The sequence below is a fragment of the Peromyscus eremicus genome, chromosome 1 (genome assembly GCF_949786415.1).
Source record: "Peromyscus eremicus chromosome 1, PerEre_H2_v1, whole genome shotgun sequence".
NCBI lineage: Eukaryota > Metazoa > Chordata > Mammalia > Rodentia > Cricetidae > Peromyscus > Peromyscus eremicus.
The window spans coordinates 61,815,654-61,937,549 of NC_081416.1; the positions used below are offsets into that span (position 1 = coordinate 61,815,654).

The 121,896-nt window shown below is 48.3% G+C and overlaps 10 protein-coding genes and 2 pseudogenes across 22 annotated transcripts; 5 read left to right on the forward strand and 7 right to left on the reverse strand.

Annotated features, from left to right (window-relative positions):
• Positions 1 to 4,022: 4,022 nt before the first annotated feature.
• On the forward strand, positions 4,023 to 5,016 carry Ifitm5 (interferon induced transmembrane protein 5). Its single transcript, XM_059249917.1, has 2 exons — positions 4,023 to 4,214; positions 4,804 to 5,016. Exons 1-2 carry the CDS (start codon positions 4,023 to 4,025, stop codon positions 5,014 to 5,016), a joined length of 405 nt encoding a protein of 134 aa, XP_059105900.1.
• Positions 5,017 to 6,768: 1,752 nt separating this feature from the next.
• Pgghg (protein-glucosylgalactosylhydroxylysine glucosidase) lies at positions 6,769 to 12,131 on the reverse strand. Its single transcript, XM_059249924.1, has 13 exons — positions 11,843 to 12,131; positions 11,178 to 11,388; positions 10,667 to 11,102; positions 9,687 to 9,806; positions 9,375 to 9,506; positions 9,070 to 9,181; positions 8,893 to 8,965; positions 8,662 to 8,798; positions 8,402 to 8,535; positions 8,210 to 8,305; positions 8,002 to 8,099; positions 7,723 to 7,934; positions 6,769 to 7,647 (listed from the first exon to the last, which is right to left on the reverse strand). Exons 1-13 carry the CDS (start codon positions 12,096 to 12,098, stop codon positions 7,592 to 7,594), a joined length of 2,073 nt encoding a protein of 690 aa, XP_059105907.1. The 5' UTR covers positions 12,099 to 12,131; the 3' UTR covers positions 6,769 to 7,591.
• Positions 12,132 to 27,493: 15,362 nt separating this feature from the next.
• Nlrp6 (NLR family pyrin domain containing 6) lies at positions 27,494 to 33,574 on the reverse strand. Its single transcript, XM_059249937.1, has 8 exons — positions 33,546 to 33,574; positions 32,737 to 33,008; positions 32,552 to 32,587; positions 30,631 to 32,356; positions 29,780 to 29,872; positions 28,708 to 28,878; positions 28,465 to 28,632; positions 27,494 to 28,068 (listed from the first exon to the last, which is right to left on the reverse strand). The coding sequence occupies exons 1-8, from the start codon at positions 33,572 to 33,574 to the stop codon at positions 27,951 to 27,953; spliced, it is 2,613 nt and encodes an 870-aa protein (XP_059105920.1). The 3' UTR covers positions 27,494 to 27,950.
• Positions 33,575 to 40,914: 7,340 nt separating this feature from the next.
• On the reverse strand, positions 40,915 to 42,186 carry LOC131904410 (large ribosomal subunit protein P1-like; annotated as a pseudogene).
• A 15,993-nt stretch (positions 42,187 to 58,179) lies between these two features.
• LOC131912481 (cytochrome c oxidase subunit 8B, mitochondrial) lies at positions 58,180 to 59,634 on the forward strand. Its single transcript, XM_059264770.1, has 2 exons — positions 58,180 to 58,387; positions 59,492 to 59,634. Exons 1-2 carry the CDS (start codon positions 58,277 to 58,279, stop codon positions 59,591 to 59,593), a joined length of 213 nt encoding a protein of 70 aa, XP_059120753.1. The 5' UTR covers positions 58,180 to 58,276; the 3' UTR covers positions 59,594 to 59,634.
• A 267-nt stretch (positions 59,635 to 59,901) lies between these two features.
• Positions 59,902 to 73,928, reverse strand: Psmd13 (proteasome 26S subunit, non-ATPase 13). Its single transcript, XM_059264752.1, has 13 exons — positions 73,270 to 73,928; positions 72,056 to 72,134; positions 69,335 to 69,369; positions 69,194 to 69,249; positions 68,912 to 68,955; positions 68,643 to 68,729; positions 66,285 to 66,456; positions 65,300 to 65,379; positions 65,090 to 65,215; positions 62,278 to 62,340; positions 61,084 to 61,164; positions 60,858 to 60,974; positions 59,902 to 60,337 (listed from the first exon to the last, which is right to left on the reverse strand). Exons 1-13 carry the CDS (start codon positions 73,362 to 73,364, stop codon positions 60,242 to 60,244), a joined length of 1,131 nt encoding a protein of 376 aa, XP_059120735.1. The 5' UTR covers positions 73,365 to 73,928; the 3' UTR covers positions 59,902 to 60,241.
• Sirt3 (sirtuin 3) lies at positions 73,469 to 101,230 on the forward strand. Of its 13 annotated transcripts, none has more exons than XM_059264677.1 (8): positions 73,491 to 73,756; positions 84,674 to 84,823; positions 84,913 to 85,007; positions 85,087 to 85,319; positions 86,488 to 86,588; positions 96,272 to 96,433; positions 99,094 to 99,303; positions 100,232 to 101,230. In XM_059264677.1, the coding sequence occupies exons 1-8, from the start codon at positions 73,682 to 73,684 to the stop codon at positions 100,250 to 100,252; spliced, it is 1,047 nt and encodes a 348-aa protein (XP_059120660.1). In that variant the 5' UTR covers positions 73,491 to 73,681; the 3' UTR covers positions 100,253 to 101,230. The 13 variants fall into 13 exon arrangements, with proteins under 13 accessions (XP_059120719.1, XP_059120713.1, XP_059120704.1 ...); XM_059264688.1 differs by having other exon boundaries at positions 73,567 to 73,676; XM_059264736.1 differs by having other exon boundaries at positions 73,469 to 73,508; positions 84,816 to 85,007.
• Positions 101,177 to 108,171, reverse strand: Ric8a (RIC8 guanine nucleotide exchange factor A). Its single transcript, XM_059264672.1, has 10 exons — positions 106,885 to 108,171; positions 106,563 to 106,610; positions 105,884 to 106,474; positions 105,484 to 105,575; positions 104,854 to 105,004; positions 103,391 to 103,486; positions 103,146 to 103,290; positions 102,923 to 103,067; positions 102,398 to 102,517; positions 101,177 to 102,034 (listed from the first exon to the last, which is right to left on the reverse strand). The coding sequence occupies exons 1-10, from the start codon at positions 106,966 to 106,968 to the stop codon at positions 101,914 to 101,916; spliced, it is 1,593 nt and encodes a 530-aa protein (XP_059120655.1). The 5' UTR covers positions 106,969 to 108,171; the 3' UTR covers positions 101,177 to 101,913.
• Positions 107,730 to 111,325, forward strand: Bet1l (Bet1 golgi vesicular membrane trafficking protein like). Its single transcript, XM_059264764.1, has 5 exons — positions 107,730 to 108,030; positions 108,162 to 108,294; positions 109,532 to 109,623; positions 109,877 to 109,933; positions 110,077 to 111,325. The coding sequence occupies exons 2-5, from the start codon at positions 108,276 to 108,278 to the stop codon at positions 110,242 to 110,244; spliced, it is 336 nt and encodes a 111-aa protein (XP_059120747.1). The 5' UTR covers positions 107,730 to 108,030; positions 108,162 to 108,275; the 3' UTR covers positions 110,245 to 111,325.
• A 2,171-nt stretch (positions 111,326 to 113,496) lies between these two features.
• On the reverse strand, positions 113,497 to 116,784 carry Cimap1a (ciliary microtubule associated protein 1A). The gene is made up of 7 exons (XM_059249946.1): positions 116,620 to 116,784; positions 116,094 to 116,210; positions 115,743 to 115,943; positions 115,280 to 115,381; positions 115,004 to 115,125; positions 114,158 to 114,298; positions 113,497 to 113,822 (listed from the first exon to the last, which is right to left on the reverse strand). The coding sequence occupies exons 2-7, from the start codon at positions 116,200 to 116,202 to the stop codon at positions 113,733 to 113,735; spliced, it is 765 nt and encodes a 254-aa protein (XP_059105929.1). The 5' UTR covers positions 116,203 to 116,210; positions 116,620 to 116,784; the 3' UTR covers positions 113,497 to 113,732.
• Positions 116,785 to 117,817: 1,033 nt separating this feature from the next.
• On the reverse strand, positions 117,818 to 119,029 carry Scgb1c1 (secretoglobin family 1C member 1). Its single transcript, XM_059249957.1, has 3 exons — positions 118,975 to 119,029; positions 118,348 to 118,547; positions 117,818 to 117,973 (listed from the first exon to the last, which is right to left on the reverse strand). The coding sequence occupies exons 1-3, from the start codon at positions 119,027 to 119,029 to the stop codon at positions 117,941 to 117,943; spliced, it is 288 nt and encodes a 95-aa protein (XP_059105940.1). The 3' UTR covers positions 117,818 to 117,940.
• A 587-nt stretch (positions 119,030 to 119,616) lies between these two features.
• Positions 119,617 to 121,351, forward strand: LOC131904511 (alcohol dehydrogenase class-3-like; annotated as a pseudogene).
• The last annotated feature ends 545 nt before the right edge of the window (positions 121,352 to 121,896 follow it).

Consider the following 121,896-nt stretch of genomic DNA (forward strand, 5'->3'; position numbering starts at 1 on the left):
ATCCAGTAGCTCTTTGCTTCCCTAACCACCACAATGATTTGAATGTATCCCAAAACTCCGGGAGTATCGGGAAAAAGGCGTTGTGTGGTTTCAGCAAGGCTTTTTACAGGAAGTATGGTTTTGAATAGGAAGTAAAGAGGAGCAGCTGAGAAGAGACCAGATGTGGCTGGAGATTTCAACATGGCTTTGACACAAAAGAGAATTTCACAAACCAGTAGGAAGAAGTTGGAGTTCAATCAAAATAGGAAGGTACCCAAGAGTAGGTGTGTGGGCTTCTCAGGGTCACTGCTAAGTGTTTGAATGGCGAGTGTATGTGGGGTTTTGGAAGTTTTTGGAGTTTCAATTGCTGAACAGGTTTCTAAGGGACTCTTCCCTCCTCTAGTCCTCATTTCAGTGACTGAGGTACTTTGGATGAGCCACACACTGACAAAGTAAACCAGGAGCCCCTAGTATTGCACATGGGCTTTCTGAAGAGAGTCCCTAGAAAATGACAGCTTCACGGTCGGAAAAGGAGAAGCCAGGCGGTGATGGCACACTCCTTCAATCCCAGTACTCAGGAGGCAGAGGCAGGCGGATCTCTCTGAATTCAAGGCCATCCTCATCTACAGAGCCAGTTCCAGAACAGCCAAGGCTATAGAAAGAAACCCTGTCTTGAAAAACTAGAACTAAAAATACAGTTGGAAAAGGAGAGAAGTCTTCAGAAAATGTTAGATTGGAATTCTTGACTCAAAGTTGGTGAGAGTCTTCCAGGGTGAGGGACGTCTTTCCTTCCCATGGATACGTGGCAGAAAGGGGCCATGGGAGTTGGGTGGTGGTTCAACTGGAAGACTTAGGACAGGCTGTGAGTCCAGACTGAGGGCTACCGTCTATGGAAAAGAGTCAAATAGAACCTGAGAACCATGTGCTCATTGCACAACCATTTGGGAAAACAAGTCATACCCAATACCCTGGGTCCCCAAAGGGCTAGGAACACTCCTGGGCCCAGGGCACTTCCTCCACCATGACAGAGAGCAACTGCTCAGTATCAGGGATTTGGTCCTGAGATCTCAGGTCTGTCCTATCTATCACCAAGGGGTCACAAGTCTAATATTTGATTCCTGCAGTGGACCCAGAGTGGAGGACTCCGCCCTGCCAACCTGTTACTGGATATCTATACAACCAGCCCCGTAGAAGAGTAGGCAGAAACCATTGTGGGAGATGGAATTAGAGGTGGATGGGCAAGGATCAGGACTTCGTCAACTATTTCTAAAGGTGCCAGGAACCATTCATCTTTCAGGGCCAGCACTGTTCTTGTTCCACAAGAGTCAGGGTCATCCAGAGCCAAGTGATTTTAGACATAGTGTCTTAAATTAGCCCAGTGCTCTAGGAACTCTTGCTGTGGTCTGTCTGCGGAGAGCAGGAGGTCAGAAACCTGAATCCTGAGGATGAGCCCTCCCTCCTCCCCTCCTGGTGAGGGTCCCTCCTCCCCTCCTGGTGAGGGTGGGTCCTGCTCCCTTTACAGGGTGAGGGTGGGCTCTGCACAGGACTGGCCTAGGGATAACAGAAGAGGTATCATAGCACACTCACAGCCAGCTGCATTTTATGAAGCTCCGCTGGACAGATGTGTGATGAAGTCCGGGTCTAGGCCTCAGGGTATGCAGCAGCTATGGAGCGGATGTTGCTGGTGAGTGAAGGCTGGGGGGTTCTCAAAGACAGATTGCTGAGAGCTCAGTGGTTCTGGGTTCTTGGCACTGTCAGAACTCATAGAGGAGACCCAGTAGACATACTCCAAGGTCGCGAGAGTGTTTCTGGATGGTTTCACCACTGGGATTTTAGATAGTTTTCTTTTTTTTTCCCCGAGACAGAGTTTCTGCGTGTAGCCTGGCTGTCTTGGAACTTGCTCTGTAGACCAGTCTGGCCTTGAACTCATAGAGATCCGCCTACCTCTGCTTCCCAAGTGCCGAGATTAAAGGAATGAGCCACCACTGCCTGCTTTGGATGAAATTAATTATGGCTCTTTTTAAATTTTTTTTTTCTTTCTTAAGATAGAGACTCTGGCTGGCCTAGAACTATGTAGACCAGACTGGCCAAGAACTCACAGAAATCCACCTGCTCTGCCTCTCAGTGCTGAGATTAACATTCCTGGCTGATGGTTAAACTTTTAGTGGGGAAGTAGATCGATTATTCACAAGTTAAGGTGGGGGTGAACGGAGGGGAACTCCTGGGATGTCAGGAGTTTTTTCTCTACTAGAATCCCCGTGTCTTTTGTCCTTATGCTAATGGGAGCAGTTTTGACAGTTCTGATGACAGGAAGATGTTATTGTGAAGAAAAGGCTAGGTAGTGGTCCTTTGGTCGGTTTGGGATGGTCTTGTTTTTTCTGAGTAGTCACATGTTGTTTTTGTCCGCCAAGCATACGGTCTGCCTCGGTTTCCCTGTCCCTTATCCAGCTAACCTCACGGGAAGGACACAGCAGGACTAGAAGGCAGAATCGATGTTCTGTAAAGATGTCTGTGAGGTCGATTCCTAGCACCCACATGGGGTGGCTCACAACTACCAGCTCTAGAAATTTGACACTACTGGCCTTCATTGGCACTTGCACTCATATCCACATACCCACCCCCCATATACGTAATTAAAAATAATAAAAATAAATATTTCAAAAGAGGTCTCTGAGATTAACAGAACTTGCAGAAACAAGGGTTGAAATAATACCGATAAAGGGCTGGAGAGATGGCTCAGAGGTTAAGAGCGTTGACTGTTCTTCCAGAGGTCCTGAGTTCAATTCCCAGCAACCACATGGTGGCTCACAAGCATCTGTAATGTGATCTGGCGCCCTCTTCTGGCATGCAGACAGAATATACAAAAGAAATAAATCTTTAAAAAAAAAATGCTTTCTTTAAAAAAAAAAAAAATAATAATAATAATACCGATAAAGACAGCGACTACAGGGACGGTAAACACCAGGGCACTGATGTACAGGTATTTGGCTGTGGAGGTTTAGGCCTGGGATCAGTAATATCACCCACCATCTTCCTGTCTCCGGACTGGAGGGGATCAAATGACAAGGGACCTTGGAGAAAGTCATCTGAGTGCCAGATGCTCTGTTAGGTCCCTGCCATCTTTCCTGCCCACTGCAGCCTCCCTACTTCAGGCCGGGGGCCCTCCTTCCCCTGTCACACACTCGGACTATCCTGGAGGCCCCAACACTGCTTGCTTGGTGGGTGTCCAGTGATCCTAATGGCGTGGGCAGGAGTAACCAAGGCTTTTGACCTGAGCAGCTGAGGAAGGCTGGGCAGTGGAGGTGTGAAGGAGGATCTAGCTCTGGCTAAGGATTCGAGCCGAGAAGACACTGAAGTCCCCTTTACTATTCCACTCAAATGTTAGGATTGGGAAGGACAGCACTAACAGGTCAAGGAGACTGAAGAGGAGCTGGAGGGAATGCCTATCAAGGGAGTGGGGAGGGGCTTCCTACAGTTTGTGGTGGGAAGGGCCAGGCTCCTTCGTTATTCCTTTCTGCCTGCCTTTCTCTTCCTAGCACTCGTGTCTAGCACGTACATGTCTGCCCTCCCATTTGTGCATGCCAGCAGAGGGTGACATGGTCAAAGCCTGGATTCGGGGTTCTGAGTTCTGCAGATGGAGGGCTATGGGGTATATGCAGCTCTGATCCTGAGGAGGGAGCTCTGGCTGCTCCCCGAAACTGAGGCAGCCTCATGTCCACCAGGGTCCACCATGGAATGGTTTGCAGCTAGTGACCTGGAGCAGCCTTCTGTGGCTAGTCAAGACTGGGGGAGGGGGAGCTCTGGTGGGTGGTCTGCAGCCATGGCCCATGTGGCGCCGTGGCCTTTGATGGGGTCTTTTGAGAGGGGTGGGGGATGCTGGGGTGCAAGGGCGGGCCACACTGCTTGGCAGGCTGAGGCTGTAATTTGTGTTATATATAGCGGGTGGGGCTGGCCGGCCAGGGAGGGTAGTGTGGGGCTATAAGCAGGCCTGGTGGTGCTCCGAGAGCACTAGTCTCAGCTAGGAAGACACGGCGCTGGAACCCATGGACACTTCATATCCCCGTGAGGACCCCCGGGCTCCATCATCCCGCAAGGTTGGTGATGCTGCCCACACGGCCCTCTCCATGGGATCACCGGGCCCTACACCACGAGACCATCTGCTCTGGTCAGTCTTCAGCACGATCTACCTGAACCTGTGCTGCCTTGGATTCCTGGCGCTGGTCCACTCTGTCAAGGTTGGCTTCAAGGCTTATGGGAATGGCCGGGGAGGGAGAATGAGTGTGGGGTGTGAGGTGATGTGGGGTGGGGGTAGGGATTCAAAAGAAAAGTATATGAAGGGGTCTGTTAGCATAGCCACAGTCCCTCACCAAGTTTGGGGACCATGAGAGCCTATCCATTTAGGGGGTATATGCACTGTTCACAGGCCTGGCTATATAGTCTCCCCAAAAGGATAAAGTCCTTAAGGGTTGCCCGTAGAGGGATTACCACTGTAGCTCCGGAATGGGATTGAATTCTTGGTTTCCCAGAGGACTCCTCTCCCACAGCAGGCTCTCAAGGATGCTGCTGACTCAGAATGGCCACTGAATCTATATCTGCAGCCTTTAGGTTGGGGCCATCATGACTCAGGACCCTGCCAAGAGTCAAACTGAGCCATGTTGGGAGACTATAGACCCAGCCCAGGGGAATGTCTCCTCAGGCCATACCCCTCCATCAAGATTTGGAGTCCAGCCTGTGCCCTACAGGTGCTCTGGGTGGTCTCTGGTCCTCTCTGGGGGTCGGGGGGACCAGAACATGTAACATTTTGGCTCTGGTGCTGCTCTGCAGGCCCGAGACCAGAAGATAGCTGGGGACCTGGAGTCTGCGAGGCAGTACGGCTCCAAAGCTAAGTGCTACAACATCCTGGCTGCCATGTGGACACTGGTGCCCCCACTGCTGCTCCTCGGGCTGGTGGTGACTGGGGCCCTGCACCTCTCTCGGCTGGCCAGAGACTCTGCGGCTTTCTTCACCACCAAGTTTGACGATGAGGACTATAACTGAGAGCTCCGAGCCTGTCCTGAACCAAGGACAAGGATGCCAGGTCACTGACCCCAGGTGCCTACCACAGCACCTTGACCCCTGCCCAACCATGACCCCAGAGGCCACCCTCTTGTCTACCATGTGTAATCGACACCGACCCACTCAGACCCTTAGACTTTACCTAGAGGGTCCTCAGCACCTGGCTTTGCCCCTTTCCCCTGACTTACCAGGCTGAGCCTCCACTCATGATTAAAGGTGGCAGATTCCAGAAACGTCTGGGTTCCTCCTTCCTGGTGGTAGTTATGTAGGAAGCCCCCTGCACGAAGTCCTCTGGCCAATCCCCAGGCATCTGATTCCCTCTGCCTGGCTGCCCCTGACGACTGCTTTTGCTTAGCTCTAGGGCAGCCTGTGGCTTCTGGGGTGGAGGAGCCTAAGTATTTTAGGACGAAGTTCGGGAACTCAGGCCTTTGATTCCTACTGCCCTGTGGTTTGATGGCCTGTGTCCCAGAACATGTGAGGGTGTGCCCTGACTCCCCAGTGGTCTTCTTCCCTCCTGGGTCAGTAAAGGCTGTGGGGAAGGTAGGCAGGGTCCATTTCCTGGACTCCATCCACACACAGACATACACAGCCTTCCTTCCCTCCTTCCCTCACATGGTCAGAGGGAGACAGGCAGTGGGTATGGAGAACTTCGGAGCCACCAGTGGTACTAGGGGCATGTTCTCACATTATTTCTCCTCCCTATGTGTCACGTGCCCCGGCTTCCACACCAGATTCAGCAGACACACAGACACACCCCTCATGAGGCTGCAGTGAGCCCTTCCCCCCACCCCCACCCAGGTTCTTACTGTGGCCAGCTTACAACAGAGCAGGCTAACTGCATAGGTCTTAACCAAGAGTAGGCTCAGGGGTTGAGCACTCCACCCAGGTCCTTTTCCTTCCCAGGAGCCCCCTCTCCCTGCCAGCTCTTTCTAGGCTGGAGGTCTCTGCTTGGCTGCCCTACTCAGAGATCTGAGGCGGCTCCCCGTACTGCCACATGCCTGTAGCCAAATGCTGGCCCTGAGGAGCTCCAGGCTACTACTGACTGGCCAAGCCGATCCCTAGAGATAGGGGCATAGGCTGACCTGTGCTTGGAGATGAAGCTAGTGCTGAGAACTAGTCCTATTGTGGACAAGGGACAAGGCCAGTGTGTGGCTGTGCTCTGACAAAGATAGAAACCGTGTGCTGACATGAGCCCCTGGCCTAGTTCAAGAAAAGGTCAGCTCCAGGGACTTATCTGTTCCTGGGTAGTTGTCCCCAAACATGGGATGTTTTGCCAGCCTCCATATATCACTTGGGACGGGATTGCCTGGTTTGTGCCCTGGTGCTGAGTGTGTGGTCACGCCAGTGAGGCGGAGGCAGCAGCAGTTTTCCCTGCCCCAGGCTGCTTAGACACAATCAGCTGTGCCAGCCTACATGTTCTATGAACCCCATGGCCCCAGAAGCTTACCATGCCACATGCACAGAAGTGACCACACGCACACAGGTAGTATGCACACCCAGGTACTGGGCTACATCTAGTCTTTGGGTACAGTGTCACCAACCAACCGGCTGATGCCCATGCCCAGTCCTGGCTTTGAGGCAACAGGTGAACATCCACTTCTGCCAGATAAGCTCCTGGCCCACCATAGAGAAGGTGGAGGAAGACACAAGGGCCCCACCTTGCTCCTGAGCTTTGAAAGCACATCACCACTCAGCCCCAGGTGCAAAGGGACATGAATCCATCACACACCTGACTTCAGGAGCTCGCACAGACTTTAATTAGCCAACTTGGCTTGGTACAGGGGCACAGGATTTACCAGGATCCTGGCCCTATTCTATGCACCTTGTTCTGGGGAAACACTGATAAAGCATGCCAGGAACTGAGGACCAGGAGTGAAGCCTCGGTAGCTCCTTGGCACAGATGGCCAGGACTACGGCCTGGCACCCTGCCCATTCGACTCCAGTTCCTCTGGTCACCAGCCAGGAACTCCGTGGTCTCTGATGTTCATCTACCTCGTCCTCTGGTGATAGCACGGCCTTCTTCTCACAGGCTGCATGGTTAAGGAGTCTCGCCCTAGCCCACTATGCTAAATGCCATCTGACGTCAACAGGAGTCACAGAATAGGAAGTTCAAAGCCACAAACCAGCCCTATCTGGTCCCAACTGCATGCCACAGGAAGCTCTTGTTTGGGGCAGCTAAGCCCCTGACTCCATGACCCACCTGCTGGCCACCTTCTCAGCAGGGCTGTTGGCCATTCCCCACCCAGCCTTGACCACAGCAATCCAGAGACCAGAGGTGAGCGAGGAAGTTAAGGCCTAGGGAGACAGCAAAATGGGGAGCTGAAGGGTAGGGGGCTGGGTCAGCCCCAAAGCAAAGAATGTATGAAGCTCTAGGTAGATAGCCCAGTACTGGAGAGGGTAAGGAGAGTAAGGAGGAAGGGAAGTGCAGAGGGAACCCCCTAAGCCAGATTGAGAGACTGGGGGTGTGGGGGATGCAGCTGAGGGCCCAAAAGTGTCCCAGAGGTCCTGGAACGGGGTTCTAATATCAAAACACTGAAGAGTTGGAATTTCTGGGCAGCTAGGGGGATGCTTTTTGTATCCGGCCAGCTGAGTGGGGAAAGGAGACTTTACGTCCTGTAAAAGAGAGGGTTAATCCTTTAGGGCATGCACTAAGACTTCTGGGTCACATGTCCAAAGGCTTTTCCTTACCTGGTGGCAAGGGGATCCGGGCCAGGGATGGCCACAGCTCAGCTTCTAGCAGAGGCGCCCAGGGCTCTGCACGGGCTGTGACCTCAAGTGTCACAGAGTTCTTGGCAAAGGTGAAGTTAAACTTGTTCCCCAGGTAGGAGATGCCAGAGACAGACACTCCGGAGACCAGGTCTGGACACAGGGGGTCAAAGGTCACACCTGCCTCAGTGATCCTGTGGGGAAGAGCTGTGTGAAAAGGGTCGGGACAAGTGGGAATTAGCTGCCGGTCACTGCACTCACCTGAATCCTGTGCATCCGAAGAGTGCTGTCTGAAGAAAGCCGCCCATGCCTGTCAAGAAGTTCACGGCACCAGACCCATCCGCGTTCTCTGTCCACACCTGCAGGGTGTGACAGGAGGCTACCAGCTGAAGCAGGCCCCTCACCCTGCTGAGACTACCACAGTGGGAGAAGGGAGAGGCAGTGGGTGGTGGGTGGGAGCCAGGCTGACCTTGAAGGGCTCAGTGACATTGATGAAACTCCTGTTCAGGAGGACCTGGGCCCTGGAGGGGTCCTTCAGTTCCATCCAGCCCACAGCAAACATACTCTGAGGTCAGAATCCAGATATGAAGCAGTGAGACTCACCACCACGTGGGAAAGTAAGTGAGGACAGTAGGGCGAGACTACCCGCCAGGCTCCTCACCCAGGTCATAGCAGGGCCCTGGGCGGATGTCACAGCCTCATAAATCTCCAAATTATTTCTTCGGATGTCCGGTGGCAGGGGAAAGGGGATTGGGTATCCCAGGAGCACAACATCCGCCTGCTTCACTTCTTCTCCTGATTTGGGGGGCGGGGCAGCAGGATAGGGATGGGTTCTTGGTCGAAGAGATGAGGGTATGTCACAGTGAATGGGGGGGCGGGTGACAAAGCAGAAGGGCCCTTGAAGGACTCAGCACCACTCACCACGCTCATAACCGTCAAACTCAGGATGGAAGTTCTGCTCAGAGTCAAATGGCACCTTGATCCTATCAGCCACCTCCAGCCACTGGTTGGGGACAGGCAGACCCAGGTCCTTGGCCAATGCAGCAGCAAAGCGCAGGCTGGGGAGAGTACAAGCCATAGTACAAGCATGGCTTCTGACTGGGCCCCGTCTGCTGTGCTGGGTTAGGGAAGGGGAGATGGTCCATGTCTGACCTGTTCTGGACCAGGACGTTGGTGTACACAGAGTTGTTGACTCCTGAGTGGTACTCATCAGGGGGCATGACTCCTGGTCACATGGGACCACCATGACAGTTAGTGTAGGGGCTCAGGACACGCCTTTCCATGGTAACCATCCATGCTGAGCTGGGCACTGTGCTCCCTAGTCCTCACCTTTCAGGTGGTACATCTTCTCCTGGGGGCTCCATTCTACACGGCTGCACCAAAACTCAGCCACGGCACTGACCACATCCCAGCCACCAGCCTCTTGGAAGAGCTGCAGGTCCTGGAGAGTGAGAGCAGGGCAAAGCACCAGGCATAGAAGGGGGCCACTGCGCATGGCCAGTGTCTACCTTTTGAATACCCAGAGAGCAATGCCCGGCTTCCAAAGACCCTCTTCACACAACTTCCTAGGGTCCCAGGGTACAGTGTGGCCTCGAGAGGTGCATGGGCACACACGGGATATAATGGGGCCTCACCTGAGTGCAGTGGTAGTACAGCTGGAAGGCCAACACCACGGCTCCATTCACATGGACCTCCTGGATCCCATAAATGTCCTCAGGGCAGACCTCCACGCCAGTGCTTGCGCTCTCCCAAGCAAACTTGGCTCCCTGTGAGGAAAGACGACGGAACGGTCAGGTCTTGATTTGGAGGGGTAGCCCAGTCCTACCAGGGGTGCAATCCTTTGTGGAGGAAAGGAAAGAGGAGATATGGGGGTCTGGCGGTCACAGAATGGCTCAGGGAAGACCCTGGACCAGGGGCCCTATAGGATGGTGCCCAGGCCCCATTACCTGGTAGCCTAGGTTCTGGGCATTCTTCAGGGCCCCTCCCAGTGTACGGACTCGGTACTCCAGGATGGCCCTGGCAGCCTCTGGGTGGAACATCAGGATATTTGGGAACATCCAGAGGTCCTAAGAGGATGAACCATTCTGGGGTTAAACAGAAGTCCATACTTTCTCCCTCCCTTACTGCCCACGTTCCACCCCGCCAAGGCTTCCAGCAAATAAGACAGCTGGGGGCTTCCTCTCTCCCGACCCTCTGGCAGTCCCTCTGCCTCTCTCTGAGGTCCTCATCTCATGCTCACCAGGCCCACCCGGGCCCTCCCCCACCTGCCCACTCCAGTGCTATCTCTCCAGCCTAGACAGCGCAGAGTTCTGGTCCTCAGCCCAGGCAGCATCCGGAGATGCTAATGGCTCTAGTCTGTCTGCATCAGGGTCCAGGCCTTGTTCTAGGCTCCCTGGCTGCCTGGCCTCCTCTTCCTTTGGCTTTAACTGCTAAATGGGCCACAGCACAGACTTCACAAGGTGTCGGATGTGGGAATGGCCCTGAGCCCTCCCCCTCAATACTTCCCCACCCACGGCCACTGAACTCCATATGCTACATCCTTGGCCTCTCCAGCCTTGCTTCCCATCACCCAGCTACTCCTGGCAGATCTTTCCAGACTGTATCTCCACGTGCATCGTTCCTCTAAAAAGTCTCTGTGGCTTTCTTAGTCCTCTGGCGGGCTCCAGGCTGGTACCCAGTTCACTCTGAGGCTCTGGTGGTCTTGGCCTGCTGTTCTTCCCACCTCAGTGAGGCACCTTCTGTTGCTCTAACCTGGATCACTTTTCTACCAAACTCCTACACATCGCTCTTCTGAGAAACCACCTCTTCTAGGAAGCCCTCCTGTCTATAGCCCCTGTGCTTTCTATAGTATTGATTTCAAGTAGTTCAAAGCAATGCCCAAAATGATGACACGCAGTTCTCCCTGTGTAAGCAGTGCAGGGTGTACCTGATCCCAGAAGATATGGCCCCAGTAGCACTCTTCCTGACTCCCATTAGAGAGGCCTCCGGGGCTGAGCCCATGGCTGACTGATCCTTGGGTGCCAGGCTGGGGAAGCTCACTGAGCAGGTAGTAGAGAGAACCACGGAGGGCCTGGCGCAGGGCCAGGGGCCCAGCCACATCCAGGCCACAGCCTGCCCAGAGCTGGGCCCAAGTGTCTGCATGGGCTGTATACAGAACACCCTGAGTCTGCAGCTGCAGGGCCTCAGCAAAGCAGCCCTGGGCCTCCGCCTGGCTGCCACCAACCACCGTCAGAAAGTCCCAGGTCCTGTCCTGCTCCTCTTCCCCAAGGGTCAAGGCTGGGGGAACTGGCATCCACAGCATGTGTACTTCCAGTCGAGGCTCTCCTGGCTGCTCAGGGGTGAGTGTGTGGCCATGTAGGTACCTGCAAGAGCCTAAGTGAGTCTCAGGAAAGGACTCCCTGTCTGGGCTACCTAGATTTACCCAGTATGCTCCTTACCGGGCTCCCTGGAAGTCAGGCCCCTCATGTAGGTCCAGGTCTGGGCTTTCTGGGGAGAAGGACGACTGTAGCAGCACTGTGATGGGCTTGTTCTCTGCAGCTAAGCGTGCAATGGACACGCTGAAGGCCAGGACGTGGGGCAACACACGGTGAGCATAGATGCACTGGGAAGCCCGGAAGCTGGGGCCTTCCAGGGTGTGCAGGAAGGAGCCTAGGGAGGGTCGGGAGCCTCAGTCATCCTGGGGAAGGTCAGAAGGACTCTAAGCTGTGGACTCCCAACACCATGGAGCACCATGGCCTTTCTGGGCTGGGAGTGGGGTCCTCAGACCTCAGGTTGCCCCTCCCGACTGTGTAGTGGGCCCACCCAGATGAAAGTAAAGCAAGACAAACCACAGAGGCCTCATCTTGGGAGGCAGCTTTTTACGCTTACTTTCTTTCTTAAATGAAAGGCCACTTGTTTATTATTTTTGAGATGGATCTTGTTATGTACCTGAGGCTGTCCTCCAATTCTCCATCCTCCTGCCCCAGCCTCCTCAGTGCTGAGATTACAGGCCTGAGTCACATACTAGCTTTTGTGGTCCCTTTCCCTTGTGAGACTCCATGGACCAGGGAGGAGGTCCCTCTCACCCTGAGCCACAGCTTGACCAGGATTGGCGGCAGCTAACCTGTGTTAGTATCCAGGGCAAAGGTCTCAGTCAGCTGTTCTGTTCCTGCAGGGGCCTCCAGCTGGACATTGAGGGGGCTGGGCAGAACTGCCCGGTGAGTGTGCCCTCCAGCTCCATTGTACACACCGTTTACATGTATGGTGTCATGATACACACGTGTACCCAGGTATGAGTTGGTGACAGTGGCCCAGAACCTGGGGTCACTGGGCAGACAGTGGGTACTGAATATGGTCGGGTCGTCTTCAGAATTGTCCATGGACAGCTGTCTCAGTCTGGGAGGCCTGGAGAAGGCGAGTTGACAGTGACTAGCTGGGCTTCCCTCTGCACACTGACAGTAAACCCTCAAGTCTCCAGGGAACTTGGACGATCCTGAGACCGGTGAGGGGAGTGAGGGGCTAGCTTAGGGTAGCAGTACTTTGAAAGCCTCCACTTAGGGGCTGCGCCGAGAACACACCCTTCACTCAAGAGGACCGCTAGGGATTCAGCTGAATCTGCAAACCGGATCCCTCAGCACCCGCAACAGGTCTCCCTCTCGCGAGGTCCCGACCCATCTTGCCGAGCTACAAATTGCTGAGAGTGGAAACAGGGAGTTCCGCGCTGGCCCTGAACCCTCCCGGAGCCGGGACAGTGGAGGCAGAGGAACTGGTGGGGGGTAGCGAGGGGAGACGTGGGGTGGGAGAGGAGGAACCGGATGTGGTGGAGGACAGTGACGGGAGTGGTGGTGGCCGGGTACCGTAACTGGGGAGGAGCGGGGACTTAGTTGGGGAATGGAAAGAGGAAGCCAGTGTGTGGGCGGGGGGAGGGGCCGGAGAGGAGAGGAGCGGGTTGACAGGCAGGCTAGGAGACAAGGGAGTGAAGGGACGAAAGAGCATTTCGAGTATTTGGTGGAAGAGGGTGAGGGCCGGTTGGGGAAGGGGTGTGTGGGGTAGGGGGTGGGTGACGGGGACGGGCAGTTTCTGCGACTCACCGCAGCCCAGCTCCAGACAGTGCGGCCCCCGGTATAAGTAGACTCGGTCGGCGCGGTGCGAGCTGCCCCTGGCGGGAGGAAGGAGAAGCGGCCCTGCCTCGTGGCAGGTGGGCGGGGCTGGGTCTAGGCGGAACCCCGGGAAATGTCTTGGTCTCTGGGGGCGAATGCCCGTGCTAAGTCGTACTGGAAGTGGGATTAGTTGAGTTTGGGCTCTAAGATGTATGTAAGGGTAGGTTGGGCTGAGATCCCTCTCTACAGTGACGTTTAGTCACTAGGAAGGACACTGGCCAGTCCTCTTGGACAGTCCTTCCCTTTGCTGAGGACCCCACCCCATTGATCTCCATCTGCCCACCTTCCTGGCTGCACCTGGGCCTGTCTTGTCCCTGCCTCTCATCAGTTCCCTGGTCTGCCTCAGACTCCGTATTTGCGCACCAGTCCAGTCAGAGCCGGGGCTTCACCTGCTCCAGAACCTGTTTCTACAGTCCAGCTGCCCAGATCAAAACCCTCTTTACCTTGTCTCGGTGCCACCGATGGCCAGTGTGGAGCCCAGGCTTCCTGGATCCACCTTAGAGACTGCTGCTGCTGTTTCCAGTGCCCACCCAGGGCAGCAGGCAGCAAGCAGGGAGGGTTAGGTCATACCCTCCCTCATTTACACCCAGAGGTTTGCAGCTGGCTACCTCACCTGACCTCACCTCCCTAAATACTCTTCTGCCTGCTTTGGTTTTCCAATCCATTTTCCATCCTCTCCTTTTGAACAGGCACCACCTGTTAGGCCCCAAGAAATTCCTTTTCCCAAAGTCTGGCGTTTAGACAAAAGCCAGAATTCCCTTAGGGGCTTGAGAAGATAGTTCCTACCTTATCTCTGGCAAAAGGGACATATGTCACCTCTATGGCTCCCCTGTTAACCTATGCCTAGTGCCTATTGGCATATCAAGGTCCATGCCAGGCTCTGGGCTCCCCCAGTCCCTATCCACAAGTACCTGTACAGTCATCCTGGCTGGCATGCCCTGCCCTCACCCTAACTCCAGCCCCTGAGCTTCGCTTTCCTATATAACCCAGACATTTTGGCTATGAGCTCTCTTGGTCTCTTGGTTGTCATGTGCTCTCTCCCTCTATCCCCCCCCCCCCTCCTCTCATGGTCTATTCTGCTGGCCCAGTTCAGTCTGGACCCTTCCAGATAAAACTTTCGTCTCAACCATATCAAGTCCTCATTTTTCATTTACCACCCAGGCTTCCTTAGTATTGTTTTTAAAATTTATTTATTTTTATGTGCATTGGTGTTTTGCCTGCATGTATGCATGTCTGTGTGAGGATGCCAGATCACCTGGAACTGGAGCTACAGACAGTTATGAGCTGCCGTGTGGGTGCTGGGAATTGAACCCAAGTCCTTTGGAAGAACAGCCAATGCTCTTAACCACTGAGCCATCTCTCCAGCGTCGACTTCCTTAGTATTTCTGATACTTTCCAAGCTGCTCCCTTCCCTTACTATATTCCCTCTCTTTCTCTCTTCTCAAGCACCTCCTCTTTGAAAATCTCCTCGGAGATTTTCAGCAGTCCTTGGCTTTAGTCTCTCCAGCCCTCACTGCACACTGCTGTCCTCTACAGCCTACAGCAGCAGCAAGGCCTGTCAGTGGTCGTAGGGAGACGAAGCCCCGTGTTGGAGCAGTAGGTCCAGTTCCATCTTAGGGACCACCACCCAGGTAAAGTGAGGTCAAGTCCACTGCAGAAAAGAATTTCAGGACAAGTCAATGTGGAAGCACATCTGTATAAGAGAGTAAGAAGTCAGAAAGAGACATATAAAGTGACTTACTGCGGCAGGAGAGGAGACTGAAAAGGACTTCATCAGAATTAACATACGAAAGAAGCCAGTTGGCTGTGAAAGACTGGATGCCCTTCCCTCTTGGGCTGGTTTCGCTTAGGCTGGATACAACAAATAGAGCTGCTAGGGACAGTTTGCAAAGACGGGAAGCCCTTTCCTCACCTGACTTCATTTAAGGAGCAGAACGTGTGAAAAAAGCCTGCTACATATGAACATGAAAGAAGTAAGTGCTGTATAAAGACCCTATAAAGGGTTACACATCTCACAACCAGATACTTTTTGGATTTTTCCCTTAGCCCACTGGACCTTTCCTATTTAGAGAAATGCTTTTATTTTTATAGATTTATTTATTATGTATACAGTGTTCTGCCTGCATGTGTGCCTGCAGGCCAGAAGAGGGCACCAGATCTCATTATAGATGATTGTGAGCCACCATGTGGTTGCTGGGAATTGAACTCAGGACCTCTGGAAGAGCAACCAGGGCTCTTAACCTCTGAGCCATCTCTCCAGTCCTTATTTTCATTTTTTATTTTATGTTTTTGAGTGGTTGGCCTGGAACTTTGTTTGAAAACCAAGCTAGCCTCAAACTCATAGAGATCCAACCTATTTCTTCTTCCTGAGTGCTGGGGTTAAAGATGTGCACCACTACACCTAGCTGTCATTTATTTTTATCTAGTTAAAATATAATTACATAATTTTCACCTTCTGTCCTCCACCTCCACCTATGTCCCTCCCAAATTTTTAACCATTGTTGTTACATATACATATAAATGAATAATTATAGAAACACAGCCTGTTGAATCTGTTCAGTGTTAATGTAAATCCTACCCATTGAGAATAAATCCACTACCACAATTTAAAGCCAAATTTGAAGCAAGTTTTAATTAAATGCTGCCCAGGTGGATGGGCTCTGGCTAGGTCTACCTCTGGATCTCCAGAAAATGGACCCGAATCAAATTTTGCAAGGGCTTAAGAAGAAAAATCCATAATTCATTACATTTCTCATCAGATCTAATCAGGGGCAAGCATACACCCTGATGTACCTCCAGCCTCCATCCAATCAGGGACAAGTACACATCCTGGTGTATTTCCTGCCTGTGAACCTCCCGCCCACATGTGATCAAGCACATCAGTGCAGATGGGACAAACAAGCTTGTTTAGGGGACTGAAAAACGTGTGGCTTCTTATCTCCCATAAACAACAGCCTCTGGGGCTGGAGAGATGGCTCAGAGGTTAAGAGCACTGCTTGCTCTTCCAAAGGTCCTGAGTTCAATTCCCAGCAACCACATGGTGGCTCCCAACCATCTGTAGTGAAATCTGGTGCCCTCTTCTGGCCTGCAGGGATATGTGCAGACAGAACACTGTATACATAATAAATAAATAAATTAAAAAAAAAAAAACAAAAAACAGCCTCCAGCTTTTCAGGAACTATCTGTCCTTGGGCAAGGGGCTTGCAGATCAGAGACATTTTTTTTTTCATGGATCTCTTAGGCATAGTAATTAAAACTTAAAGTGTGACTTTGACTCTCACATTGCCTTCCAGTATATGTTCCTAGTATATTGGAACACCAATAGGAGTGTGAAACTAAAATAGGAGCCACATTGTTGTTAAGGAGGCACATTGTTATACATTGTTACTAAGTCTCCATACCTTACAAGAAGAAGTTTCTGTTTCCTAAGCCCAATGTAGCCTGCAAACCTGTTTTTCTTTTCCTTTTTGGTTTTTCAAGACAGGGTTTCTCTGTGTTAACAGTCTTGGCTGTCCTGGAACTTGCTTTGTAGACCAGGCTGGCCTTGAACTCACAGATATCCACCTGCCTCTGCCTCCTGAGTGCTGGGATTAAAGGTGTGCGCCACCATGCCTCTTAACCTGGGTCTATGTCACTTATGGTGGCTGTGGGGTCCCTGGAAGGAAGAGGAATTCTATTTTTGTTCTAGATTTTAATTATTCTTATTTTATGTGTCTTGAGTGTTTTGTCTGCACGTATGTCTGCACACCATGTGTGTTCAGTACCTATGGAGGTCAGAAGAGAGCACTGAATCCTCTAGAACTGGAATTACAGATAGTTGTGAGTCATCATGTGGGTTCTGGCAACTGAACCTGGGTCCTCTGCCAGAGTCACATGGGCTCTTAACCGCCCAGCCATCTCTCCAGTCCTAGCTTTAGAGTTTCTTAGTCTCATTAATAAAAGAATCTGGGTACACTTTAATTTCAGCATTGGGAAGGCAGAGGCAGGCAGATCTTTGTGAGTTTGAGGCCAGGCTGGTCTACAGAGTGAGCTACTGGACAGCCAGGGTTGCACAGAGAAACCCTGTCTTAAAAAAACAGAGAGAGGTAGAGAGAGAGAAGACTCAAAGAGACACTCAAGGACAATTTTATTAGATTTTAAAAGAAAACCCTAGGCCAGGCCAGCTGCAAACCTCAGCAGCCCCTATCCAGAGGAGGAAGTGCAGGAGGGAAGGACAAAAGCCATGCCATTTATGCTGGCATGGAGGTTAGACACATGGTTGACAAGCGGCCACATGGCAGGTAGGAGGCTTTAGAGAAAGTCCAAAATGTTGTATGTTTGTGTGGGAAGCCCAAAGTATTAAGGAAAACATGCTTAGAAAAAGAGATGAGGGGCTGGAGAGTTGGCTCAATGGTTAAGAGCACTGACTGCTCTTCCAGAGGTCCTGAGTTCAATTCCCAGCACCCACATGGTGGCTCACAACCATCTGTCATGAGATCTGGTGCCCTCTTCTGGCCTGCAGGCAGAACACTGTATACGTAATAAATAAATCTTTAAAAAAAAAAAAAAAAAAAAAAGAAAAAGAGATGAGGAGCTGGAGAGATGGCTCAGAGGTTAAGAGCACTGGCTGCTCTTCCAGAGGTCCTGAGTTCAATTCCCAGCAACCACACGGTGGCTCACAACTGTCTATAATGAGATCTGGTGCCCTCTTCTGGCCTGAAGGGACACATGCAGGCAGAACACTGTATACATCATAAACAAATCTTTAAAAATAAATAAATAAATAAAAGAAAAGAGGTGAAAGGAAAGGAAAGGAAAAGTCATTATGCTTTTCTGGATAATTCAGAAGATTGGGTGGACTTAGACCCCCAAATGGCTGTGGCCTCTAAGCTACTGCACTGGAGCCAGGATTCTGGGGAGGAAAAGCACAATGTCCCATTAAATGACGTACTATTTGGCCGATCTCATCGCTTAAGGGGGAGCCTGCCGTTCCAGGCCTGGCAGAGAATGACACAGCCCAGCCGGAATGTTAGACCTCTATCCTGGTCACAGATTCTGTTCTATTGACCAGGAGGGTTTTTCTTTTCTTTACTTGTTTATTTATATTTCATGTGCATTCGTGTTTTTGCCTGCATGTATGTCAGTATAAGGGTGTTGGATCCCCTGGAACTGAGTTAGCAGACAGTTGTGAGCCACCATGTGGGTGCTGGGCATTGAACCTGGGTCCACTGGAAGAGCAGCCAGTGCTCTTAACCACTGAGCTATCTCCCCAGCCCTGACCAGGAGATTTTTTTTATTCTAACAAGAGGACAACTTTTGGGAGTCAGTTCTCTCCTATCATGTGGATCCAGGGATCAAATTCAGAGCATCAGCCTTGGAAGCAAGCTCCTTCACCACGGAGTCATTTTTCTGGCCCTATTTTTTTTTTTTAACTAAAAATCTGTACACTGATTTATTTAGTGTATGTGTGTGGGCATGCACTTGTGTGTGCTCCTGTAGCCAGAGGACAACCTGTGGGAGTTGGTTCTCTCCTTCCACCGTGTGGGTTCCAGGGATCTGACACACATGGGAAGACTTGGCAAGTGTTCTTACCCACCGAGCCGTCTCGCTGGCCTTGCCTTCCTTGACTGTCTCCTTCGTTGACCCTCTGGATGTTGTCACTGGTTTGCTGAAGTCACCCGTCTCCCACCCTCTCCCATCCCCACCCTCACCTCTTCATCCCATCCCCACTGTCTTTTGCCCTGCTCTTGCTGACCTCCATTGCTGAACCTGCCTGCTTTCTTGGACCCTAAGACAAAAGAGATTGACTTTCTTTTCCCCATCTCCCTTTTCCTGTAAGATTTACAGCTTGCTTGCTGTGATCACTAATCTTGGTTGTCAACTTGACTACATCTGGAATCAACTGAAACCCAAGCTGGGCACACCTGTGAGGGATTTTCTTTGTGGTGATATATTGTGCACCCTAATAAACTTGCCTGAGGTTCAGAGGATAGAGCCGGCCACTAGATTAGACATAGAGGTCAGGCAGTGGTGGCACACACCTTTAATCCCAGCATTTGAGAATTCATGCCGTTGCTTGGGAAGCACACAGGCCTTTAATCCCAGGAAGTAGTATGGCAGGGCAGAGAAAGGTATATAAGGCATGAGGAAACAGGAACTCTCTTTAGGCTGAAGATTTCTTAGAGGTAAGAACTAGTGACTGGCGGTTCTGCTTCTCTGATCATTCAGCTTTCACCTTGACATCTGGCTCTGGGTTATTATTATTATTATTATTATTATTATTATTATTATTATAGAACCATCTAAGATTCGAACAACATTTCTTGATTAGGTCATTTGAGGTGGGAGCCCCATCCTGAATCAGGGATAGCTGAGGTAAGAATATCTACCTTAAATCTAAGCCACGCCATCCTGTGACAGCCTACATAAAAGGACATGGTAATTAGCTGGTATTAGAGCCTACTTCTTCAGGATTCCAGCATAGACTGAAGACCAGCAGAGACATGCAGCCTCATGGACTGAACAACTACCAGATTCTCGGGCTCTCCATCAGGCGACAACCATTGTTGGACTAGCTGGGCCACAGCCATAATACATAAAACATGGCAAATACCTATATAATATAGGTATACATGAAACATAGGAAATACTTATATGATACAGGTACCTGTATCATGCTTATACATCACACATATTACATATTATGTACCATGTATTTACTGAATGCTATTCATATATTATCTATGTACTTATTGTCTATCTCTTTGCTAGGTCCAGGAAGGCAGGTGTGGTAGTTTTAATGGGAAATGGCCTCCATAGATTTGGGTATTTGAACACTTGGATCCTAGTTGGTGGCACTATTTGGGAAGGTTAATAAATCCCATATAGGCCGGGAGGTGGTGGCGCACGCCTTTAGTCCCAGCACTTGGGAGGCAGAGCCAGGCGGATCTCTGTGAGTTTGAGGCCAGCCTGGTCTCCAAAGCGAGTTCCAGGAAAGTCGCAAAACTACACAGAGAAACCCTGTCTCGAAAAAACCAAAAAAAAAAAAAAATCCATATATGTGTGTGTCTGTGTGTGTGTCTGTGTGTGTGTGTGTCTGTGTGTGTGTGTGTTGTGTTTTCTATCAATTCTGTTCCTTTGAAGCACCCTTACTAATACATTTGCCCAGTTGATTTTCTCTCAAATACTTAGCCAAATAGTTCTCTAGTTCCCTTCAGAGTTTATTTTTAAGGAGACTAAGAACCCAGGAACAGGAATTCCACATTCTCAGTTAACACTAGCAACAGCTATGTATCATTTTTAGCTTTTAAAATTACATTGCTCAAAGGATACAATTTACAGTCAGGTTCAAGGTTTAAGCAAAGCTAAAGATGAAGTAAAGTTTAAAAGTTAATAAAAATGATATGAGCTGGCTTACTCCTCCTCTCAAAGAATTTCCGTTTGTAAATGAGTTTGTAAGGTGGTTTATGAGGTGCGTTGTTTAGATCTATGAGAGAGAGATGGCTGACCTTAAAAAGTTAAATTCAAAAGTCACAAACAGGAGCTGGGCATATTGCAGCACTCGGGAGGCGGAAGCAGGTGGATCTCTGCGAGTTCAGGGCCAGCCTGGTCTACATAGTGAGTTCCAGCATAGCCAGAGCTGCATAGTGAGACCCTGTCTTGAAAACAAAACAAAACACAACACAACACAAAAGCAAAGGGTCACAAACAGACTGGTTACACACCATGTGCAAAGCTTAAACCACACAGTGACACTTTGTAATCACAGTGGTATAGAGGTAGAAGGAAGGTCAGAAGTTCAAGGTCATCTTCTATACAGTGAGCCAGAGGCCAGCCTGGGCTATATGAGACCCTACCGTAAAACAAAACAAAACAACTCACAAACGTCTGGCCCTAAGGAATTACATTGCACTTGTTTATGAAATTCTTATTTGAGAATATAGGAGAGATGGCTCAGTGGGTAAAGTGTTTGCTGTGCAAGCCTGAGGACCTGAGTTCGAATCCCCAGCACCCATACAGCCTATGCTCTTAACCACTGAACCATCTATCCAGACCCAGGAAACACATTTCTAATTTGAGATGTCTCAAGAAGAAAAAAACTGTCTTTGTAGGTGAGGTTCATTTGGGCAGTTGTGTTGAAAATCTTGATTCTTTAGCCAGACATAGTGGTGAAAGGTTGGATCTCTGTGAGTTTGAGGCCAGCCTGGTCTGCATAGTGAGTTCCAGTACGTCCAGGGTCACATAGACCCTGTCTCATAAGCCAAAAAGAAAGAAGAAAGTCTTGACTTTCAACAAGCAGAAAATACAAACTAGACCGCGAGTCCTCTTTCTCTTTCCATGTCTTCTCAATTTTCCCCATCTTTCCATACGTACTTATTATGTTATGTGTTAATCTATCAGGTGTGTGTGTGTGTGTGTGTGTGTGTGTGTGTGTGTGTGTGTATCACACACTGAATCTTTTTTTTGTTTTTGTTTTTTTGAGACAGGGTTTCTCTGTGCAGCTTTGTGCCTTTCCTGGAACTCACTCGTAGCCCAGGCTGGCCTCGAACTCACAGAGATCCACCTGGCTCTGCCTCCCGAGTGCTGGGATTAAAGACGTGCACCCCCCCCCCCGGCCTGGCTCCCCCGCCTGGCTCACACTGTGTCTTGTTTGTGTATTTCACATGCACTTGATGTATCACATACCTACTTATTGCATGTTTCAGACATACATTTAGTGTATTATGTACTATATATTACTGTATTTTGTTTCTGTATTATATAGTTATTTACCATATTTTAAGTATCAATACATAGCTATGATTATACATCATACATATTTACATGTTATGTATTTAGGTATCACATATTTACTGAATGATATTCATAATATCCTCTATGTACTTATGGTCTGTCTCTCTGCTAGGTCCAGAACACTAGCTCCAGGAAGGTAGGTGAGGTGGTTTTAATTAGAAATGTACCCCAGTTAGGCGGTGGTGACTTGTGCCTTTAATCCCAGCACTCGGGAGGCAGAGGCAGGTGGACCTCCGTGAGTTCAAGGCCAGCCTGGTCTATAGAGTGAGATCCAGGACAGCCAGGACTGTTTCACAGAGAAACCCTGTCTCAAAACAAAACAAAACAACAACAAAAACAAAACAAAAAACCCCCCAAACAAACAAAACAAGAAATGTTCCCCACAGACTCGGGCATTTGAACACTCAGATCCCTGTTGGTGGTTCCCAACACTTGAACACTTGGATCCCACTATTTGGGAAGGTTTAGGAGGTGCAGTCTTGCTGGAAGAAGTATGTCGCTGGGAGTGGGCGTTTAGGGACTATATCTTGCCCCGCTTCCTCTCTCTACTTCATGCTTGCCTTTGAAGATGTGAGCTCTTAGCATTCTGTTCCTGCCACTGTGCCTGCCGGGTGCTGCTGTGCTTCCCTGCCGTGAGGGACTCCTGCTCCTCTGGAACTGTAAGCAAAATGCAAACATGAACAATGTCTTCCTTTGGTTGCCTTTGGGCATGTTTTTTTTTTTTAAATTATTTTTTTATTTTAAGATTTATTTATTATGTATACAGTGTTCTGTCTGCATGTATCCCTGCAGGCCAGAAGAGGGCACCAGATCTCATTACAGATGGTTGTGAGCCACCATGTGGTTGCTGGGAATTGAACTCATGACCTCTGGAAGAGCAGCCAGTGCTCTTAACCTCTGAGCCATCTCTCCAGCCCATTGGGCATGTTTTTACTCTTTTTTTTTTTTTTTTTTTGGTTATAGCAACAGAAAAGTAACTAATACAGAAGTCAGAAGTTGGTACCACGAATGGGATTTTTCTTCAAAGAACCTGACCATGTTGGGTTTTAGAATGCGGAAGACTCTGGAACTTTAGACTAGAAAAATGGCTGAATGTTTTAAGTAGCGCTTAAAGGGCCATTCTAGTCAGCCCCTAAAGACAGTAGTCCTGAGAGCAGTTTAGATTGCAGAGGTCCAGCTCAGGCGATTTCAGAGGAGAGCAACATTGCCACCTGAGCTAGAAGCCGTGTGTGTGAAAATTTGACAAAGAAGCTGCTTGCTTTCTGCCCTTGTTCTAAACACTTGTCTGAGGCCAAATTTTAAAGTAATGGGCTGATTTCTCTAGTGGGGGAAATTTCACGATAACGTAATAATGAGTCTGTACATGGTTGTTACTGATAACACTTATGCAGGTCTACAGTGAAAAAGAGCAAGTGGGGCAAAAATAAATACAAAATGTACAGTTTGGAGAGGAAAGAGCACTGGGAAGCCTAATGTTGTAGCCAAGGCGTGTGCTGGAAGAGAGAACTGTAATTGTTAAGGAAGCTAGTGTCATCCAGGGTACCACTCTTTTTTTTTTTTTTTTTTGAATTTTTTTTCTAAGATTTATTTATTTGTTATGTATACAGTGTTCTGCCTGCCTGTATGTCTGCAGGCTAGACGAGGGCACCAGACCTCATTACAGATGGTTGTGAGCCACCAAGTGGTTCCTGGGAATTGAACTCAGGACCTCTGGAAGAGCAGCCAGTGTTCTTAACCTCTGAGCCATCTCTCCAGCCCTGAGGGTACCACTCTTGCTGGGTGGTGATGGCAAGCCTAGCCTACAAGGCCAGCCTGATCTACAGAGCAAGTTCCTGTACAGCCAGGGCTATACAGAGAAACCCTGTGTTGAAAAGCCAAAAACAAAAGCCCAAAACAAACAAAAAACCACCAAAACCAACCAACCAAAAAAAAAAAAAAAAAAAAAAAAAAGCCGGGCGGTGGTGGCGCACGCCTTTAATCCCAGCACTCGGGAGGCAGAGCCAGGCGGATCTCTGTGAGTTCGAGGCCAGCCTGGACTACCAAGTGAGTCCCAGGAAAGGCGCAAAGCTACACAGAGAAACCCTGTCTCGAAAAACCAAAAAAAAAAAAAAAACCAAAAAAAAAAAAAACAAAAACCAAAAAAAAAAAAAAAAAACAAAAAACCAAAACAAAAAACCAGGAGCTAACACTGATATGTTATAAGGTTAAAAAATAAGTTTACATGCAGGCCAAACTTACAGTCTCCCCGAGAACAGGAGGCTAATGCAGTCAAGACTAAAAGCAGGGGAGCCTCTTTACAGCAGGTGAGCAAGTGGAATTACAGAAGTGGAATTGTGCAGTTACTTTTATTATCATGGGAAAAGCACTGTTATGGGTTTATGGCCAGACAGTTTCAGTAATGTACCATGAAACAATTGGAACACTTTATGACATGTTAATCACAAGATCATAGAAGAAGAATGAATTAAAAAACCAAACAAACAAGTTGACTGTTAGCTTAATCTTTAGCTTGGGGCATGATTAAAGCAAGCACTATAGGAAATAACACAGAACTGAATGAAGATTTAACTAAGAGGAAAATGGAGTAATAGTGTGGGATATTAGTTAAAGATGCGTTACATTCTTTTGTGCTGTGGAGTGTTTGTTTAATGATGCAAAGATGTGTTGCATTTTTTTTTATGTTGCATTTGTTTAACTCTGTAAAGCTGTGTTACTCTGCCTGTCTAAAACACCTAATCGGTCTAATAAAGAGCTGAGTGGCCAATAGCTAAGCAGGAGAGAGAAATAGGCAGGGCTGGCAAGCAGAGAGAATAAAAAGAAGAAGAGAGGAGAAGAAGGAGGAGGAGGAGGAGGAGGAGGAGGAGGAGGAGGAGGAGGAGGAGGAGGAGAAGAAGAAGAAGAAGAAGAAGAAGAAGAAGAAGAAGAAGAAGAAGAAGAAGTGAGAAAAGAACACAAAGAAAGGACACCAGGGGCCAGCCACCTATCTATACAGCAAGCCTCGGAGTAAGTGGTAAAGACAGGTATATAGAACAGAGAAGGGGAAAATCCCAGAGGCAAAAGGTAGATAGGATAATTTAAGAAAAAATTGGCTAGAAACAAGCCAGCTAAGGCCAGGCATTCATAAGAAAGAATAAGTCTCTGTGTGATTATTTGGGAGCTAAGTGGTGGGCCCCCAAAGAGCAAAGAGCAAAGAGAAAAACAAAACAAAACAAAACAACAACAACAAAACTACAGAGTAAGCTGTTCCTTAATGGAGAGTACCACTCTGTCCTGGAACAAAGGGAAGGCTGCCCTCAGGGTAAGACCTTACTCAACGAAGTTTTCAACCAGGGAGTTTTCTGTTCCTTGAAAGTGACTTAATTAATAAACAAAGAAACACTGTTGCTAGTATGATCCAAGGGCCCACGGTCCATGCCAGTCCTGGCGTTGTTGTTCACATGGTTCTAGCTTTAGAGACACAAAGGATTTGAGAGTAAAGGGGTCATGAATTTTTTTTTTAATTTTTATTTTGTATGAATAATTGTATGCATGTAATTTTATTTTGTTTTGCCTGCAAGTATGTCTGTGTACCTGTGTGTGTGTGTGTGTGTGTGCCTAGTACTTGCAGAGCACTGGATCCCCTGGAAAAGGAGTTATAGACAGTTGTGAGATGCCATATGGGTGCTGGGAACGGAACCTGGGTCCTCTGGAAGAGTAGCAAGTGTTCCTAACTGCTGAGACATCTCTTCAATCCTAGGGAGCATGAATTCTTACTTGGCAGTTTCAGAGAGCCACTGAGGCCAGACAACGTGTGGCAAGGAATTCCCTGCAAGGAGGCAATGAGAGATTGTGTGTAAAGCTGTGAAAGTGAAGCCTAGGCTGCAGGGGAGACCCCAAGATGTTGGAGATTGCAAAGTTGTGAGACATCTGCCAAGAGAACTGCATACAGGATGGAATCAGCCCAAGAGAGAGACATATGTCGCAGGCAGCAAAACTGGACGCGCAAAGTCAACGAAGCTCTTTAAAACTTTAGTCCTACACAGTGGACACTGAACTGCAGGATTTGATGTTTTCTCTACTGAGTGTGGTCTCGCTTTGGTCCAGTATTTCCCCACTCTACCATGTCTTCCCTTTTGCAATAGGAAGGTATATTCTGTGCCATTAAATGTTGGAAGTTTGCAATTTGATTTTTTTTCAGGGGACTAATTAAGAGACTGCTTTAAGTCTCAGAAGGCACTTTGGACTTTTAAACAATGAGGAGACTGTAAAGGACTATGGGGATTTTGGAAATTGGACCAAAAGTACTTCGAATTATGATGTGGCCAGGAGCCTATGAAGGCCAGGGAGTGGAATGTTATGGTTTGAATGAAAAATGTCCCCCATAGGCTTAGATGTTTGAACACTTGGTTCCAGTTGGTGGCGGTGTTTGTGGAGGTTAGGAGGTACAGCCTTGCTGAAGGAGTGTGGAGGTGGGCTTTGAGAGATTGGATCCCTTCTCCACTTCCAGTTTGTTCTCTCTGATTCAGGCTTGCCTTTCAGCATGTGAGCTCTCACCTTCTAGTCTCCACCACTATGTCTGCCAGCTGCTGCCAGGCTTGCCCACCAAGGACTCTAGTCCTTCTGGGACCAGGTGGCGATTTTAATTATAAATGTCCCCTGAAGGCTTGGGTATTTGTCTTAGTTACTGTTCTATTGCAGTGAAGAGATACTGTGAACAAGGCAGCTTATAGAAGGAAACGTTTAATTGGTCCTTGCTTACAGTTTCTGGGGATTAGTCCATGATCATCATGGCGGGGAGTGTGGCAGCAGGCATGGTGCTGGAGAAGTAACTGAGATCTCACATCTGATCTGCAAGTGGGAGGCAGAGAGGGAGAGAACAAGGCTGGCCTGGCATGGGCTTTTGAAATCTCACCCCCCCCACCCCAATGACACACCTCCTCCCACAAGACCACACTTTCTAATCCTTCCCAAACAGTTCTACCAACTGGGAACTAGACATTCAAATTACGAGCCTATGGGGGCATTCTCATTCAGACCACCACAATATTTGCACACTTAATTTCCAGTTGGTGGCACTATTTGGGGAGGCTTAGGGAGTGTGGCCTCTTAGAGAAAGTGTGTCACTCACTGGAGGCGGGCTTTGAGAGTTTGAAGACAAGTGCCGTTTCCAGTTCATTCTTTGCTTGTGCTTGTGGTTCAAGGTGTGAACCCTCAGTTTCTGCTCCGGTTGACATACATGCTGCATGTGGCCATGCTTCTCAGCCTTGGTGGGCCCTTATCCCTCTGGAACTGTAAGCCCGGGTCAACTCTTCATTCTCTAAGTTCTTCCAGCCATGGTGTTTTATTACAGTAATAGAAAAGTAACGGACACAGCAGCTTCTGTGTTGTTCAGTTAGGGGGATGTGGAGGGATTTCCCCTGGGAAGTAAATGGGCTCACTGCGGAGCGGCCCAAGCCCAGAGTGCTGAGCAGAGAAGACTCAGTTCTGGGGCATCCGTGCCTTGCCCTGGCCCACAAGGCCACACCTCTCTTGCAGGTTCGGCAGTCAGGCCAGCATGCCAAGCCCCGTTTTTTTCAGTGATGGACTATGGATTAAACCTTGCCCTGTACACGTGGTTACAGGAAAGATCGTGTCAACACCACTTTGATACCTTGACAACTGTTACAGAGATCAAGGAAAGGGAATCCAAAAGAAAATTTATTGTGGTGGAGACATCCACTGTGTTGCCCCAGCTCCCATCATCAAAGGCAGCTGCCACTCTTCTGACTCCTTGTCTGTATCTATCAGGCAGCAAGGGGATCCCTCTGGGCTAAAGCCCCAAGGTTTCAGGAATGGCATTCTTCCAAAAGCCAACACCCCAAATTCCAGATTGGAATGGTGATCCACCTACCTTCTGCCTACAGAAGGTGGTACTTGGGGGCCCACATCCACTCATACAACAGATGTGGGCCAGATCAAAGATGAGTAACACCATTAAACAGTATGTTCAGTTATTGAATATTCTTATTACTGCTGGGATTATCTGCAAGGGACAGATTGGAGGGCCCAGAAAGGAAGGCAGCAGTAGCTGTGGGGCTGGGGGAAGAGTAACCTCAGAGTGTTCAAGGCAGGGCATGTGTCAGGCCTATCCAGGAGCTATCAAGGCCCTGTATCTACCTGGGTCCTTTGCTTGCCCTTCTGTGGCTTCTTGGCTTGAGAGACTTGCCTGGACGGAGAAACTGGCATCCCCCTGCTTTTGAATGGGGAGGCCATCTTCCTAAGGGCTTCGGCTGCAGCATCCTTGCCCCTGTTCTGGCCTCCAGGGTCTCAGAAGACCCTGCTTCATCCCTTGAGAGGCTTTGTGTCTAGTTTTGAATGGAGGATGGTCAGATCTGGCTTTGATGTCTTCACAGCTTGAAGCTCCCTCAGTGACAGGTCACTCAGCTCCACAGAGGTCAGACTGAAGCCACATGGGTAAGACAGAAGGGACAAGGGTCAATTAGGGACAAAGGTCGATCAGCTAGGGGAAAGAACCCAGGTGAGAGTGGAGTGGTTGGAGCTGTCTGCTTAACTACAGCAAAGACACAAGTACCAGAAGCACTGGAATCTACTAAAAGTTGAGGGCCCATGAGGGAATGTAGATGAGGGTTAGGCTCATGGGCCCAGACTGTCTCCGTAGGCTAGGGATATTTGTTTGAGACCCAGAGTTTTGGGTAGGACCACAGAGGGCTAATCTTTGTAGGCTGGGTACCCAAGATCTGTGTGGGAGCTTGGTCTCAGAAGGAACTTCTAGGCACCTACTCTAACCTAGGATTGATAGGCTATTCCTCAGCACCATACCTCCCCCGGCCTTCACCTGAGTGTCTTTAGGCAGCATGTAGGGTACTTCAGGGCTGAACACAGGCAGGACACCATGAAACCAAGCAGCTGACAGCCACTGAGGTCCAGGGTGGTCAGGGCCCGGCTCTGCTGGAGCACGATGACCAGGTACTGGATTGCTTCTTGGAGGCTAGGCAGTTGCACCCTGTGGGAAGGGCTGAGCTCAGAGGCTGCAGGAGGTGGTATCCCCTACCTCCATCCTTCCAAAACCAGGCCTCACCTGAGTGTCTGCACCTGGCACTTGGGCCAAGCCAGTCCTTCACACAGTAAACGCAGGCCTGCCTCAGTGAGCTGGTTCTGGAGGAGGCCCAGTTCCTTTAGGGCTGGCGCTACCTTCAGGGCCTCAGAGAGGTCTCGGCAAACTGTATCAGGGAGTTTGCAGTGTGACAAGCTGCGGTTAAAAAAAAAAAAAAAAAAAAAAAAAGCAGGTGGATTGGTCTGTAAGCCCGTGACCACTTTTCACCTCCAGCTGAACCAACTACCCGTTCCCTCATACCCTGATGTTTAGTCAAGAAATGTACAGTTTTCATAATTACCCTTTATTAATTATGGCCACCATCCCCAATGGCTGTGCAGGTCTACTGGTTCTGATTTTTTTTTCTTATTACAAATCATGAAGTGAGCACCTTCATGTATTTAGTTTTCTGGTAGAATTTCTGGGCCAAATGTGACTATCTTTTTGGCTTCTTTTGTTTTATTTTCAGATTGCTGGACCCTGACCTCCACAAAGCCAGTGTTCCACCTCATCCTCTATTGATGTATGATTATCTGCTTCACTGTGGCCTGCCACTATTTGTTCCCATAACTTTCCTGACTCCCCGCTCAACAGTGATAGCTAAGAGTGATAGGATCTACCATACTCTAAGAACTCTACCCAGGGAGCCTCAGTAAATCTTACCAACCCCTGAGGTAGGATCAGCTGGCTATATCTTACAGGGAGGAAACCAAAGCATAGGCAGAGGACTTGCTCAAGGGCACAAAGAGGCAGCTGCACCAGGGGCCACCCCCTCTGAACGCTTTCCTGCAAAGAGACGGTGTAGCAACTCTAGCAGCACTAGGGAGCTTTCTTCAAAAAGAAAACACTGTTGCTTTTTCTGTCTCTTCCCCCAAGCTGTGCTGCACTCTTGTTTCCCACAAAGCCTAGCACCAGCCTTTCCCTGCCAGCACTTAATAGTGATGGATCCGGGTTAGTCTCTCAGCCTATGTCCTCCACCTTCTCCAGAAAGCTAATTTCGTCTCTGTACAGGGCACCCAGCTCTGAATCCCCTCCATGCTGAGGCATGGTGACTCACATCAGAATACTCAGACCACATTGTTGGGCAGTCATGGCCTCACAGAGTGGACGCAGCAGGGAGACTGGGGTTTGTTTCGTGGTGTTTCGAGAACTGCAGGGAGAGAAAGAAAGAGGTTGATGGCCATAGTGCTCCTGCTAGGCCTTTCTAGAAAGTACTCAATTTTTCCTACCTGAGGATCGGGGGTTCCAGAATTGTCTCTGCCACTTATCCCATATCCCTTGCATTGCCTCCCCCAACAAACTTGAACAAAACCCAAGAGTGGGCCTGCAGATCCCTAGGACCAGGTCCTGCCATTATCCTGGTGTATATTCTCAACAGAAGGCAAGTCTTGGCATGAGTATTGAATAGAACCGAGTTCATAGAAAGTAAATGTCCATGTCTGTGCAGAAACTTAGGATCTGGTGGAGGCTGGGAGTGGAGGAGGATATGGAATAGTGTGGTCAGTACCTTGGGGCCAGCAGTTGGACCCAAGTCGGGGAGCCAGGGTAGACTTTGAAGATAGACAGCAAATAGTGTTGGGGTGGAGGTACAAGGCTCAGCACACAGAGGACATGGCATTATTCCAGAATATATGAAAAAGTGCAACAGGGAGGGGCCTAGGCCACTTCATGGAACTCTGTTGGCTGTGCTGGGGGGGTTGCCTTGATCTACATGACTAAAAGTAGGTATGCTGAGGTCACTCTAGGGAAGAAGAGGGACAGCTGCCTTGCAAAGGGGTGGGTAAAGCGGTCCTGAAGTCCTCTCTGCCATGTGGGTTATCGGGTGTGGATATGCTTCCCAGCCCAAGTGGGCATGGGCACATGGGTGCAAGTCGCACTGGTGAGGACAACCTTGCCCTCTAGACTCACCCCGTCAGCCGCTTCACCAGACTCTTCTTTTTCTTTTGCTTTGCCTCCACCAGCCCACAGTTGACCAGTCTCAGAGCCTTCCCAGGCGGGCAGTACTGCACACAGTAGCTCAGGACCTCCAGGTCCATGCGAGTGAACCGAACTCGCTCCAGGACCATCTCTGGAAGGCTGCCGAGAGCCTGTTGAACAAAGGTGTCCTCTTGTGTCTCATACAGGCAGTACAACAGCTCCAGACCAAAATTGAGATCCTCCTCTTCCTCCTCTGGTTCCTCAGTGTCCTCCAGCTCATCCTTCTTGTCTGCCCCTACTGGTGCCACCTTGTGGTGGCTCTGTCCTTGTACCCACCGCAGGGTGTCCTGTTTCACACGCTGTGGCACTACACAGCCAAAATGTCGTTCAATGTCACGAATCCTCTCTGCACTCAGTAGTCCAAAGAGGAAGCGAGTGGTGAGTGCAAGATAACCACGCAACTCTACGTTAGAGCTCAGGAGCTTCTGCACACCTCCGGCTGGTGCCCCCGGAGCCCCCTCAGCCTCCAATAGGTAGGACAATGCAGCCAAGAACTCTTGGAAGCTCTGGTCAACGAACTGGTAGGTGACCTCCTTTTCTAGCACGCCCAGCAATTCCTTCTTGCTGAGAAACAGTGCCTGAACTTGGGAGCCCTGAAGCTTCAACCGCTCTATCTCATTTTCTGAGAACTGTGCTTTATGATTCAAGATGCCCTCCCGGGCCAGGCGGCACAGTGTGCGCAGTTCTCCCTGTACCCGGGGTCCATTGGCGCCTGCAGATTTCAGCATGCTGGCGATGAAGAGCAGGTACACCGATGTCGTGGTCTTGGAAGTACGAGACAGATCCTGGCCCAGCTCCAGCTGCTGCTGCAGCACAGTACACACGATCCAGCACACGAAAGGCACGAAGCACAGTGCGAACAGCGTCTCGTTCTCTTTTACGAAGCGGTAAGCGCGCTCGGCCTTCCTCTCATCCTGGAAGAACTTGAAGAAATACTTCTTCTTGTCTTTGTCTGAGAAGCCGCGCACTTCTGCGCACAGTGGCGAGCACAGTCTGCCCTGCAGCCTCCCGGGGGCGACATTGCGTGTAGTGACCAGCAAGCGAGCCAAGGGCAGCAGCTCCTGGCTTAGCAGTCCGCTCAGTACTCTCAAGCCACTCATAGCCTCAAAAGGGTCTGTGCAGGGCGCGGCCTCCGGGGCTACTACAGCAGGCAGCTCGTCCGCACCGTCCAGGATAAACAGCAGGCGCTGGGGATGCGCCAGGATCTGCCGCACCGGCGCCTTGCGGTCCGGACACTGGTCCAGGATCAGGTCTGCCAAGCTGCGCGTACCCGGCCTCTCCAGCAGCTCGCCGCACGGCATGAAGAAGGCGAAGTCCACCTGGCCGTGGTATAGCTTGCCTGACGCCCAGTCGTAGAGGATTTTCTTGGCGGCCATGGTCTTGCCAATGCCTGCCGGGCCCTGCAGCACCACGGTCAGCGGCCGCAGGCCCTGGTCATCTCCCCGGAAGAGCCGATTGAAGGTGTGTGTGTCAGAGCGCCTCGCACGCTCAGGCTCGGGCTCCCCCGACGGCCCCAGCAGCTCGTCCTCCACGGCGCCGCTCCCCGGCGCGATGAGCAGCTTGGTGAAGCGCTTGTTGATCTTCACCGAGCGGGCGTTCCTCTCCTTCACCTTGGCGTGCTGTAGCAGCACGTGCTCACGGTATTTCTTCTTGTACTCTGTAAGGTGTGAGGCCATGGAAGGTAGGGATGGAGTTGCCGCCACCCTGGAACCAATGCCCTGCCTCACTTTCCTTTATTGTGTCATGGCCTCCTCCAGCTATCTCACATCCAAGGACCCCCAAGCAACACCAGGAAACGGGCTCCCTGAGGAGTCCAATAGGACCTCTCACTTGTGTGGCCCGCCGAACTTACCGGACACGGAGAGAACTGCTGAGCTGGGGCCGAGCCCTGGAAGGAAAACACAACGTGAGGCTCACTGAGCGTGACGGATGGGGCAAGGCATTTCCCTGGGAGCCTCTGGAACTGCCCCCCCTGTACATGGGGGGAGTGCATGCCGAGTCAACCGATTCCACCCCATCCTACCCCATCCAGCTTACGCTGCAGCTGCTGCTCCTTGAGCCGCATGGCCACATCTCGAGCATCTGCCTTCTTCAGGATTTTTCGGGTCACATCCACGGCTGGCTCTGACCCGTAAAACTGGGTCAGCTTGTCGACGAGGTCCACGGGGTCTGAGTTCTCCAGTCGCCCCCACGGGATGCTCCGGCCATCCAGGGGTGCATCCCGCAGCTTGTGGCGAAAGCGCTTCAGCTGCTCCCGGCTCAAGTCCTCTAGTGCGGCCAGAAGCAGCTCCCTTGCCAACGCCTCCGAGCTGGGGATGGGCAGGATTATTACTGATGCCACTTGCATGGGACCTGTTCCCGAACCTCCAAAGCACCTCAGGTCACACCTGGCACATTCTCCACATGGAGCCCCAGGACAATACACCTCTAATTCCTAACTGCTTGTGGTGAGGTGAATCACTCTATAGTTAGCCTTCCCCATCCTTCCGTTCACACACCTGACCACACCACATAAAGCCAGTTAAGGTCCCTACATGGGTCTGTACTCTCCTTTGTCTCTCCCTCTGATAGGGCTGCCCTAACATAGCTCACCCCAGGAACACTGAGCAGACAGGCCAGGCCCTGGCGGAGTTCCTAAATTCGTCACTCCAAGCTCTTTGCACACTTTGGTAAGTCCTTTCTGGACTGCCTGCACCAGGGGCTAAGTCCGAGTCCCTTGTGGGGAGCAGTCTTATAAATGTCTTGGGGAAGGGGGTGGCATAGAAGATGGGCTTTGAATCAGCAGCCCAGGACAGGCTCTAGAGGGCCAGCTTAACTTGAAAGTTCTCCCTGGAAGCCACACTCACCTGGAGCAGGAGGCTCCAGCCACATCCATGGAGTCTTGTCACAGGACCTAATGCTCAGAGGTAGAGGCAGGGAGCAGAGGTGATCCTTCCCCAGCTAAACTGGTCTCATCCTGGGAGTGGGGGGTGTTGCTCAGCCTTGTCCATTCCAGCTTAGCTAGAGTCTTGCCGACAGTCACAAGGCTCCCACACTTAAGCACAGTTTCCATTTAAGTGCTCTACCAGGCGACCTTTGGTTTTTCTTCTATTTTATTCTATCGATACTCCTCTTACTGGGTGTGGCATCCCATGCAGCTGTGAGAAGGTGATTCAGAATGAGTGTGTGACTCACTACTGGGTCTTCAGAAATGGCCTTAGCTGGCTGAAAATTTTCAGACAGGGTGTGAGAACAAAGGGGAGTGTATGGGCAGGGCTTTGTGGAAAGGTTCACATCAGGGGAAGAGGGGGAGCCAGACCCTGAGCTCTGCAGCCTGTTAATCCTCCTACATGTAGCTACGGGGCAGAGATGGGATGTTTCTGACCTTAGAACCTGTAAGTGACTACAGGGATGTCTGTGTGGGATGAACGCGCGTATAGGCATGTGTGTGTACCTCCACATGGCAAAGTTAACATGGTGTTTGAGTGCAGGTATTTGTAGTGGACTAAGTTACATCCCTTGAAGACACAGTTCATTCAGGCAAAGCTGTGCGGCCCTTTAATGCATACCTTTTTCTACTAGTTCTTGTTTTTTTCTTCCGTTTTTCGAGACAGTTTCTATGTGTAGTTTTGGTGCCCGCTGAACACGTTGTTTAACTTCTTTTGTTTTTGTTTTTGTTTTTGTTTCCAGACAGGGTTTTTCTGTGTAGCTTTGGACCCTGTCTTGGAACTTGATTTGTAGACCAGGCTGGCCTCAAACTCACAGAGATCCACCTGCCTCTGCCTCCCGAGTACTGGGATCAAAAAGTTTGCTTTGTCTCCCTGCCATCATATTGAAGGTAGACAACGCAAAGCTGGGACCAGTGAGATGGCCTCTCGGGGCCGATGTTCACCCGACAACCCGAGTTCCAACCCTGGAACCTACATAAAGATGGAAGGAGAGAACCAACGCCACAAAGTTGTCCTCTGACCCCCACACCTAAGCTGTGGATGTATGCCCCCTCCCCCACCGCAATAAATGTTTAAAACGGGAGGCTAGAGAGATAGACAGCACTTAAGAGCTGTTCACGCAGAGACTAGTCTGGTTTCTAGCACTCACATGGAGTAGCTAACAACCACCTATAACTTCCGCTTCAGGTCATCCAACTCCCTCCTCTGGCCTCTGCAGGTACCCACACACAACTCTGTGTGTGTGTGTGTGTGTGTGTGTGTGTGTGTGTGTGTGTCCACCACATGCATGCCTAAACAAAAAGAAAGAAGAGGAGAACCACAAAGCCAAGATGGTCTTCAATAAACTACTCAACAGCAGTGTGACCTTGAACAAGCTGTTTTTTTTTTTTCTTCCGTTTTCTGAGACAGTTTCTCTGTGTAGTTTTGGTGCCTGTCCTGGATCTCACTCTGTAGCCCAGGCTGGCCTCAAACTCGGAGATCCGCCTGGCTCTGCTTCCTGAGTGCTGGGATTAAAGGCGTGCACCACTGCTGCCCGCCAAACAAGTTGTTTAACTTCTTCTTTTTTTTTTTTTTTTCCAGACAGGGTTTTTCTGTGTAGCTTTGGAGCCTGTCTTGGAACTTGATTTGTAGACCAGGCTGGCCTCGAACTCACAGAGATCCACCTACCTCTGCCTCCTGAGTGCTGGGATTAAAGGCGTGCGCCATCACCGCCTGGTACAAGTTGTTTCACTTCTATGCCTCCATTTCCTGTTCTGTGAAATGAGACACTCACAGGAGGTTGGACAGATGGCTCAACAGTTAAAAACACTGACTGTGTGCTGGGCAGTGAAGGTGCACCTTTTTTTTTTTTTTAATTTTTAAAACTCATTTTACATACCAACCACAGATTCCCCCCTCATCCCTCCTCCTCCTCCCCTCTCCTGCTTCTCCCCCCACCCCCCCAACCTGGTGCACACCTTTAATCCAAGCACTCTGGGAGGCAGAGGCAGGTGGATCTCTGAGTTCAAGGCCAGCCTGGTCTACAGAGTGAGTTCCAGGACAGCCAGAGCTGTTACACAGAGAAACCCCGTGTGGAAACAAACAAACAAACAAACACCACAAAAAAACAAAACAAGGACGACAACAACAAGAACTGACTGTTCTTCCAGAGGACTCAGGTTCAATTCCTAGCACCCACATGACAATGCAAAACCATCTGTAAGTCCAGTTCCTGGAGTTCTGACACCCTCTTCTGGGTTCTGCAGACATCAGGAATGCATGGACATACATGCAGGTAAAATATACACACACATACAAAAAAAATGAACTGGGCAGTAATGGCACACACCTTTAATCCTAGTACTCAGAAGGCAGAGGCAGGTGGATCTCTGTGAGTTCAAGGACAGCCTGGTCTATAGAGTGAGATCCAGGACAGCCAGGGTAGTTACACAGAGAAACCCTGTCTCAAAAACAAAACAAAACAAAACAAACAAACAAACACTCATGGTACTCCTGCCACACGGGTGTAGGGTCTGGGGTGATGGCTCAGCCCGTAAAGCACTTTCTGTGTAAGTCTGAGGATTGGTATAAGCTTGAGGAGCAGAGTTTGAATCCCCAGAGCCCATGTTAAAAAAAAAAAAAAAAAAGGCATAGCAGTCCACAAGCTGTGAAGTGTAATGGTGACATTCCCTGGGTGGCTTTCCCCCATTGCTCCTTAGAAGCTGTATTTTCTGGTCTTCCAAGAATGCTGGGTTTCTAAACCTGACTCAGTTCTGATTCTACTTCACCTTCACCAGCCCTCAACACTCCTCCAGATGCTCTTCTCCTGTTGCCAGGGAGACGACCACAGCACCTGAGACTGCAGGTCATCACCGCTTTGGCTGTAGGGTATCTGTCACAGGAGGTGTGGGACCTGGGACCCTAGGGTTGTGACTAGGTTCCCACCTGCTTTAGAGGGCCCCTCTGCACTCAGTGGCCCATGCACAGTCAGGGCTGCTGATAACAGCTGTGGAGAGACTTTGGTCCAGTTCCAGGGGGCCCGACGCCTTCTTCCGACCTCTGTGAGCACCAGGCATGCATATGAAGTGCAGACATACATGTACACACAAAATAATAATTTTTTCAAAAGGAACTAGAAAAATAAAGGCAAATTAAGTTCAAAATCATTATGGAAAAAAGAAAATAATAACATTCAGGACAAAAATCAACGAAACTAACAGTAGAAATTAATAAAAACCAAGCTGGTTCTTTGGGAAGAATAAGTGTTATCAAATCCTACCTGAACAAAAGAAGAAAAAAGGGGGATAAAACACAAGTTATTAATATTAGGACTGGAGAGGATTCATTACAATTGATTCTGTGAATTAAAGAATAATCAGGGAACACTCTGAACAGCCCTGTCTATAAATTTAACAAAATGTACCAGTCTTTTTGTTGTTGTTTTGAGACAGGGTCTCACTACGAGCCTTAGTTGGCTTGAACTTGCTATGTACATCAGGCTAGCACTGAACTCAAGAGATCCACCTGCCTCTGCCTCCCAAGTGCTGGAATTAAAGACATGTACCTCCAAGCCCAGCTATGTACCAGTTTCTTGAAAAATAAAATCTTCCAAAACCCATACAAGACATCAACAAGAGAAATAGCCCTAACTGGTGGATTGAATGAGGTGTCTGACATATTTCCTAGCTTTGAACTTGGTCTCCAGTTGGTGGTCCTGTTTGGGCAGGATTAGGAGCTGTGGCCTTAAAGGAGGAAGTGTGTCAGTGGGGGTGGGTTTTGAGAGCTATTTTGAGCTGGCTCTTGCCTATATCTATTGGTAAATTAATTGAGTCAATACCTTGTAACTTTCCAAACATAAGTATAGGGTCTGATTGTTTCACTGATGAATTCTAAGAAACATTTAAAGAAGTGAATAAGAATTTTCTAAGTATTAGAGAGGAAACGTTTCCTAAGTCACCTGATGAAGCCAGTAATGTCTTAACATGAAAACCTAACAGAGATCCCAAGACAAGAAAACTGTAGACTAGTATCTCTCAGGAACACAGACACAATCATCTTCCATTAAGTACCAACAAGTGGAATACACCTTGCTCTGGAACAATCGTTTTCTACACTATGAATATGTATTATTCTCGTTGGTTAATAAAAAGCTGACAGGTCAGTAGCTGAGCAGGAAGTTAGATGGGAAAACTAAACTGAGAATGATGGGAAGAAGGAGGGTGGAGTCAGAATAGATGCCAGTCAGAGCCCGAACAAGCAGATTGTGTAAAAAATGAGGTAACAAGCTATGAACCACATGGCAAAGCATAAATAGAAATTTAGGTTAATTTAAGTATAAGAGTTAGCTAGTAACAAGCCTGAGCTATCAGCCGAGCATTTGTAAGTAACATTCAGCCTCTGCGTTGGTTATTTGGGAGCAGGCAGTCAGGACAGGAAATATCCGTTTATACTACCTAGTGTAAATAAAGTTATATCACAAGTAAGTGGGATTTGTTTCTAGCAATAAAGCCTGTTTTAACATTCAGATATCTGTTAATGCAGCCCATAACATTCCATGATCATGTTGACAGAGGCAGGAAAGGACTTGAAGTTGGATGTGGAATCCCAGTTCTCAGGAAGCTGAAGCAAAAAAAAAAAAAAAAAAAAGAAAGAAAGAAAGAAAGAAAGTTTGAGGCTAGCCTGGGCTATATAACAAGACTCTGTCCAAAACAAAGGGCATTTGTGAAAACTTCAAAACAGTTCTTGACTTAAAAACAAACAAACAAACAAACAAACAAACAAACAAACAAATGCTTAGTAAAGGGCCAGGCCTGATGATTCATGTCTTTAATTCTAGCACTTGTGAGGCAGGGGCAGGTGGATCTCACTGAGTTTGAGGCCAACTTAGTCTTCATAGTGAGTTCTAGGCCAGTCAGGGCTACATAATGAGACCTTGTCTCAAAAACAAAGAAACAAAGAAAAACTTAGTAGAGTAAGAATGAAATGGAACTTTCTCAACTTGGTGAAGAATATCTGCAAAACTCTCAGAGTTAACATCCTACTTATTGGTGACAAACTGGATATATATTCCCTATAGAACTGAGAAGAAGACAAGGTTTGTCTCTCACACCCCTGTCAATGTTATACTAGAAGTCTTAAGCCTGTGCAGTAGAACAAGAAAAAGAAACACAGGATATGCAGGTTGGGAAGAAAGGCCCACTGTATTTGTTTATATACAGCATATATATGTAGAAAATGCCAGGCAATGAAAACATTTCTAGAACTAGTGAATTATTACAGTGAGGTTGTAGAACACATGGATCATCTGCAAGCTGGTTGATTTCCTGTGTACTAGCAACAAATAATCGGAATTTAAAATATAACATACACAACTAGAGAGATGGCTCAGCAGGTAAGAGCATGTACTGATCTTGCAGAGGACCTGAATTTGGTAGCTAGCACCAATGTTGGGAAGCTCACAATTACCTATAACTCCAGATCCAGGGGATCTAACACCCTCTTCTAGACTCTGTGGGCACCCACACTCACATCACATACCATTCCTCCACATATACACATAATTACAGATAAAATAAATCTTAAAAAAAAAACTCCCCTTAAAATTTTTCCATTTACATTGGCATCAAAAAAGTGAAATACTTAGATATAAATATATCAAAATACATAAAGTTCTATGTGAGATGAACTATAAGTTGTATGAAAGAAATTAAAGATCTAAATAATGTTCATGGAAACAAAATTTTAATATCATTAAGATGTTCTTTCCAACTTGACTTAAGTGTCAATGCAACCAAAATGAAAGTTTCCGCAAGGCGTTTTGTAGTTATCAAAAGTTCAATTCTGCCAGGCGGTGGTGGCACACACCTTTAATCCCAGCACTTGGGAGGCAGAGCCAGGCGGATCTCTTTGTGTTCGAGGCCAGCTTGGTCTGCAGAACGAGACCCAGGACAGGCACCAAAACTACACAGAGAAACCCTGTCAAAAAAAAAAAAAACCCAAAAACCTCAGTTCAAAAGTTTCTATGAAAAGGCAAAGGATTCACAGGATCGTTCGTCTCTGCCTCCCGGTCCCCTGAGATGTGAACGAGCAGCTGTCACACATTCCCACCGCACAGAGCTTCCCACCACGTGGCCTGTCGTGATAGGCTACTTCCCCTCAAAGGATGATCCAAAATAAGTCTCTTCTTCAGTCTGCTTCTTGGCAGGTGGTTGGACACAGCAATGAGAAAAGTAACTGTACAGCTATAGTTTAAAATGTAGCCAACAGCCAGGTGCAGGGCACACAGCTTTAATCCCAGCACTCGGGAGGCAGAGGCAGGTGGATCTCCATGAGTTTGAGGCCAGCCTGGTCTAAATTGCAAGTTCCAGGCCAGCCAGGGCTACATAGTAAGACTCTGCTTAAAAATAAATAAATGAAGGAAGGAAGGAAGGAGGGGGGGGGAGAGAGAGAGAGAGAGAGAGAGAGAGAGAGAGAGAGAGAGAGAGAAAGGCAGAATTGTGGACAGTAACACATGGTGGTGAGCACGTGGGGAAATCAGTGCTCTTGCACATTATTGGTTGTGAAAATGGTGCAGCCATCTTAGAAAAAAATTTTTTTATAAATGTCAAAATGTTGTTGAGCATAGTGGTACATGCCTTCAATCCTAGCACTCAGGAGGTGGAGCAAGAGGATCTCTATGGGTTCAAAGTCAGCTTGGTCTAAAGAGTTCCAAGCCAGCCAGGGCTACAAAAGTGAGACCATGTCTCAAATAAAGAAATAAATAAATGAATAAATGAATAAATGAATAAATAAATAAATAAATAAATAAATAAATAAATAAATTAAGTTAAAATTTTGCTTACGTTACCACATGATCCAGTAATTAGCTCAGAGGCTCCTACCTAAAAGAAAGGGAAGTCCACAGGGTGGGAGAGGACGACTTGTAGGGGGAGCAGCATGAGTCCTGGAGTGGAGTGAGTTCCGAGCCTCCACTGAGTGACTGGGCTCAGCTCTATGAACGCACAAAAACAAACCAACGAACGAACAAACCCACACTGAGCTAGTCACAGAAAGTGGTACGTTTACAGTTTGCAAGTCACAGTTTTTTGAAAGATTGTTTTTGTTTTTGATTTTTCAAGACAGAGTTTCTCTATGGAGCCCTGGCTGTCCTGAAACTCGCTCTGTAGACCAGGCTGACCTCAAAACCACAGAGATCCACCTGTCTCTGCTTCCTGAGTGCTGGGATTAAAGGTGTGTACCACCACTGCTCGGCATTTCCCAAAAGATCTTTAAAAACACAGTCTGCTTTTTAATGTGTTAACAAAGAGATCTAGTCAAAAAGCCTAAGACCCAAGTCGTCCCTCAGACTCCTCAGATTCTTCTCTCTTTGCCTCCATGTTCTTCCCCTCAGCTGAGGCAGCGCTGGTGGAGAGGGCAGGACTGACTGCTGGAGAGGCCCCAGGGACAGCTGCTCTGCCTGCTCTGATGGTGCACATGAGGCTCCCCGGGTTGACACTGGCCAGGGCCTTTGCAAACAAGCCAGACTAAAACGGCTTCACATTGACACCAGCTGCTTTAACGAGGGCCACAATCCCACCCTCTGAGGCTCATCACTGCCGGGCAGGATGAGGGTGGAGTAGACACAGGCGAGCTTGGAGATGGAGGCCGAGGTGAGGCCTGCTGGCTATGGTGCCCATGTCTGGATGGAGCAGAGCCTCATCCCAGTGTGGTCTCAGCTTCCTTGGAAGGACTAAGCACCTTGGCAGCAGCTGAGGAAAACTCCCAGGGTGTTTTTAAAGGATCGTTTCCAGTCTGCAGTTTCTTGGGGGTTTCTGTTCCGCAGCTGAAATCCAGTGACCATGGCAGCCCCAGGAAGCCTCCGTCTCCATGCAGCAGATTCCGACAACTTGGCGGCTGGACTGTCGGCGCAGGTCTGGTGACAGCTCTGTCACCAGACATTAACCTCAACAATCAGTCCTGAGCACTATAAGGTCAGGTACCAGCTGTCTCCATCTGGGGCACCTCCCTCTTCTGGGTGACCAGGTCTCAAGTGGGGGAGTAGGGAGACAAGGGGCATGGCACACCCTTCTCTGTAGGGTGCAACCAGAATTCACTCGGGTTGTTTTTCTTACCTCAGACCGGAATCACTCCTGGCCCTACCAGCTGTAAGGGAGTTACATGTACAGGGCCAGCATAAAGGTCACAGGTCCAGCTCCATCACAAACCTGTCTCTCAAAATGTCACACTTCTGACTCCTCCAGGCTTTTCATTCTTGGATGGATTAATGAACCCGGGGCTCCACTCTGGGGAATCAATAGGATCCTGAGTCTGAGTGGTGCTGGAGACATAATGCCCTGGCTCGGGTGTAGAGAGCTGATGTCAGTTCAAGAGGCAGCCAAGATCAAATTTAGGTCCCAGATCATGGAGGACCCTCCAGTGAGACCCACATAAGCTCAACAGCCTCGAGGCTAAGGGCTACGGCCTCCTTGAGAACCCTTGGTCCAGCCTTCAGCCTCAGTGCACAGTGGCACCTGCATCCAAGTGTCTTTCAAGGCCGGAGAATGTCCCCAAGAGAAACCTTGTCCTCAGAGCTCACTTCCATGTTCCCTCAGACCATTTCTTCTGTCCCCTCTCCTACCCCCACAAGGGCTGAAAAGTAGCCTCAATGGAAGGACCAAATGTCTTCAGACAGCCTTGAGCAATCACAGGCTAGCATGTGTCTGGATTTGATCCCCTGACCCCTGTTTAGCACGGCTAGAAGTAAGTTAGTAAAAATAAAGTAAAGGGCAGCATTGGAAAGGAAGGAATCCGTATTTTAACCCTGATGGCCCTTGAGGATAGTACCTTAAGGGCATGAACCAGAGGTAGGACAAATACTGGAGAATTACTTCTAAGAGTTTCCTGGAGTCCTCAGATCTCCAGAAACAGAAAGTAAGATTGGGTGCCAGGTGCTGGGAGGATGTGTGTGCATGCACGTGTGTGTGTGTGTGGGGGGGGAAGGGGGAGTAGAGTGTCAGTGCTTGATGAGGACAGAGTTCAGCTTTTGAAGACAGCAAGTTCTGGAGCTGGATGGTGGCAATAACTAACTGTACAACACTGTGAGTGTGCTTTCACGACACCGAGCTGTGCACTCAGATGTGGGCAACATGGGAAAAAAATGTGTTTTTATTTTAATGTAAAAATGTGTCCTTACACTTATTTGTGTGAGTGTTTGTGCGTGCATGTGAGTGTTGTGTATGGGCACGTGTGCCACAGTGTGTGTGTGTAGAGGTCAGAGGATAACCTGCAGGAGTCAGTTCTCTCCATCTCCCCTGTAGGTTCTAGGGATTGAATTCGGGTCGTCAGATTGGCCTCAAAGGCCTTTACTCACTGAGCCATTTTGCTGGCTCCAAAACTTTGTTTTTTTTTTCTTTTTATTAGCTATAAAAAAATATGTAAGAAGTAATGGGTTTCACGACAGGATTTTCATATGCTTCATTCTTATTGATCTTCTCCCCTGACCTCCCTCTCCCAACCACAGGCCCTTCTGCTGGTCTCTGTCTGCCCCCTCTGCCTCCTCTGCCCCGTCTGCCCCCTCTGCCCCCCTCTGCCTCCCTCTGCCCCCCTCTGCCCTCTCTGTCCCCTCTGCCCCCTCTGCCCCATCTGCTCCCTCTGCCCTCTCTGCCCCCCTCTGCCCCCTCTGTCCTGTCTGCTCCCCTCTGCCCCCTCTGCCCTGTCTGCCCCCCTCTGCCCCCCTCTGCCCCCCTCTGCCCCCTCTGTCCCCTCTGTCCCATCTGCTCCCTCTGCCCCCTCTGCCCCCTCTCTGCCCCCTCTGCCCCTCTGCCCTGTCTGCCCCCCTCTGCCCCCTCTGCCCCCTCTCTGCCCCCTCTGCCCTGTCTGCCCCCCTCTGTCCCCTCTGCCCTGTCTGCTCCCCTCTGCCCCCCTCTGCCCTGTCTGCTCCCTCTGCCCCCCTCTGCCCCCTCTGCCCCCTCTGCCCCCGTGCCAAGTGTTCTGTACTTTATTTTAACCTTCTTTTCCCTTACTCAGCTCTCCCTTAGGATCTCTTTTCCCCTTTCCTGGTCCCCCTTCCAGTATGATGACTTATACTCTACATTCCCTCCTCCTCATAAGACAGACAGACAGACAGACAGACAGACACACACACACACACACACACACACACACACACACACACACACAATGAACCAGGATCCACACAAGAGAAAACACAGCATTTGTCTTTTTAAGTCTAGGATACCTCAGATAATAATTACCCCTTCTACCTATTTTCCTGTACGTGTCATGATTCGATTTTTCTTTAAGACTGGGTAAAACTCCTGCTATGTGGGTTTACTATAATTAGATGTGGCTCTTTGGTAGATTGCATGCTTAGGATGCTCAAGACCCTGGATCCTATTCCAAGAACCGCCAATGAATAAATAAAAAATACAAAGGGAGTCATTACATCCAAAGTCTGGCTAATTATTAGCTCCAGTGTTCTCCCCAGGGCCCCTGTTGCATGTATGGGAAAGGCTGAAACCAAGACCTTACGTACAGTAATTGTGCTGTCCCACTGGGAGAACAGGGCCATAAAGTCGACCCTTGTCACCCTCAGAAGGCAGGAACAAGTCCATGTCTGCCTCCCTCTTAATCCAGGCTGGCAAGAACCCTGAACCCTCCTCAAGGCTGAAGTAATCACCATTGCTAACAGAGCACTCTCCATCAGACTGGCACTCCTGTGGGTGGGGGTCATGGGGAGCCAGACTTGAAGCTTCTAGACAGACATCCCTTGCTGGCCTTAGCAGACAGACGGAAGAGAGTTTCCTTCCAAGTGCCCTGGCTCAGTTCTTCTATGTCTTAGGACAAAGGGTGGGAGCAAATAGCCTGGTAGCACCAGGGCAGAATGCCCTCAGGGCACACAGACTCTTTCCCTGAGGTGAGGGAATAAATCCCCATGTTGTATAGCAGGACTGAGGATCTCCCAGCTGCTAAGACTCTGGGGACCTAGGGCAAACCTCAGCCTCCCCTCCTCAGGGCCTCTGCCTTGTCCTCCACCCTTGGGGTCTTGTTGGCCTAGCAGCCCCCCCACCATCCCAGGCTGGCACTCTGACTATAGTGAAGGGTGGTGGGCATCCAGCCTTGCACACCTGTCCTGTGGGAGCCTCCACCTTAAAGCTGACTCCTGTGTCTTCCCACGTTCACCACGCTGCTCTGTTCCTTCTCTCTTCAGCTTACCTCATCCCTAGAGGCCTCTGGCCCTACATCCGTGTCCCCACTCCTGTACTGCTGGGTGGGCAGCTGGGTCTGGTATGGGGCTCTCTGCTGCTCACTGGCTGATCTGTGACTCACTGTGACATGTTCCTGACCTGCCTGGGCTGGAGTCATGAAAGTTTCTCTCTTTGGTTGTGAGTTTGAAAGAAGTAATCATGAAGCAGCTAAGACCTGTTCCTGAGTGAGAATGTCACTCACCCCACACCATATAAATCAGCTCAGCATAGACCAATGCCCTATTTCAATAGCTACAACCACAAAACCCTTAATAAAAACACGGGAAAATCTTGTCTGGATTTGACAGTGAATCCTCAGACACAGTGTTAAAAGTGTGAGTGAACAGCCCGTAAGAACCTCAGTATGGGGGTTGGGGATTTATCTCAGTGGTAGAGCGCTTGCCTAGCAAGTGCAAGGCCCTGGGTTCAGTTCTCAGCTCTGAAAAAAAAAAAAAAAAAAAAAAAAAAAAAGAACCTCAGTATGTAGAAGTGTTAGTCACACAACCCTGACAGCCTGAGCTGGCTCCCCCGAAGCCACATAAAGGTGGAAGGAGCAAATCAACTCTGTATGTTTTTCTCTGACTTCTACACGTGTGTGTGGCATGGGCATGCACATTCATGTATAAATAATAATAACAACAACAACAACAACTAAGCTTAAAAGTATAAGCAAAGAAAGAGAATAAAAGATAATTTGAAACTGGGCATGGTGATGAAGCTACAGTTATTGGAACTGAAGTTATTGCTTGATGGGTAAAGGGTCTCTGTTTGTGGTGATAAGAATTTTATAAATAGGGCATGCCTTTGATTCCAGCACTGTGGAGGCAGAAGCAGGAGGATCTCTGTGAGTTTGAGGCCAGCCTGGTCTACAGAGTGAGTTCCAGGACAGCCAGGGCTACACAGAAAAACCTTGTCTCAAAAACAAAACAAAAATAATTTTATGAATAGGGTTTTAAACAATATTTTAGGTGTAATTAATGCCACTGAACTGTGTGTACCTCCTCAATGGGAGGAAGCAATAGGGAGGATTGAGAGTTCAAGACCACCCTCAGCTACATGGCAAGTTCAAGGCTAAACTTGACTACATGAGACCCTGTCTCAAAATACATACATAAAGAGTGATGGTCTGAGTGTGAATGCTTGGCCCCCATTTGGTATAACTGTTTGGAAAGGATTAGGAGGAGGTGTATCACTGAGGGTGGGCTCTGGGTTTCACAAGTCCACACCATTCCCAGTTAGTGTCTTTCCCACCCACCCTCCTCCCAACACCTCCTGCTTGTGGATCAGATGTAAGGTCTTAGCTACTGTTCTGGAGCCATGCTTGACTGCCTGCTGCCATGCTCCCCGCCATGATGCTCATGGACTCTAATTTTTTGAACTGTAAGCAAGCCCCCAGTTAAATACTTTATTTTATAAGTTGTCTTGGTCATGGTGTCTTAACGATAGAAAAGTAACTAAGACATGGTATTTAGTCAGAATTAAAACACTTTGTGCATAGAAGGACACTGGAAAGGTACCAACAGCAGAGGAAGAAAGAAAACTTTGAATTGACCAATCTGTTATGGGATCAATCCCTAGACTACACAAATAACACCCACAAGTCAGTAAGAAAAACCCCCAAACAACCCAATTTAAAAATGTGTGAAAACGAGGTTGGACAGATGGCTTAGGAGTTAAAAGCCCTTGCTCCTTTTGCAGAGAATGCATGTCGGTTTCCCCACACCCACATAGAGGCTTATAACCATCCATGACTTCAGTTCCAGGGGTGACACTGCCTCTTCTGGCCTCAATGGGCACCAGGCACTCAATGGCACACTTGTGCACATACACACAAACCTCTCCTATGTTGTTTTAGTCAGGGGTTCCACTACCGTGATAAAACACCATGCCTGGAAGCAGCTTGGAAAGAAGAATTTATTTCCTCTTAACACTCTCAGGCCGCACTCTCCCTATCACTGGGGGAAGTCAGGGCAGGAGCTCAAAGCAGGACCCTAAAAGCATGACTTAATGTAGAAGCCATGAAGGGATGCTGCTTACTGGCTTGCTCCCTGAGACGTACTCAGCCTGCTTTTACAGCTCAGGACTATCTGCCCAGGGTTGGCACCATCCATAAAAGGCTGGGCCTTCCGTCTATCGACAATCAAAAAATACCCCACAGGCTTGCCCACAGGCCAGTCTGGTGGGAGCATTTTCTCAGTTGAGGCTCCCTCTTCACAAATGACTCTAGCTGTATCAGGTCAACAAAACACTGGCCAGCACATACACATAAAACAAAAATAAAAATTCTGAGCAGTGTGAGCTCCTTAAACTGTTGAAATTATTATTATTATTATTATTTTATGTTTTGATTGTTTTGCCTGCATGTAAATCTGTGTACCATGTATGTTCCTGGTGCCACTGGAAACCAGAAGAGGGCTTCTAGTCGTCTGGAAATGGAGTTACAGACATTTATGAGGTGTGAAGTAGGTATTGGGAATCAAACCCAGGTCCTCTGGAAGAGTAGCCAGTGCTCTTAACTGCTGAACCATCTCTCCAGCCCCTAATAAAGTATTTTTTTTTTAATGGAGAAAAAAGAAAAAGGCAACAGACTTGAATGGACATATCTTCTGGGGAAGGCTAACTTTAAAAAAGTAAAAGAGCTGGGCATGGTGGTGCACTCCATTAATCCTAGCACTTGCCAAGGCAAAGGCAGAGGGGCATTGAGGCAGAGGGAGATCTATTTGAGTTAGAGGCCAGCCTGGTCTACATAGTAAAGTTCCAGGACAGCCAGGACTACATAGAGAGACCTGTTCTCAAAATAAAATAAAATAAAATAAAATAAAGCACAAATAGGGGGAAAAAAGGAAAAGGAAAAAAAGACAAAAACAAAACACACACACACACACACACACACACACACACACACACAGAAAACCATGCTGCTGAACCCACACAAAACAATGCAACCACTGTGGGTAAGTTTTGTGGTTGTTGAAAGAAATGAAAACAGGAACTCAATACTTGTAGTTTCTGAGTGAGGCATCACTACTCATTGGAGTCAAATGTCTTTCGCAAATGAATGCATTGTCAAATATGTTCAGGACCAAAATGGGATGTTGTTCACCCACAAAAATGAAGACATTTCTGACAGGTGCCTGGATGTGGGCAAACCTTGAGCTAGATGATCCAGCACAAAGGAGCAAATGTAGGAATCTTTAATCTGCATAAGTGAAACTCACAGAACAGGCAAATTCAAAGAGACGTAAAGTAGTGAAAGGCTGAGGCAGGAGGATTGATTTGATTTAGAGGCCAGCCTGGGGTACATAGTAAGACCTTGTCTCAAGCAAACAAACACCAAAACAACTAACCTGCAACAACAAAAACCCACAAACAACACAGCAGCAACAAATTCAATCAAAACAAACAAACAAACAAACCTCCAAAATGATGGGAAGTAGGGAGAACCTGGAGTCACTGCTTGATGGGTAAGGGGTCTCTGAGGTGATAAGAATTTTATAAATAGTAGTGATGATTGCACAATATTTTGGGTGCAGTTAATGCCACTGAACTGTCCTTAAGATGGCAAAAACAAGCCTTGCGCCTTCACTCTCACCTTCCCACACATCCTAGCTCCACCCGCCAGAACTACTCCCCCACCCCCACCCCCGCCCCCGCCCTCCTTGCGCCCTGGCGACCTCTACTTTTCGTATTATCTGTGTTTCTGCACCTCTCTCAATTCCTCTAGCTTCCCTGCGGCATCTGCCTACAAAGAGCCCGGTCTCTGTCAACCGTCACCGCAAGGACCTGTCGCTGTCACAGTCCCAGGTTCACAGGATACATATCAGCGTGCCCTTAGTGCTCTCAGGCCTGCATCCTGCACCTTGTAATTTGCCGCGTCCTGCAGCACACCGTGTGCACTGCAGATCCTGGCACTTTGAGTGCACACTTCTGCACTCTGAACTCTGAGATTTCTCTCAACCCTGCCCACACCCTGACGCTGTACTGGGGATCTCCAAGGTGAAGCGCTGACTCAGTTCCCGCCAGGAGGCCATGCTCAGATAACAGTCCGACAGCTCCACCTGCAGGTCACAAAGGAGAATGCCTAGGTCGCAGGCAGGAGTCCTAGATTCTTGGCGGCTGTGGATTTCTTCTCTCTCTCTTAGATAGTATCTTAATCGATTCTGTTCTCAAAACAGATTCTCAGCACCTCCCGACTCTGCCTCGGCTCATGCCTCAGCTAACACTTAGGCAGAATGAGCTTGTAAAAGTGGTTGTCCCGCCACACACCTTTTCTCCTCAAGCCCCCACTCCCCCTCCAAGAGCGACGGCGTGCAAACCCTCAGGTCCTGCGACTCTCCGATCGCCCTTCACTGCCCCTCCTGTTTTGTTTTGCTCACAGGCACAGTCCTTGGTAGGCAGAAGTAGACAGGTTGTGCACAGGTGAGCCCGTGGTTCCAACAGTCAAGGGACAGGTTTGCCCTTGACACATTTCATTTCGGTTGTTGTTTAATAGAAGAGTTTATTTGGGCTTCCAGCTGGGAAGCAGTGGCAAGACTGGCTGGAATGGTGGCAGGACTAAGTCGCTGAGTGCTTACATCTTGAACAACAAGCACGGAGCTGAAAGGGATATTTTAAATTAAAACTATTTTTTAAAAGATTTATTTATGAGTATGATTGTTTGGTCTATATGTACATATGTGTATCACACGTGTGCCAGATGCCCATAAGAGGTCAGCAAAGGACAGATCTCCTGGAACTGGAGTGACAGATGGTTGTGAGCCACCATGAGGGTGCTGGGAACGCAATCCAGGTCCTCTGTAAGAGCAACAAGTAAGTGCTCTTACCCATGTAGCCATCTCCAGCCCAAAATGCAGACATTTAAAATCTTACAAGCAGTGGCTGTATCAGCTTTAAGTAAGACATATGAAATAGGAGTTTTAAGCATTTTAAGAAATTAATATGAAAAATTAACATGAACTCCCCCCCCCCCACACACACACATACTTGTTGGTCTGTTCTGTCCATGTCAAGCCTGCCTCAGTCATCCATATCCTCTGCCTGTTTGTCTTAGAATCCACTTCTAAACTCCCAGTGACTGAAAAATCTCTTGGAATTTTCTTAGAATTGCATTCACTAAAACCATGGTATAATTTGGAGAACTGGCATTGGTAAAAATCACGTTTTTTAAAGTTCATGAATGCAAATATTTATGGTTTCATTAACTTTTCTCCAGAATATATTTACAGTCATCACATCTTACTTCTGATATTTCTGATGTTTGTAAGCTGTCAATGTTTGCTGTTTAGATATTTATCTTATCCAAAAATACTCTCAAGGACAAGGACTTAGAATAACAATGTTTGAATGAATGTCTGACACATAAAATGAATCATCACACCACATAATTTTTTTTTCTTGCTTGCTTTTTGCATTGCTGGGCATTCAGGATGGGACTCTGCACACAATGGGGTCAGGTGTTAGTAATGGGAACGGTGTCGGCTGCAGGAAAAACCCTACCCTAACTCACAGCTTATCTGTATACCTAAAATCTTCTTTAAAAAACAAAACAAAACAACAACAAAATAGGCCAGGTGGTGTGGTAGACACCTTTAATCCCAGCACTCAGGAGGTAGAGGTAGGTGGATCTCTGAGTTCGAGGACAGCCTACAGAGTGAGTTCCAGGACAGCTAGGGCTATACAGAGAAACCCTTTCTCAGAAAACAAAGCAAAACAAAACCCAACAACTTTTTAAGAACCCAGAGAGATCTGAAGCATGAGGGATTCACCCGTTTGTCTTGAACTAGCAGCACATGGAGCCGCACATGGATGGGCTCTGCCAGGAGCCTCTCAGACAGCCTTAGCAGTGAGGACGGTCTGTCAACAGCCTGCTAGAAAACGGGGCCCAGACTAGTCCCTCAATAACGAGGGCTCTGCCAGGAAGCAGAGCTGGGAAGAGGACTTCAGACTTAAAAGAACATGGTTTGACTGATACTGTGAAATTACCTGGTAAGACCCAGGGAAGGACCCAGTTTACCTGAACATGGCTCTGACCCACAGAAGCCTAGATTTTGATAAGCACGCTGTTTCTAGTTGCTAAGTTGGTGGCCACTTGCTGCACGGGGACTGATACTCCCTGGTACGACAGGTGCATAGGATCTTTGAAGACGGAATGCCCCATGTCTGTGGTACATGGTGATCGGGTTACATTTGACACCATTTAACATGTCAGACAGAAACGGAGGATCAATGACTTCATTGCAGAGTAAAAGGACAGAAAAGCTACTCTTTTTTTATGACTCAGTTTCCCCAACTGCATCAGTTCAGTTGGGAGTCTGCAGGGCCATGGGGCCAGCAGAAGGAAAAGCAGGAGGAGGAAGAAAGGAAAAAAGGAGAGGCAGGTGGATTTTAGGAATTGGATTCCTTGATTGTGGGGCTTGGAGGGCCCAGAGCCTGATGGGGAAGCTGGCAGGTCCAGGTCCAGGGCAGAGCCAACTTTGCACCCGCACCCAAAGCTGTCGGGAGGCAGAAGTCTCTCTTGCTCAAGGAAAGTCAGACTTTGATCAATGCCTTCAAGGGACCATGAGGCCCATTCACATTATTTATGTAAGGTCATTTGCTTCACCAAAGTCCACCAACTTGACTGCTATTGTCACCATAAAAACACTCTCGAAGAGATATCTAGAAAAATGTTGACCAAATAGCTAGGTTTCAGAGTCCAGTCAGAGTGACACATAAAGTTAACCATTATGTTAACAAAACTGTGGGGGTTTTGAAACTGTGGCTAGGTCCATAGGGCACATTCCTGTGAAGAGAACTTGAGTTAGCTTGCCTTCCATGGAGGGAAATCATAGCATGGGTGTACAAAGGTTAGAAGTGCTGGGCTGAAAATCACACTGATGGGCCAGTGATCCATTGTGAATACATTCCCCAAAAACAGACAGCAGAGGTAGTTTATTAAATACACTTCAGCAGTAGAGGAAAACTAGAGTCTAAGAGCTGCTTAATTTTCTTATTTATCTATCTATCTGTCTGTCTGTCTGTCCGTCCGTCCGTCTGTCCATCCATCCATCCACTCACCCATTCATCTATTGAGACAGGGTTTCTCTGTGTGGCCTGGTTGTCCTGCAACTCACTGCAGATCAGGTTGGTCTCAAACCCAGAGATCCACTTGTCTCGCCTCCTGAGTGCTGGGATTAAAGGCATGCGCCACCACTGCCTGGCTTTTTTTTTTTTTTAACTTTTTAATGTTTGATTTTAATTTTTAAAAATTATTTATTGACTGGGGGGCGTGCACAAACCCTAGCCTGCCTGTGGAGGTCAGAGAGCAGTTGTGGGAGTCTGTGTCCTCCTCCTACCACGTGGGTTGTAGGGACTGAACTCATGTCACTAGACTGATCCATCTCGCTGGCTACTGTTTTGCTGTTTTTGAAACAGGATCTTATGCATCCCCCTAGGCTGGCCTTGTGCTCTCTATGTGACTGAGGATGGCCTTGAACCTATGATCCTCCTGATATCTCCCCAGTACTGGGATAACTATATATCACCATGCCAGGTTTATGTGGTGCTGGGGATGCAACTCAGGGCTTCCAACTTGAAAGTGCTCAACCGACTGTTGCTGCACCCCCACCCCGGAAAGGCTCATTTGGGGGGGGGGGTCCTGTAGGAGCTTTCAGCCTGTGTTTCAATGTCACGGTGCCTTGGCTGCTCAGGTTGTATCAGGTAGGGCTCGTATCTGGATGGCTGGGTGGACATCTTCACTGAATGTATTAGTTCCTTTTCTTGGTGATTTGACAAAATATTTACCAAAACAACTTTAGGAAGAAGTGCTTATGTTGGCTCCCAGTTAGACGGTACAGTCCATCATGGTGGAGAGGCATGGCAACAAGAAAACGAGGCGGCTCGTTACATTTACATTACTAGGAAGCAGAGAGAAGACCGCTGATGCTCAGCTGGCTTCCTCCTCCTTCAGTCAGGGGCTCCAGCACACTGGATGGTGCTGCCCATATCCAAGGCAGGTCTTCTTCTTCTTCACTTAAACCTTTTTAGAAACATCCATGTCTTAGTTAGGGTTTCTATTGCTGTGAAGAGACACCATGACCACAGCAACTCTTATAAAGGAGAACATTTAATTGGGGTGATTCGCTTACAGTTCAAAGGTTCAGTCCATTATCATCATGGTGGGTGGGACATGGCAGCATGCAGACAGACATGGTGCTGGAGAAGGAGCAGAGTCCTAAATCTTTCAGGCAACAGGAAGTGGTTTGAGTGTCACACTGAGTGTGGCTTGAGCATACATGAGACCTCAAATCCTACCTCCACAGTGACACACTTCCTCCAGCAAGGCTACACTCACCCCAACAAGGCCACACCTCCTGATAGTGCCACTCCCCTTGGGGGGCATTTTCTTTCAAACTACCGCAATCCACATAGACAAATCCAGAGTTTCTACGGTGATATTAAATCCAATCAGTAAGACTAACCTTCCCACCGAGGAAAACATTTTTACACAGTGGACTTTCATGCTGAGGCTTGCTGCCCATGCAAGGCAGCACAGGTTACTAGGAGCCAGACATTTGAGGGTCTGAGCCTGTTCATGAAAGAGTAGAAACAGTGGCCTCAATGCCCTAAGAGACTGCAGCCAGGGCTTGTAAGAGTTATTCTCTGTGGTCTTGTAGCAGGGACCCTGCTCTGAGCTCAACCTTCTTTGAGGCCAAAATGGCTTCCCTCATTCTGAGGTTAGCTCAGCAGTCATCCCTTCTAGAGCAGCATCCAAAACACACACCCACACCACCACCACCACCACCACCACCACCACCACCACCACCACCACCACCACCACCAAAAGCTACACCCTGTGTAAGAGCGCTCCCCTTAGTTTTCTGTAATTCTAGCAAATACCTCAAGTATTCAGTGGGAGCATGACTTTGCCGATAAAGGGAAATGACTGAGTCTCACCTGGGCAAGACTTGAATATTTCTGAAAGTGGCTGATGTGAGTAAGTGTGAAGCACTAAGTTTTTATTTGGTTTAATTATGTACTTAAATGTATGCATGTGTGACTTCTTGCTGCACACGAGTGGGCACCCACAGTGTGGGTCGTTGTGCATTCACAGAGGCCAGAAGAGGGCTTCAGCCCCCTTTCACCTGGAGTTACAGGCCACTGTGGAATCCCAGGCTTGTTTCCTGGGATCTGAACTCCAATACTTGTGCTTACACAGCAGGTGTTTCTAACCCTGGCACCATCTCTCCAGCCCAATCACCACAGTTTCTTCTGTGACATGAAAATGGTGATGTAAAATGGCAACAAACCTTCAGGCCTATAATAAATTGATCTGCTCTAAATGCCTCCAGGAGAACCTGCTGTGCCAGAGGCTGGTCTGTCCCAGAGCGTGAGATTTCCCTCTAGCTGGCTTCCAGGGGCTGCTGGTGCAGACACCACACTCTGGGAACCTGGTTCTGAGATGTAAACAGAAGTCCAGTGTAAGTACAAGGTTAGAGTCCTAGCAATGACCTCTAGGCATGACCTCTAGGTAGGTAAAGCATCCCTTTAGAGTCTCAGGGAACAGTACCCCGCCCCCATTCTCCGCTCACTAAGTTCCCCAGCAGGACCTGCACTTCTAAGTCCGGGCACAGGGTGGCGCCCTATGTCCACACTTATCCACTCAGATCTCCAGAGGTCCTGCAGAGAGAGGTGACCTTCAGTTTCACAGGGTGTTCAGGCTGTAGGTCCTCTCACACTTCTGAGCATAAAGACAGGGACAGGGCCATGCCACATGCATAATTTGTGTGTTTGAATGCTGACTCAAGAGCAGAAGGGCAGCTTGTCCACCAGACACCCGAGAGACACGCATGTTCAGTCTGTCCACCAGACACCCGAGAGGCACTCATGTTCAGCTTGTCCACCAGACACCCGAGAGACACTCATGTTCAGCTTGTCCACCAGACACGCAGAGAGACACACATGTTCAGCTTGTCCACCAGACACCCGAGAGACACTCATGTTCAGCTTGTCCACCAGACACCCGAGAGACACTCATGTTCAGCTTGTCCACCAGACACACAGAGAGACACACATGTTCAGTCTGTCCACCAGACACGCAGAGAGACACTCATGTTCAGTCTGTCCACCAGGACACCCGCGAGAGACACACATGTTCAGGCCAAGCCAGGGTAGGCTGGCCTGTACTGAGACTTCTCAATGGCTCTATGTTCTTGGCAGCTCCACGGGGCCTTGACCTCTATCCTATACTGCACTTGGCTGTCTTCCTCTTTTCCTGGCAATGCTGTTTCCTTTAAGTAAGAGGCAGACCAAGGAGGGGCAACCACTGCCCTGCTGGAGTAGCAGGATAGAGACCACTTCAGGGGAGGAATCAAGAGGGTTGGCTTGTGCCTGAAAAGTTCTGGAAGGTCAGAAAGTCTGGGGGAGGTATGGGAAGGGAGTGGAGGGTTATAGCTGATGTGGCCACCTGGGCTCTAGGAGGCCCGTGAACTCTCTGTACTATAATTCCTTGTATTGCCCACCCACTCCAACCCTGCCCTCACTGAGGCCTCATCCACCATGGCTAGGTTAAGAGATGCTGGGAAGCTTGAAGCTATGGAGGATGGTAGGTCTTTCTACCCCATATCCTGTTTGAGGTGCTTTTGTAGTGTTGGGCATCAAGGCCTGGACCTTCCACCTACTACTGTGTTAGTTAGTAATGGGAAGAGGGTGGGTCACATGGAAACACTCTGTCCCATCTTTACAACTTTTCTGTAAGCCTAAAACTTCTCCTTAAAAAATAAAGTAGCAGACAGATTGGAAACAGGAGAGATTCACTTGTCTCGACATTGCTAACAGAACTTGGAGTCACTCTGAGAAGAGGGAGCATGATGCGGATCTAGGGCAGTCTTGAGAGCTGAGGACAGTCCTGCCAACGGCCAGCCAGAAAATGACCCAGGCCCCAAAGAGCAGAGATGGGAACCTATGCCAGAAGCCAGCCTGTGACAGGTTAGGGACAGGTCTTACTTGTAAGAGAAGAAATATCACTGGCAGTGTGAGCCTCTCAACAATTTGTTCAGGTTCACAACCTTATCCATGACTGGACCCCAAGGCTATAATTAAAGGTTTAGGCGGAAGAGATTATTCCAGAGGAGGGAAGCAGCTCCCCCTACAAAGCCTGAGGCTGGAATCTGGAGCTCAGTGATGGTGAAAATAATATTTAGGACACTTCCCTACCAAAGCGCTCCCTCTGACCTCCTTGGACTTGGCTCCTTGCTGAAGACTGGACTGGGGGAGCTTAAGGAGGAGTCCCATGTACACAGCAAATGTAGTTTCCAGGAAAAGAATAAAAATAAAGTTCCTAGTGAAACAGATTCACATTATCGTCATTTCTAAGCAAATAAGGGCACAATTGTTTCCAGCAAGGGTTGTGACCATGGCCAACTCTAGGGGCGCAGACAAAGGCCAAGGATGAAGCTGAATGCTCAGTGATCGCATCTCATCTTGGGCTTGGGCTCACACTAATATTGTCTGAAAGCAACCAAGGAACACACTGGGCTGTAGCCTTTATCAGCTGTGACAATACCCTGGACCTTCTGATAATGGAACATTTTCCTGCAGGTGACTCAGCTTTGTATCCCCAAATCTAGCTCAGTGGATCTATCTAGCCTGGTGGATCTATCTATACACCAGAAACACCATCTATCCTTGCATCTCCTTGTCCAACTGACACCCACCTACTCATCCATCCATCCCCATTGCTTGACACTGGCTGAACAAGTCTAAGCCAGGAACTGCTCTAGGTTCTGAAGTTCACAGAGAACACAGACATGACACTTCGACTTTAGTCAGAGGAACACACAGTGGAGCATGGTACACTTCAGATGTCATCTGAACAAAGCCTCATGACTGAACAGATACGTGAGACTGGAAGGGAAAGAGTCCAGTAAAAGGGACTAGTGTGTGTTGACAGTGTTGGGTACATCACTCAGTCTTGGGGGCTGTGGAAGAGGTAGTGCATGGAGCCTGGTGCAGAATGTAGAGCATAGGTAGTAATGATGACTGCTTTCCGAGAATTGTCTGAGATAATGTAGAGAGAGGCCAAAGTAGAGATGGTTGAGGTTAGATCTTGGGAAGATGGGGAGTTTATCTCCCTGAGGTGTGGCACTATGGGTGGGTTGGGAGCGGAACGTGAATCCCCCAGAGGGAAGAGGCTGCTGCTGGGGAAGGAACACTTGAGGGCCAGAGAACTTGGCCCTGAGGTGCAGAGAGCCAGCAGTGGTTAATCCATCCCAGATCACAACCGAGAAGCTGGCAGTGCTAACACAGCCTGGTCCAGGGCCACAGGAGGTCTGAAAAGATCAGATGGAGACCTGAAGAGCTTGGAGCTAACCAGAGGTCGGGAAGAGGCTGAAGGAGATTGGGAGGAAAAGCAGCCACCAAGCAAAGCAAGGCTGAGACCGTGCTGGAAACCTGGCCTTTGCATTTGGCAAGTCAGGTGGGGAAGAGGAGGCAGCTGCTGCCTGGGAACAGAACAGACAAGCACATGGGAGGGGGAGAGGGGTCTACACTGGGAAGAGGGTGACAGGGAGCAGGATAACACGGCACTAGTGCACGTCTGGGCAGAAATGGACAGCACACTATCTGCAGACAGGCCAGGGTGCTGAGAGCTCACCCAGCCTGGTGCTTGACTGCGGACAGACATGGCCCCTGCCCACAGATGGCACTCAGAAAGCACCTGCTGTTGTACTTCTGTTCCTTTGCAGCACAGCTGTGAGGCCATTCACCGTGCAGAGGTGTACGGCTCCCTGTAGGAACTCCCCAGCAGTGCCTCAACCTACAGTGAACAGACTCAAGACAATAGGGCTACTGGTTCAGTGTAACACGTGGGAATGGCAAGGCCAGTGGTTCACCCAGGAACATGTCACAGAACGTCAATGCAGGTTCTGTATGTTACTGTTTGGCTGATACCCCAAGATTTTTTGTTGTAGCTTTGTTTTGAGACAGGGTTTCTCTTTGTATCCCTAGTTGTCCTGGAACTCTCTCTGTAGACCAGGCTGGCCTCGAACTCACAGAGATCCACCTGCCTCTGCCTCCCGAGTGATGGGATTAAAGGCATGCACCACCACACTCAGCTGATACGCCAAGAGTTAAGGTTTACTTTTAAAGTATGCCACATCTCTTGCATTTTAAGCCTGACTTTCCTGGGCCTATCCCAGTAAGGTCTTTTTTCTGCAAAGAAGTGAATCTTGTTCAGAAGGGCCCATGTCATATACCTACATTTTGAGGGGCTCACAGCAGGATCACGGGGCAGATTGGTTCTCTTCCAGCTACCAACAGGCACTCTTTCTGCCAAGTCTTGTGACAGGAGACAGCTGCAGTTCCCCAGCCCAGCTATAAAAAGCCCTAACTGCCCAAGTGAGCAGAGGACGTGCAGCGGGCACCCAGGGTACCTCTTTGGGGCCAAGGAAGGAGCACAACCTGAGAATCATGCCAAGGCTTCCCCCTGTCCTGCGGCTGCTCCAAGCTCCTGTGAAGTATACAGTGGTTCCCAAAGCCCATGTCTCTGCCAAGCCAGCCCAAACCCCCACTTCCGCTATGGTGAGTAACTTCTAAGGTAGCATTTCCTGGGTTTCAAGGCAACAGGGAAGATTAAGTGATAAAGGAGAAGTGAATGCAGTGCTAGGTATCAGTGTTTTATGCCAAGATAGTGTCTGAATGCCAAGAGGGGTTCTGGCACCACCATTTGGGGCCAGGCTCTCAAAGGGCTACAAACGGTGGGGTGGGGATTTTCCTCAGGCCTCGCCTTGGGCCAAGGTCAACAGTGACAGAACTAGGGGGCACAGAGTCCAAGTGGGGTGCAGGGTTCAAGTCAGGGTGTGTACCCCACTGTTACAGGGAAAGGTGGGCTGCTCTGAGTGTGGAACTAGAACAGCAGCATACCCAGTGGAGTCCACATACGAAGTGTGTTTATCTTAAGTATGACTCAATCTAAGAAGCAGGGCCATCTGGTCACAGACATACAGCTGTGACACAGTACAGACTAAGATTCCTATTCTATACCAAATTTGCTTAAATTCAGGACCCAGGCTTGTTTCATGGGGAAACTTGGTACCATGCAGTTGGTGCCTCAGAATCTGCTTTGCTAAGTCAAGTTACTGAGGGCAGAGGGCTCCTAATGGGGTCACAACTGCACACACTAGACCCCCATGCGGGCAGGGTCTGACTTCACCCAGCTTGGCTTCTGAGTGAAACTGCTTTCAGAGAAAGGCTCTGTGCTTGTTCCTAACAACGGAAACCTTAATTGTTCTACTATTCAGCACAGCACCCTGGAACACAGGGCTGTGATCACAAGAGCCGAGTGAACCTTTGCCTTGCTGGCAGCTGCTGTAGCTAGGCAGGATCTTGGGCTCTGAAGCCCAAGGCTGTTTCTCCTGGTTTCTGAGGTCATTCTCCCCATAAGGACTTGAGGCTGCCAAGCTCACTGACACAGCAGGGTCTGCTTGCTCACAGGACTTCCTAGAGAAGCAGAAGACAACGGGGACTGGCTGGCCATCCTAGAGAGGGAAAGCAGAGCAGTCATCTGTAGCCATGGACCGTTTCTAGCTGAAGCAGAAGCCCCACGCTGCAGGAAGTTTCCCTACCAAGTGGCCAGGCCCAAGCCTTCTAATGGCCATGGATTCATGTTTGCTTGTCTTTCCACAGGAGCAGGCTGTGGGGATCATGACCATATTCGTCGGCTTCATGGTTCCTGCAGGATGGGTCTTATCTCACTTGGAGAGCTATAAAAAAAGCTCCACAGCATAAACTGGCACAGCCCTGAAAGATTAAACTCTTCCATCCACCTAGTCTTGTGTTGACTCTGGTGCTTGCTACTTATAACATGCAGTGTGCAGTGATGCCAGGAGGTAAGCGTGGGTGCCTGCACCCGAGAAAACACTGAAGAGGACTGCAAAGGGAACCAGTGTCTCCTTGTCCGGCAAGTCAGGATGCTCTGCCTGCTGGTAACCCCGTGTGTGGTGGGAGGGGAGGAGTGAGGCTAAGCCCCACCTACCTGCTGGCTTCAGCTTAAGTGTTCTTTTCTTCAGGCGCAGGATTGCCCAAGAACAGAAGTGTCAGCAGAACAAAGCAAAGGCATTTATTATAGGAGCATTCTCAGACCACACTGGAAAAGGTCCACTCAAGTGGATCGGGCGGAGACTACTCTGTCCCTATTCCCATTCTTGCCCTTCCTTAAACCTCATTACCTGGAGTCTCCTGCCCACCCCACACAGGAGCCTTCTCCAAGCAGTCAATCCCCATCAATGAAAGATCTCTGCTTTTATAGCAAGAACAGTTCCCACTCCTATCAAGACCCCAAACTCCATCCCAATTCAATACAGATCTCTGCTGATGGTCTCAGGGGCCACAGCAATGCCTGGCGGGGAGAGGCAGGGTCCGCAGGACACGGGGGCACTAGGTGAGGATGTCTTGGGCCTGGTGTTCCACCAGCATCTCCATGCTCTTCACATCAGTGCACCACAGCTCCAGACGGTCCTTCATCCCCCTGATCTAAAGACAAACCAAGATCACATGGGTATCAGGCTGCAAGGGAGCCACAGGCCCTGTGTGGTAGTGCTAAATCTCTAGTTCTTTCTCGGGAAAATGCTAAGGGCAACAGAGCTGAAGGTGGAGGTGTGTGATAGAATCACCGTGCCAATTCTTATCACAAGGACATTCTAAAAACTCACATGAAAGAAAAAGAATGGAGGAAATCACAGGATTAAATGACTAGAAAATATGAGTAAGGAGATGGGATTAAGTCACAAACCAGGAACATGTCTGATCAGAGTACCAATTTTAAGATTAGAGGGTATCACCAGCACTGCCAGCACTGTTGTCCTAGTAAGCCTCTAAATGCAGGGTGCAGACCTCGGGTGTGCATTACCAAGGTCTCTACAGCAGTAATCCCATCGGCAATACCTCATGTGGACTAGTGTCTTCTTCCTACATGGCTTCTGTCCACAGGAAACCAGGACAGCACTGGTATAACCCAAGTCCACACAGGTGGGCAGGAGCTCAGTCTTCTTACCTGCTGCAGATCCAGCACTCGAGGCTGCACCCAGGTCATATGAACCCGCTTGTCCACTTCGTCTATGCTGCCTCTCACCAGCCCCACCGAGAGTGCCTTCATCACCAGCAACTCCACCTGAGCAGAGGGGCTTGCATGAGACACGCTGGGAGCACAGTGCTCAAGGCCAGACATCTGCCAGGGTGGGGAAGCTCTGCTGCGTGATAACTACGTCCAAGAACGATACCTTGTTCACAGTGATTTTGGCACTTTTGGCAATTTCTTCAAAAGTGAGTTGTCTGTGGTTGGCAGGTCGTGTGAAAGTCATCTGAAAAACAAAACCATTTTTCTAAGCAAAAGTGGTCAGAGGATTTTTTTTTAAAGAATTTTTTGGTCAAAAGTTGAAAGTTGTTCTGTGGGCATGGTTGCACATGTCTTTAATCCCAGTACTCAGAAGGCAGAGATAGGCAGATCTCTGTGAGTTGAGACCAGTCTGGTCTACATAGCAAATTCCACATTGGGGTCAGGGTGACATAGTGAGAGCTGTCTTTAAAAAAAAAAACAAAAAAGCAAAAAACTGCCGGGTGGTGGTGGACCATGTCTTTAATCCCAGCACTTGGGAGGCGGAGCTAGGCGGTTTCTGTGAGTTCGAGGCCAGCCTGGTCTACAGAGCAAGATCCAGGACAGGCACCAAAACAACACAGAGAAACCCTGTCTTGAAAAAACCAAAACCAAAACCAAAAACCAAAACAAACAAACAAAAAAGCTCTGAAGATACAGCAGATTATCTTATTAGCCCCATACTTAAGTACTCATGTTTTCCTAACCTCATGTCTACTACTAACAAGTTTGAAATGCTCAGGGGAGGTTAAAGGATGAAACAAACTGTAAAGGAGTCTGACAAAAACAAATACGCATTCCTTGACCAGGTAGTTGAGGCCACCAAGTCCCTTGTACACTTTAGGAAACTGGAAATGCACGCTGCAACTCTTCCAGAAGCTCACGTGCTATCGAGAAAACAGAAAACTACATGGACAGAAGGAGTGTGTCACAAGGTTAGCGGCAGGAAGAGACAGTGGCTTCAGGCTCCACGGGCAGGATGACTTGTGAAGTGTGTAAGGGAGTCTGTCTCCCAGGCCAGTGAGATGGTTCAGTGGGTACAGGCACTTGCTGTCAACCTGACAACCCACAATTCGATCCTCAGAAGGAGAGAAGTAACTCCTGTGAGTTATTCTCTGACAGCTCCCCCACAAAGAATAAACAAACAACAATCCTGTAAGATCCAAATTCAAACTTAAATGAGCAGGGGCCAAGGGAAGACAGCTAAGAGCAGGGACATGAGGAGGCAAGTACTCAGGAGAGGCGGGCAAGCTCACAGTATGCACAGCTAGCCCATGAGCACTGTCGAGTATTAGGACAGGGATTCCTGGGTGCTTCTTACCTCCATAAGGCACAACAACTGGATCTTCCTCAGAAGCTGGGCCTCGTTGGCTGCTAAGTCAGGCTGGGAAGTACAGAAAGACAGAAACACGGGCTCTGAAATTCCACTCTGGGTCAAACCGAAGAAACCAGGCAAACCCAAGCACTCTACAGTGTTGGGAGCTGAGGCTCACTGACTTTTCCAACTGATACTAAATTCCTTTTCTCTGAGAACTTGAAGAAGTAACTGACTCACAGGCTGTCTCCTAAGACAGGAGTGTCCGAAACAGGATTTACACTGCTGTTACAAACACCATGAACGGGAACCTCCAGACTCCTGGTGGAGGCACCACCAGCAAAGATCAAAGTCTCGTGTCTCAAAAGGTTCTGAGTGGCACTGCCTGCTGGTCAGAACAACACAAGCAGAGTCTGCTAAAGGTAGGCAAGGCCTAGTGGCTTGTGCTGAGTCAAAAGAGCCAGTGATAACCTCACAACAGAAAATCTTACTGCCGTGAGAACTAAAACACATCCTTTTGCAAGTCTGCAGCTGACATGACATCATACCTATGGTTCCAGCACTTTGGAGCTGAGGCAGGAGGATTACTTGAGCCTAGGAGTTCAAGACAAACCCGAACAATGTGGGGAGACAATGTTTCAGAATAAAAACAAAAACAGGTCACCTTCTGCCAAGGAAAGTTTCAGTAGGGACACTTCTGTAGACAGCCCGACTCTTTTCTTCTTATAAATTGCTACAGCAAGCCAGTCTGTCTGTCTGTCTTTCCTTTTTTTGAGTTAGGGGTCTCATTCATTATGTTGCCTGGGCTGGTCTTCAAGTCCTAGTCTCAAGCAATCCTCTGATCTGAGCTGGGACTAGAGGCATGAACCACAGTCCCTGGCTCCTCCTTCCTTCGTGGGGGGAACGTTTTGCTGCCATGTCAACCCATAATCAGACTAAAGTGAAGTCTTGCTAGATCTGGTGCTACCTTCTCAAAATCCCTTCACTCACACCCACCCCACTCTATTACATGTACATTTCACAAGTTTGTTCTTTTTTTTTTTTTTTTTTAAAGATTTATTTATTATGTATACAGCATGTATGACTGCAGGTCAGAAGAGGGCACCAGATCTCATTACAGATGGTTGTGAGCCACCATGTGGTTACTGGGAATTGAACTCAGGACCTCTGGAAGAGCAGTCAGTGCTCTTAACCTCTGAGCCATCTCTCCAGCCCCCACAAGTTTGTTCTTAAACATTAGGAAAGCCCAACGTTTCAGAAAGTACAAGAAGAATGTAACTGTAATTCCTACCACACTTAATATTTTAGAAATATTTACTTCTAGTAATTTCATTTTAAAAGAGATGTGACTAGTCTGCGAGAAGGCTCAGAGATTAGAGAGTCTGTCATGTGAACAAGAGGACCAGACTTCAGATCCTCAGAACCCAAGTGAATGCCAGGTGAGCCACCAGGGGGCATGGCTGCTCACCTGTAATCCAACCTGAACAGGCAAAGGCAGGGGCTCTCCGGAACAAACTGGCTAGCAAGACTAGCCAGACAGGCAAGTTCTGGCTCAAGTGACAGACCCTACTGATGCGGAATATTTGTTTAACTATACAAAGATGTGTTGCATTTGTGTTACTATGTAAAGATGTGTTGCTGTTTTGCCTTGCCTGCCTAAGGCACCTGATTGGTCTAATAAAAAGATGAATGGCCAACAGTGAAGGAGGAGGTATAGGCGGGACTTCCAGGCAGGGAGAGTAAGGAGGAGGAGGAATTTAGGCTCGGAAGAAGGAAAGAGACACCAGGGGCCAGTCAGCCAGACATGGAGGAAGCAGGAAAAGTAAGACATACAGAATAAAAGAAAGGCAAAAAGCCCCACGGCAAAATGTAGATGAATAGAAACTGGTTAAACTGGGTTGGAGAGATGGCTCAGAGGTTAAGGGCACTGGCTGCTCTTCTAGAGGTCCTGAGTTCAATTCCAGCAACCACATGATGGCTCACAACCATCTATCATGAGATCTGGTGCCCTCTTCTGGCCTGCAGGCATACATGCAGGCAGAACACTGTACACAAAATAAATAAATATTTAAAAAAAAAAAAAAAAAGAAATAGGTTAAATTAAGTTAAAAGAGCTAGTGGGACAAGCTTAAGTTAAGGCTGACCATTCATAATTAATAATATGTTTTTGTGTCTTTATTTGGGAGCTGGTTTGCGGCCTAAAGAAAATTCCAACCACATCTTATCTCAATGAATAAGGTAGAATGTGACTGAAAAAGATTCCTGATATCGACTTTGTGCCCTACATGCATTTACACAAATATGTGAACATGCACAAACACATATGAATGCATACTACACACATATACATGAATAAGACAAATGCAAAATAAAGAAACAAAATAAAAAAGGCTTAACTTACTGTTAAGCACCTTTGACTAACTACTACTACTAATCTTGGCTTCTTTATTCAGTGTCTATCCCCGCTCTGCTTTCCTTGCTACACTGTGCCCCTGGGGACTGCTTACTCATGTTGGTCCTATACACTTTTCAGTTCAACAAGTGTGTTGAGTTTCCTTTTCCTCTGTTCCCTCTATATCTCTTCACTCATTCAAGATCACACAGACACCACTTCCCTTGGGAGGCCTATGACGTACCTTACTCAGCACAGAGGAGCACATTGTGCCTTTCATGAGTGACCCAGACCTCTAATGCCCTGTTTATGGGAGATCCAGCCTGGCCTGCCAATGTCCCATCTATGCCTAGATCCTCCTGGGTATCTGGTGAGGCTTAGTGAATCCTTGTTGGAAGAGTAGTCACAGGTGTACATGAAACCTACCTGCTGGCCCCAGGCAGACTTCAGTGTCTGGAACCTATCTACATCACCACTATTGAAAGCATATAGAGTGTCGATCAGCCACTGCCTGTCGGTGTCTCTCAGTGAATCCAGCACAGGGTGCATGAGCTGTGGGGACAGAGACAGTAAGCTAGCACAAAGTCAAATTTTCTCTTCCCACACTGTTAAGGAATCAGTGCCAGGCCAACTTACAAGTTCTCCGAAGTTAAAAACTCCTTCGCCAAGAAGTCCAGCAAGCCCCAATGTGAAGGCTCTCTCCTGTTGCTCTGACACTACAAAATGACACAGCCAGTCATGTCCCAGTCTCGTTTTGGCCTTATAAACCTCACATAACTATTATCAGAATGGTTCTAGTACCAACCCCAGTATATGCTACCTCTTCAAAAGTACTGGAATTCAGGCTATACTAGGAACCATGTATATGTGAATTTGGTAGAAATACCACTTGTTTAAAATTTACTCCATAGAGACATGGGATCTATTTGCCCTTCAGCTTGCAGTACTTACTGGAGTACTAAGACCTTTTACCCCAACCCCTGCCCCTCAGCTGCCTCACTGTTATACCAGTCTGCAGTGTTTTAGACTGGAATGAGTCTGCTTTCTCTTCTCTTGCCACAGCAGTTGCTTTTCTAAGTATTTCTGTTGAGATACAGCAATCAAAGCTTTACCAGAATTTTTAGGAGTTGCCAATCTTCTTACCACCAACAGCATATTCAAGAAAATGCTGAAAACTTCTTTCAAACACACCCTCCTTTTACTTTCATCAAAACTCTGTGGCTACTTTTCCTTCTCGTCTCAGATTTTCAAAAGACTCTGTAATTTACTCCCACAGTATGAACTCCTTATAGAGCAAAGGTCTCAGCTATGGGGATTTCACATGCCCTTCATCCTGTAGAGGGTTGGAGAGGCAAATCACTACAATACCTATAGGATCTGACTTAGCTACTAATATGGACCTACGGAAGAGTGAAGGGGCTGGGAGAGTTGAGCTTGCATGGGATTTGAATCAACACCAGAGACACACAGGATGTAAAATCTAAAATGTACACAACGCTTTTCATTTTAAAAATGATGAGCACCTGACAGAGCTAAGACTTCCCTTCAGCACCTCATAGCTGCTATGCTCAGCCAAGGACTCCCTGAGTGCCGAGAAGTGTGAGGGCCAGCCGTGTGTTACCTGGCAGATCCCTGATGTCGACACAGCCCAGAAACCGTAGAGCATCTTTATAGTAGGACGCATGGTTTCCGATTGTTTGATAGTATTTACTGGAGAGATCATAGAAACGACTGTGAACTGATGTCACACCAGGGAGATTGTTGAGCATCTCTTCAACATCTTCAATCGTTTCCTATAGACAAGAAGGAAAATTGCCTTCCAGCTTAAAAGATCTTTAAAGTAATACAAAAATAAAAAGTCTAAGCTACCAGGGAAGATTAATAACATTAGTTAGACCGACTACACTAAAATGAAAAACTCTGGTTCATTCAAAACGCAGAAGAAAATATGAAGACAAGCTATAGACTGACAAAAGATGCTTATAAGATGTGTAACTGCACATCCTATAGGGGTGATGAGCAAGAAAATATGAAGGACACAGTAGAAAAACAGCAAAAGACAGTAACAGGCAATTAACAGAAGCAGAGATGGGAGTGGGGTTGCAACTGAGAAATATAAAGCTAAACCACTACCACTCGTAAACTACCAGCAACTGAGAAATGCAAAGTTAAACCACTACCACTTGACCTCCACTGGGTCACGAAGAATTAAATAGCGTGAAAACATCCAAGCCTGCAAACAGGGAGCTTCAGAGATGCCTGTAAGGTTTTGTAGACCACCTCACACAACTACCTTCAGACACACACCCAGAGGACTGCCCAAGCACAAGGAGACTGGGCAAGAAATGCTAACATGAACAGCACTTGTAATACAATAAATGGCCTAAATCTCTTTATAAAGAACAGATACATATGCTGTAAAACACATATACAATGGGATACCACACAGAGGTAAAAATGAATAGCCTACACATATCAACTCACAAACCTGGCCAGGAAGCCTAAGATACTTATTTATATGTATCTCCAGTGATGGTTAACTTATTGATTTGAGAGGACCTAGACTCACCTAGGAGACAACCTCTGAGCATGTCTGTGAGGGACTTTCCAGATTGGGGTAACTGAGGTAGGAAGACCCACCCTAAATGTGGGCACCATCTCAAGAGCAGGGGTCCTGGACTGAAAAACATGAAGAAACTGCTGAGCACCAGCATTTCTTTAACTCTGTTTTCTGATTCTCGACTCGATGTAACCAACCACTTTTTGCTCCTGCTCCCAAGCCTTCCCTGCTACAATGGGCTGTACCCCTCAAATTATAAGACAAAATAAACTTCATCCCATAAGTTTCTTCTTATCAGGTATGTGGTGATGGCAACAAGAACAGTAACTAGTGCACATGGGGTGAGATGGGCCCACTGGGGAACTAGCACAGACTGACGACATATGGTCTGCCTGTGTGCTAGTCTACTCCCGGACTGGCTGAAGTCTAAGGGTGCCCATTACAGCACTCTTCAGTGTGACATAGCTTTCAATGTGTCTTAAATACCTCAAAACAAAATGTAATCAGGATGCATGTGATCTGGAACTAGAAAGCAATAAGTACTTTTTAGGCCAATGAAAACATAAACACTTTCAACCATAACTTCCAAACCAAAGTCAACCAAAACAAAAGCACTTGCAGTCTCTAGATAAACATGGTGGACTGACAATATATGTTGGTCTCACTGCTACTTCTATTTATGCCTGTCTCCCAAACTGGACAAAAACTTAAAAAGGCATAAATGGGGCTGAAGAGATGGCCTAGCCATTCAGAGTACTCGTTGCTCTTGCTGAGGACCTAGCTTCAGTTCTTGGCACCCACATGGCAGCTCCCATCTGGCTATAATTCCAGTTTCAGAGGATGCAATGCTCTCTTCAGGCCTCCATTGGCACTGCATGCATGTGGTGCACAGACATACATGCAGGCACACACCAAAATACATAAAATAAAAAATAAATCTCTCTCTTTAAAAGGCATAAATACAGACAGGAAACTTTAACAACTCAAGAGGAAGAAAGAGGACAGGGAAACATATTGTCTGGCATGATGAAAATCCACAAGGAGTCCTGACTGAATGGACACAGGGAATACTTTTTGTTTAAGAGTAAACGTCGGGTTCAATTCCCAGCACCCACATGGCAGCTAACAACTGTCTGTAACTCTAAGATCTGACACCCTCACACAGACATACATGCATATACCAATGCACATAAAATAAAGATAAATTAAAAAAAAAAAAAGAGTAAAGGTCTTATCAGCAACTCAACCTTAAATGGGAAAACAAAGCAAGCAACCAACAAAACAGAGGGGTGGAACATATAACACAAGGTGGCAGCAAGTAAACAACGGGGACATCTAGGTTGGAATGAGGTCTTTGGTCTCCCCTGTACTTTATTTTAAAGAAGCAGTCAAAGAGGAAGCATCTGTATGTGCGCTCACCTTTGTAGCCTGCAGATCCCCGATGTTTAATTTCAGAGCTCCGATAGCTGTTTTACACAAGATCACTGCTTCATCACTACTTTTTACCTGAAGAGATTTAAAAAAAAGGAGGAGAGGGGACCTCAGAAATTTAGGCAGCAAACTTGCAAAGTGAGCTGCTCCTTGGGCACTGACTTGACCCTAAAACCAGGAACATGATGTCTACAAGTGTAGATATAAATCACAAATCATATATATACCAGAAAACACTTTTCAAAGTTCATATTCACCTTCTCACGAGTCTTTTCCAGAAAAGTAAGAGCCACATTAGGATCTAGAATAGACACAAGAACAAAGTCAGACACACCACCAGCAGCTTTTTACCAGCTAAGACATCTTTAGGATAAACAGGATAAACAGTAACACTTCTCTCTGTGACAAAAATCTCACAGTATACCCTATGCTGGCCTGGGACTATGTGATCACTGCTTCACCCGGTGCTGGGACATCGGTGGGCATCACTAAACCTGGCCAATTTGGTATTTTCTATTATGAAATGAACAGAGGCTTACCAGTCATCTGTCTAACCACATGAAGAATTATTTCTACCAGGGACAAAGGGTTTACCCTGAAATAAAAACCATCAGTTTTTGAGTGTTAAAAAGCACTAATGTATTAATTTTCAAAGTAAAAAACTGAAAAAAGGGGATTACCTGTGTTCAAATTCACTGATGAAGTTTTCATAAAGCTGCAAAACCGAAGACGAAGAATTAGTACAGAATGAGCTTCACTCTGCGAAACCAGACTCTGAAAGCTGCGTCTGTAGAGAGGTGCAGCACTAAGACTGTCAAGTGCGAGTGTGCAAACCACAATGCCCATCACATAGAAAGCACCGCCTAAACCTCTGCTGAATGATGGGAGAACCATATCAGGGCTTATCTGAGTCCACATAAATTATCACCAATGGATTATTGAAGAAAACCAGAGCTCCTAGCTTTGAGACTCAGAACACTGGTCTATAAGAATTTCCTACATAGCCAGGTGGTAGTGGCGCATGCCTTCAATCCCTGCACTTGGGAGGCAGAGGCAGGAGCCAGCCTGGTCTATAGAGCTAGCTAGTTCCAGGTCACCCAGCGCTACATAGAGGGACTCTTGTCTTGAAAAACCAAGCAATAAAAAAAAATAATAAAATAAAATACAATAATCAGGGGCTGGAGAGATGGCTTAGCAGTCAAGAGCACTGGGTGCTTGTCCAGGGGTCCTGAGTTCAATTCCATTCAACTACATGGTGGCTCACAACCATCTATAGTGGAATCTGATGCTCTTTTCTGGCATAAAGTCATACATATAAAGTACTCATTTACATAAAATAAATAAATCTTTAAAAAAACTTCTAAATATCAATTCCTATGTTCTTCCTCCAAGGTGCTTCAAGTACAACAGCTGGAGCAGAGTGAAGTGTTCCTAATCAAACAGAATAGAGTTCCTTCAGATTTCAGAAGGCTATAGGCCTTCTAGAGGCCTGCATTACCAAATTTCTTAGCCACTCAGTGTACACAAGTACCCCCTCAGACACAGAGGCCAGTACCACAGACACAACATGTGTGGCAAATGCTGAGCTTTCCAGATGCTCCTGGACTACTGGAGAAGACAGAACAAATGAATGACAATATTCTTAGTTTAAGAAACACAGAAAGGGGCTGGAGAGGTGGCTCAGTGGTTAAGAGCACGTGTTGCTATTGCAGAGAACCCAGGTTAAGTTCTCCCCCACATGATAGTTTACAACCATCTGTAACACCTGTTCCAAGGATCTGATGTCCTCTTCTAACCTCTGAGGGCACCAAGCATGCCCATGGTACACATACACACACATGGAGACAAACCATTCTTACACATAAAAACCTCCTCAAAAAGAAACAAAGAAGGGGGCATATCAGCTGAAGATAAGAAAGAAAGGAATAAATATAAACTATGTATCCCTATGATACAGAACACACAATGTGTCTGATTTACCATTTTTCCATATGATCTGGAAGACAGAATGCCCAGCAAAATCTTTAGGTTTTACAAGTGACTACAAATTCTTAAGAATGGTAAAATGTCAAACTGAGAAGTAAAAACCCTAAGAAAATCTTAAAACCCCAGGAGGTGAGGTAGTAGGTGGTGAGCTTCATTGTGTGCATTACAGTGTATTCAGGAGAAATAACTCAAGCTACCATTACATGCTAACTATCGCTTTCAAAATCAGATGATGACAGAAAGATTTCAGAAAAGAGGCTTCTGGTGAGAAAATTCATAGGTATTCCTCAGGGAATCTGATGAAGCATGAGAAAGAGTGTGTATTTCTATCTTTTCTGCTAACAGAATTCTAAAAGTGCTCTATTACAGAGACAGCATATTACGCAGTCCCCTCCAACTCTCTCACCTTTGACTGAAGAGACATTCTCTTTTCTACACTACTCTCGACAGAAATCTCTGAGCAAGTGGAAACAGCATGCATGTATGGGATCGGAGAGCTGGGAAGAGAGAGAAGCTGTTCAAATGGTCCCTCTCCTTACTAACCTTGCTGTATAACCCAGGCTAGTCTTGAACTAATGATCTTCCCGCCTCAAGTTTCTAAGTGCTGGGATTACAGGTATGCCACCGTCCAGGTCTGTTTTTGTTTGCTTGTTTTTGGTAGTGTATGTAAGGTTCAGAAGGCCTTGTGGATATTAAGCACATACTTCCATTGAGCTATGTTCTCAGCTCCAGGCTAAATTTTTAGAAACCAAGTCTGTTTCAATGCAGTGATTTATTAGCTGTGACCTATGGTGATTCATCTATGTCTGCTATTACATTAAAGGGAGATTAAAAGTATTTCCCCAGTGCTGTCATAAAGAGCATAGTGCTTACACAAAGTGTCCTTGACACAAAGTGACTGCTGAAAAGATACAGCGTACCGTGACCACCATAAAGGCCATCTTTTTTCTTTAAAAGTTCATGAGCAGAGCTCGGCATGGTAGCACATGCCTTTAATGCCAGCACCTGGGAGGGGTAGTAGACTGTGAATTTGATGCCAGCCTGGTTTACACAGCAAGTTCCAGGCCAGTTAGAGCCTATCTCAAACAAACAACCCCCAAAACAAATAGAAAACTACAGGCAGGGGCTGGAGAGACAGCTCAGAGATGACAGTTAAGAGCGTTTTGAGGACTCAGACTGGACTCCAAGTACCTACATCAGCTGGCTCACACTGCCTGCAACTCCAGATCCAGGAGATTTCTTCTGGCCTCCTCAGGCATCAACACACATGTGGCTGGCGCACACACACACACACACACACACACACACACACTTTTTCTCTCTCTCTCTGATGCACACATACACATTAAAAGTTAAACAAATAAAAGTCTGTGAGTATACCCAACATAATCTGACACAGCATGGCAAGTTATTACCTTAATGAGACCATCTCCTTGGGCAAAGCATGGGTCCTGCACAAAATCAAGCACCTGAAGTGTGAGCTGATGCCACAACCTAAAAAATAAAAAACAAAAAGCCCTTCAGACCCATAAACTAATAGGAAATAACAGATACCTTCAGCCTTGATGGTCCCATCAAGCATCAAGTTCTACTTAGGTCCTACTCCACAGTACAGTAGTTAAAGCCACTGTCAAGTAATTCAAGTTCATTTTTTGACTCTGATACCTCTTGGTCACTTATCCTAAGACTCAGTTTTCTTAGGTAACAATGGAGAACATTTTTTTGAGACTGCTTCAACCCTCACTATGACTGTCAACTGGAAGAACTTTGCAATCCTACAGCTATATTTTGAGCTCCATGCTCTCTTACTTATTAGCTGAATATCTCATGGAGGGATAGAAAACTGATCTTCAGTCTCCTCATCTGTGGATGGGATGAAAGAAGTGTGAAATAAGCCAATATTTAAAATATGCCAATATACAAATCTTTAGGACACTGACATAGTACATTTCACACAAAGACTAAAGGCTAATATCTAACAGTGCAGATAAAGTGCTTTGAAAAATACAAAATGTTACCCCACACAGGCAGTTATGTACTAAACACTGAAGATTTTTCTCTTGAAAACACTAAAAGAAAACTGTTGAACCATCAAAACACATGAATGTCTAAGAAAGCTCTAGATCAATGTCAGCAATTTGTAACTGCACTGAAGTTCACTCTGTTTCCAATCAAACTCAAACACTGAGATCTCTCCAGTGGCAAAAAGGCCAATGTGAAATATAACAGAAAATAGGGGCAGTGGGGGATGAATCAACGGTTGTAGAACCAAGAAGAAATTACAGGCTGTAGACAATCACACCACGGCTTAGTACAAGTGACCAGCGCCTGTGCCTCAAATGGGGTAGCATCCTAGCCTCAAAACTATTTGCTTGTTTGAATTAAGAGCTAGCACCACAGGCCAGCCCAGGCCCCCCTTTAATCAAGAGCATATGGAAAGACAAAGCTTAGCAGCCTGTCACAGCCGGTAAACTTGGAAAGCAGGGAGTCTAGATTCAGAACCCCGGCAACGGCTCTGTTTCGCTGGCTGTCGCCCCTTTTCTTCCACATCCCCGACCCTCTCGGGACTGCTCAGAGTCTTCTGGCGCTCCCAGAGCCCTCTCCCTCCCGCCCACGCCTCAGAGCTCACTTCTTCGTGTACAGCTCCTCCAAACGGTGCCAAACGGCGGCCTGGCCCGGCCCGGAGCTCTGGCTCTGCTGTAAGAAGGCCGGCACATCCTTCATGATTGCAGATCGCTGAGAACAGAAACACCAAGCAATCGGAACCGGCAGGGATGGCGGGCGGAAGTGCTCGCTCACTTCCGGCACCGCGCCGCGCGGGGCATGCCGGGAGCGTCCCAGTAGCCCCCGCCGGTCGCGGTCGTCAAGGTAACCGCGTTCTTGGCTTCGGCCACACTTCTCCCGCGTATTTGGCCCTGCCCTTGAGGCGTAAAAGAGTAGAGGTGCCTGGGGACAGCTGGTCACCGAGTGGTCACGTAGCCTCAAGCCTTCAAACGTGGCTCCTTTCAAATAGGGATGGCGTCTGGCGAGGACTAGGTGTGATGAAATTCCTGACCGCAGTAAGCGCTCAGAGAGCGTTCGTTATCAACTGCCCGGACAAGAAGGTCGAGCGCAGGGTAAAACGAGGAGGCCTCCGAGTTTGGCTTCCCAACCAAGAAACCAGAGTCCCACAGAGCGGGAAGCTGCCTGCACCGGGCATAGACCACCCCCTTGGGCACGTCGAGTTAACTTGCCGGGGGCTGGCAGGGCTGGGCACCGCGTGAGAGGCGGAGTGCTGGTGCTGGGGGCGGGGCGGGGCGGGACTTGACGCGAGGGGGCGGGGATAAGAGTGTCGGGCGGGGCTTGGCGCACGGGGGCGGGGACTCGGCTGGCACTTGACCCTCTAGGCGCCGTCTCCATGCAGAGCATCATGGCGCTGAGCGGTCGTCTGGCCTTGGCCGCGCTCAGAGTGTGGGGCCCCGGAGGTGAGCCACGGCAGGGAAGCCACGGGGTCCTGCAGATAGGCTGTAGGAGGTGGGGCGGGCAGCTAAAAGTATTTGCGGTAGTGAGAACCTGGCAGGTGCGCTCTTCCACAAGTTTCTACTGATCGGCCTCATCTGTACATCTCTTTAAAGATGTTTTTTATGCAGCTATTTCCATTGGAGCACAGTCTTTGAACTGCCTTGTGGAAGTTCATTGTATGGATGTCTCATAATTTATGTCACCATTTCCTTATCGAAATACTTTCTAGTCTCGTATTATTACAAATAACGTCGTGTTGAATAACCTTGTTTGCACCCCATTTTGAGGATGAATTCCCAAGAGACTGGCTTGTGTAAAGTTATATGGTTTGTGTTGTTTTGAGACATAGTGGCCTCCAGCTGGCTGTGTGAAGAAGGATGACCTTGAACTCCCGCTCCTGCTGCTTCCACCTCCAGCTGCTGAGATTACAGTCATGTGCCACCACATACGGCTGTTATTTATGTTTTAATTGTCCCCCATAAAGGTTGTGAGGTTAAAATTTCACTAACAGTCATAGTGTCTGCAAAATAGTAACATGTTTTGTATAGCCTTGAGAATGATCTAGGATAGGCATATTTTCAGTTTCAAATGAGTGAGTTTATTAAGAGAGAGAAAAATCATCACATTGTATATTCAAAAAAATCCAGCAGAAATCTACTGAGGAAATCCCATTAAGGTGGCCAGCCAGGTGGAGTTTCCAGTAAAGAGAGTGTCGGGCAGAACAGAGTGACCCCTTTGGTGAGATTTTTCAGTAAAGGAACAAATAGCAATAGAAAGAGATAATATCAAACATAATATCAAATATAACACTTGCTGCATCCAACAAAAACTGACAGAGGAAGTTGAGATAGTCAGCTGGAGTCCCAGATGGGCTTTTTTTTTTTTTTCTCAGTGTCTGAGCATGTCTTCTGGCCATGCTTCCAGCTTCTCCTCCCCACTACAGGCGCTTTTACATGTGGGATAAACATAGTAACCTTTGTTGGAAATGGTTCACCTTCTAGCTGTTCTCCTGGGCACAGTGTTTTTACTCTTGGGTTGTTTTGCTGTTCTTTTTCCTTCTATGGTACAGTTAGGGGAGCCAGCCCATCCAGAACTTGGACTTTGAGACAAACTTGGGTTTGAAATGGGAGTTGTCAACCCTGCCTCCAAAGCCAGCTTCTCAGTGAGTTCAAACAACACACAACAGTTTGCCAATATGATGTAAGAGTTTGTTTTTTTTTTTTTTTTTTTTTTTTTTTTGCTGGGGATCAAACTCAGGCCTTACACTTCTCTGGTAGGCCAGCACTATACTTCCAAACCACATACCCAGTCTGGAGTCCTTACATTTTTAGGGCCCACAGTTGTTAGCAAATTAATTTAAGTGCCCAATAACAGATGAATATTTGGGTAAACAGTGGTCTATCTACTTGCTGTGTGGAAGACTTTAATAAAGAGGTATGCATTCAGGCTACTGCTACAGAGCTTTCTCTGGAGCAGACTTTTGGGTGGTAAGGATAGAGTAGGGATCAGGAAAGACACTCAGATTCATGGAGGCATTTCTATATAGGTCATCTGTCATTAAAACCCAACACAGGAACCCCAAGGATGTCTATGAGGAGGAGTGCCTTTACAGAACATTTCTTCTCTTGAGTTTAGATTTTAGGACTCGTAGGTGACTTCATCCTTTTGTCTCTTTGTGGTGTCTCAGGCATCACTCAATGCCAGCCTCTGGGTCTCTTCATCCCAGGAGCTTTCCATACCATGTAGATGTACTTTAAGTAATACCTTAAGTATGTTGTAGCTATTTGGCAAAATTTTGTTCACATGTATGTCAGTGACTTGCAAACATTTTTTGTACTAGGTGACTAAGAAATGTTCTTCATGTGCCCTGACATGGATATCTGTCAGTTTGGCAGGTTCTCAGCAATGGTCACAACTTTTCTCTTGACCTTTCTATATTCTCATATGGTTTGTATTTAAGAGGAGTTCAGGAAATGTCAGGGCAAGAACTGTAAGTGAACTGTTCTCGGTGCCATGTGAGATGGGGTATTTGATGGGAAGGGGGTGGTTTTGGAACCAGAACTTTCTTTTTGTCATTCTTCTTTGTTTTCATCAGGAGCCCCCTTGGAGAGTTTCACTGACTTAGCTCAGAAGAGGGACCTTGGTAAAGTGCTTTTATACCCTACTCTGATACAGCAGGGCCTTCAGAAGCATTGGCCCATCTCTGCAGTGTGGGAGGAGATGAGGCCTTTCTCCCGGTTTTTGTTTGTTTGTTTGTTTGTTTTTGTTTGTTTTCTTGTGTATTTCCTGTACTCTCTGGTGAGAGGTTTATAAACATAGGTTCCTCCAAATCAGATTAAGAATTAGAGATGAGGATGTAATTCTGGAATAAAGCTCTTGCCTCTTCACGCCCAGCACAACAAAACACCCCAGTCATCTTTGGCCTCCTTGCTTTGAGCTTTGTCGGCTGAGGTTCAGGGTGATGGAGGATTCCTCCTGGCTTGCTGGATAACTGAACATGGACTGTGTAGATAGGGCAGCTGTGTAGTGCAGCTGCGTAGAGGGGAGAGCCCACAGGCACCCTAACAGGAGAGGGAGCCAGCACTGTTGCCTTCAAGAGGAGGGCCTAAGATTGTCCTTGGAATTAAGCAAGCTTTTAACCTTGTGGGATTGTGGTACTCTGAAATGGAGACCATGCTTCTTAGGCAGAATATGCTGGATGGGAAAAGGGTTACTTAGAACCACTAAGATTTAGGACATGAAAACAGAGAAGCCTTTTGTTTGGCTAAAATGAGGGGTTAAAGCTATCACTAGAATGGCAATGGTGTGAGGAGAGCTTCTGGGAAAGTAGACAAAGAGCGTGACGAGAGCAAACAGTGCTGAGGTCATCCTGCTAGAAGACAGCTTCTGTCTGAAGACACTGTCCTGTCTGAAGATGTACTTCTAGCGTTCATTTCTTGTACTGAGTAAAAGACACTCTTAGTTGCCTGTTTGTGTCTGTATTAACTTTAGACTAGTCATTTATTTGGGGAAGATCAATTTGATCTGTTTAATCTGTTCCAACCAGTGTGAAGAAGTCTCTATACTGGTTATTAGGGCCATCTGATGGGAGAATTGACCCAATATCCCAGCTCTCAGGGTGTGAGGAAGTTTCTGTGGCCCGAGGCTGTGGTCCTGAATTCAGGGCAGATTGCCATGGTGATGGAGACATTGCAGCTTGGTTAGGTACCAAGGAAGCCCTGAGTCAAGGCTGTAGACTCAGGAACCTTCCAGGGCTATGTGAAGCTGCAGTGCCCAGTGTTTCTCTGGCTGCAGAATTTAGTGGGGGCATTTTCAGACCAGGTTGCAGGTTCTGTGTTGTTTATATTGCTTTTCTTGTGCATGCATGTGTGTGTGCATGTGTGTCTGTGCGTGTGTGTATTCATGTGAGTGGATACATGTGTGTGTTTGTGGAGGCCATAGATTGATGTAGGAAGTCTTTCTCAATCACTTTCTGCCTTTTTAAAAAATCATTTTTAAAAGTTTATGTGTTTTATGTGTATGGGTGTTTGTTTTCCTTGCATGTATGTCTATGCACCATAAGCATGCAGTGCCTGTCATGGCCAGAAGGGGGCATGGGATCCCCTGAGACGAGTTACAGATGGTTGTGAATCACCATGTAGGTACTAGAAGTTTAACCTAGGTCCTCTGGAAGAGCAGTGTATACTCTTAACTGCTGAGCCAGCTCTCCAGCCTCTCTACCTTTCTTTAATTTTTAATTTCATTATTTTTAGTTATATGTGGTTGTGTGTGTGTCTGCACATGGGTGTGTTCACATGGATGCAAGTCATGGAAAAGGACAGAAGCATCAGATCCTTTAGAGCTGGAGTTATAGATAATTGTGAGCTGCCATGTGGATGCTGGGAATTGAAACTGGGTCCTCAGGAAGAGCAGACAGTGCTCTTAACTTTGAGCCATCTCTAAAGCCCCCTACCTTGTTTTATGAGACATGGTTTCCTATCAATTTGGCTAGGTTGATTGGTCAACGAGCTCCAGGGATCTTCTTGTCTCCCCTGTTCCAAGGCACACTTGGTTTTTACATGGATGCCAGGGGCTCTAGCTTTTCTTCCAGTTAAATTTCTAGGCATCGCATCATTTATATACTCTTGTTGCCAATGGGAAGAGGCCAGAAATTGAATACTGTGCCTGGTACCCCCCAAAGCCTCTCTATCTCTTCCCTCATAAATTATCCTGCTGTTTCTTTATATATAAACAAAAAAGCTGGAATTGTTAAAACCTGGGCTACATAATGCTCAAGTCATAACCATTTGTAGCTGTGTCTGTCTGCCCTCATAATTGATTCTGTGTACAGGCCGCACACTACCAGATTCCAATCTATCCCAGAGTACCAAAGATACATCCTGTACAATGAATATGTATTAATTAAGTGGGCCCCTTAAACCAATTCTCCCACATCCTCAGACTCACACATTTCTTCACAATGCAAGACATTCTCATCCTCCCCTGCTGCTTGGGAATAAGACTCAACCTGAATATAAGTCACATACTATTGATTCATTGACCATGTGGCATGGGACCTCCATCTTCCCCTAAAACCTGTAAGAAGGTACCTCCACTATGCTTCATGGACCAGAATTCTCTCACAGTTCTTCCATCATCTTGTCTTTTCATGGTGTTAATAACTCTAGGATTTAATCTCCTACAAAATGTCCCCTCTGAACCACAAACCCAAGACTTTTCAGTGACTATATTTTTGGTCTTTATTCCTTACTTAGAGCTTATATACATTTTAATACTTGATTGGGATTTTGGTGCTTTGTCCTATTCAATTTATAATAGCTCTTAATACATTAATACACTAATGTTTTCCCTTATTTATGTAAGATATGTTTCAATTTTTTTTACTCACAGAAATCCACCTCTTTGCCTCATTAATTTCTCATTTTTTGGTTGCAGAACATGGCAATAGAATAATTTTTCTTAGAGTTTTGATTCTTACAACTTTTTTGTTTGTTTGTTTTTTGCTTTTTTGAAACAGGGTCTCTTTACATAGCCCTGGCTGTCCTGGAACTCACTATGTAGACCAGGCTAGCCTTGAACCCTCAGAGATCTTCCTGCCTTTACCTCATGAGTGCTGAGATTAAAGGCATTCGTCAGCACACCCAACTAATTCTTTTTTTGTTTTGTTTTGTTTTGTTTTTTAAGACAGGGTATCTCTGTGTAGCCTTAGCTGTCCTGGAACTTGCTTTGTAGACCAGGCTGGTCTTTAACTCACAGAGATCTACCTGGCTCTGCCTCCTGAGTGCTGGGATTATTAAACTCGTATTTTTCCTGAATGAAAAACCTCCTGAGGCATCATTGAAGCCCATCATTTGTACATTGCCTTCTGTATACTCTTCCTTTGAAAAATGAGTTCATACTCCTCTTACTATTTTCTGGCATTTGAAGGTGACCCTAGAGCCTTTTTAGAGCTGTGTGGGAAGAGTCTTGATTTGCTGGATGCCATGGTCTTGCTTGATTGTATAGGTTTGATTGCTGAGTCATGGAAGCTGCCCTGTGTTGTTTGAATCTTAGATGGTCCTTTGTTGTTGTTGTTGTTTTGTTTTGTTTTTTGAGACAGAGTTTCTCTGTGTAGCTTTGGAGCCTGTCCTGGAACTTGCTCTGTAGAACAGGCTGGCCTTGAACTCACAGAGATCCTCCTGGTTCTGCCTCTCAAGTACTGAGATTAAAGGTGTGCGCCACCACTGCCTGGCTTAGATGGTCTTTTAATAAAAAACCCACCGCACTCGGGAGGCAGAGCCAGGTGGATCTCTCTGAGTTCGAGGCCAGCTCTACAGAGCGAGATCCAGGATAGACACCAAAACCACACGGAGAAACCTTGTCTCAAAAAAACAAAAACAAAAACAAAAACAAAACAAAAACAAAAACAAAAACAAAACAAAACACCCAAAAAACAAAACAAAACAAAACCCAGAGCCAGATATCAGGGTGAAAGCTGAATGATCAGAGAAGCAGAACCGCCAGTCACTAGTTCTTACCTCTAAGAAATCCTCAGCCTAAAGAGAGTTCCTATTACTTCACACCTTATATACCTTTCTCTGCCCTGCCATATTACTTCCTGGGATTAAAGGTGTGTGTGCTTCCCAAGCAAAGGCATGAGATCTCAAGTGCTTGGATCAAAGGTGTGGCACCACTGCCTGACCTCTATGTCTAGTCTAGTGGCTGGCTCTGTCCTCTGATCCTCAGACAAGTTTATTAGGGTGCACAATATATCACCACAGCCCTGATGTGCTATTTGCAGCAGTGCCCCTAGCTCTCATGGTATGGATGTTTCTTTCTGGAGTCATCTCTGGATCCTCATTTTTTTTTCTTCCATTTCTTTAAGGGAATTTTTTATTTCCTCTTTAAGGGAGTTTTTCATTTCCTCTTTAAGGGCCTCTATCTTCTTCTTCTTCTTCTTTTTTTTTTAAAGATTTATTTATTTATTTATTATGTATACAGTATTTTGCCTGCATTATGCCTGCACACCAGAAGAGGGCACAAGATCTCATTACAGATGGTTGTGAGCCACTATGTGGGTGCTGGGAATTGAACTCGGGACCTCCGGAGGAGCAGCCAGTTCTCTTAACCGCTGAGCCATCTCTCCAGCCCCTCTATCATCTTCTTAAAGTCATTTTTCTGATTGATTGATTTCTTCTGCTTCTTCTCCTTGGTATGTTCAGGTCTTGCAGGTGTAGAATCACTAGGTTCTGATGTTGTCATATAGGTCTTTATGTTGTTGCCTGTATTTTCGCACTGGCATCTACTCATCTCTTCCTCTGCTTGGTGCAGGCGGTGTCTGTGTCTGAAGGTGCCTCTCTTGTTCTGATTGACAGTCTTGGTCCACTAGGGGTTCTTGGTCGAATTGGTGTTGTTTCTCGCAGAGATCCGCCTGGCTCTGCCTCCCGAGTGCTGGGATTAAAGGCGTGCGCCACCACCGCCCGGAAAATTCTTTTCTCAGTGCAGCATTCTCATCTTACTCCCTCTGTGTCTGGCTGGTGACTCCTGGATCCTCATTTTTATCCTGGTTACATAATGGTGTAAAGTCTGAGCTTTTTAATGTTCTTTAAGCTTCATGGTATCTATCACATCCTTGTGGGAATATTTTTGATACTACAGCATGCAGCACAGAGTGACTTCCTCGCTGTTAACAGGCATCCTTAGCATCAGCATCTGTCTTTCTACAGTCTTCAAAGGAGGCTTTTTCCCATCTGCCCAATGAAGTTGTCCATCTGCCTTGTCAGTAATTGAATTAGGCAATGATGATCTGAAATTTTTCAGCAAATCCCAGGGAGTCCTGATATGTATTAGGAAACCCATAATCAAAAATTCCATTCCAGGTTTTCTTCCTCCAGGCTTTATCTTTTTATTTTTTTGAGGGGTGTACTTTATTATTATTTTCTTATATAGTTGGCAATTCTTTGCAATCCCAAGTTCATAAAGAGATTCCTGTGTGATTTTTCTTAGAAATCTTTTTGTTCTATACTATGATGCATTATCTTTTGAGATGAGATTTTGCCATATTGCTAAGGATGGCTTTGAACTCCTAGTCCCCCCCCCCCAACAGAGTTTCTCCATGTAGTTTTGGTGCCTATCCTGGATCTCGTTCTGTAGACCAGGCTGGCCTCAAACTCACCTGGCTGTGCCTCCCAAGTGCTGGGATTAAAGTCGTGAGCCACCACCACCTGGCTGATGGCTGGACTCCTAGTCTTAAGTGGCTCATCTGCCTCAGGCTCCTAAGTAGCCATGATTACAGGATATGCCAATATGCTTAGCTTATTTCAAATCTCAGTTTTTGTATATGGCGAAGGAGGGTGTCAAATGTGATTTTTTTTCTCATATTGATATCTAATTATTCCAGCATTTAAATATAAAACCACAGGAACACAACAGACCTTTCCCCATTGAAAAGCACTGGATACTTTGTTGCAAATCAAATCACTTTGTGGGGTCTATTTCTGGATTCTGGATTCTGTTTTGTGGTATGAGTCCAAGAACTCTACCCACTTTTTCCACAATCGTTCTTTGCACACAGGCTTTATCCTAAAAGAAGTTGTCTGAGTCACTGTTCTATTTCTGTGAAGAGACAGCATGACCATGGCAACTCTTATAAAGGAAAACATTTAATTGGGATTGACTGGCTTACAGTTTCAGAGGTTTAGTCCATTATCATCATGGTAGGGAGCATGGTGGTGTGCAGGCAGACACAGTGCTGGAGAAGAAGCTGAGAGTTTCATCCTGACCCGAAAACAGAGAGAGACTGGGCCTGGCATGGGCTTTTGAAACTTCAAAGCCCACCCCCGGTGACACACTTCCTGCAACAAGGCCACATCTCCTCATCTTTCTCAAGTAGTGCCACTCCTTCAAATATATGAGCCTATGGAGGCCATCTTTATTCAAACCACCACAGAGGTTATAACAATCTTCCTTTGATATGGAATTTTTTGCTTTCTGAGACAGTCTTTCTATTTAGTCCTGGTTGTCCTGGAACTTACTGTGTAGACCAGGCTGGCCTAGAAATAACAGGATCTGCCTGCCTCTGCCTCCCGAGCACTGGGATTAAGGGGTGCACTGCCACACTGGCCCTGATACAGAATTTTCTTCCTCTTGGAGGTTACTGGATAAGACAGGAAAGGGTGATAATGAAGGAAGAGACGCCAGGCGGTGGTGCTGCTGCGCACCTTTAATCCCAGCCCTCGGGAGGCAGAGGCAGGAGGATCTCTGTGAGTTTGAGGCCAGCCTGCTCTACAGAGCGAGATCTAGGAAAGCCAAGAGAACCTTGTCTCGAAAAACACAAACAAACAAACAAACAAACAAACAAAAAAGAAGAGGCAAAGTCAGGAAGGAGGGAGGAGACAGTGGTAGAGGAGAGAGAAGGCTGTGGTGGAGGAGAGGGACCAGGATGTAATAAGAAGGAGACAGACAAACAAACAAACAAATAAATAGGATAAAAATTTTAAAAGGGTTGGAGTTCTGGGAGAAAAAGTTTGCTGGGAAACAAAGATTCTGATGAATGCTCTATTACAGATGCTCTGCAACAGCAAGAGGTTACCCAGTCCAGTGCTCAGATAGACCAGTGGACCATCAGTCAGTCAGTCAGTCAGTCAGCAAGAGGCTACCCAGTCCAGTGCTCAGATAGACCAGTGGACTATCATCAGTCAGTCAGTCAGCAAGAGGCTACCCAGTCCAGTGCTCAGATAGACCAGTGGACTATCATCAGTCAGTCAGTCAGCAAGAGGCTACCCAGTCCAGTGCTCAGATAGGCCAGTGGACCATCAGTCAGTCAGTCAGTCAGCAAGAGGCTACCCAGTCCAGTGCTCAGATAGACCAGTGGACTATCATCAGTCAGTCAGTCAGCAAGAGGCTACCCAGTCCAGTGCTCAGATAGACCAGTGGACCATCAGTCAGTCAGTCAGCAAGAGGCTACCCAATCCAGTGCTCAGATAGACCAGTGGACTATCATCAGTCAGTCAGTCAGCAAGAGTCTACCCAGTCCAGTGCTCAGATAGACCAGTGGACCATCAGTCAGTCAGTCAGTCAGTCAGCAAGAGGCTACCCAGTCCAGTGCTCAGATAGACCAGTGGACCATCATCAGTCAGTCAGTCAGCAAGAGGCTACCCAGTCCAGTGCTCAGATAGGCCAGTGGACCATCATCAGTCAGTCAGTCAGCAAGAGGCTACCCAGTCCAGTGCTCAGATAGGCCAGTGGACCATCAGTCAGTCAAAAGCAGGTCTAGACTCTGGACACTCTCACACGTCTACCCGAGGAGGTGACACAGATGGTTGGGCACAGAAGGCCCAATATGGCACTTGGTGCTGATCTCTGATGAGACTGGATCATCCCGGGAGGGGGGCGGTGTCTCACATTGAGTGCATATACTGTCGACACAAAGCACAGCTCTTGCTTCAAAGGGAATAAGGCATAGTTTATTCTGAGCCCAGTATGAGTGGCCATGCCCTGGAAATACAGACTCAGGTTACTCCAGGTAAAATCTCTCTCATGGAAGAAGTTATACGAACAAATCACAGAACATAAGACAGTCAGAAATTAGTTTATTTACTGAATATATTGATGGGGACATCAGGTAGGTGGGTTACAGCCAACCAGTAAATCTCTACTATAGGTTTCAGATACTATCTAATGACATCTTTAGCTCCTGGGATAGTGGAAGCTTGTGTTCTTCGAAGTCAATACATTCCAGAGGTCTTACTTCATAATCAAAAGGATGTTAGGTATCCTATCCAAGGGTCTAAAAGATAGCCCAAGGTAAGTTTAGCTCTTGATCTGCAACATTGCAACTCTAAGGCTCTAACTTGTCAGTCTGCAGAACCGTTCAAGCTGTGGCCTTTTCAGAGCACCCCAGCTCACACCTCTGATGATGGGGCTGTGGCGCTGCTTCCCTGGTGCATGCAGTGTCTATAAACTGGAAGGGCTTTCTTTTTCTTTTTCTTTTTTTTTTTTTTTTTGCCCCCAAGTAAATCTCAATTTCTGATACAAGACGACCTTCTGTTTAGTTGGTAGAAAGTGATTATTTGGATGACACTAGAGAGAAGTGCACCTCCACCTTGGATGGTGGGAAGAGGACAGCCGCACTCACTCTTGCTAGCATAAGACTGATGGCCACCTGCTGCCTGTCTTCTGTACTCTTGTTGTCAGTGTTACAGGTGGGAGAAGGCCCATATCCCTCTCTGTGGGAGCCTCAGTCGGCTTTGGATGTGGGGGCAACAGTGAGAAGGTGAAGCTGTCTCTGCAGGATGTAGCTGAGCTGCTTCGGACCAGAGCCTGCCAGAGGGTCGTGGTCATGGTGGGGGCTGGCATCAGCACACCCAGTGGCATCCCGGACTTCAGGTACACTGCCGTAGTTCCCTCTGATGTCATTTCCCCCCTGTCTTCTGCAGGGCTCAGCCTTCCCCTTCTGTCTCTACAGATCCCCAGGGAGTGGCCTCTACAACAACCTCCAGCAGTATGACATCCCATATCCTGAGGCCATCTTCGAACTTGGCTTTTTCTTTCATAACCCCAAGCCCTTTTTCACGTTGGCCAAGGAGCTGTACCCTGGGCACTACAGGCCTAATGTCACTCACTACTTCCTTCGACTGCTCCATGACAAGGAGCTGCTTCTGCGGCTCTACACACAGAACATCGATGGGCTTGAGAGAGGTGAGTGAGCCTCTGGTTCCTTGCATGTCTGTGCCTGCTTCTAAGGAGGACTGTCTGTGGCCTAGTGTTTATCTGCCATCCCTGGGACTGGTGCCAGGCAGCTGGTTATGCCTTTACTGCTTCTGTGTTTGAGGCCACAGTGGAAACCTCTCTATAGGCCTGTCTCCCACACAGCTTCTGGGTTTGAGTTTTGGATGGAACTAAAGTTCATACTATTTTGAATCTGGTGTGGATCTCTTTCTCTCTCTTTACCCCTCTTCCTTTCCCCTCTCCCCTTTCCCTTCCCTCTCTGCCTCCCTCCCTCCTAAGGACCCCTATGTCCTTTCCCTCAGTGTCCCTTACTGACACGTGGCCAGGCCTTGTTGTCTGTTCTCCCCACCTCCTCTCTCACCCTCAGTTGCTTTCAGGCAGATCCTCACATCGTAGCGTTGACATAGAAACAGTGTCTAGCTAGCTCTGGAAGATACAGCCTTATTAAAGCTTAGCTCTGGTGCCCTTATGCTGAGGAACCACCAACATTTCAGTCACGCAGTGACAGCAGCAATGAGGGAGAACTTGCTGGTGCTTTCCCAAGGTGCACTCTGCATCCATGACAGTAGCCGGTGGACAGCAGCCACTCTGCTGTCTGCAGGGATGCTGCGGTCTGAAGATGGCAGCACCTTACTCCAGGGACAGGCTTCCTCTGAGGAGGAATCTACAGCTCAGAAGCACAGAAAGAGCAGTGGCTATCCCACCAAGGCTGCCTTTTCCCCAAACAGAAGGACAGGTTTGGGGGGAAGGTAGGAATCTCCTGGCTTTGGGGTTCAGCACTGCAGTTAGCAAATAGCAGCAATGAACTTGATGAGAATCTTTGGCTGAGGAGAAGGTTCTGCTGTTGCCCGTGCTGGCCCTGACTTCTTCACTAACTCAGTTATCCTGAGGAGAAGGTTCTGCTGTTGCCCATGCTGGCCCTGACTTCTTCACTACCTCAGTTACTCATTTACTAACTCTCAGTTCTTTAGCCTCAGCTAGGATTCTGGGCGGGAGCCACCACACCCGACTGAGAAGCTGCTTTGATTACCAGCCGTGCAGTTTTTGGAAACCTAGTTTTGTCAAGCCCAGAGGCTGTGCTTGTGTACTTGCTTAGCCATCCCAGGGCTGCAACACTGAGCTCTGCTTTGAATTGCAGCGTCTGGAATCCCTGCCTCAAAGCTGGTTGAAGCTCACGGGTCCTTTGCATCAGCTACATGTACGGTCTGTCGAAGGTCCTTCCCGGGGGAGGACATGTGGGTGAGTTACCTCATGAAATGGTCTCTGCCTTCTGCAGTCCTTGGGGAGGAGATTATAATAGTGGTATTTTATGCTTGTTTGTTTGTTTTTGAAACAGGATGCTCACAGTGGTCTGAAACTCACCAAGTTATCTAGGCTGGCTGCCAGGGAACCCTAGGGATCCACCTGTCTCTGCTTCCCCAGTGCTGGGATTATATGTCACCAGCCTGGCTTTTGTTTGTTTGTTTGAGACAGGGACTCACTATTTAGACAAGGCTGGCCTGGAACGCAGAGATCTACCTGCTTCTGTTGGGATTAAGGATGTGCTCTCCCATGCCTGGCTCTTTTATTTTTAATTTAAAAAAAAATACATACTTGTAGAAGAACTAAGGCTGGCTGAGGATGCAGCTCAATGGTAGAATGCTTGCCTAGCATACACAAGGCCCTGGGTTCCATCGCCAGCACTCGCTCTATCCCCAAAATGCAAGTCAGAAATATACAGGGAAAATGAATCTCCCAAGTCAGGTGTGGTGGTGCACACCTTTAATCCCAGCACTTAGGGAGAAACAGGCAGATCTCCGAGAGTTTGAGCCCAGTCTGGTCTACACAGTGAGTTCCAGGACAGCCAGAGCTACATAGTGAGACTCTGTCTCAAACTCCCTCCCCCACAAAAAAAAAAGAAAAAAAAATGAATCTCCTTTTAACTTACCTATTGCTTACCTTTCATGATTTGGTGGATGATGTGAGATATTATATGTACATATAAACATACATATATACACACCTACAAATATTAAAATTATTCATTGACTCCTCTTACGTTTCTTTTCTAAGTTCTCTACACGCCTGTGCAGTTTAGTGGGTGTCTAGTGTTGACGTCGGAGCCCCGTTTACTCCTTTTGTTACTTACCTTTGTTTTTTGAGACAGTTTTTCTGTGCAGCTTTGGAACCTTTCCTCTTTCGTTACGTACATGAGGAGGCACTTTTAATGTTTCTAATGTTTGCTATTGAAAACAATACAGGAGGGTATAGGGAGAGGGATGAGTAGATAACGTGCTAGCCATATAAACGCTGGGCAGGTGTGCCAGCCCACAGGTCATCAGAGTCCTAGAACAAGCTGAGAGCTAGACTAGCTCTGCTAAGCCCAAGGACCTGCGTTCAGATCCCCAGCACCCTTGTAAAAGTTGTGACCCCTGGGCTGAGTGGGTGGGGACAGGTGTATCCGTGGAGCTCATTAGCCAGTCAGCCTAGCCTAACTGGTGAGCTGCAGCTGATAAGACTCTGTCTCAAAACATAAGGTGGAGCCAGGTGTGGTGGCGCACGCCTTTAATCCCAGCACTTGAGGCAGAGAGAGAGAGAGAGGCAGGCAGATCTCTGTGAGTTCAAGGCCAGTTTGGTCTACATTATTGAGCTCCAGGACAGCCAGGACTAGAGAGAGACCCTGTCTCAAAACACACATGCACACATATGTATGGTGGAGAGTGACTGAAGAAGGTGCTCGGCATCTCCCTCTGCCTTCCACATGCATGCGTACGTGTGAGTCCATAGGCACAATACTTTCCTGTAAGGTCCAAAGAGTCATTTACAGTAGCTGTGCTTTCTGTTTCACCAGGCCTGACAACTTGTTTGAACCGTTTATCATTTCTTTCCTTCATCTCTCCTTTCCTTTCTCCATTCTTCCATTTCTTTCTAGGACATCAGTTTGGGAGCTGTTACAGTTGAAAGCAAATGTCCCCACAGGGTTGTACGTCTGAACACCCAGTCTGCAGTCAGTGCTGCTGTGTTAGGAGGTTGTAGAACCTTTGGGATATGAAGCCTGGCTGACAGACATAGGTCACTTGGGTGGGCCTTTGAAGGCTATACCAGCTTCAGGTTCTGGCCTTTGCTTTCGGCTTCCTAGTTGGCCACAATATGAAAAGCAGCAGCCATACATTCCTATCTTCACAAATGAAGCCTGTCTTAGTTAGGGTTTTTATTGCTGTGAAGAGACACCGTGACCACAGCAACTCTTATAAAGGAAAGCATTTAATTGGGGCTGGCTTACAGTTCAGAGGTTCAGTTCATTATCATCATGGCAGGAAGCATGGTGGCACTCAGGCAGACATGGTGCTGGAGAAGTAGCTGAGAGTTCTACATCTGGATCACCAGGCAGCAGGAAAAGACTGAGACACACTAGGCCTGGCTTGAGCTTCTGAAACCTCAAAGCCTACCCCCAGTGACATGCTTCCTCCAACAATGTCACACCTACTTCAACAAGGCCACACCTCCCAATAGTGCCACTCCCTATGAGCCTATGGGGCCATTTTCAAATTACCACAGAGCTAATCCTGGTGCCACGATGAACTGAAATCCTGTTCAGACTGTGAGTTTTATCCCTTAAGTTGCTCTGCCAGGCATTGGTCATAGTACTGAGAAGAATGCTGTGACCAAAGCTATAGAATCTCTTTGTGTTCCTAGTAATAACGAACATGTACATACTTTCTTTGGTTCACATTTCAAATATTTTTCCTAGCTAAGTTGTGGTATATACTTGCAATTCTAGCATTCAAGGGCTAGAAGCTAGGGGATTATGAGCTCAGGGGTAACCTAGACTACATAGTGAAGCGCTCTCTCTCTCTCTCTCTCTCTCAAAAAAAAAAAAAACCTCATAAAAATCTTCTTTAAGATGTTTCATTGTGGTAAACATATAACACAAAAATCATTATTCAAATAATTTTAAAAATATTTATTTCGTATATATGTGTGTGTGCCCCTGAGTGTATACATGTGCACCACATGGGTGCAGGAGCCTGTGGAAGTCAGAAGAAGGCATTGGGTGCCCTGAGACTGGAGTTACAGACAGTTGTGAGCTGCCATGTGGGTTCTGGGAATTGAATTCAGGTTTTCTGCAAGAGCAACGAGTGGTCTTAACCATGAACCATCTCTTCAGTCCCCTTTTTAGTAATTTTTAAGTGTAGTTCCAAGGTATTAAGTATATTCTTAATGTTCTGCATCCAGTACTGCCATTTATTCCCGGAATAATCTTTATCATACCAACCAGAAACTCTATAGCTGTTAAATGCCAGCTTCCCCTGAGCCTGTGGTAATGTTTCTTCTCTTGTCACCTGGGAACTGGATCATAGAGTCAGTCAGTGCCTGTTCTTTTGTGACTGGCTAGTTTCAGAGTGTAATGTCTTCAGATTTCACTGTCTCATAGTGTGGGTCAGACTTTCCTTCCTTGTAAAAGTTTGATAACATTCCATTCTGCAGCCGAGTGTGTTTTACACTTACATTCATTTGTTGGTGTATACTTGGGTTGCTCCTACTTTTTGGTTATTGAGAGTATGAATATAGGTGTGCATTTCTCTCTCTGAGACCCTGCTTTCAATTATTTTCATTATATTCCTAGGTGTGAAATTGTATCCTGTGGTAAACCTACCTCTTAATTTTTTGGAGGTTTCATTGAACTTTTTCACAGAGGCTGTACCATTTACATCCTACCCATTGTCTCCTGCACTGCTGTTCCTCTACTGACATTGGCCACCTTGCACAGAGCTTTGTGGCTTTTATGGTTCCAACTTGTCAGATGAGATAAAGTCAATCCAGTCTGTAACAAATAATTACATTTATATGGAGCTTATTAGTATTGTGGTCTCAAAGACAGTTTAGAAGGTCGAGAATGTCCCACAATGGTGACTGCTTTCACAGCTTACTCTCAGGGGGTTTACTTGGGATTGTGACTGGTGTGCAGAAGTTGAACTGTCTCAAGATGAAGCCATGTTTGGCATAGTTCATGAGGTCTGCATGTGCTGGTGAGTGCAAGCAGCCTCAGCCTATAGTTCATCTCCACACATGCCTGACAATTGGCTTTACAAAGCCATATATTCTACTTTAAGGCTCACAATCAGTGCTGTTCAACTGTGACTTTCTTCTTTGACAAAAGTCACTCTTTCCCATGTGGCTATCTACTTTTTTCAGCACTTAAAATTGTATATTATTGTTTATTTTATACATATGGGTGTTTTACCGACATGTATGTCTGTGCCCTATGTGTGTGCATGGTGCCCAAGGAGGCTAGAAGAGGGTGTTACAGACAGGTTGTGAGCCACCACGTGGGTGCTGAGAATCGAACGAAGGTCCTTTGGAAGAGCAGCCAGTGCTTTTAACTTCTCTATCTCTCCAGCTTCCCTCACAGACTCTCCCCTCAACCCTTTTGTGACAGGGTCTCACTATGTTGCCCTGGCTGGCTTGGAACTTTCTATATAGACCAGGATGGCCTTGAACTTACAGAGATCCACTTTCCTCTGCCTCCTAAATTCTGAGATTCAAGGTGTGTACCACCATGCCCAGCTATCATAGTGGATGAAACTGTATTCCACTCCCCCACATAATAGGCTTGATGCCATTTAAAAAAAAGTATTGATTATGTATGTAAGGATTTGTTTGGGGGCTGTCTTTTCTGTTCTAATGATCTGTATGTCTTTTTTTTTTTTTAATGCCAGTATCACATTACTTTTTGGTTACTGTAGCTTGTAGCAAATTTTGAAGTCAAGAAATATGAATTGAAATGCTTTATTTCGTGTGTGTGTGTGTGTGTGTGTGTGTGTGTGTGTGTGTGTGTTTGCATGCATGTATGTATGTGTACCATGTGTGTGCCCGGTGCCCACAGAGGTCAGAAAAGAACATTGGATCCCTTGGAACTAGAGTTCCAAATGGTTATGAGTCACCCCTGTAAGAGCAACAAGTGCTCTTAAGCACTAGGCCATTTCTCCAGCCCATGAAATAGGAATTTTAACAAGTTTTAGGATGGTCATGTCAGCTTTCTGTCACTGCAAGAAATACCTGAGATAATAAACTCAGAAAAGGTGTATCTTGGATCCCAGTTTCAGAGATTCTGGTCCATGTCTACTGGTCCATGTCTTGGGCCCTTGGCAAGGTGGCAAATCATGGTGTGAGAGTGTCTGGTACAAAATTGCTCATCCCATGGTTAGGAAGGAAAAGAAAAAAGGAAGAGAAAGGAGTCCATTATCCCTTTGAGGGCATGTTCCTATTGAAGGGACTGTAGCCAGCTTGAGCATGTCAGGCATGGCTCTGGCAGGCCTTGCCCTTCCTCATTCCCTCTGCCTTGCTAAAAACTGTTAGATTATATTCTTAAAGCTACCCACCAAGGTCTATTCCCTTATTTGGCCACTTCCTCTTCCTGAGGCTGACTACCAAGGTCCAGCTATCAAAGTATTGAAGTCCAACAATCAAAAGCCCCCTTTTGGTTGTCCTAATTAATATGCCCAATTAAAACAAACCAACTCATCCTAACACAGGGTATCTCATTTTACCTTTATAAATTGTTGCTTTTTTGTGTGCCACATCTGTCTCCTCTCTATCCAGAGGCAGTCCTTTGTCCCTCTGGGTCCAATATCCTTCCCCCTCCCCCTTGTTCCCTTCCCCTTCTCCCTCCTCCTCTTTCTTTTGTCTTTGTCTCTTATCCCCTGCCCTCTGTCCTTCTGGGCAAATAAATCTCCTTTGTGCTGAGGACTTGTTCTTGGGGTGTCTTGTGCTGAATACTGGTCCCTTCACATATGACCTGAGACTCTAGCTAGACCTACCTTCTACAGGTCTACCCCCTTCCAACAGCCCCACAGTCCTCTACACATAGCCTTTGGAGATAAGTTTTTGTTTTGTTTTTTTGAGCTTTAGCAAAATTAAGTAGAAAGTACAGATAGTTACCAGATACCTGTACTCATACACATACAGTTTCCATCACTGTCAACATTACACCAAAGTCAGTTACCTGCGGCCGATGAACCCACATTGATGACACTCTTCCCAGAGTCCACAGTAACCTTAGTGTGGTCTATTCTATGGGTTTGGATAAATGTGTAGAGACAAGTATCCATCATTATGGCATCATACACAGTACTCCTGTCAGTCTCCTTAAGTTCCTCTATGTTCTGCTTATCCTTCATCCAGCCCAACCCCTAGCAATTTTGATCTTACTTTCTTACTGTTTTGTAAGTTCTCTGGAGTGTCATAAAATTGGGATCATACAGTGTGCAGCCTTTCATACTGGCTTCTTTCACTTAGCAGTGTGTATTTGTTTCTTCCTTGTATTTTCCTGGCCTGGCAGCTGACTTATTTGTTCTGAGTAATGTGCAATTTGTCTAGATGTACCATGGTTTATCCACTCTGCTGGTGATATGAATGCTTAATTTCAAGGATATGAATTGCTTTATGCAGGTTTTGTGTGGATGTAAGTTTTTAGGTTCTTTGGGTAAATATCAAACAATTTTTGGATCATAGTAACAGTGTGTTTAGTTTTATAAGAAGTGGATATAGCTTAGAGAGCTTGACTAGCTCATGTGAGGCCCTGGGTTCAATTTCCAACATCTCTCTCTCTCACACACACACACCCCAGCTGTCTTAAGTGGCTATGATATTGTGCATTACAATCAGCAGCCAGAAACCCTACTGTTCCATGTCCTCATCAGTATCTTTTGTTATACTTGTTCAGGATCTGGGTTAGATATCTGTTCAGGTGTGCAGTGATATCTCATTGCTTTAATTTGCGTTTCCTTAGTAGTCTTTAATGGTGAACATCTTCTCAAGTCATTTGTCAACTTTTATTCTTTGGGGAGGTGTCCATGTATTTTGCTATTTTCTTTTTTTGTGTGTGTTTTGTTTTTTGTTTCTTCGAGACAGGTTCTTTCTGTGTAGCTCTGGCTGTCCTGGAACTTGCTCTGTAGACCAGGCTGGCCTCGAACTCAGAGATCTGCCTGCTTCTGCCTTCTGAGTGCTGGGATTAAAGGTAGGTGCCACCACCACCTAGCTGTATTTTGCTCTTTTCAAAAATTGATCCTTTTCTTTTCTATGGAACAGTAGGGTTTCTGGCTGCTGATTGTAATGCACAATATCATAGCCACTTAAGACAGCTGAGGTGTGTGTGTATGTGTGTGTGTGTGTGTGTGTGTGTGTGTGTGAGAGAGAGAGAGAGAGAGAGAGAGAGAGAGAGAGAGAGAGAGAGAGAGAGAGAGGAGAGATGTTGGAAACTGAACCCAGCTAGTCAAGCTCTCTAAGCTATATCCACTTCTTATAAAACTAAACACACTGTTACTATGATCCAAAAATTGTTTGATATTTACCCAAAGGTAAATTGAGCCTTTTATGTCCTCCTCCTCCTTTCTCTGCCCAGAAGTCCTGCCTATACCTCTTACCTAGCTATTGACTGTTCAGATTTTTATTACACTAATCACAGCAATACACCTTCACACAATGTATAAATATCCTACAACACTGAGCTTTAAGAGTTCATTGTAGAGCTAGCAGGATGATGGTTCAGCAGGTACATTATTACTTTTCTTTTGCTGTGATAAAATACTATGACCAAGGCAAATTACAAAAGAGGAGTTTGTTTTTGCTTATGGTTTCAGAGGGATAAGAGTCCATCATGGTGGGGACACATGGCAGCGAGCAGCAGGCGTGGCTGCAGGAATAGGAAGCTGAAAGCTCACGTCTTCAAAGACAAGCATGAAGTAGAGAGAGCGAAGTGGAAGTAGGGTGAGGAGCTAGCTCTCAAAGCCTGTTCCCACTGCCTTACTTCCTCCAGCCAGCCTGCACCTCCTAAGCTTCCCCAAGAGCACCACCAGCTAGGGACCAGTTGTTCAAATGCCCTATGGGGGTCATTGCTTATTCAAAGTACCACAGAAGGTGAAGGTGTTTGCTGCCAAGCCTGACAATCTGAGTTCGATCCTTGGGACTCACATGCTGAGGGAGAAAACCATTTCCTACAGGTTGTCCTGAGTTTCACATGCCAGCTGGCACATGGGCACCCAGCCCCATATACACAAATAATAAAAAATGTAATAAAAGAGTTCTTTGTATATTTTAGTTAGTAGTTCGTTATAGTTTGTTAGTATTTTCCCCAGCCCATGGCTTTTCTCCTCATTCTTTCTACAGTGTCTTTCTCAGACTAGAAACTCTTAATTTTGATATTACATCATCCTTATTTCTTTCATGGGTTTGCCTTGGTGTTGAATCTAAAAATTCATTGCCATACTAGAGATCATGTAGGTTTTCTCCTATGCCATCTTCTAGTTTTTCTCTTTATATGTAGGTCTCTGATCGACTTTGATTTTTATGAAGCATGTAAGTCTGTCTAGGTCCATCCTGTTGCATGTGAAAGTGTGCTCCAGCACATGTGTTGAAAATGTTCTTTCGTTAGAGATCAGTTGATGTTGCTTGTGTCAGTTCTGAGCTCTCTTCTCTTTCCCTCACCTCTATTCTCTCACCAGTTCAGTGGTCTAGATACCTTTGGCTTTAGAGTCATAATATCTGGGAGGTCTCCAGCTTCACTTCCTTCTTCCATGCTGTACTGGCTGCTCCGAATCCATTTGCTAATCATGTTTTCTGCATAGTTTTCTGACGTTTTCCTCAAGAACCTGCAATTTCACTGTGTTGTGTTTCCATGGGGATCCCTTTTATTTATTCTGCGTGAAAAGCATAGGACTGTCTTTAGCATTGCAGGGTAATCCCCAGCCAATCTCTCTTCAGATGTTCATCACTTCTGCCCTCTTCCTCCCAGTCTGGACGGTACTCTGAGGAGATGGGTATCCCTCCTTCTCTGGGACAGTTGTGGTGACTCCGCAGTGTCTGCCACTGTCACTGCTCGCGTTGCATTCTGGGTGATTTCTTCTGATCTGTTTCAAACTCAGCACCCTGTTCTGTTACAGAGAATAAAGTCCTTTCGTTGATTTTACTTTTGCTTTTTACTTCTAGAAGTTCTATTTGGTAATTTTTTAAAAATCCATGACATTTAAAGTTTTTATATTTTTAATAGATATTTCAAGCTGGTAATTTTTTCCCTATTAATTTAAACACCATAGTTTTATTATCTGTAGCTGATAATTTCTGACCTATTTGGGCTGTTGTTTCTACTTATTCTTGCTGAATTTATTCCACTAAAATCTACTCGGTTAGCTATAAAGATTTATTTACAAGGATGCTTCTGTGTGCCTTATCAGAAAGTGACATTGCCTCCTTTTCTGCTTGGGGCGAGACAGGGTAGGTGTGGTTATTAGTAATTGCCATCTACTGTACCTCATCCTGCACGGAGGCAGTGTTTGGCAGCTGTGGTCACTCCTGACAATGCCAGCAGTGAGCTGAAGCTGACCTGAATGCCTCCTAGGGTGGAAGCAGTACCCTGGTCTCTTCAGCTCAAACTGGGGACCGGCTTATGCTGCCTTTCTCACTGTATGCGGGATGCCCACAGAACACTGTCTGAGGGCTGGGAACCTACAGAATTGTGGGTAAAATTGGGTGACATCTAGGACATGATTTGAAATATTTCACCCCTCTCCAATGTTGAGGGTTATAAGAAACAGTTGACAAAAATTGCTAAAGCCACATGGGGTCTATTACATAGTTCAGCTTTTGGACATTACAGTTTCCTCGAGAAGCTGTTGCCTTTCCCCCTTTTAAAATCACCTTCCAGCTGAGCGGTGGTGGCGCACGCCTTTAATCCCAGCACTCGGGAGGCAGAGGCAGGCGGATCTCTGTGAGTTCGAGGCCAGCCTGGTCTCCAAAGTGAGTTCCAGGAAAGGCGCAAAGCTACACAGAGAAACACTGTCTCAAAAAACCAAAAAAAAAAACAAAAACAAAAACAAAAACAAAAAAAAAACAAAAACAAAAACAATAAAATCACCTTTCTTGGTTCTTCCTCTCTGATTCCCTAGGCTGATGTGATGGCAGACAGGCTGCCCTGCTGCCCTGTCTGTACTGGCATTGTGAAACCTGACATTGTGTTCTTTGGGGAGCCGCTGCCTGCAAGGTTCTTATTACATGTGGCTGATTTCGCCTTGGCAGACCTGCTACTCATTCTTGGGACCTCCCTGGAGGTTTGTTGCAAGGCGTGTGGGGATGGGTGGGAGGGTGGAGGCCATGGGGGGGGGGCAGGGCCTGGTTGATGGTGCCAACTTTTCAGGTAAGCAGAGTCAATGGTAGTGACATCTCAGGGTTTGGAGCAGTGGCTGTGTAGGAGGGCATAAGGGTACAGAAGGTTAGCTATGGCGCAGGACTGAAGGGACTGATCCAGATACAGAGCTGCACTTTGGGACGAAGAGCAGATGGCAGTCCTGAAGTGACCTTTGGTGGGAGAAGGTTGGCTGCAGCATCATCAGTTTAGCTGGTCGGGTGCAGTCAGAGGACCAGTGGGGTTGGGGTCTTCATGTGGGTGTGAGGTTCCTGGGAGACGACCACTGGAGGTGTACAAGGAGTTGGTCTGCACCTGAGTCTGGATGCCAGGAAATTTCCAAAAGGTGTAAAGAGGTTAGACCATGGGCTGGGGCCCAACTGTATGTAGCCATAATCCCATAGTTGTTAGTGGATGATGTGCAACCCACCTGGAACAGCCTTGCTAGTATCGTGCTAGTGCTGTGCCCTGTGAATGTGAGGCCCCAGCCAGGAAAGGCCTCAACCGCTTACCAGTGTGAGCTGACAAATCTACAGTGTCCTGCATTCCATGTCTGTGGAAAAGAGTAATGGGCTAGATTGTGGAGCACCCAGGAGCTCCACTGTATCTGGTAATGATGGAATATAAAACCATATGATCTTTTCTAAAATCTGAAATATCCTGAGGTCTGAAACATTTCCATTCATAAGGGTTGTAAGACAAGGAATTGTGGACCTATAAGAAAAATTATGTAGGCAGTTTCTTATTGATGGACAGTAGAGACAAACAGTGATTTTCATATTAAGTCTGCCTGTGGTGGCTATCCTTGTGTGTGCTTACACTCATGCAGATACTTCTGCAGGACCAATGCTGATATTTAGTGCACGAGGGCCCATTTTGTCCTGTCTTCACCAATACCAAATGACCTGTTACTTTGCTGCTAGTGTGAATAGTTAGAAATAGGTTCGATGGGGCTGCTGATGGGGCTCAGTGGGTTGCTAGCTTAGCCTGTACAGAACCTGGGCTAGTTTCCCACCACAAATAGGGTGAGATTTTATATTTCTGCTCATGTTTATTGGCCATTTGTTTTCTTTGCATAGTTGTATCACTCACTGATTTTTCTTTGCGTTTTACATTAGCAGCATAGTTAATGTTGTATGAAGTGTCACTGTAAATGTTTCCCACCGTCGTTTTATGTAGACACCAGGCGGCAGTGCTGACAGCCACTCTCTTTCCGTTGTCTCACTTATCAGGTCCAAAACATCTTTCCCGACCCTTACCTATAAACCCTAATGTCTTCTTAGAACCATTTTTTTTTTTACATTTGTTTACGTGTATGCCAGAGGACAACTTGTGGGAGTCAGTTCTCCCCTCCTACCAAGTGGGTCCTGGGGATCAAACTCAGGTTGTCAGGTTTGGTGGCAAGCTTCTAACCCATTGAGCTATCATGGCCTAACCTTACATTTTCTTCAAGAACTCTTCGTTATTGAGGCCCTTTGGCCCGTTTTGCTTATTTAAAAAATTTATTTTTATGTGTATGAGCGTTCACCTGTATGTATGTATATACACCCCATGTGCGTGGTATCCATGGACAGGGTACCCTGGAACTGGAGTTACAGAGGTCTGAAACATTTCCATTCATAAGGGTTGTACGACAAGGAATTGTGGACCTACAAGAAAAGTTCACAGTTGTGAACTGCCGTGTCCTCAAGTCCTGCAAGAGCCGCAAATGCTCTTAGTGCTGAGCTGTCTTTCTAGTCCCTTACTTTGCTTTTTTGAGGCGAGGGTCTTATGTGGCCCCAGGTGACCTTCAATATACTGTGTAGTTGAGGATGACCTTGAACACCTGACCCTCCTGTCTCCACCTCTGGCTGCTGGGGTTGCAGGTTTGCCACTACCATACCTGCTCAACACCTGTTTTGTTTACATTTAAATCCGTAATACATTTGACACTTCTTTAGTAAAAGGCGAGAACTGATCTTTTTCCTCTTAGGTAAGAGCCAGGCTTGATATCACCCCTTAGTGATACATTTCCTATACTGTTATTCTGGGTGTGGAAATATGACGGCAGCATTGCCCTTTGGAGACTGAGGGTGACCCAGGAGGCGGGACAGTAGCACGGTGGTAAAGGGTGCTTGCTCTTCTATGTCAGGCATGTTTTCTCTGCATAGTTGTATCACTCACCCGTTTTTGTGTTTTATTTTGGCAACATAATTAATGTGTATAAAGTGTCACACTATAAATGTTCCCACAGTGGTTTTATGTAGATATCAATGTGTATAGGAGAGGCTCAGAGCAGGGCCCAGGTCATAGAGTGGACAGAGCAGGTAGAAGGAATATGCTTGAAGGCAGAACACACAGATTGGGAGAAAGGATAGAGTGTGGGGAGAAGTCAGGATTTGTGTTAGCACACTGAGCAGAAGAGAGGCAGGCTGTAGATGGGAAAGAGGTCACCCAGACCTGAGGACAGAAGCCTTAAGAAACAAAGTGGCAAGTTCTTGTGTCACAGTGTCTGCCTTATCTCCTGCCCCAAGGTACCAGTAGCTGTGGTGCTTAATATCCTGATGGTGCATGGACACGCTGCATTTGCTTTGGGTTGTCTTTCAGGTGGAGCCTTTTGCTAGCTTGTCTGAAGCAGTACAGAAGTCAGTGCCCCGACTGCTCATCAATCGAGACTTGGTGGGGTCCTTTGCTTGGAGTCATCGTAGCAAGGATGTGGCCCAGCTAGGTGATGTAGTTCAGGGTGTGGAAAGACTGGTGGACCTCCTGGGCTGGACACAAGAGCTGCAGGATCTCATCCAGCAGGAAACTGGAAAGGTACAAACACTAATCTTTGGCCCAGTCCAAGAATACATACACATCCTCTTCTGGGCACTGACCTCAATGCATTGCTGGCATTTAGGAGGGTGGTGCTACTACAGAATTGATTTTGCTTCCTACTCCACAACTCACTGCTGGGACATGTTTCTGTGACCTATGGGGGTGGGGTGGGGGGCTGAGAAGCTGACATTCTCCGCACCCTGCATGGGACAGAGCTAACCAGGGATGATTTATTAATCAACGCCATTATTCATTACAGCCAGTGGTAATAGGAAGCCAGGGAACACTATGCTTTTGAGACTCTACAGTACCTGTGACTCACAGAACATAATTTCCTAGGAGAATGATGTTATATGTGTTTATTTTCTATAGTGGAGCACTAGCATTCATCTCCAAATTCTATGATTATAGACAGGTACAGAACTGCCCAGAGGATTTCACCAGAACATATCACAATTGATGTTCTGTTGTTGCCAAGATAGAATCTCAGGAGAATTCCAGCCCCTCATCTGTCTTGTGGCTCTGGGCCATGGCCAGCAGTCTCCTCACCTTCACTGGCAAAAGCTCCCAGCCTCTAGTGTTTAGTCTGAGCTCTTAATGAAATGGACCAAAGAGAAGCAAGATATATCAAGGACGAGCCTTGGCATTTACTGCTTCCACAGATGAGATGTAACCACCAGTATTATTTTTATCTTTTTGTTCCAAAATTTGGCTCTTAGGGCTGAATGTGTGCTGGTGCCATTTCTTGGAAAACAGTCTTTATTTAGCCACTTATGTTGTGCTAGGTCTTATGGGATCCTTTTTTTGTTCACTTTAAAGAGAAAAGCTTGTTCCATAAAATATATTGCTTGACTTCAATGACTGATCTGGTCTAGGACGTTAACCTGTCTGGGTGTGAAATTAACTGACCTCCTGTCTGTTCCAGCTGGATGGACAGGACAGATAAGATTATGGCTTCGTCACCTGTGGGAAAGTCACATAGGAGATCCTCTTCCAGGGAGACCTCATGCCTGAAAACAGCTCGGACAGGTTTACAAGTCTGGGCCAAACCACGTGGGACCTGGTTAGTGGTCTTCTGAGGGTGCCTTTGTAAAGACTGACCAGGGAAGTTTACCCTTGGGGCCATCAGAATGCAAAAGAGTCCATGTGTGCTCTGTCCCATCACTGCTCAAGCTTGTAGTGCAGAATGCTTCTTTCTGGCAGTGGTCCTTATGGTTATCTGGAGGGCAGCACAGCACGTCCATCATCACCAGACCCAGGTGATGCACTAGGGTAATCTACCATGTCGGTCTCTACAGAGGCATCTTTGACTAAAAATCATCATTTCTCGCATGAAATAAATTTTAGTATAAAAACTTGGTATCCTCTCATTTGTCTCTTCAGGACGGTAAGGGTTAACATATTTCAGGTTATGTGGGTGTCCACCTCTTGGATGACCAGACTGAGCCCATCTGTCTCTTGACTCACCCTGGTATTAACTCAGCTCCTTTTCCACAGTCCCTTAGGAATACCCATGTCTTTCAGAATCCCATCTGCCCAGCCCTTCCTAAGCCACTTCCCACTGCTTCACCCAGGCATGGCCAGTTACGATGCTAAAACCAGTGGCAGGCATTGCTCTGGAAATCCCATGGGTCCCTTATTTTTCCTGTCCTATGTGCAGTTATGATTAAGCGCAGGCTGCTTCGCTTCCTCCTTGGCTGCTACCCAGGTACATACAGTTTGGGCTGTTGCCCAGGTAGAAGTACCTCCTGATACTGCACCCATTCTGACTGGGGCTGACAACAGATTCCAGGGAATGGGGTCTCCCAATTTTGTTCTCCAATGACAGCAGATGCACAGTAATCTAGGATATCTTGAATTCCACAAAGAATGAAATTAGTTTCTATTTAATAAACTCTCATCTGGCTACTTCACAGATATACAATCTTGTCCCAAACTCTTCTTTATCCTGTGCTTCAGAAATGTCAGATTTTACCTTGTCTTACAACGTTTGCCTTCATACAGTTACTAAACCAGTGGTTGTGACTGACTCAGCTTTCACAACCAGTGAGGCTTGGGTATGTGGATAATGCAGTGGTGGCTGAGCCAGGACCAAGAAGAATTCAAAAGACGCCACTGGCCCTGTGATCAGTGGGGCCACAAATAGGAATTGTGATGCTCTGTGTTTCTGACATATTTAAACCAATAGGTTCCAATAGATTCTTCCATGTGTGAAACACAGCATATGCCCCACATACGGGCTCTGGGCTCCCATGCCAGCCCACACATGCTTATACAATGTACACCTACTCAGTCACCACCCTCATACATGCATGTTCATTGATGTGCCAAGGCCATATGTGTCTGCAGCCATGGCATATGCTTGGCAAACATTCAAAGAAACAACTTCGCTTGTGGAAATTAAGGGTGGTTTCCCAGTCTTCACAGAGAGTAAGACTACCACAGTCCTAAAGACGAGAAACTGGACCAAAGGCAAATCATGGATAGTGTGGGGAGTAAAGAGAAAGGCTCCCCTGCTGGAGAGGAGCGTGGGTTCTCCAGGCAGCACCCCAAGGACACGTCTGGAAGCAGCACCAGTTCTGAAGGGGAGCGACGTCGCTGCCATCTTCAGTCAGGGTCTGAGTCGGGGTCTGAGGAGAGCTGCCCCTCCATGGTCTCACACATCGCATCTTGCAGAGAGGTGAGGTGACCCCGGGGACTCATCCCCATGGGTTGGATGACTCTGTGCCTGCAGGGAAAGCACATGTGGCTGGGGAAGAGACCTGGTGTGCAGGGCAGGGGGTCTTGCTCATTCTTGGCTGCTACTTGGACTAGGGTAACTGTTAATCAGGCCCAGATCCTAACCGCCACCTAATTAGCTTTGAGGTATTAGGCAGTCCTTTACTTTCTTGTCCTCATTTTTATCATCTATAAACAGGACTCAATGCTAACCATAGCCTCTTTTCTGGAGGGCTACCTCTAGGGCAAGTTACCTTAAATGTCTAATACAGCCTCATCAGGATCCTAGTCTCCGCTAAGCCAGTCTTCCTGGGCTCACAAAACAGAACCATTCCCATGTCTCCTAGCTACAAGCCTTCCTCATAACACATACCTGGAGAGCTTGTCAAACATGTTCACTAGCTTCATGGCCTCATGTTCCTTCTGCTCCTCTGTCATGCCTTCCATAGGATTGGGTGGCTTCTCCTCCACCCTTCCGGTCACAGGGTTGATGCTACTTTCCAGGAACGGAGCATGGGAAATGGGTTAGTGATGCTATAGGAAAAGCGGGACTATGTGGGGCAGGTAGTCTCCATCTTCATGCTTAGGGCTGGGTTAGCAAGAACCCACCTTCTTGGTTTTGGTGGTAGTAGGACTTCAGAAGGGAGATCCTCCCCTGTCCCCCTGACCCCCTGGGACACCAGCCAGACAACTCTTGCCCAGGACCTCCTGGTTCTCAGAGAGCCCACTTGCTGGGCCTCAGTACACTCAGGACACAACTTGTCATCAGAACACAAGTGCCTGATTTTAGGTCTTACCTAGTCCTCATCCTGTCCTATGTCCTACTGGTTCTGACTGGAGGTAAGGATAGGGGAATGGGGGCTGTGGGGGAACCCGAGTGTATATGAGGGGCACATACCTGGCCTTAGCTTCTCTGTACTCCTCTGTGTCGGTGTCTTCATCCTCTGAGTACTGGCCCTCGGGCCGGCCCCCAGCCATGAGGCCCCTGGCAGCCAGGAGGCCAGCAGCATTTCCGTAGCCTGTGTACTTGATGAATCGGGGCACTGAAGACCAGGGCAGAGGTCAATGTGTGAATATGGCTGAGGCAGGGAAGGCCTGGGGCTTGGGCTCCCCCAACTCACCACTCTCAGAGCATAAGACAAAGAGGAACTCAGCAGCTACCCTCTTCACATCTGTATCCAGGTGTGTCATGAGGCGGACAAGCTTGTTTCGAAGCAGGTCCCCCACTTCAGGCCGAGTCCTCACATCCCTCAAAGGGGGCAGGACCTGGGGAGGCAGCTGTCTGTAAGTGTTGGCTTGGAGCAGCCAGGGGCCTATAAAGAGGATCCAACCTGTGTTCCCCAGCTCCGTCTCCTTTTCCAAGTACCTGGGCCTTCAGGAACTTCCTGGCAGGACGGTGCATGCGGGCGCATTCTGTCAACACGCTCAGCACAGGTGCCACACACTCCTTCAGCCTGTGGGTCTGCGGAAGGGCTTCTGTCACTGTGACATGCCCCCATGTAGGATGGGGGCACACTGCACACTTCACCAGACTGTTCTGGCAACACTCTTGTAAAGAGGCCTTGCTGCAGTAAGTCAGCCAAGGGCCAAAGGTAGTGGTGGGTATTTACTAGCTTAAAAAAGTATGGAAACACTAAACCAGCCATGGTGGCACAAGCCTACATTCCCAGCATTGGGCGGCAGGAAGATGAGACGTTCCAGGTCATCCTTGGCTACACAGGGTATATGAAACCCTTAAAAAGAAAGAGTAATGGAAACAGGACCTCCTCTGGAAATGACTGGAAAGCTTTGGGACTTAGGTCAAACAACTCACTTCTTTAAAACTAGCTGCTGCAACTATAAAGCAGGGCCATGAACAAAACAAAAAGCATCTGAAGCTGTCTGCACACCTCAGATGCACACTACCCTCGAGAAACAGCAAAAACAAACAATAGAATCCTTATTCAGAGTGCCTCATGGACAACAAGCAGTGTACCTAGCCCTTCCCGTTATCTCCCTGGAGCCCAATACCAGCAGGTACAGCCACAGGGGCAGGCAGTCCCAGCTAGTATGTTCAGCACCAGCTCCTTTGTCCGCACCCAGCCCATAGGTACTGAGTACCCTATGGCTCCTCAGAGATCTCATGAACCTCTATGGCTTTCCTCTGCGTGAGCTCCACAAGGATGGCCTGGATTGTCAGCTATCTGGATGTCCTATGCTATAGCCGAGGAGTCAGGTAACCTTTGGTTATATCTCCTTAAGATGCAGAGGGACAGCCAGAGGCGGGGTGAGGGGGTGGGATGTTACTCCTTTAATCCGAGCAATTGGGAGGCAGAAACAGGCGGATCTCTAAGTTCAAGCTTAGCCTGATCTACAGAGCAAGTTCCAGGACAGCTAGGACTACACAGAGAAACCCTGTCTTGAAAAACCAAAATAAAAAAAAAAACAAAACAAAAAGATGCAGAAGGACAACAGATGCTGTCATCTATGGCTGTCCATGTATGGGGTCATTAGGAGCCCGAGGGTCACAAGTAGGAACCAAAGGCTTCCGAGAACCACTGAACAGGGAACCACAGAGACCCAAGATAACATTCACCTTGGTAGACAGACCCTTGAAGCTTGCTTGTCTTTGGTAATTAGCAGCAGTGAGGCTCACACATATGCTGGATGCACAAGCTTCTGAGAGGGTCTGACTGACTGGCTACCAGCTGATGGGGCCACACAGCAATCAGAGGAATTGTCCAAGTTACACCATCAAGCTGACCTCTACCTGCCAGTACCAACGGTGCAGAAACAGCCACAATTGGGGTCAAAGCCCGTGGGTGTCCACATAGCAGGTCCTCCACCTACCTGGTGCAGACGCTTCTCTAGGAAGGCAAGCAGGGCACTGATCACTTCCATATTGACTCCCATAAACTCTAAGGATCCTTCATGTAGCTCCAGGGCGAGAAGGACATCCAAACATTTGAGGGGCAAGTTCCCCAGGAGATTCACAGTGTGGCTGGGAACAGACAGAGGCCTTGATCGAGCAACTCTAGCACAGATGTAATCCCTGGCTCCTCGCCTGGGGTACACATGATATGCAGGACTGAAGGACAGCACTGAGGACTAGAGGCATGGACAGGTGGTATCCCCCACTCAAGTTTGGTGGGGAGACAGTAGACGCTCCCGTCTGAGCTGAGATACCAAGCAATCTCTGGAAACAAAGGTCAGCTGAGGTACTTATTGGTCACCACCAGCTGGAACAGGAGACCACATTGCCTTACAGCGCCATGGCCACCACTGCCTCCCCGTTAGCTCTTTTTTCTAGTCAGATCCTGAGTTCCTGGGGCTCTCTGGTGCCCCATTCCCCTGACAAAGTGATACTCTTCAGTGGGACCTGGGCTCCCAGGTGCTTCTGATTCACAGCTAGGGTTGAGAACTACTGTACCCATGCCTGAGCACTCTCCCCACCACCGACATAGTAAGTCATGCCCTCACCCATGGAACTCCTCTGTGCGGTCTCCAGCAGCAGCAACCATCACACAGTGTCGCAGAAGGGTCCCCAGGTACCGGTAAAGGGCAGCGTCTTCCTAACCAAAGACAGAAAGGGGCTCCTGTAAGAAGGAGTCCCTGTCCCTGTGCTCCAGGGCCACATGGAGCTGAGCACTAGGCTTTGTTCACAGCACACCTGGTGACCTCTGGCCACCTGAAGCCTTGTGGAGAGCGCGCTCCCACCCCATGCACCACACAGCTCAGAAACCTTCCTCGAATTCCCTGCCTAGACTGTCTTACTGTCCTTGCCATATCTGACACCCTGAACTTGAGGCACAAAGGAAGCAAAACCACAAAATGTCCCAGCTGTGCTGAGCCCCACCCATGACTGCAGGCTCCAACTCACCTCATCCACCTCCCTCTTGACTGAGTCAAAGGTGATGTTAAAGAGCACTTTGAGGATCTCCATGGCCCGCTCTGTCTCTTGGGCCGGAAGTACCGCGGGGGGTTTTTCTTGGGGGGCCACCCCCAGTGTCAGTTCCAGTGCATCTGTCAGCAGGCGCACACCATGCAGCTCCTGAAACAGCTGCTGGCGCACATCAGTGCGAAGGGCTGTTAGCAGGAAAAGGAGCCTCAAGTCAAAGAACTGGACTTCGTGGGGATAGCTCCTTTTGCGGTACAGTCCCACGCGCTCGGCTAGCCTCACCACCAGGCGAGCCTCTGCTGCTAGCATCTGTGCCGTAGGGCTGCTGAGCACGAGATTGCACAGGCATTTGAGAGACTCGAGTAGGACATCCATGTCTGGGGGCTGTGGGATGGGCTCCTCTGAGACGGTGATGTCAGCATAGCAGGCTAGTGCATGTAGGCTCTGGTGGCTGGCAAATGAGTCCAGGCAGCTGCGGTCTCGGGATAGGATTCGGATGGTCTGCAGCCAGGTGACACGGTGTGATGGTGACAAGCCCTGCTCTAGTACGGAGACCAGCAGCTTTGCGAGTCTCTGTGGGGAGGGACAAAAGTGGTTCCACCAGGCCCTCTTCTTGGGGCAGCCCATGCCTGCCCTAGGAGCCCCTTGGGCGGACACCTACCTTCCTGTCCTCCTGTTGGGCATCATCGAAGGTGAAGCTCTGGGAGTGCTGCAGGGAGACCCAGTAGGCTCAGGTCCACACGCAGGTAGGACCTGTGCTCCTCGAGTCAAGAGATCTGAGGCAGCAGCCATCGCCCTGAACGTAAGGCAAAGCCCACCCTCGCCTCCCATACACCTGCCCCACCACTTAAACACCGGCGGCCCAGCCCGCCACCCACCGCCGTGCTCCCTGCCACACTCCACGCACACCCCAGCCGCGCGTTGCGCGCACACTGCTGCTTCCTCTCTCCATGGAATTTCCTGGGCAGCCGGGTGCCTCTTACCTCCCGGTTGAACGACTGCAGAGCTTCTGCCACTGTGTCTTCCTCTCCCGTCTCCAAAGCATCCACAACTGCCCGGGGCTCCATGGCCCCTGGCACCGGGTGCTTGGAAGGCTTGGGCCGAGAAGACGCAATCGGCCAAACCCGCGGGCTCCGCCCAGGTCCGGAAGCCCAGCGTCCACGCGTGAGGGATGCCGGGAGCGCAGCCGAGCCGAAAGGGTGTGTACAGTCGTGGGGCGGGCCTCTGGCTTAAGGTGGAGCCCACCTGGCCGCTGTCGCCGAGCGGCTTGTCCTGGAGTGGGGATGCTATCTAACCAAGCAGCGTCCTCCTTTTTCCCCTCCTCTCTAGCCGGAGTTTCTGGCAGGCGTGGGGCGTGGAGGTGGGGGATTCGGCCCGCGCGTGGACCGCCCTCCTTATGCACTCGTCGCGGAACAGGGAGAGAGATGGGGGAGCGCTGTCTCCGTGGCCGCTTAGTCAGCTGGGGTCGCCCGGCGATTCTCAAGGTCCAGACCCTGAATCTCATGCTCCACGGGGAACAGGGAAAGACAAGCACAATGACTCGAGTGGTCAAAAGAATGTGGCTAGCTCGGCGAGATGGCGCACGCCTTTATCCCAACACTCGAGAGGCAGAAGCAGGCAGATCAGTGAGTTCTAGGCCAGACAGGGATACATAGTGAGGCGGGTCTCAAAACAAAAGACCAAACCATCAAAATAATGTGGTTATCAAAGGAAAAAGAAAGTTGCAGGGTGTGCAGGATCGAAGAGAAGTGAAAAACACCCGGCGAAAGCCACTCCCGTGGGAGGAGCAATTGGAGGGGCGGCCAGCCGCGGCTTGTCGGATGATAGGAGCGTTCCGGCGCTGGGCAGTGAGTGGGGAGCCAGGTCCGCACGCCACGGAGCTGAAGGCGGAGTCCGTGAAAGTGTACCTCACGGTGACACACACAAGCAATGCTCCAGTGGATGACCTGTCATCCGCTGAGCTACCCGGCGCTTGCCCCGCACCTATTCGGTGTCTGGCCCTGGCGTCTCCTTCGCCAGTCTCCTTCAGTTCTGTCTGTCCTTCCCATCCTGTAGTTCGCACACCTGGGCTTCGCAGCGCCCGAGGCACCCGACAGCTTTACTGAGCCGGTTCCCAGCCTCAGCTCCAGGTTCGTGCCTGAGCTCATGCTCCGGGTAACACCCACATCTCGGGACTAATATTGCTGGCCAATGCTGGTGGCCTGCCCTTCCCTTATTTACATTCCATAGAACAACTTCATTTCTGTTTCTTCCGCTCCAGTCCCTTCTCCCGGAAGTTATTGGACCTGAAGCGGAACCGGAAGCCCCTTCCAAGTGCTGGTGCCACGTCCGTCGCTGTGTGGCGGAGTCCCAGAGTGGGTCCCTGGAGGGCGTGATGGCTGATTGGACTCGCGGTGAGCACATTGAGGGTAGCAGGGATAGAAGGCGAGGTCCGGAGCCGGAGCCATTGCTCAGTTCTCGGTGGAGGGACCTGCGTGGGATGGAGCTTACGTATTCCAGGAAAGGCGCTGTCTTGGGACCCACGCCTGGGCATGACATCAGTTATGTGTGTGGTTGGTGCCAGGAGCTGGAAGCAGAGGGTCCAAATAAGGTTTTCCTGATGAGGGGGCTGAGTGCCTCGGTTCACCTCTCGGTGCCTGTGTGATACTAATGCCTGGGCCATACTAGTGACTATGCAGTGGTTGGCAGGACACAGAAGTCCTTTCTTTTAGGTCTAATCTCATGTGTTTGCTGGTGCTGCTGGCCTTCCCCATAGTGGGTCACATTGAGGCTGATTTTTATGCTTCAGACCGGTGCCTGTCTCACTTAGGGAGGCGACGCTCACCTACGTACTCTGACCAGCATTCTTCATGTGTAGCCCCGGTCCATCAGAGTCAGGTTTCTGCAGGCACAGTGCTCGGGGGTTGCAAAAGGTCCTGCGGGGGGCCGGGCGGTGGTGGCGCACGCCTTTAGCCTTTAATCCCAGCACTCGGGAGGCAGAGCCAGGCGGATCTCTGTGAGTTCGAGGCCAGCCTGGGCTACCAAGTGAGTTCCAGGAGAGGCGCAAAGCTACACAGAGAAACCCTGTCTCGAAAAAACCAAAAAAAAAAAAAAAAAAAAAAAAAAAAAGGTCCTGCGGGGGTTGCAGAAATGGGTCCCGTAGTTTCTACAGCAAAAGACCTTTCTTACACTTTTCCTGGACCTGATCCTCAGGTCATCCCCACACAGCCTTCCTGTGACCGGTTTGGGTGTTCTGTCTTTCCTATGTCCCTACCAGAATTTACTCTTTTCCCTTGAGACCAGTCCCACACCCACAGATGGTGATTTCACAGCTAAAGCAATGTTCATTCAGGTTCAGGAACAGTATACAGCAGGGTAGTGTAGACTGAGCCTGCTTGTTCCCCCTGCCTATCCTTGCTTGGGCATGCACTCAGGACATGTGCGCACATGACCCATGCTACATGTCTGATGTATAGGTGGTCCACCTGTTGGAGCTCAGGGTGGGACCTGCTAAATTAGCAGACATATGTCTGCTTCGATGTCTCACTCTGAATCTCCTTTGCTGTTTCACTACGCCATCTGCCACTGGAGTGACGAGTCAGGGGCCACACTCATGACTGAATACTACCCTTCAGTCTCTTTTTCTTACAGCTCAGAGCTCTGGTGCTGTGGAGGAGATTCTAGACCGAGAGAACAAGCGGATGGCCGACAGCCTGGCCTCCAAGGTTACCAGGCTCAAATCGGTCAGTGATGGCCCTTTTCCCCTCTGTGTGGTACCTTGGTGAGTGGGGCTAAGAGGGTAGGAAGGAAGCATGTGTTGTCTGTGGATATGCTGACTTGAGTGATGCTTCAGGTAATACCTTGACCTTTGTAGCTTTTTCTGGTGATGGGTACCTGGCAGGGTTGTGGGTAAAGTCTGGCTGGTCTGAAGGGAAGATGGGTGCTGCCTTCCTTGTTTGTCCCTGCTTGACTATGCCCTCTCTGTATCCTAACCAGCTGGCCTTAGACATCGATAGGGACACAGAAGACCAGAACCGGTACCTAGATGGCATGGTAAGCATCTACAGTCCATGCAGATTCCAGTCAGCTCTGCCCTCGTGCTGTCTGCTCTGCTCTCTCTACCCTTCGATGCTGGTGTGGTTGGGTAGTCAGGGGTAGTCCCACCTCTGTGTGATCTTGTTGGGTCCCTCCTGCAGGACTCAGATTTCACGAGTGTGACTGGCCTACTCACAGGGAGTGTGAAGCGCTTTTCCACAGTGGCACGGTCTGGGCGAGACAACCGGAAGCTTCTGTGTGGTATGGCCATAGTCTTAATTGTGGCCTTCTTCATCCTCTCCTACCTCTTGTCGAGGACAAGGACGTGAACCAGTGGAAGCCAAAGGCAGCCAGCTCTCCTGCACCTGGCATCCTGGTTTCCTGAGGACCTGGCTACAAAATAGATTCCTTTGAAATTATCATCATGGGTCATTCATCTTCCTAAGTCGGGACAACTGCAGCTGCCTCTGTCATAAGGAGCTCATGTTGGCTTGTCCTGGGTATGAAGGAGGAAGAAAAAGGCAAAACCCAACCCTACTCCCTGGTGCTGGAGACGCTGTTAGAGCCAGAGACACGCCGTATGAGAATGAACCAGGTCTAAGCAAAGCATCTGTGAGTCCTGAATGTACCCACTGTGGCCAATGGCCTCAGAAGCCAATATCTTCGTCTTGCTCTAACCTGTCTATGCCTGGGTAAGACCATGTCTGTGCTCTTGAGGAGTCTGGAGCTGACACTGAAAGCAGATATGGCCGTGAACCCTCTTCAAATGATGATCATCATGATGGGTATGGCAGTAACTCCAGGCTGAGGCTGCCAATCAGGACCAGATCCGTGCAGGCCAAGAGTCACAGGTGCATCCCCCGCCGCTAGCTGAAGTCAGACCCCAGGGAAGGGGCAGAGCTGTAGCTAGAGGAGTGGACTGCAGCCCTTGTTATCGGCGGCATTGGACTAAGGTCCTTCTGGGCCACGAGACCATGTGTCCAGGAGCAGGGATGTGTGTCCTCAGGATTGAGAATCTTCTCAGTGCCAAAGATGTACCCATCCCCACGCAAACAGACTGAGAAATAGTGTAGTGTGGCTTTTCCAAGGCAGGCAGTACTGGGGTGGTCTTTCTGCTGGGGATCCTTATGGGGCTGAAGGCCACTGATGAAAGAATTTCTAACAGGAACATTTGACCTTGTACCGAACCTTGCCCTGCCCTGTACAGCCAGTCTCCCTCGGTGTGGGGGAGCTTGAGCCACCTCCTCGTTGCATAACTCCACAGACTTGCATCTCCCTGCTCTCCTGGTCCTCCCTTCCTCCTTGGCCAGTCCCATTTGCACACTCACTGACCTGTGGAGCTGACAGGGCCAACAGTTTATGAGAGCCCAGCACTTTTTGTCTTCACATAAAATGTCTTTAAGAAATGAACCATGAAGTTCTGTGCCCTTCTCTGACCTTACTCATGTCTTTGTCCTCGTCTCTCTGTCTCTCTCTCTCTCCCTGGACTGGCTCACTGCCTACCCATGTGGCCACACCATGAGGCCCATCTGCCTAAGAACCACTGCCTGTAGGTTCCAGGTTAAGCCAGATTCTGCCACAGCCTGGCCTCTTGCCTGTGGCAATGCCTTGCGGTTGATGCTTTGAGGATACACTAGGCACCCTCCCCTTCTCCCCTTACCGAGCAGCCTTTCTCTGCACACATTGACTTGAGGCTTGTTTGGCCCTTCCATTGTGTCTGCCTGAGCCCTCAGCCTGGGGGAGCAGGGCCCATCCTAGCGCATCCTTTGTTTTGGCTACTCTCCTGACCAGGTACAGCTCACTCCACTCTGCTGCTCTGTAGCTTTGCTGTTTGTCCCGCACACTTCCCGCTGGGCTCATCCAGCTTGTGCCTCATTCTTAGGTCTCCCTGCAGACACTCCATCCTTGTCTCCCGGCATCCGTCCGTGGGCCGGTGCTGAGCTCTGCCCTCTCACTGCTTGTCACCAAACATGGTAATAGCTGCCTGCATCCTTCTATCTGGACCCACAGCAGGAAAGTGCATGCTCCAGCGTTGTCCCCCTGGAACCATGTACTGCTGACTTCTACTCTCTGGGAATGTTGGTAAACCCAGGGTACTTCGTTTGTTTTTTTTTGTTTGTTTGTTTGTTTGTTATTTTGTAAGACAGTGGCTGGCTGTGTATCCCAGGCTGCTTTTAAACCAGGTAACCTAGGCTGGTCTCCAACCCATGATCCTCGGGCCTTAGCCTCCTGAGTGATGGCATTACAGGCATGTGCATTCACATCTGGCTTCCCTAAGACACTTGGAACAGCCAGCACCTGCTCATCTTGCTGGTGCAAACTAAGTCTAAATATCTGCGTTTGGGGGTGACTTACTTTGGGGCATTGTCCTTGCCATCCCTCTATGAGATACACCCCCCACCCAACATGGCTAGTTTTCTCCTCAGGTCTCCACCCTGCTCCACCAATCTCCATGACCATTTGTAGTTCTCCAGCTACTTTAGGGATCAGGATTGTAGCTCTTGTGACATTTAGATGTTGTTCTTTCTTGCATTAATCATGTGAAGGGTGGGGGATACCAACCCCACAGCCCCTGGGTCAGACCAACTTCCTGAAGGTCGTAACCATAGCCTCCAACTCAGGCCTGTCAACATCTGGCACTTCTCCTAATGTGTGGGTGGGTCCTCCACACCAGCAAGTCATAAGAAGCCTTTGGTGCCCAGTGTGAGGGGCTGTGAGTATGAGATACCAGGTTCATCCTACAGTTCAAGGCCTCTCGCTAATAAAAACCTAGTCTCCCTTGGGCAGGACAGCCACAGACCCACCAACTTCCTTCTGTGTGGCCCCTCTGCCAATCTGAGAGTAGTGCATTAGCGTTACATCCCAAGGGATGAGGGAGTAAGGGCAAGTTGGCTGGGACACACAGGCTTGTGCAGGAAAAGGTCCCCAGGGGCCACTGCTCTGCACTGACCTGCCCTAAAGTTGAGGTGATACTGCATCCCTGCTTCCTGAAGCTGGGCCTTGGACCCCGAGAGCCTCTGTAGATACTATCCTCAGGCCCAGCTGAGACGCCAGCTCTTGCACACATCCTCCTACTGGCTGTGGGAGGAAACAAGCTCCCCAAGATTTGTACTGAATAAGGAGGACATGTCTTGTTACATTGTTCCCGTGGTCAACACTTGAGGCAGCCTGGTGAAAATGGCCGTGTGTTCTGCCATGCGCAGGCCTTCCTGGCAGGCAGGCTGGGGGTGTGTCACCTTGAAAAGCCTGCAGGCCAGTGCTGACGTGAGCTGAGATTCTGGCCGCTATGCCTGTGTGGTTGCATGACCTTGCATGTATGGAGCTTCTTCCCAGCGTGCACACACACACACACACACACACACACACACACACACACACAGCACACTTTTGTTGTACTCTGCTGTCAAAGTGTTCTGGATCCCTGGTGCTCAGAGAGCCTGACTGTAAGGAGGAGAACCTGTGAAGGACAGCCCAGGTGTCGGGTGGAACTCTGAGCCCCCATCCCTTCTCTGTAGGACCTCCAGGCCAGGAAGCCAAGACAGCCCCCACCCCCTGACAAACTTTGTCTTTTCTCCAAGATAAACCCTTACAAATGCCATCTGTGGTTTATTAAATAATTTGGACATGGCAGGAAACAAGATTAACAAACATGAGATAGTATAGAAAAAAATAACTTGTCAAAACCGTCCAAACTATCATGCTCTGTGCTGCAGGGCCAGGCTGGTAGCGGCCCCGTTGGTGAAGTGCCCAGTTCGTCAGCCCAGCACATTTCCAACGGAGGATCGTGGTCACAGGCTGCTGGGATGGATAGTGGGAGCTATTCCACATCGACAACCAGGGGCGTCATGTAGTCAGAGTGCTTGATGCCAAAGGTGACGATGGGGGCACACGGCTTGTTCATGGTCACCTAGGAGGAGCGGGAGGATTGTGAGGAGCATTCTCGGCTTGGGGCTAGAGTGGGGGGCTCAGTCCCTCCTGAACTTGGGGCCAAGGTTGCCAAGTGTGAAGGCCATGCTGTGCTCAGGAACCTTAACTGTCACTGGGGACAGTGGGTTAGCCCTCTGGGGATAAGGCTAGAACCCAGGTTTCCTGTAACTGAAAGGTGACCATCAGGGCCACTGATGGAAATGCACAAGATCCTAAGGGTGCATGGTCCCCACTCACCCTTGCAGGGTGCAGGCCCTCCCTACACATTCTGGATCATTCCCCTTGACCCCTATCTGACCCCTCTAGTTCCTGGACCTTCTCAGGACTGTGAGCTCCTGGTCCTGGCTTCAGGGTCTTATCCCCTGGGGGCTCCACCCGGGCAGCCATGGTGTACTGTGGAGCCTTGAACTTGGTCACTTGAACATCAGTCTGACGGTACGCTGCAGGGCCTGGAGTCTGGAAGGTGAGAGGGCTCAGACAGGCTTGGCTTTCCCAGAGCATGTGGCCCCAGAGGGTAGGGTTAGATGTGGGACCTTGCTTCACCGAAGATACTCTTAAGCTGTCTGCCAGCCATGGGAACAACACCCCATTGTTTATGGGGTGGGGTGTTACTGTCAATCTCAGCCTCGCTGAGATTGGCAGTGGCATTCCCAATGTGCCAATCTTGTGTCTACTCCTCTGGGGGTATATGCAGGGCCCTTTTTCCTGTTGGGACACTATCCTCTTGGTCTTGAGGGCAGAGGTCAGGGGCTAGTGAGGTCAACAAACTCCTGTAGTGCTACTGAGGTTGTGTGTCTACTCCAGGGCCTTTGCACCAGCTGTTAATACAGGTAGACATTTCCTCCCCTAAGTAACTCAAGGCTCCCCACTTCCCCCGTTTTTCCTTGTTTCCATGTCCTCTATCTAAAATTAGTGTTTGCCCTCCAGGCAGTACCCCACAAACACCTTAGCTTGTTCTCAGTATCATCCCATCACCCACGTTGGTCTCCTGGCCCCTCCCCACCACTGAATGTAGCCCAAGCATGTGGCAGGCACCCAGAGGTGGAGAGGATGCAGGAGTTTCAACAGGGCAGTAGTTGTCTGGGGATTTGTGGGTCCTGGGGGAGAGGATCAGACAGGTCATTGGGGCCAGGCTTTGTACTCAGCTGGGGTGACCCTTGCCTTGTGCAGGTCATCGCTGAAGCTGCCCAGCTTGCTGCGGCCCTTGATGGAGAAGGAGGGCTGGGAGACCTTGCCCACCGTGTGTGGCCCCATCACCATAGGCAACATGTACGCGGCAGGACCTGTGGGTGATGGGGGAGCCTCAGGCTGGGACAGACCCATTACCTCTTATCTGGGATACCCTCTACTTTTTGGAATCCTATGTTGGGCTACCCCCCCTCCACCTCATGCTGGAACCCCAGCTCCATCCCATCAGTTGGCTGGGATGCAGCAGACCTGGAGTGCTGTCCACTCGGAAGGTCTTGGTCCGGGCAGAAATGGAATGACTAGGCGCTGAGTCGAACACATGCCTGGTAGATTTCTCTGGAAAGTAATCGCCTGGAGAGGAGGGAGGGTGTGCAGGAACAACAAGCATCTGGGGTTCCCCACCCCACCCCCAACACCTGGGTGCCCACGAAGGATGTCCCAGCAGTTAAGACACAGGGCCCCTGGGCCCCAACATTGTGGTTGAACAGATTTGGTCAGGGATGTCCACAGTAGAAACACTGGCGTCAGGGCTGTTTTCAAGCACTGGCGTGGGCCTCGTCCCTGGACTCCGGGCAGAGTAGGACTGGTGGGTTTCAGGCTCTGCTGTTCAGGCCTGACGTTGTCCCCAGGAGCAGGAGAAATGAGGCTATCTGGCCTTCACATATCAGAACATGCATATTAGGGCCTAGAGCAGAAGACAGGGGTCACTCACCCGGGCCAGGGGTCAGCGTGGTCTTGGTACGGTAGCGCCCCAGGATGGAGTAGGCAGGGCCAAGGTCCTTGCCAGTCCTCAGTATCTTGGGGTTCACACTGTAGCGGGGCCCTGGGGAGCAATTCTCCGCCAAGAGCATGGGGGCCCCACGGAAGCTGTAGGCTGGTGCTCGAAGTTTGGTGGGTGTGTGCTTCACAAAGCCTGTGGGCACAGGGGCTCAGGGCTGCTGAAGCCAGACACATCCTTCTCTCCACTGGGAGTCAAGGACTGAGCCCAGACCCATCCCAGGCCACACCATTCCTGGCTTCTTCCCTTGTCCCCACCAAGCCCCAGGCCCTTAGACAATCTTACCCGTGGTGGGTGGAATCAGGTACTTGGGTCCAGGACTGCTGTAGAGGGCCATGATGGGCCCCCTGGGGCGATGGGGCCTCCAGGCGCCCACCCATACCTCCTCTGCCATGGTTGGCTCTGTCCATGGACAAGAGGGTGACCAGGTGCTGGGATGCCCTGTCCCATCTCATTCCTGGCCCTCATGTCCCAGTCCTGGTTCTGCTAATACTGCATCTTGCAGACCCAGTCCTTGCCCCATGGAGACAATGGGGGGGCTCTAGCAGTTACAAGCAGAGGGAGCTCCCCATTCAGTGTGGTGAGCTCACCCCTACCCAGCTCCAAGATAGGGGTTGGTGTTATGCCTTCATGATAGGCCTAGAGGAGCTGCCCACATTGGCCCTGCACTGACTATTCTCTCGGTTCTGGGGGAGCATGGGCTGGTCAGAGAACCCTGGGTGCAACTTTGCAAAGAGCTGGATGGCAAGGGTTGAGAACTTCTTGGCTGAGCTGTGTCATGGGCGAGAGGGGAGCAATTGGGAGGCCTCACCTCCTCCGTGCAGGAATGGGCTTAGAGCAGCTTGGGACCCGGCCTCCTCACCGGTGGCCTGTCCCCCTGGCGTCTGTGCCAGGCAGTTCCCTAAAAAGGAGCATGGAGAGAAAGCTTCTCTCTTTCCCCCAGTTTTGAGAATTGGGGAGGGGTCCCTGCCCCTAAGCTCTAGAATGTGGCTTTGTCCCACAAGGAACTCTAGATCACAGTGTGTGTGATGCAGACAATGGCCTCTGCACAAGACCTCTCCTCAGAGCTTACCCTTTCCAGAGACCCTGTCTTCAGGGAACCACCACCCCCTCCAGGGACCTTCCCTCCTGGGGGTACCTACATCTCCTATCAGGACCCCCATCATCAGGGACCCCATGCCTATCCAGGAACCCCCACCTCTTTAGGGACTCCGGTCTCTCCAAGGAGCCCTTACCCTCTCTAGAGAACACCCCGTTCCAGAGACACCTCCCACCTCTCCAGGGACCCCCTTACTTTCCAGGCTCTTTAACTCTTTGTGGTGGCTGGGACAGAGAGTGAGGTTGCAGGTTTTGCCTGAGCTTTGGCCCCACTAGAATCCCGTGATTGGGGGACTGGGAGACAGGGCAGGCTCTGGCTGCTGGACGTCTGGGAGTGCAGGGTTGAGTTGGAGACTGTGGTGGGCCTTCCCTAGAGAGGCTGCTTTCTCCCTGCACCTCCTCAGACCCTGCTGTCCTTCCAGCTTCCCAGCTGGCAGCGCCCACCTCTCAGGGCCCTGAGTGTCCTTGGAAGCCATCAGGGCTACCCTTCCTGACCTCACTAAGGCTCCTCTTAGGGTTCTGGCTCAGGTTGGGCTCTCTTTCCTGGGGTGATTTGGGGAAGAGAGATTGTTTTCAAAGCTTCCAGTGCCTATGTGTCAGCTGGCTGTGCTATTGCCTAATTTTTTTTTTTATGCAAAGCTCCTGTGAGGAACCCCCAGCCCCATAGAGCCCTCAGCCTAACCCAGCCCTGCCTTTCTGGGTTAGGCTCCTCCATCTTGCCACTGCAGACCCCATCCATCCTCATGTTTCACATGGTGTCCTGAGGCTGCACTCACACATTGCTTCTGGAAAGAGACCCCACATAGGAGTCTGTGTCTTTGGTGTATCCCTCAGTGTGCCCTTGATAGGACTTTTTGTGTATCCCTGTGTTGCAGGGAGAGAGAGGAGCCAGTGCCTGGGCTGCAGGAGGCTTTATTGATTTAACAGTTCGAGGGTGAATTTACTCGTGAGGAAGCAGTGGTCTTAGCTCATCCATGGCTGCTTGTGTGGCTGGTCCTGTCGTTCATGGAAGTCAAGCCATGTCTCAGGCCTGCTTATGCACCCTCTTTATCATCTAGCACTTGCACCTGAAAGAGAAATGTGTGGGGGATCAGGAGGGCAGGTAACCAGCAACCAGAGCCACCAGGGCCAGAGGCAGACAGGTCTATGCATACCGGCGGAGTGGACAGGTTCTGCACATTGTGGTCCACCCCTCCTATCACCTTGGGGAGTTGTGTGCATGTGCACTGCCTTTGTGGGACATAGTCCTTGGGGGAAGCAGGACTAAGGTATTCTGGAGGCTTCTCTGTGAGGTCCCCATCTCAGCTTGCTGATGTAGGTCTGCCCAGGGCGGGGGTTGGGTGGAGGTGGGGTGGGGAGTAGACTGGTGATCAGGTACCATGCATGGGTGGGTCTTGGGAGAACTGTAGACATTTGGGGATGGGAGCCCCAGCCCAATTACCAGCAGCTTGACCAGTTGCTCCTTATGCACAGGCTGCAGGCCATCAATGCAGGACTTGAGCTCCCCCAGTGCCGACTTGGCCATGTCATTGACATTGTACTTGCCCAGGGGCCCTTCATAGAGCTCTTCTGCGGTTCCCACCAGCAGCGTTTGCAGGAATTCCATGAAAAACTCATTGTCATCCTCTGCTGTGGTCAGCCCTGCTTTGCAAGGGGGATATAATGCCACGCGAGAGACTTGATCTCCTTCCCTGCCCCACATCTTCCTATCACTCCCAGGACAACCACCTGCAGATCCCTTCCCCATTACCACTAGTGGGAGCTGCTGTGGTGTCCCCTCTGAGTTCCTGACCTCACCAGGGAAGAAAAGTCATGCCGTGATATAGGCTAGGCTAGCTGGATTCAGGGGGTCTGGTCAAGTTGGGTTGAGCCAGGGTGGGTGGCGGTGTCCTTGGTGGTTGGTGTTAGGTCAGGGTGGGTTGGGCTGGGACTGGAGTCAACAGATTCCCTGCAATTTGGGGATGGGCTCTGTGATTTAGGTAGGCACTGTCTACCCGATCCCAGGATTTCGGCCTCTTGGGGCCCCTCATCTCCTGAAAGTGCCAGCAGAAGTAAGGCCCAGACTTACCACAGATGCAGAGCAGGGTTAGAGCCACCAGCAGAAGAGTGCTGCTCCCCTTCATGGCGACAGTCTCAAGAACTGCTTGGGGGACACCAGGCTTTTATGCTTTAGCAGGTGGCACCTTGCCCAGGGGCGGGCCATACCTATCAGGACCTGGCAGACCAACTGGGCCAGGCATGTCACTGTGCTCCACCAGGTGCCAAGAAGTGCCAGACTTGAGTGGATCATAAGGGGGCTGTTGGCAAACAAGTTGGGGTGAGTGGAATAAATCCCACTCAGGGTGAACCAAGTGTCAGCTAGTTAACAGAGAGAGTGCCATGGGCCGTGGGTGGCCTCCAGGATGCAGTGACAGGTTCTGGGACAGGTCCAGATCTTTCTTTGGGGTTGGGATCCACACCTCTGCTTTATGAGCTGCCTGGTCCTAGTCTGCACTTGGAGAGGGGTAGGCTGAGGCCACCCTACAACTACAGGCAGGAGAGGAGCCTCAGCACATGAGGTCTGAGGGGTGGGGGCTTCCTAGGTTGGGGGGGGAACCCAGGGCCACAGGAGGTCTGCAGGTGGAGGCAGTGTCCAAGGGAGGTAGGGTGGCCCGAGGTGCTGCAGTTGGGCGTGTCCTGCCTCTCTCCTATCCTCTGCTGCCACCTGGTGGCTTGATGGTCTCTTCTACACGGTGCTGGTTGCAGACCCTGCTCAGACACAGAATTCTCCCTCCACGCACTGTCAGAAGGAGCCCTGTTATCCCATGTCTGAGCAGGGTATCATGGTGTCCCTCATTACCCCACCCTTCACTTGCTTATACTTAGCCTTGTGTAGTGTATGCTTTGCCCGACATAACCCCCAGAGCATTGCTTTATGCCCCTCAAGCACTGTCCCAATGCTGGTAGTCCTTGCCTTCTTAGACTCCTGTTTATAACGAATGTTTGCTAACCTCCTTTGCTAGTATGAAATTAATCTACAGCGATGGAACCTACTTATGTGCATAAGTCTAAAAATGTGGGAGTGAGCTCCCCCCTCACGCACACCCCACCCATACCCGGGTCCACTACGATTGTTCTGGATGTTCATTCAGCCCATGAACCTGAACTTGCAGACAAGGCGAACTAGATGACCAGCTGCAAGGCTGCACAGAGGAGAGAAGCAGTACCTCCAAAGGCTCATGAAGTTCAAATTAAGATCATTGCCACTGCTGTTTGCACACAGATGCCTATACCCCGAGTGATGCCTATACCCTGAGTGGAGCTGATCCTAAGGGGTGTTTCCTGGTGATCTTGGGACAGGAAGGTGCTGGTATTGTGGAGAGCGTTGGTGAAGGGGTTACTAAGCTGAAAGCAGGTGATACTGTCACCCTGATTTACATCCTTTAGCGTGGAGAATGCAAATTTTGTCTGAATCCTAAAACAAACCTTTACCAGAAGATAAGAGTCATTCAGGGGAAAGGATTAATGCCAGAGGGTACTAGCAGATTTAACCACAAAGTAAAGTCTATTTTTCTTTTTTTAAAATTCTATTTCCACAGCTTTTTTTTTTTAAAGTTCATTTATTTATTATGTATACAGTGTTTTGCTTCCATGTATCCCAGCACGCCAGAAGAGGGCACTCATAGATGCTTATGAGCTGCCATGTGGTTGCTGGGAATTGAACTCAGGACCTCTGGAAGAGCAGCCTTAACCACTGAGCCATCTCTCCAGCCTGGAAAGTCTATTTTTCATTTCATGGGAACCAGCACATTTTCCATGTACACAGTTGTGGCTGGCATCTCTGTTGCTAAAATTGATCCTTCAGCGCCTTTGGATAGAATCTGCCTTGGCTGTAGCATTTCAACTGGTTATGGTGCTGCTGTGAACACGGCCGAGGTGGAACCTGGTTCTACTGTGCCGTCTTTGGTATGGGAGGCATTGGACTGGCAGTGATCATGGGCTGTAAAGTGGCTAGTGCATCCTGGATCGTGGTGTTGACATCAATAAAGATAAATTCACAAAGGCTGAAGAATTTGGAGCCTTTGAATGAACAAACCCACCCAGGAAATACTCACTCACTGAGATGACAGGCGGGGGATGCTGACAAGATATTTGAGGTACTGGCAAGATGAAGGTCATGTGAACGGCCCCTGAGGGGCCCACAAAGGCTGGGGAGTGTGGTGGTGGTTAGCATAGTGGCTTCAGGTGAGGAAATCGCCACTCATCCATTCCAGCTGGTGCCAGGACACATGTGGAAAGGCACTGCCTTTGAGGACAGGTAAGTGTGGAGTGTCCCAAAGATGGTGTATGAATATATGTCCAAAAAGAGAAACGTTGAATTCGTGACTGGAAATGAGTCCTTCGACCAAATTGACAAAGCGTTTGACCTGAGGCACTGGGCAGGGTGGGGTGGGGGGAGCATTTGAACTCTTCTAAAGATATAAATTGAGACAAGAACACTGTCCATCCCATACTTTTTCCTGTGATCAGATAGGAACAGACTGACAGAAGAGTTACAAGCTAACAGCCTCTTAGACTTTAGAAACTACTAAAAGAAATGTGTGGAAGTGATTACGGCTCCAATCAAGGACGAGGCAAATAGTCACAAGTCGGTTTTCTGAACTCCCCACATATAATTGCTGCTCGCTAAGGAGTATTTTAACACAATAAAAATACTTTTGGAAAAACAAATGTGGGAGTGATTGTGCCACGCAGCCTCTGCCAGCGGAGTTACTGGGAGAGCTGACTGGGCTCTTGCCTTGCTGTGGAGCTCACTGGGGGTCATCTTTAAATTGTAGATAGCTTAGTGAGGGAGCTGATGCCAATCTTGGCGACCCGAGTTTGACCCTCAGAACTCACATGATGGAAGAAGAGAACTGACTCCTGCAAGTAGCATTTCCAGGGGCTTGACCTGGACGTCTGTTTTGAGACCGCGCCCCCCCCCCCCCCCGCCCCCCAGATCTGACACACA

Bases quoted from the DNA above. Each gene is read 5' to 3' on its own strand.
- Ifitm5 (XM_059249917.1), top strand. From the start codon at position 4,023: ATGGACACTTCATATCCCCGTGAGGACCCCCGGGCTCCATCATCCCGC. The intron at 4,215-4,803 runs GTTGGCTTCAAG...GCTGCTCTGCAG, and splicing joins CGCTGGTCCACTCTGTCAAG to GCCCGAGACCAGAAGATAGC.
- Pgghg (XM_059249924.1), bottom strand. From the start codon at position 12,098: ATGGACAATTCTGAAGACGACCCGACCATATTCAGTACCCACTGTCTG. The intron at 8,799-8,892 runs GTCAGACATGGA...TACTCTCCCCAG, and splicing joins AACGTCCTGGTCCAGAACAG to CCTGCGCTTTGCTGCTGCAT. The intron at 7,648-7,722 runs GTAAGGAAAAGC...TCTCTTTTACAG, and splicing joins CCGGATCCCCTTGCCACCAG to GACGTAAAGTCTCCTTTCCC.
- Nlrp6 (XM_059249937.1), bottom strand. From the start codon at position 33,574: ATGGATGTGGCTGGAGCCTCCTGCTCCAG. The intron at 28,879-29,779 runs GTGAGTCACCAT...TTTTAACCGCAG, and splicing joins TGTGGTCTGAGTATTCTGAT to CTTGTCACACTGCAAACTCC. The intron at 28,633-28,707 runs GTGAGGCCTGGT...CCCTTCCCACAG, and splicing joins TGCCAGGTGCAGACACTCAG to GGTGCAACTGCCTAGCCTCC.
- LOC131912481 (XM_059264770.1), top strand. From the start codon at position 58,277: ATGCCAAGGCTTCCCCCTGTCCTGCGGCTGCTCCAAGCTCCTGTGAAG. The intron at 58,388-59,491 runs GTGAGTAACTTC...GTCTTTCCACAG, and splicing joins AAACCCCCACTTCCGCTATG to GAGCAGGCTGTGGGGATCAT.
- Psmd13 (XM_059264752.1), bottom strand. From the start codon at position 73,364: ATGAAGGATGTGCCGGCCTTCTTACAGCAGAGCCAGAGCTCCGGGCCG. The intron at 65,380-66,284 runs GTAACACACGGC...GTCATTTTGTAG, and splicing joins CGACATCAGGGATCTGCCAG to TGTCAGAGCAACAGGAGAGA. The intron at 60,975-61,083 runs GTATCGTTCTTG...CCCTCTGCTCAG, and splicing joins CCAAAATCACTGTGAACAAG to GTGGAGTTGCTGGTGATGAA.
- Sirt3 (XM_059264677.1), top strand. From the start codon at position 73,682: ATGAAATTCCTGACCGCAGTAAGCGCTCAGAGAGCGTTCGTTATCAAC. The intron at 84,824-84,912 runs GTGGGAGAAGGC...CTGTCTCTGCAG, and splicing joins TCTTGTTGTCAGTGTTACAG to GATGTAGCTGAGCTGCTTCG. The intron at 99,304-100,231 runs GTACAAACACTA...TGTCTGTTCCAG, and splicing joins TCCAGCAGGAAACTGGAAAG to CTGGATGGACAGGACAGATA.
- Ric8a (XM_059264672.1), bottom strand. From the start codon at position 106,968: ATGGAGCCCCGGGCAGTTGTGGATGCTTTGGAGACGGGAGAGGAAGAC. The intron at 106,611-106,884 runs GTAAGAGGCACC...GTCTCCCTGCAG, and splicing joins TGCAGTCGTTCAACCGGGAG to CACTCCCAGAGCTTCACCTT. The intron at 103,068-103,145 runs GTGAGTTGGGGG...CCTGGTCTTCAG, and splicing joins TGTCTTATGCTCTGAGAGTG to TGCCCCGATTCATCAAGTAC.
- Bet1l (XM_059264764.1), top strand. The intron at 109,624-109,876 runs GTCAGTGATGGC...TATCCTAACCAG, and splicing joins AGGTTACCAGGCTCAAATCG to CTGGCCTTAGACATCGATAG. The intron at 109,934-110,076 runs GTAAGCATCTAC...TCCCTCCTGCAG, and splicing joins ACCGGTACCTAGATGGCATG to GACTCAGATTTCACGAGTGT.
- Cimap1a (XM_059249946.1), bottom strand. From the start codon at position 116,202: ATGGCAGAGGAGGTATGGGTGGGCGCCTGGAGGCCCCATCGCCCCAGG. The intron at 115,944-116,093 runs GTAAGATTGTCT...CTGTGCCCACAG, and splicing joins CCTGATTCCACCCACCACGG to GCTTTGTGAAGCACACACCC. The intron at 115,382-115,742 runs GTGAGTGACCCC...CCTCCTCTCCAG, and splicing joins CACGCTGACCCCTGGCCCGG to GCGATTACTTTCCAGAGAAA.
- Scgb1c1 (XM_059249957.1), bottom strand. From the start codon at position 119,029: ATGAAGGGGAGCAGCACTCTTCTGCTGGTGGCTCTAACCCTGCTCTGC. The intron at 118,548-118,974 runs GTAAGTCTGGGC...CTTGCAAAGCAG, and splicing joins AACCCTGCTCTGCATCTGTG to GGCTGACCACAGCAGAGGAT. The intron at 117,974-118,347 runs GTAATTGGGCTG...TTTCTCTTTCAG, and splicing joins AGCAACTGGTCAAGCTGCTG to GTGCAAGTGCTAGATGATAA.